The sequence below is a fragment of the Chiloscyllium plagiosum genome, unplaced genomic scaffold (genome assembly GCF_037043375.1).
Source record: "Chiloscyllium plagiosum isolate Xiang-an unplaced genomic scaffold, Cpla_swu_hap1 HiC_scaffold_8, whole genome shotgun sequence".
NCBI lineage: Eukaryota > Metazoa > Chordata > Chondrichthyes > Orectolobiformes > Hemiscylliidae > Chiloscyllium > Chiloscyllium plagiosum.
Genome location: NW_028270146.1, coordinates 35044048 through 35188226, shown reverse-complemented (window position 1 = coordinate 35188226; position 144179 = coordinate 35044048). Strand labels below are relative to the sequence as shown.

General features: G+C 40.1%; 1 protein-coding gene, 1 long non-coding RNA gene and 2 pseudogenes across 2 annotated transcripts; 2 read left to right on the top strand and 2 right to left on the bottom strand.

Annotated features, from left to right (window-relative positions):
* The first annotated feature begins 32210 nt into the window (after positions 1-32210).
* Positions 32211-32279, top strand: LOC122554045 (U6 spliceosomal RNA; annotated as a pseudogene).
* Positions 32280-32702: 423 nt separating this feature from the next.
* On the top strand, positions 32703-32771 carry LOC148149376 (U6 spliceosomal RNA; annotated as a pseudogene).
* A 12762-nt stretch (positions 32772-45533) lies between these two features.
* ppp2r5eb (protein phosphatase 2, regulatory subunit B', epsilon isoform b) lies at positions 45534-136064 on the bottom strand. The gene is made up of 13 exons (XM_043697219.2): positions 135552-136064; positions 91322-91518; positions 86374-86475; positions 78689-78781; positions 77353-77483; positions 71674-71733; positions 63785-63893; positions 60266-60319; positions 60123-60173; positions 55137-55256; positions 52198-52325; positions 49348-49449; positions 45534-48560 (listed from the first exon to the last, which is right to left on the bottom strand). The coding sequence occupies exons 1-13, from the start codon at positions 135703-135705 to the stop codon at positions 48467-48469; spliced, it is 1395 nt and encodes a 464-aa protein (XP_043553154.1). The 5' UTR covers positions 135706-136064; the 3' UTR covers positions 45534-48466.
* A 1792-nt stretch (positions 136065-137856) lies between these two features.
* Positions 137857-142885, bottom strand: LOC148149375 (uncharacterized). Its single transcript, XR_015757853.1, has 3 exons — positions 142732-142885; positions 141899-142012; positions 137857-139043 (listed from the first exon to the last, which is right to left on the bottom strand). It is a non-coding gene; the product is annotated as an uncharacterized LOC148149375 (long non-coding RNA).
* Between the last annotated feature and the right edge of the window lie 1294 nt (positions 142886-144179).

The following is a 144179-nucleotide window of genomic DNA, read 5'->3' as shown; positions in this document are numbered from 1 at the left end:
TTTCTTCCGGGTGCTCCGGTTTCCTCCCACAGTCCAAAGATGTGCAGGTAAGGTGAATTGGCCATGCTAAATTGCCCGTAGTGTTAGGTGAGGGGTAAATGTAGGGGTATGAGTGGGTTGCGCTTCGTCGGGGCGGTGTGGACTTGTTGGGCCAAAGGGCCTGTTTCCACACTGTAATGTAATCTAATCTAAAAAAAATGTAATCTAATCTAAAAAAATATAAAGATGGGGAAGTTTTGTTAAAACTATGCAAGGTACAAACCAAAACACAGCTGGATTACTGTGTGCAGTTTTGAGTCCCTTATCTAAAGATTTACTGGCAATGGAGACAGCCCAGAGAAGTTTCACCTGGGTGATCCCAGGTGTGAAGGGACTGTCTTATGCAAGTACATTGGGCCTGTGCTCATTGGAGCTGAGAGGAATAAGGCACAACTGTTATGAAGTTGTAGAGGTGTACTGTACCTTTAAGAGAGTTGAAGGACTTAGCAAGTGCACAGAGTGCTGAAGAATTTACAATGTGACATCTGGTCCAGCAGCTAGTAGTACCTGGGTTTCTATGAGACAAAAACAAATTCAAATTCGGCCAATCAGTTTAAATAATGCCCAAAATACTCAACTGCAATCAAGTTTGAATTTGATATTTTGACAATGTCAAAACCAATGATACAATCCGATGCTTTAGGGTATGAGACTGGGAAAAATTGAACAGTTAGAGGAGAACTGCCAAGCCACCAACACATACAGACTGCCCGGAGCTTAGCTCTCTTAAAGGTACCTTTATCTATCAATGACCTGTGAAACAGAAATCCCAAAGAAGAAGGAAAGAAGACAGAGGAAGATACAAAGAGAAGATTCAACAGCTGGCTGAGTTTGAAATTTAAATTTTTTGGTAAATCTTAATTGGGGGTTTTATCAGACCAGTATTATAGAAGGGAAAGTAAAAGATAGGTTAGAGAACGGAGTTGTAAATCTTTGTTAGTTAATTATTCTCTGTTAGACTTTAAAAAATAAAGTTGTTAATTTTTACTTTACATGTGACTTTTGGGAAAGTTCTTGGCCTCTTGAATTTTCACAGATTACCGCACAGGGTAAATCTTTTCTGTGTTGCTGGTTTAAATTTGCTGCAGGGTGGGGGGGGGAGTGATGGGAGTTACCCCGTTCATTACACAACCTAAAGAAACATGCATGATTCTAGGAAACTTGATGGAGTAAATGCAGAAAGATTGGTTCCAACGACTGGGGCATAATATCAGAGTAAGGGTCCACCCATTTAAGACAGAGAGGAGAAAGAATTTCTTCTCTCTCAGAGTAGTGAATCTAGGGTATCTTCACTGCACAGGGCTATTGATTAGGTAAATTCAAGGTTGAGACAGACAGATTTTTAATTAGTAAAGGAAGCAAGGGTTATGGCAAAAAGGCAGGAAAATGGAGTTGAGGATCATGAGATCAACCATGATCGGCTCATTGAATGGTGTGGCAAACTTGATCAACTAAATGACTTGCAACATCTTATGGTCTTAAAGGAGAAACATGGGATGCTTTCAAATAATGACATGTGATCATGGGAATGATAGGGCAGAAGAAGGCATGTATTTGGAAAGGCAAGGACTGATTAGGGATAGTCAACATGGTTTTATGCATGGGACATCATGTCTCACAAACTTGATTGAGTTTTTTGAAGAAGTAACAAAGAGTATTGATAAGGCCAGAGTGGTAGACGTGATCTATATGGACTTCAGTAAGGCATTCGACAAGGTTCCCCATGAGAGACTGGTGAGCAAGGTTACATCTCATGGAATATAGGGAGAACACACCATTTGGATATAGAACTGGCCCAAAGGTAGAAGACAGGGTGGTGGTGGAGGGTTGTTTTTCATACTGGAGGCCTGTGAGCAGTGGAGTGCCACAAGGATTGGTGCTAGATCCACTACTTTTTGTCATTTACATAAATAATTTGGATGTAAGCATAAGAGGTACAGTTAGTAAGTTTGCTGATGACACCAACATTGGAGGTGTAGTGGACAGTAAAGAAGGTTACCTCAGATTACTACTGGATCTTGATCAGATGGGCCAATGGATTGAGAAGTGGCAGGTGGGGTTTAATTTAAATAAATGTGAGGTGCTGCATTTGGGAAAGCAAATTTTAGCAGGACTTAATGCTAAGGTCCTAGGGAGTGTTGCTGAACAAAGAAACCTTTGAGTGCAGGTTCATAGCTCCTTGAAAGTGGAGTCACAGGTAGATAGGATAGTGAAGAAACCGTTTGTTATGCTTTCCATTATTGGTCAGAGTACTGAGTACAGGAATTGGGAGGTCATGTTGCAGCTGTACAGGACATTGGTTAGGCCACTTTTGGAATATTGCATGCAATTCTGGTCTCCTTCCTATCAGAAAGATGTTGTGAAACTTGAAAGGGTTCAGAAAAGATTTACAAGGATGTTGCCAGGTTTGGAGAATTTGAGCTATAAGGAGAGGTGGAATAGGTTGGGGCTGTTTTCCCTGGAGTGTCGGAGGCTGAGAGGTGACCTTATAGAGGTTTATAAAATCATGAGGGGCATGGATAGGATAAATAAACAACATCTTTTCCCTGGGGTGGGGGAGTCCCGAACTAGAGGTCATAGGTTTAGGGTGAGAGGGGAAAGACATAAAAGAGACCTAAGGGGCAACTTTTTCACTCAGAGGGTGGTACATGTATGGAATGAGCTGCCAGAGGAAGTGGTGGAGGCTGGTACAATCGCAACATTTAAGAGGCAACTGGATGGGTATATGAATAGGAATAAGAAAGGTTTGGAGGGATATGGGCCGGGTGCCGGCAGGTAGGACTAGATTGGGTTGGGATATCTGGTCGGCATGGATGAGTTGGACCGAAGGATCTGTTTCCATGCTGTATATCTCTGTGACTCTATGACTTGAAGGAAGGTAAGTAGAGATAAAATTACTTAAGGAAATAGCCCAAAATAAAGTTGATGGAACTTAAAGTGTAAAAGATGCCAATTCCTAATTCCACCATTGAATAATCTTTGTTGGTATGGAAGAAGAATGAGGATGACATAATTAACACTTCTTATCAAGAGAGAGAAAAAAGGCAACATAATAGGAAACTGCAGATTTATCTACCCAATGTGGATAATGAGTACAATTTGTAATAATGTGAATCTGCCCCCAGCTACCTCATCCATAGCACCTCATCTTAACAATGTCAATCAATCCATATGTTGGGAGCCTCCTGTCCTAAGGGCAGACACCGATAATGAAATTTAAGATGGCCTCCAATGTGCCATCACCGTCATTGACCATCCGAGGAAGAGAGTGTTTGAGGACCAAGCCCTCAAAGCTGATACCAAGCTCATGGTCGACAGGATAACAGTGTTCCCCACCATTTATGTGTACTGGAGACAATGTATAGCAGTCTCCTCAAACCCATTGAGAAAAATTGCCATATCACCAGCAATTCCCCTGTAAAATCTAATAAATCTCTTTCTAGGATAGCCTTCCAATATCAGTCAGTATGTATTTGCAAATGGCAGATTGTGTCTGCCAAATTTGATGGAATTGCTTAAGAAAGCAGTGAAATTCTGTGAATGTTGTGTTAACAGTTTTCAAAATGTTGAGATATGTTGTGGTATAGAATGTTAGTTGATAAAATGAGGCTAGTTGATAAAATGGAGGTGTTAAAGAATATGTGGGAGTGTGGCTAAAACAGTAGTTAAAAGATAGAGAGTAGATGATGACTTTCTTTAGAACAGGAGGGATTTAAACAGTGTTGATCCCTTCAAGTCAGTATAAGGATTATTATTCTTTGTGATATATCATTTATATGGGCTTGGATGTAGGAGACAGAGAAAGAAAACAAGGACAAATTAATATCTCTTTCAAGGGCCAGGATGGGTTGGATGGCCTCTATCTGTGCTGTACAATCCTGAACAATACCATGCAAGTAATTTGGGAGAGTCGTGCCTTTAATCCAAAAAAGATGATTCCATCCTAAAAGATCTTTCTTTGGGAAATGACTCATGCTATGGATTAGGACATATGAAGAGTCTAGATTACTCACATTTAGACATAATGCCATTAATTTTGCAATGGTTGTATGTTAAATACTTTAGCTCCCACTCTAATCCCTTCATGAAACAGGCCGAAGTCCTTGATGTTCGTAAGTGCAATTAACACTTTTTGTCAGTTTTCATGTATAGTTGCAGATAACCATTTAATTCCCAAATGCAAGGCCAGGTTTACTAGAACATGCTTTACATTGCTTCAAGTCATTGTATAATTCTGAGTTTGAATCCTGCATATTAGGGATGAGTTTCAGATGATGCATGCTTTGAGATCATAACATACCAATTTACATCAACTTTTCTCCCTCTACTTTTGCTGTGGTTTTCTTTGTAGCCTATCAATTTTAAGTGAAAGTGAAGATTATGGTGGATATGACCAGACGGAATACTTCCTCTTTGTAATCGATTCCTGCGAGGTAAGCCTTGCTGGCCAGGCCTGTCTTTGTTGCCCTTCCCTGATTATTCTCGGAAAGGGAGCTGTGAGTCATGCTCCTGAACTTCTGCACACTATCCAAAGTAAGTACATAGACAGTACTGCTCCGGATGTCTATAATTTTGACTCCAAGACATTGAAAGAACAGCAATGTAATCCCAAATCAGGATAGTGTGTGGTTTAAGATGAAGCTTGAAGGTGCCATTGTCCTCTACATGTAAGAGGTCACGGGTTTGGAAGATGCTATTTCTGGAGGCTTAGCAAGTTGCTGCAGTACATTTGTAGATGGTCCAGATTGGTAGCAAAAATGATTAACTTACAATAACCACAACCAACTTACTTGCGATAGGTCGAACTCAAACCATCGAAGAGATTTCCTTCAGTTCTAATTCTCTTCAATTTTGTTTACTGCCACACTCAATCAAATGCTGCTTTGATTTCAAGCCCAATTACTTTCACCTCTCATCTTCAATTTGTCCATATTTGGACCAAGTCTTAATGAGTTCTAGAGCTGTGTGGCCCAGCCAGAACCCAAATTAAGCATCAGAGAGCAAATTATTGTTGGACAATTGCTGTGTCATAACATTGGAAATTACATTTTCTAATACTTTGCTGATGATTGAGAATAGACTTTGGAAGCAGTTGGCTAAATTGTATTTGTCCTGCTTTTTTTTTCTGAACAGGATATAGCTGAACAATTTTCCACTGTGTTAGGTCAATATCAGTGTTTGTAGCTGTACAAGAACAGCTTCATTAAGGAATTTGACCTTAAGTTACAAAATCCAAATAGAGAGTTATTGAGCCAGAGTTTTTGAAGCAATTAAATTGTCATTTTACATCTTTTTCAATATCTTCAAGTCAGTCTGTGTTGCTAACCATCACATGGACCTTTCTTATTATAAGCATGTGAGCTGAGTCAGTTTTTTTTTGACATAACAAAATATATAGATTAGATTCCCTACAGTGTGGAAACAGGCCCTTCAGCCCAACTAGTCCACACCGAACCTTCAAAGACCCATTCCCCCTAACTAATGCACCTAATTCCATGGGCAATTTAGCATGACCAACTTACCTAAGATGCATATCTTTGGACTGTGGGAGGAAACCGGAGCACCCGAAGGAAACCCACGCAGACACAGGGAGAATGTGCAAACTCCACACATTCTGTTGCCTGAGGCTGGAATTGAACCCGCATCCCTGGCGCTGTAAGGCAGCAGTGCTAACCACTGAGCCACCATGCTGCTGTCAAAACTGGGTGATGCTTTCCTTGTGATTTTGCTGATTATAAGAAACCATTGAAATTTTGTGTGTGATTTGTGGTTCAATGTGGCTCACTGAGAGCAATAGATATAGCATGGAATTATTTGATTTTAATATGAAAATGGATCTCATGTAGTGAAGACAACATTTTTATGTTTTAAGGGACCAAAAAATTTGAAAATGGCGGCCTGTTTTTACAGATGATCAAAAGGAAAACTATTATTAGGCCACAGATTCTCCAGCTCGATGTCACAAGACTATCTACAGGTTTATAAAGTCTGTGTCTTTTCCACTAAATTTTTATTTTGTTTCTTTCTTGACTGACTGGAATCATTGCCTTCAGTAGATAAATAAAAATCATTTCTGCAGCAAAAACATATTCCTTTAGATGGAGGTCATTACCTTTCGAAAATTTGAATGGCTTGTGTTTTGCTGGGATAGGATGGTCTCATAGACTCATACATGGGTTAAAGCACAGGAGACCATTTGGCCCATCACATCCATATCAGTCAATTTACTCATTGCATTTTTCAGTTTTTAGTCCATAGTCCCAGATGCTATGGCAATGCAAGTGGATATTTAAATACATTGCACGAGTTTCTGACTCAACCATCCTTTCAGGTAGTGAATTCTAGACTCCCACCAACTTGAGTGAAAATATTTCTCTTCAATCCACTTTGGCCCAACAAGTCCACAGCAACCCACCAAAGAGTTACCCACGTAGACCCATTCCCCTACCCTATTATCCTATATTTACTTCTGACTAATGCACCTAACCTGCATATCCCTGAACACTATGGGCAATTTAGCATGGACAATTCACCTAACCTGCACATCTTTGGATTGTGGGAGGAAACCGGAACACCCGGAGGAAACGCACGCAGACACGGGGAGAACGTGCAAATTCCACGCAGACAGTCGCCCGCGGCTGGAATTGAACCTGGGTCTCTGGTGCTGTAAGGCAGCAATGCTTCTTAATCTTCTACCTCTTACCTTAAATCTATGGCCGCAGGTTATTGGGTATCTGTGAATTTTTCAGAGTATCACCCATGCAGTGCAATTTGAGAATCACAACGACAGACAAACATTCAAACTAAAAGTATAAACTACAAGAAAATACAGTTTTTGAATGTAATTATTTTGCAATGAGTTGAAATATGTGGAACTGTTGATTTGTGCCTCACTACAGCAGTCAGAAAAATGTATTTTAATTTATCAACAGTAAATATTCACATTGATCTTGGTAAGCATAAAGTTGTATTGCTCAAAAGTTAATCGTGCCTTGTAATATTTCAATTTTTACTTGGACTTCGCTTAGACGATTGGACGTGTTTTACTTGCATTAGGTGGATTCCTTTTACCAGTTTGGATTAAGTGATATATCAGATCTGCTTTTACTGCTGTTGGGGATGTATGTAACTCAAGTGATGCAAGGGTTAATTAGTAAATTACTTTCTTGCTGGTAATACAGCTAAATGGAAAACTCCCTTTTAAAGCCATGTTGTTACCTGTATCTATTAAATCATTTTAATGTCAGAGGTATTTTTCCATTAAACTAGCAATCTTTCTTGATATCAAAGGAGTTCACATTTGTTTGTTCCATTGTCTGTAGATAGGGAATTTGAAAATGGTTGTTAAGGACTGAACATGTAAGTCTTGCAGAGTGAAAGGAAAGAATACTTGCAGAGTATTTTGAATTTATTGTAATTTTATTTTTTAAAATCAGATTTAGCTCAGATTCCGTGTTGGGTATCAAACAGCCTCTGTTATTAGTTAGCCTTGATCTTACTTATTTAGTTTTCTTTTAAATGATTCTGCTTGATGTTACTGTCCCATCACTATCAGTCAATGCCATTTGCTCCAACCATTAATTCCATATATCAATGTAGTGTTACGAGTGATCCCAACAACCAAGCAGAGCAAGACAACAGCAGTTGCCACTGAAAAGTTCAAGTCAAGGGGCAAGCTGCCAAAAGCTTTTGTTTGCCACTGTTAGGAATCCATTTTGTTGCTCCTGCATTAGTTGATTGGTAAGAATAACAGCATGATATAAGTTTCCACATTGTTCAGTGAGAATGAATGAATGGTCATTTGATGCTGTTCCAAATATCTGTGAACACAAACCAGTATGAAGGTGGTCCAGTAGGTCATTAGTGTTAATATGACTCAGTTGGTGGTATTCTTACCTCTGAGTTGGAATGTTATCGATTCATAGTCAAGTCCAACTTGAGCACAAAAAGTATAGGCTCACACTCTAGTGCAGTACTGAGCATGAATGCTGCTGACAGGGGAGATTTCATTCAGATGACACATTAAAATGACTCAACTACTTTCTCAAATGAATGTAAAATTTCTTATTGCACTATATTGAAAAAGTAAAGAGGTGATGTACCTCATAATGTAGCCTGTGCATTTCTCCAAATTAATAAAACATAAATGGATGGCCCCAGTCATAATCATATTGCTGTTTATAAGAGCTTATTGTGTGTACAGATTAACTGCTGCCTTTCCTACATCATAAACGTGGTGACATTTGAAAAGTATTTCATTGATTGCAAAGTGCATTGGGTCATCTTGTAGTTGGAAAAGGGTTTATATAAATGCAAGTTTATTTTTCTTAGCTTTAGCCAGAAGGACTTAGCTGCTGGCAAATGGATTTCTTAAGGATATGCAGAGCAAAATCAAACAAAAAACGTAAAAGAAAGCTTCAAAAAAACATTCTGAATACATTTACAAAATACAAAAACGTACTGCTGACTTAGCTTATAGTTGTGAGAGGGCCAGAAGATATTTATATTCGTTTTGAGTTGGATTTTTCCAATTCATTCATTTGTCCATTCAACTGTTATATATGAATATCATTTGGTGAATGAAATCTAAGAAAGGTATTAATTTTGGTTTTATTTGAACTACAAAATTTATTCCTGATGAAGGGCTTGAAACATCAACTCTCCTGATTCTCTGTCTGATCGGCTTTGCTTTTCCAGCACCACACTTTTTGACACTGCAAAATATATGTCCATTGTTGTCTCCCTTGGCTTCGACATTTGGGGTACACAAATTGATGAAATTAAATTAAAATCTCCTTATCTTCGTTCTAAAAGGTCTTCCCTTTATTCTAAGGCTGTGCCCTTGGGTCCTAGTGTCTCCTACCAATGAAAACATTGGTGGGTGGCACGGTGGCACAGTGGTTAGCACTGCTGCTTCACAGCGCCTGAGACCCGGGTTCAATTCCCGCCTCAGGCGACTAACTGTGTGGAGTTTGCACATTCTCCCCGTGTCTGCGTGGGTTTCCTCCGGGTGCTCCGGTTTCCTCCCACAATCCAAAGATGTGCAGGTCAGGTGAATTGACCATGTTAAATTGCCCGTAGTGCTAGGTAAGGGGTAAATATAGGGGTATGGGTGGGTTGCGCTTCGGCGGGTCGGTGTGGACTTGTTGGCCCGAAGGGCCTGTTTCCACACTGTAATGTAATCTAATCTAATCTAAAAAAAACATCTTCCCAACATCCACTAGGTTAGGGAGATGTTTTCATTGGTAGGAGACACTAGGACCCAAGGGCCATTCAGTATTCTGTATGTTTCAATTAGATCCCCATTATCCTTCTAAATTCCTTTGAGTATAAACCCAAGATTCTCAAACTTTCCTCATATGTTAAGGTTTTCATTCCTGGGACCATTTTCGTGAACCTCCTCTGAAAAATTTCCAGGGCCAGTACATCCTTCCTGAAATATGGGGCTCAAAACTGTGCACAATACTCCAAATGTAGTCCGACCAGAACCTTACAGAACCTCAGAAATGCATATCTGCTTTTATATTCATGTCCTCTCAAAATAAATGCCTTCCTAAATAATGACTCAATCTGCAGGTTTATCTTGATAGAATCCTGGGCGAGATTTCCCAAGTCTCTCTGCACTTTAGACTTCTCAATTTTCTCCCCATTTAGAAAATAGTCCATACCTTCATTCTTCTTACCAAAGTGCATGACCTCACACTTTCCCACAATATACTCCATCTGCCATTTCTTTGTCCACTCTCCTAACCTGTCCAAATCTTTCTGCAGCTTCCCAATGCTCCCCTCAATGCTACCTGTCCCTCTACTTATCTTTGTATCATTTGCAAACCAAGCCAGAATGCTCTCAAGTCCTTCATCTAGATTATTAATGGATAAAGTGAAAAGTTGTGGTCTCAACACTGAGCCTTGCAGAACATCACTTGCCACCAACTATCATCCTGAGAAGGACCCTTTTATCCCCACTCTCTGCTTTCTGCCAGACAGCCAAGCTTCTATCCATGCTAGCACCTTACCTCTGACACCATAAGCCCTTATGTTACTCAGTAGCCTCCCGTGTGGCACCTTGTCAAAGGCCTTCTTGAAGTCCAGATAGATAACATCCATTGGCTCACCTTGATCTATCCTGCTCATTACTTCCTCAAAGATTTCTAGCAGATTTTTCAGGCATGACCTCCCCTTGATGAAACCATGCTGACTTTGACCTATTTTACCAAGTATTCAGAAATCTCATCCTTCACAATGGACTCCAGGATCTTACCCATAGTAGAGGTTAGGCTAATCAGTCAGCAATTTTCTATCTTTCGCCTTACTCCCTTTTTGAACAGGGGGTGTCACATTAATGATTTTCTAGTTTTCTGGAACCCTCTCTGAGTCTAGCAATTCCTGAAAGATCACCACTAACACTGTCACTATCTCTTCAGTTCTCTCCCTTAGAACTCTGGGGTGTAGTCCATCTGGTCCAGGTCATTCATCCACCTTCAAGCCATTCAGTTTTTCTAGCACCTTCTCATTGGTGATAGCCACCCATTATACTCAGCTCTGCTCCCTCACTCTCTTAATTTTTGGGATTTTCCTCATGTCTTCCACCGTGAAGACTAATGCAAAGTAATTATTCAGTTCCTCAGCCATTTCCTTGTTCTCCACTACTATCTCTCCAGCGTCATTTTCCAGCAGCCCTATGTCCACTTTTGCCCTTTTTATATATCTAAAGAAACTCCTACATTCTTCCTCTTTATTACTGGCTAGCTTACCCTCCTTGTTTTTTTTGTTGCCCTCTGTTGGTCTTTGTAAGATTTCCAATCCTTTGGTTTCCCACTGTCCTTTGCCACATTATATGCTCTTTCTTTTGTTTTTAAGCTATCCCTGACTTCCCTACTCACCCATTGTTGCCCCAACCCGGTGGAGGTGGGGGTTGGGGGGGTGACTTGATTGAAGATTGTACTTGAATTAACATGATGGATATAGAAAGGTTGTTTTCTCTTGGGGGTCAGTCCAGAACCCCTTCAGGAGGGAATTCAAGCATTCTGATCACCAGCAATGAAGGAACTGCAATATAATTCCAACTCAGGATGGTGAGTGGCTTCAAGGGGAACTTACAGGTGATGGTGGTGTTCCCATGCATTTGCTGCCTTTGGCCTTCTAGATGGAAGTGATCTTGGGTTTGGAAGGTGCTGTTTCAGGATCTTTGGTAAATTTCTGCAGTGCATTGTGTATATATTATGCGATTCTACAACTGAGAATCAGTGATGGAGAGAATGGATGCTTGTGGATATAGTGCCAATCAAGTAGGCTGTTTTGTCCTGAATGATGTCTACATTCGTGAATTTATTTGGAGCTGCACCCACCCAGGCAAGTCAGAAAATTTCATCACATTTCATGACTTGGGTCTTATAGATGGTGGAAAAGCTCTGGGGAGTAAAGAGGTGAATTACTTACTGCAGTAGTCCTAGCCTCCGAACTGCTCTTGTAGTCACAGTATTTGTATGGCTAGTACAGTTCAATTTCTGGCTAAGGTGACCTGTAGGATGTTGGTCGTGAGAGATGATAATGCCATTGCATGTCAAGAGGCAGTGGTTAGATTGTCTCTTACTGGAGATCAGTAATTCAGAATGGAGGCAGGGATGGGGTTGATGATGACGGTGGGTAGGTGTGTGTGTTTGGTGGAATTAGAGATTAAATAAATTGGTTTGCTTTTGATATGGAACACAAACTTAGTGTATATAATATTGCAAAATATTTTGCAAAGTAACAATTTCTCAAATCAACACTTTGAATTTTACAATTTTACATTGTACATTGTCTGGCATTTGTGTGGCATGAATGCTACTTGCCATATTTTATAGATCTTCCATTTGTGTTCTAGTTACTTAATTGGTACAACTTGTCAATATAGCTAAATAGTTGTTTGCAGGAGTAATTATACCCAGGTAGAAAAAAAAGAGCTATGAAGGAAGGAAAAGATGTTGTACGTATGATTGAAGATGTAAAAGAGTAGAATTGTTTTGGGGAAAGTTTCAAATATTAGGATTAAATAACTAAAGGATCAGTGCAAACCATTTCTAGTTTCCCACCCACATACTGATAGCATCTGAGTTAAATGGTAATGGCACTTAGATCAGAATTCCAGCCAAATTACATATCACTTAAAGTGATCCTTCCGTAAAATAGGAAAGCAGTTTTCTTTCAAACTTATTTAAACAAGTACTCGGGGATAATCTGTAAGAAGCAAAATTAAGAGTCACTTGAAATGTTCCATTTCTACAAAGATGAACAATGGCTTTGAGAAACTAAGTACAATTTGTCTTAGAGGTAAAGTGTTTGTCAACTGCTTATCGTGGTTCCTTATATTGTTACTTAATGTTTCAGTTTAACTGCATACAATTATTTTGTATTCAAGATGTATACATCCCCTGTGTTATTCTGCAGGAACCAATACAATAATTGAAGTAGCATATGTGAACTGAACAGATGGAATAACATAATTTAGTATGAAGTCATACACTGTATTGGTTGACAAGGGATTGGTTAACTGCTTAAAGGGAAAAACCATAGATTAGGTCCTCAATGGAAGGTTCCTCACCACAGTATACCCCCAGGTAGTCATTTGCCATTTGATCATACCTTCAAAATATTAAATAAAATGAGTCATATTCTTGAAGAAACCTAACACTTTTTTTTGCTTTTATAAGTCTGGATGGGAACAATGCACAAACAGGTCTAGTTATTAACTATCTCTTCAGCGGACCCTCCATTATATCAGAGCATCCATAATTCAAATATTAATAAAAAAAACAATTTGGAATCCCTTAAAATGAGGCATTGTCAATGGTACAACTGAATATTTCATATGTGTCTTTGAATAGGTTCAGAATCACGGTCATATATGTTAAGTGTCAGCACAGTGTATTCCTCTGAAAAAGTCCTTACAAATTATTACATTTCACTAAAAACACAACACTAAAAGACTGAAATACAATAATAACACACATAAACCTAATGGATACAGAACCAATATCAAGAATCAATTAATAGTATTTAGAGTCTATTCAGCCCTTACTCATGTTAATTGCACAGTTGATACAATGTCTCCTGGGATAAAAATCAATATGTTATTTGGCAAGCAGTCATGCATTTTCATTTTACCCAATTTTCTATCCCCTCAGTTTTTGTAAATTGCTGTACAAAAGAGACACGATATTTTCACATTGCTCTTAAGCCCCCTAAAAAAAAACAAGTGATGAAAAGGATGGTTTTGTTTTTGTCTCTCCCTGGAGACATATGGCTACTGATGTGGGAAGAGTGTGTACGTGTGTGAATGTGCACATATAAACCATAAATACGAATGAAGATGCAAATGTTAATAATACGTTGGATCGGGAAAGTTTTGACATTTGGACATTTGGATTTCAACTGTGTTTAGATAAACTAGAGCCTGGTGACCCACAAGTAAAGGATTTCATTGGGTGGATTTTCCAAAGGCAGACATTTTGGAAACCTAAGTTGCACAGAGATTTTCCATTTTGGAGTTAAAATATGGTAATGAGAGTCTTAGATACTATCACATTACATCAGTTATCTCAAGTGATTACAGCTCTTCACTCCTCTCTTCCTTCGTACTGGAGATATTGAGTGAGTAACTTGATGGATCACCTGAGTTGATAAATTCTTGATGTCACAAGGAATTAAGGGCTACGGGGAGAATGCGGGTAAGTGGAGTTGAAATGCCCATCAGCCATGATTGAATGGCGGAGTGGACTCGATGGGCCGAATGGCCTTACTTCCGCTCCTATGTCTTATGGTCTTATGGTCTTATGGTCTTATGAAGTGAGTGAACTGGAAGTGCTCACCTCAGAAAGGACTTTCTGAGGGCATACTTTCTAGCCAGCTATTTAAAGGCCAGTCAAACACTACAGCAAGCCAGGAGTTTCTACTCAGCTGTGATGGCTGACCCTAATGCTGTGGAACATGCCACTCGAAAAGCAAAAGCTCACCCTACATTTTAGAGAGGCATTATTTCACATATTTCTGGCTGGAATTAGGAACAGAGGGAGGTCTTCTTCATGGGTGATGGCACCCAGCAGGCCATCCCATTAAACCCATCTAGCCTGGACTGAGATGGTAACATGGTCAGTGTCGATGTCCCTCACAAACTCACCAGGCACCAGGAATGGAGAAACAAAAAAATTATCACAGCAAGGGTAAGTGGTAACATCTTCACTCTGCTAGCTCATACTAATTCTGAGTTATCCCTCAGAATAACTCTGCCCCTGCACTGGCATCTCACAAACAATCACAGTCTGCAATTCTCAACACCTCATAATGGAATCAAAGAATCATAGAATTTTACAGTGCAGACAGAGGCCATTTGACCCATCCTGTCAATACCAGCTCCCAAAACAGCTTGCTCCACTCTCCAGCCCTATGTCTGTAGCTGTAGGTCTTCACCACATCCATATATATATATATATATATACAAACGTCCTGTAGAATCCGCCTTCACCATTCTCCCAGGCAGCGCATTCCAAATCCTAATAACTTTCTGAGTAAAGATGCTTCTCCTCATCTCACTCCAAGGTCTCTTGCTGACGATCTTGAAATTGTGACCCCCAAGCTACCGACATAAGAAGAATCATGTGCACTCAGGGACTCGCATCCACCTCATGCTTTCAAATACAAACCCTTCCCAGGCACTGCACTCGCTGCTCATTTACTGGGAATAGCTCACCACCTCGTATGGTTGTGCGTACTCAAAAAGCGCCATCACATTCAATCCTTCCCTTTTTCTCAACACAAGAAAAGTTGGACCAGGACAGAAAGGAGAGGACCAACACTGGCGGAGAGGTGCTGAATATAAATATCCTCAACTCCCTTTGAGGAGACGCCTATACAACAGACTGAGGAATTGTTCCTATGATGATGGAATCATAGAATCATAGAATTTTACAGTGCAGGAGGAGGCCATTGGACCCATTATGTCAGTACCAGCTCCCAAAACAGTTACCCACCTTGCCCTACTCTCCAGCCCTATGTCTGTAGCTGTCAGACTTCACCACTTCCAGGAATGGCCCAGGGACCCAATCAGCAACATTGAGCTCAGCTCTTCACAAACCAATTCTGGATTGTCACCAATTTGCTCTTTCTATTCTCTTATACAGGCACTAAAAGTCTGCCTGGCGAACGTGGCCATACCCTGAGCCCCTTTGTGCCAGCACCTTGAGGGGAAAACCTGTGAACCATCAGAGCTGGCACTTGCACACTCCAGTAGCACACAACCGTTCACCTCAGTGGGTACTCTAGCTGAATTCAACCCGGGGATATGAGAACATCATTGACATGTGTCTGCAGTCACTGGAGGAAGAAATTCCAGACATCTAGAGTCAGTCCATGTTCTGACCATCATGGTGCCTATGGTATACAAATGCTGGGCACACTCCCTGGAGATCCAGGCCCAACAGAAGCATTCAGGGGCTACCGGACGTGCTTGAACCTGCTCTCTGGCTATCGGTGCTTAGCATCAACAGCAAGGTGAGGGCGGAAACAAGGCAGATCACCCTCACTCTCACGGTCCCATTTTTCCCAGGAGAAAGAGATAGAGCCAGCATACACACGTAGGGAGGAACGCCTTGTCAGGACACCCCAGAAGTGCCTTACCTCACCACCTTTTCTCTACTAGTGTCCAGCAACTGAGGCCGGGGATTGTACTCCTTCACTCGCCGCAGACCAGACCTCTCTTTTTCCAGGGGCCCCAGAGGACACCAGCCAAGTCATCAAAGTGACCAGGGGCATATCAGTCAGAAGGGACCCTCAACCCCAGCTGTGGATGTTAGACATAGTGGAAGGGGAGAAGAACAAAATCCTTCGAAGCACACATCAGAGACACAGGAATTCAATCCATGTACAGGAAATCTCCAGGCATTCAATAATTGTACAGGCACTCTCTAGATTGCAAAGTCCTGAGTCCATTCACAAGTTTATTTCTAGACAAGTTAGCCACAATGCAGGATAGCATAAAGCAACTGGATAAGTGCAGGGAATGTCAGTACATCAGGTCTTTAAACTTATACCCTTGTATGGGATCATGTTCATAAGTACCTAGGTTGGCTGCTCATAAAGGTAAAAACAATGACTGCAGATGCTGGAAACCAGATTCTGAATTAGTGGTGCTGGAAGAGCACAGCAGTTCAGGCAGCATCCGAGGAGCAGGAAAATCGACGTTTTGGGCAAAAGCAGAAAAGCAGAGAGCCTGAAGGGTGGAGAGATAAGTGAGAGGAGGGTGGGGGTGGGGAGAAAGTAGCATAGAGTACAATAGATGAGTGGGGGAGGGGATGAAGGTGATAGGTCGGGGGGGAGGGTGGAGTGAATAGGTGGAAAAGAAGATAGGCAGGTAGGACAACTCATGGGGACAGTGCTGAGCTGGAAGGTTGGAACTGGGGTGAGGTGGGGGAAGGGGAAATGAGGAAACTGTTGAAGTCCACATTGATGCCCTGGGGTTGAAGTGTTCCGAGGCGGAAGATGAGGCATTCTTCCTCCAGGCGTCTGGTGGTGAGGGAGCGGCGGTGTAGGAGGCCCAGGACCTCCATGTCCTCGGCAGATTGGGAGGCGGAGTTGAAATGTTGGGCCACAGGGCGGTGCGGTTGATTAGTGTGGGTGTCCCGGAGGTGTTCCCTAAAGTGTTCATAAATCCTGTAACAGATCTGTATTTTGTCAATAAACATCCACTTCCACACTTCAAACTAGTCTTGTTGAAGCAATAGATGGAAGGTGATGTTCAGAAGTGAAAATTGTGGAGCATCTCCCACCATTGAAAGAATGTGCTTTATTTCAATTACCACACCCTGCTAACTTCCCAATAATCAGCAAAGAGAGGTGACCAGAGATCACCTCATTTATCAGGAGGTTGCACACCTATTAGCAGTCAAGATGCTCGAGATTAATCTCAGGAACAAGAAAGATAATGATAAGTTTAGGAGATGAACCAGCGCCTACCATTTCCAAGTAGTAGACCCTGCACCTTACAGGAGTGCAGGCAGATTCTGTCATGTACCTACAGGGTTCTGCAGGGATTGGGAAGGGGAAAAGGGAAATATTTATCCCATGCTGAGGGTTTTCAAAGCCTTGCTAAAAAAATTTGCAAGGATTTGAGGTGGCCAATAGTTAAATTGCATATCCACTTATTGTAATTATTGAGTCAAACAGAAGGAATAGATCAAAACTTCATAGCCCGAAACTAATGGAAGTTTGTCAGTGAAGATGGTCAGGCATTCCAAGGGTATACGGAAAACACATTGCATTCTACACCACTGTAAGGATAGTGAGGGTGTAAGATGCATAAGGAGCAGCATGAGGATGTCAGACAACTCGATCATATTCACTGGAGAGTGGACTTTCAAATTTAATATATTTTTGATACCAGAATCACATTAGAGCAAACAGAGGAGTACAAGGTCACGGAAGAGCTCATTATTATCCATTATTAAGGATGCTGCAAACTGCAAGAGAAGGTTGATGGACAACTGTGTAAATGAAAACATCACATGGACAGTAAGTTTCTCTGGGAGCTTAGTCATCATGGCAGCTAGTGACGATAACCACAGTCTCGGGCCTCTCTGGCTGTTTGGATCATTTCTTGGTCTTTGTTCTTTGATAATTATCCTGAACCATCTCAGGATCCTCATCTTCTTCCTTGAAGGTCATGATTTGGAGATGCCGGTGTTGGACTGGGCTGTACAAAGTAAAAAGTCATACAACACCGGGTTTATTTGGAAGCACTAGCTTTTGGAGTGCTGCTCCTTCATCAGGTGGTTGTCAGTGAAGGTGGTCAGGCATTGCAAAGGCATACAGAAGACACACTGCATTCTACACCACTGTAAGGATAGTGAGGGTATCAGATACATAAGGAGCAACATGAGGATGTCAGACAACTCGATCATATTCACCTGATGAAGGAGCAGCGCTCTGAAAGCTAGTGCTTCCAAATACACCAGTTGGACTATAATTTGGTGTTGTGTGATTTTTTAACCTTCTTCCTTGAAGGTTTCCTGTCTATCCTCAGCCAACACTTCCCCTCCCTTTGCTGGTTGAGATTGTGAAGGGTGCAGTAGACCACTCTGATGCTGGCCAATCTGTATGGAGTGGTATCAGATAGTGCTGACCAGACCAGACATCAGAACCTCATGAGCTGGGGGCTTTTGTAAGAGACTGATACTTGTGTTGGGTCCAGGATATGGCATTTAAAGCAGCTCCCTGGATAAGGAGTGCACCTTTATTATCAGAACTGCTATGGTCATAAATGACATGGACCTGAAGGAATCCATTTCTGTCGATTAAGACTGCTATGACAGGGCACTCTGATCTGTGTTCAATCACTTACTCCCTGAACCTGAAGGAAACCAGCTGGAGCAGCACTGAAATGCTAGGCTGATCTATGCTATGGTCTACTAGCTTTCTAGCGATCTATAATAACAAGTAGTGAAAGCACACTGGTCTGTTAAAGGGATGCTTTCCCATTGACTTCAATTGTAATTTCTGAATAGGTTTCAGATCCTTCATACAGTAATATATTCAGCCAAACAGTTAACAGATTGAATTAACTAGAAGAAAAGTCCTAAGGATGAATGGAAACACAGCAACATGGAAGAGCTCCAAAAAAGGAATATTAAAGATGTACAAGGAAAGTTAAAGATGTAAATTTATGAATAAAAAGAAATGTGAAAATATCTCGCAAAGAATATCAAAGCAAAACATCAAAGGTTTTGATAAATATAGTAAGAGACACATGTAAAAGGGGGAACATGAACTCTTTAAAGTGACAGATATAATCCAAGCTGCAATGGATTAATAGGAAAATAGCAGACTTGTTAAATAACTACATTTATATTTATTTTCAGAGTGGAATGACAGAATGAAGTGCACCGCGGTTATAATTTTTTCCAAACTCTTTTGTCGGGCAGAAGATAGAGTCACAGAGCTGTACAGCATGGAAACAGACCCTTCAGTCCTGCACATCCATGCCAACCAGATATCCTAAATAATTCTAGTCCCATTTGCCACCATTTGGCCCATATCCCTCTAAACCCTTCCTATTCATATACCCATCCAGATGCCTTCTAAACATTGTAATTGTGCCAGCTTCTCCCACTTCCTTTGGCAGTTCATTCCATACATACACTACCCTCAGCATGAAAAACCTACCTCTTATGTCCCTTTTATATCTTTCCCCTCACACATAAAACCTCTGCCCTCTAGTTCTGGACTCCCCTACCACAGGGAAAAGACTTTGCCTATTTATCCTATCCATGCTCCTCATGGTTTTATAAGCCTTTTTAAAGTCACTGTACACCCTGCGGTGCTCAGGGAAAACAGTCCCAGCCAATTCAGCCTCTCTCTAAAGCTCAAATTGCCCAACCTTGGCAATATCCTTGCAAATCTTTTCTGAATCCTTTCAAGCTCCACAATATCCTTCCTATAGCAGGGAGACCAAAATTGTATGCAGTATTCCAAAAGTGGCCTAACCAATGTCCTGTACAGCTGCAACATGACCTCCCAACTCCTATACTCAATGCTCTGACCAATAAAGGAAAGCATATCAAATGCCTTCTTCACTATCCTATCTACCTGCGACTCTACTTTCAAGGAACTATGAACCTGCACTCCAAGGTCTGTTTGTTCAGCAACACTCCCCAGGACCTTACCATTAAGTATATAAATTCTGCTCTAATTTGCTTTTCCAAAATGCAGCACCTCACATTTATCTAAATTAAACTCCATCTGCCACTTCTCAGCCCATTGCCCCATTTGATCAAGATCCCATTGTACTCTGAGGTAACCTTCATCACTGTACACTACACCTCCAATTTTGGTGTCATCTGCAAACTTACTAACCATACCTCCTATGTTCACATCTAAATCATTTATATAAATAACTAAAAGTAGTGGACCCAGCATCGATCCTTGTGGCACTCTGCTGGTCACAGGCCTCCAGTCTGAAAAACAACCGTCCACCATCACCCTTCTACCTTTGAGCCAGTTCTGTATCCAAATGGCAAGTTCTCCCTGTGTTCCATGAGATCTAACCTTGTTAACCAGTCTTCTATCGGGAACTTTGTTGAACTCCTTACTGAAGCTCATATAGATGTCAGACTGGGTTTTCCTTACCACCTTTCTTAAACAGTGGCACCACGTTAGCCAACCTCCAGTCTTCTGGCATCTCACCTGTGACTATCAATAATACAAATATCTCAGCAAAGGGCACAGCAATCACTTCCCTAGCTTTCCACAGAGTTCTAGGGTACACCTGATAAGCGTCGAGAGTATGGTGCTGCAAAAGCACAGCAAATCAGGGAACATCCGAGGAGCTGGAGAATTGACGTTTCGGGCATAAGCCCTTCATCAGGAATGAATGGCTTATGCCCAAAACGTCAATTCATCTGCTCTTCGGATGTTGCCTGACCTGCTGTGCTTTTTCAGCACCACACCTTTTGCCTCTGATCTCCTGCATCTGCAATGCTCACTTTCTCCTATGCCTGATCAGGTCTTGGGGATTTGTCTACTTTTATGTGCCCCTCCTCTTCTTTAATATGGACATTTTTCAAGATGTCACCATCTATTTCCTCACATTCTACATCTTCCATATCCTTCTCCACAGTAAACACTGATGCAAAATACTCATTTAGTATCTCCCCTATCTCCTGCAGTTCCACACAAAGGCTGCCTTGCTGATCTTTGAGGGGCCCTATTCTCTCCCTAGATACCCTTTTGTCTTTAATGTTATTGTAAAAACCTTGTGGATTCTCCTTAACTCTATTTGCCAAAGCTTTCTCATCTCCCCTTTTTGCCCTCCTGATTTCACTCTTAAGTATACTCCTACTGCCTTTATACTCTTCTAAGTATTTACTCGATCTATCCTGTCTATACCCAACATATGCTTCCTTCTTTTTCTTAGCCAAAACCTCAATTTCTTTAGTCATCCAGCATTCCCTATAGCTACTAGCCTTTCCTTTCATCCGAACAGGAATATACTGTCTCTGCACTCTCATTATCTCATTTCTGAAGGCTTCCTATTTTCCAGCCGTCCCTTTACCTGTGAACATCTGCCCCCAATCAGCTTTTGAAAGTTCTTGTCTAATACCATCAAAAATAGCCTTCCTCCAATTTTGAACTTCAGCTTTTAGATCTGGTATATCCTTTTCCATCACTATTTCAAATCTAATAGAATCATGGTTGCTGGCCCCAGTGCTCCCCCACTGACACCTCAGTCACCTGCCCTGCCTTATTTCCCAAAAGTCAGGTTTTGCACCTTCTCTAGTAGATACATCCATATACTGAATCAGAAAATTTTCTTGTACACTCTTAACAAATTCCTCTCCATCTAAACCCTTGACACTATGACAATGCCAGTCTTTGTTTGGAAAGTTAAAATCCCCTACCATAACCACCCAATTATTCTTACAGATAACTGAAATCTCCTTACAAATTTGTTTTTCAATTTCCTGCTGACTATTAGGGGGTTTATAATACAATCCCAATAAGGTGATCATCCCATTCTTATTTCTCTTTTGCATGTTTTAAAAGCACCAAAAACTAGAATACAGGTGCAAAAAATAATGAAGAGAGTAATGGAATGTTGGTAGTGGGTAATAAGCTGCTGTCTGTCTGCATCTCTGAGCCAGGTCCTTCCAGAGGTGGGTATTAACATGTTTGAACAGGTTTATTAGAAAATATCTGAATGTTGGTCCTTAATTTAAGGGAGGTTGGCATTCATTTTTTAAGAAAGTGATGCTTCAGCTATATACAGTCTGGTCACATTTAAATTCCAAACTTGGAGTGGGCTCATTCATTATAAAATTACCCAGGCTTAAATTGTAAGGATAGTTTGCCTAACGTAGGTCACAGCTTGAAGTTAGGCAATTGAGAGATGATCGTTTGGAGATGCATAAAAAAATAAAGAGAATAACTAAGGAAGATAGAGAGAAATACTTTCCTCTTGCAAGGGAATCTATAAGAAGGAGACACAATCTTAAAATTAGAGCAAGCTATCTTTGTGGGGGAGGTTGAGTGGAGGTGGGGATGTGGGGGAACATGGTTGAGAACAGAAAGGAGTTAGAAGGTACTTTTTCACAAAAAGTAATGGAAATCTGAAACTTTCCAAAAAGAATATGGATGCTGGGTCAATTGAATGGTTTAAGGCAGAGATTGATAGAATTTTGTTGAATAGATATGTCAAGGGATGTACAGCAAAGACAGATAAATAGATCCCATATATAGATTTGTTGTGACCTAACTGAAAGTTCAAACTATCTTGAGGAACCAAGTGGTCTCTACCTGTGCCTAAAATTTCTATTGTTCCAGCAGATATAATGAATTTTGGCTGCATTGTTTATCTAATTGGAAACTTATGGAAAAAGAATCAGAACATCACTACCTTTAACAAATTGTTAAAGCAAGGTCACTCAACTTGACGTGGAAAATCCCATGAAATTATTGGATAAGAGCAGAGGAGTACTGGAGTCCCAGTTGTTATCTATCCTATAAGACCAACCTAAAACTGGTTTTCCAATTATTTATCTGGTTGTGGAATACTGTTGTGTGCAAGTTATTGTTAATTTGAAGAATAAGATGCTTCTTTAGCTTTAATTCCTGAAATTATGAAAAATGTAATAAATGCAAGTTCATATTTTCCTTGCAAATCTTTTGAATTCTTTTCCATACTACTCACTGGCTCTTTCACTATTTAAAGTGAAAATATAACAACTGCTGCTAGAAATGCCAAACATTTCTTTAATTAAAGGAAACTGTAATATTATTTTGATTTGATTTCATCAATTTGTGTACCCCAAATGTCGAAACATGCCCCAGGTACTACATGTCACGACTGGATTTTTGGAGGTTATAAGTTAATCCTAGTACTTTAAACTTTTCTGCGGCTTCATTTATACCTGAAAGCTGTTGTAACTAGTTGGGTGACAAGATAATGACATAATCCATTAATCATTAATAACATAATCCATTAATCACATGGTTCAAGTGTCTTTGAAACATTTCCATTAGTCCTTCAAAGGTCACCAAGACAAATTTTAATTACCCAGAAGGAACCACTTTAATTTATATTTGGCCCCTTCAGTTTCTCTCATAATCTGTTGAAAACTGGTATTGAAATTATTCCTATGAAGATTAGCCAGCTAGCCTCTAATGTCACAAAAGCAAAATGCTGCAGTTGATGGGAATCTCAAATGAAGCTAGAAAACTTTGGAAGTACTCTGCAAGTTGGATTGCGTCTGTGGAGAGTGAAACAGAGCTGACATTTCAGGTCAATGACCTCTCATCAGAATTGGAAAAGTTAAGACATTCAATGGATATTAAACAAACGTAGAGTCAAGGAAAGTTTGAGACACTTTGCTTGGCAGGTGGATGACAGGAAAAGTGAAGTCAGGAAAAATTAAACAACAGAACGGATGGTATTGCAAAATGAAATAGAAACAGGTAAAGAAATAAAAGATGGGTTTAGAAGCCATTTAAATAAGAATCACACAAACATTTGCTACTGTCTGAAATATTGAAGGCTGTGATTATGATCTAAAGTTGTCAAATTCATTGTTGAATTCAAAGGGCTATAAGCTGCCAAGTTGAAATAGGTGGTGTTTAGTTTTATTAGCACAAGATAGGAGTGTAAGGATGGAGTAGTCAGACCGGCAGAGGGAAGGCAAATCAAAATGGCAGGTGGCCAAAATCTCAAGGTCATGCTTGCGAACAGATGTGTTATTATTTATTATTGTCACACATTCCTAGGTACAGTGAAAAGTTTTGTTTTGCGTGCAGTACAGGCAGATCATAACATGCAAAGTGCATTAAGGTAATAGGACAGAGCGAGGAATACAAGGTTTCAGCTGTTGGTCTCCCTGCTATAGGAAGGATGTTGTGAAATTTGAAAGGGTTCAGAAAAGATTTACAAGGATGTTGCCAAGGATGGAGGATTCAAGCTACAGGGAAAGCTGAATAGGCTGGAGCTATTTTCCTCAGAGCATTAAAGGCTGAGGGTAACCTTATTGAGGTTTATAAAATCATGAGGGATTTGGATAGGGTGAATAGACAGGGTCTTTTCCTGGGGGTGGGGAAAGTCCAAAACTCGAAGGGATCAGTTTAAAGTGAATGAGCTGCCTGAGGTAGCAGTTGAGGCTGTTACAATTGCAGCATTTAAAAGGCTCTGCATGGGTATATGAATAGGAAAGATTTAGAGGGAATTGGGCCAAATGCTGGCAAATGGGACTAGATTTATTTAGAATATCTGGTCTGCATGCTGTCCATCTCTGTGACTGTATGCAGAGAAGGTGCACAAAGAATGAGATCAATATTAAATTTAAAATTTGTGCTGTCCATTCAGAAGTCTAATAACAGCATGGAAGAAGCTTTTCATGAAACTGTGGTGCGTATGTTTAAGCTTTTGTATCTTCTGCCCAATGGAAGAGGTTGGAAGAGGTTATAACTGGGATGGGAGAGGTCTTTGATTACATTGGCTGCCTTCCTGAGGCATGCAGACGTACAGATGGAATCAACTGTTGGAAGATTGTTATATGTGATGGATTGCACTGTATTTACAACTCTCTTTAGTTTCTTGCAGTCCTGAGGAGCACGGTTGCCATACCAAGCCATGATGCATCTGGATAGATGCTGTAAGGAATGAACAAAGATCATCCTCAAAGCAGTCATTAAATCTTTCTTTAATCTACCCAGTTATAGGCTGCATCATGAGAGTGAATCTTCAGTTTAATGAGGTAGAAGTAAATTGCTTTTTCACTTGAAAGGTCTATTTAGTGTTTTAGATGGTAGAAAGGGAATATCTAAAGTGGCATCTCCTGCCCATATGTGGAAAAAGAAAGTTTTGAGAAGATTTGTAGCTCAGGTTGAGGTTCTGGATGTAGGTTTGCTTGCTGAGCTGGAAGGTTAATTTCCAGATGTTTCGTCGCCCTACTAGGTAACATCTTCAAGTGAAGCACTGCTGATAATTCCTGCTTTCTATTTATATGTTTGGGTTTCTTTGGTTTGGTGATGTCATTTCCTGTGGTGAAGTCATTTCCTGTTCTTTTTCTCAGGGATGGTAAATGGGATCTAATTCAATGTGTTTGTTGATGGAGTTCCCGTTGGAATGCCATGCTTCTAGGAATTCTCGTGCATGTCTTTGTTTGGCTTGTCCTAGAATGGATGTATTGGCCCAGTCGAAATGGTATCCTTCCTCATCTGTATGTAAGGATACTAGTGAGAGGGGGTCATGTCTTTTTGTGGCTAGATGGTGTTCATGTATCCTGGTGGCTAGTTTTCTGCCTGTTTGTCCAATGTAGTGTTTGTTACTACATGGAAATAGAAAGGAGTGTTGAGGAATGGAGAAAGACATTGTGGAAGAAATGTCATTTTCAGACTATTGAAATAGGAGGAAAGGGTAAGATGTGTTTAGTGGTGACATCATTATGGAGGTGGCTGAAATGACGGAGGATAATCCATCGAACTCGCAGGATGAAGGGTTAAATGAAAAGACAAGGGAAAACCTGTTGTGTATCTGGGAGGAAGAGGAAGGGATGAGATTAGAAGTGTAGGAAAGGGGAAGGAGACAGTTAAAGATCCTGCCCTACATGAAGAAAAATCCTCATTTGTATTCAAAGGCAGTAGGCCACACAAAACATTCAGTACTGTTAACTTTCTTTTGACAATTTCAATTAATGATTGTAAATACTGTACTGCTCTCTTCAACTTAAAGAGGCTGGTGTCAAGGTCTAATTAAAAAGCAGCCCAAGCAGGCAGGTAAAATAAACATTGTGACAGCAAAGGTAAAAAAACATTTCATTGGTACCCAAATGGCAAAATATGCCCCAGGTAGTTCAATTCCACAAGTCACCACAAGTTAATCCCAGTACTTCATTCATTTATATATTTCATTCATATACCATCTGCTTTCCAATATGAAATCTGTATGGGCCCAATTTACTGACTACAAGTACTTCTTGTTTTATTATTGAATATCAATGAGGACTTTATATTATTTTAACAGAAGTTGCTCAATCCAAGGTCTGTCTTTCACCTCAACCCTTCTGTTATACACCAGAGTTTTCAATGAGAGTCCGAGTTCGGTGGTAGCTTCAAGCAACCTTTATTGTGGTACAACCTCATTATGGCTTCAGGTCATCATAGCAAAAAGGCATGCAAAACATTTCTAAGTAGCTTATCTTATACAGCTCAAACTCATAGCGCACACACATCCTCCTTGTATACAATACAGTCATAGAGTCATAAAGGTGTACAGCATGGAAACAGACCCTTCAGTCCAACTCGTCCATGCTAACCAAATATCCCAACCCAATCTAGTCCCACCTGCCAGCACCGGGCCCATATCCCTCCAAACCCTTCCTATTCATATACCCATCCAAATGCAATTGTACCAGCCTCCACCACTTCCTCTGACACGTACACGTACCACCCTCTGCATGAAAAAGTTGCGCCTGAGGTCTCTTTTATATCTTTCCCCTCTCACCCGAAACCTATGCCCTCATGTTCTGGACTCCACTACCCCAGGGAAAAGACTTTGCCTATTTATCCTATCCATGCCCCTCATAATTTTGTAAACCTCTATAAGGTCACCCCTCAGCCTCCGACGCTCCAGGGAAAACAGCCCCAGCCTGTTCAGCCTCTCTCTAGAGCTCAAATCCTCCAACCCTTCAACATCCTTGTAAATCTTTTCTGAACCCTTTCAAGTTTCACAACATCTTTCCAATAGGAAGGAGACCAGAATTGCACGCAATATTTCAACAGTGGCCTAATCAATATCCTGTACAGCCGCAACATGACCTCCCAACTCCTGTGCTCAATACTCTGACCAATAAAGGAAAGCATACCAAACGCCTTCTTCACTACTTGCGACTCCACTTTCAAGGGGCTATGAATCTGCATTCCAAGGTCTCTTTGTTCAGTAACACTCCCTAGGACCTTACCATTAAGTGTCTAAGTCCTGTTAAGATTTGCTTTCCCAAAATGCAGCACCTCGCTTTTATCTGAATTAAACTCCATCTGCCACTTCTCAGCCCATTGGCCCATCTGATCAAGATCCCATTGTAATCTGAGGTAACCTTCTTAGCTGTCCACTGCATCTCCAATTTTGGTGTCATCTGCAAACTTACTACACTTCTTATGTTCACATCCAAATCATTTATATAAATGACAAAACGTAGTGGACCCAGCACCAATCTTTGTGGCACTCCTTTGGTCACAGGCTCCAGTCTGAAAAACAACCCTCCACCACCACCCTCTGTCTTCTACCTTTGAGCCAGCTCTATATCCAAATGGCTAGTTCTCCCTGTATTCCATGAAATCTAACCTTGCTAATCAGTCTCTCATGGGGAACCTTGTCGAACGCCTTATTGAAATTCATATAGATCACATCTACTGCCCTACCCTCATCAATCTTCTTTGTTACCTCATCAAAAAACTCAATCAAGTTTGTGAGACATGATTTCCCACGCACAAAGCCATGTTGACTATGCCTAATCAGTCCTTGCCTTTCCAAATACATGTACATCCTGTCCCTCAGGATTCCCTCCAACAACTTGCCCACCACCGATGTCAGGCTCACTGGTCTATAGTTGCCTGGCTTGTCTCTACCGCCATTCTTAAACAGTGGCACCACGTTTACCAACCTCCAGTCTTCTGGCACCTCACCTGTGACTATCGATGATACAAATATCTCAGCAAGAAGCCCAGCAATCACTTCGCTGGCTTCCCTCAGAGTTCTCGGGTATACCTGATCAGGTCCTGGGGATTTATCCACCTTTATGCGTTTCAAGACATCCAGCACTTCCTCCTCTGTAATCTAGACATTTTGCAAGATGTCACCATTTATTTCCCTACAGTCTATATCTTCCATATCCTTTTCCACAGTAAATACTCATGCAAAATATTCATTTAGTATCTCCCCATTTTCTGTGGCTCCACACAAAGGCCACCTTGCTGATCTTTGAGGGGCCCTATTCTCTCCCTAGTTACCCTTTTTTCCTTAATATATTTGTAAAAACCCTTCGGATTCTCCTTGATTCTATTTGCCAAACAATCTCATGTCCCCTTTTTGCCATCCTGATTTCCCTCTTAAGTATACTCCTACTTCCTCTATACTCTCCTAAGGATTCATTCGATCTATCCTGTCTATACCTGAAATGTGCTTCCTTCTTTTTCGTAACCAAACCCTCAATTTCTTTAGTCATCCAGCATTCTCTATACCTACCAGCCGTCCCTTTCACCCTGACAGGAATATACTTTCTCTGGATTCTAGTATCTCATTTCTGAAGGCTTCCCATTTTCCAGCCGTCCTTTTACCTGCGAACATCTGCCCCCAATCAGCTTTTGAAAGCTCTTGCCTATATTGGTCAGTAGAGCTGAGTTATCCAGCTGTGATCAGCTAATCAATTGGATACTTGCAAATCAGATAAGGACCTTTTAAATTCCTTATTAACCTCATTACAGGAAATGCAAAAGAATAATTGATTCTTACTAATTTGTTTTAATATCTGTTCCAACAAAGTTGTGTGAGAAACAAAAACAGAAGTTGCTGAAAAAACTCAGCTGGCAGCATCTATGAAGAGAAATCAGAGTTAACGTTTTGAGTCCAGTGACCCTTCCTCAGAATCGGTCATCGGACCTGAAATGTTAATTCTGATTTCTCTTCACAGATGTTGCCAGACCTACTGAGCTTTCCCAACCACTTCTGTTTCTGATTTATAGTTCTTTTGCTTTTTTTCTAAAATTTGTGAGAATTCTTTAGCTAACAATTTATGAGCAGTTTCTTTCTTACCATATTTACTAGATACCCCTGTCTTGATCCTTGGGTATCTTAGAATGTGTTCATTCATGCCACATTCCAATGTCTGCTAGTTTCTGTACCTATGATTCATTTACCTCTGTAATGATGTATGGCTGTTTTTAACCATCTGAGACTGATTTGCTCTCATAATTTTATTTGAATCTTTTCCTCTAATGCTTTTAGTGATCTTTTTTGTATATAGGTGGATCTATAACTACTTTGGAATTTATATCTATGATTATTTGAAGGACCTCAACTACAACCTACTATTAGTATTGTGACAGATTGGTTAAATAATTGAAGAAAGATTCACTAATTAAATTTAATGTGAAATGTTCTTATCTATGTCTTATGCGTAAGCAACTGCAGCTGTATATTCTATCTCAGTTCTGTTTCCTTAAGTCTACAGAGATACTATTGTTCTACTTGTGAAGACTACATTTAGCAAAATATTTTCCCAAGCTCTCTAACTACTGTCAGCCATGTTTTGCCGCAATAACCATGGGCAGCCATTGGCCATTTTGTGCTGCTCAGTCATTGGCCGTCCTAACATCTCTCTTCTGATTGTTGTTTAGTTCAAGACATGGGCATCTTGTACTGAATTTCAGAAATTCACAGGAATTCTGTATAGATTTACCACTAGTTGGGTGAAAGTGCAGCAGGGAACACAGGAACTGACTAGAACTCAAAACAAAATAATTTCTGATATCTATCAGACAGAACCTCCATCCATCACACCTGTCGTGATTATATTAGAGGAGAGAGCTGGTGCCCAAACTGGGGCAGAAGGGGAATTGGGAATGGGGAGAGTCCTCAGCATTTGGTTGAGCCTGATACACTAGACATAAATGAAAGTCCAAATTTTGGTTGTAGTGTGGGCCCTGAAAGTATTGCAGCCAAAAGTGCAGTTAGCAAAAAGGCTCAGAGGAGTTTGATAGAGACATACAAGATGATCAGAGGATTAGGTTGGGTAGACAGTGAAAGCCTTTTTCTTAGAATGATGACATCAGCTTATACGAGAGGGCATAACTACAAATTGAGGAGTGATAGATTTAAGACAGATGTCAGAGGCAGGCTCTTTACTCAGCGAGGGGTAAGTGCGTGGAATGCCCTGTCTGCCAATGTAGTTAACTCAGCCACATTAGGGAGATTTAACCAATCTTTGGATAATCACATGGATGATGATGGGATAGTGTAGGGGGATGGGCTTAGATTAGTTCACAGGTCAGCGCAACATCGAGGGCCGAAGGGCCTATTCTGTGCTGTATTGTTCTATGTTCTGTGTTCTATGTTACTTATATTCTTCCATAAGACATGGTGTCACTGGAAAGGCCAACATTTATTACCTATTCCTAATTGCTTGAGCAGATTCTCTTTGGATAATTTTTAAGAATGCCATTAGAGTTTGAGCAGCCTTTTCCCTGACTCCCTCAACCCACAAATCACGGATACCCAAAGGTAAAGTATTTTGCGACTCATAACCATGCGAGGCAGTGCAGGATTTAAAAAAAAGTCAGTCAGGGCATGTGGGAATTTATCGCCCATCCCTAGTTGCCCTTCAGGTGGTGATGGTGAGCTGTCTCTTAAACTGCTGACATCCTTTTTGTTTAAGTTAACACATAATGCTGTTGGGATGGGGGGGAGATCCAGGATTTTGACCCAGTAATGTTGAAGGAATGGTGACATATTTGTAACCAGAATGGTGATTGGAAGGGAGTTTCCATGTAACTGCTGTCCTTGAATTTCTAGACGACAGAGATTAGAAGTTTAGAAGGTGCTGTCCAGAGAGTCTTGGTTACATCGACGATTAAGGGAGGATACTTTCTCTAGACCCTGATGCATCATGGCATTGCAGTGATTGAAATGAGGCCAGCTGCGAGGATCTCATAGAATTTGAGTACCTTGATTGGGGCTGTTAATCCAGTCCAGTCATGGAGTCCTAGCTGACAGATGAGTGTCTGGGATTTGGGGTTTGTCCTCATTTCCCTGTAAACTGGTTGTATGGTAGGGTTTGGGTCCTGGTCTTGCTGCTCCTTCCCTTGTAAAATTGCTGTTTCTTTGTATGCAGTTGTTAATGTTAACTGTTTTTTGTAAATTGTTTCGTAACTGTTTAATAAAATAAAAAAAAGGACCATCATTGCCCTTTGATGTGAAGGGCACTGCTTGTCACTGGCCACTTGGGTGTTTCTTTTCTTCCTGGTGGTGGGAAAAAAAAGGAAAGAATAAATAAATAAATAAACATGAGTGTCAGATGTCAAAGAGTGTGGTGCTGGAAAAGCACAACCAGGCAGCAGCATCCAAGGAGCAGGAGAATTGATGTTAGAGTGTCTGATATCCTATTCACTGAGAGTTAACTCTGTGTTGGTTATAGATAACAGACCATCGTTTACCAGCATTTACCAGAATTTGAGTATTTCCTCAAGTTGAATGGTATGCATCATACAAGGACAGTTCCATACTATGCATCGTCCAATGGTCTGACAGACAGAGCAGTCCAAACTTTGGAGGCAGGCTTACAGAAACAGCCTTCAGCTTCACTAGATAGAAAACGGTCTTGGTTCCTATATGATTATAGGACCACTCCTCAAGCAACTTCAGAGATAGCTCCAGCAGAGTTGCTAATGGGGAGAAGACTCCACACCAGGTTAAATCTGATCTTCTTGCATTGGGTCTGTGGGGTTGGGAGGGTGAAATGGTATCAGGAACGCCAATGCTGTACACAACACTCCGCAAATTGAGACAATTTACTTTAGGAGGCGAAGTGTGGCACAGGACCCATGGGAATGGCCCTACACAGATAAGAGGTATGGTCAATGCCAGTGATGTATAAAGTTCGGGTAGGTGAAATGGTCATGAGCAAGCATATGGACCACATGAAAGCTGCAAATTCACAAACAATGTGGGGGTAAAACATGCGCACCTCCTCAACTGCCCTTCTGACTGTTCCAGAACCCATGGGTTCTCCCTCTCCATCAAGTCTTCAAGATATCTCAGGATCTGAAAAGAATACAGGGGACGTTGCCATCTCGATCGCTTTGCTGTCTGAAGAGGTGAATGGATTTCTTCTGAGACGTTCTAGGCATAAGAGGCGAGCTACTGTGTGCTACACACCACCCAAATTAAAGGCAGTGTTGGAGGACTCTGACCTGGTGCTAAAACACCTCAGGAGAAGCTACAAAAAAAGAGAACTGACCTATATCTTCAGACTCAGGTGGGAACGGATGTAGTAATTGTAATGAGGTGAGCCTGGTGGACCTCAGAATATAAATTCCCTGATTGGCTGAGATTAACAGCTCCAATCAGGGAACCCTGCCTGACAGAGATAAACAGGAGTTTTGTGCTGGCTTCGGCGGCACATATACTAAAATTGGAACGATACAGAGAAGATTAGCATGGCTCCTGCGTATTTTGATTTAGTCCCTACCCTCCTCTTCACTGTTTTGATCACACAGCACTGCCCTTTGATGTGAAGGGCAGTGTTTGTCACTGGCCACCCGGGTGTTTTCCTATCTTCCTGGTGGTGGAAATTGAATAAAGATTGGTGCACTTTGAGTCTTCCACTGTGTCTCACACCTGCACACACACACCATGGGTTCTGGGGATAAAATAAGCACTACTGCACTTAGGTGGTAGTGTGGGGGTTAAAATTAAAAAATAAAAAAGAAAAAAGAAGAGAAAAAAAAAATAAATAAAAATTTAAAAAAGGGAAGTGTCACTGCCCTCTGATGTGAAGGGCAGTGCTTGTCACTGGCCACCCGGGTGTTTTCCTATCTTCCTGGTGGTGGAAATTGAATAAAGAAAAAGAAAAAAAAAAATAAACAGGAGTTTTGTGCTCGCTTCGGCGGCACATATACTAAAATTGGAACGATACAGAGAAGATTAGCATGGCCCCTGCGTATTTTGATTTAGTCCCTACCCTCCCCTTCACTGTTTTGATCACACAGCACTGCCCTTTGATGTGAAGGGCAGTGTTTGTCACTGGCCACTCGGGTGTTTTCCTATCTTCTTGGTGGTGGAAATTGAATAAAGATTCGTGCACTTTGAGTCTTTCACTGTGTCTCACACCTGTGCGCACACACACCATGGGTGCTGGGGACAAAAATATATAATAAGCACTACCGCACTTAGGTGGTAGTGTGGGGGTTAAAAAGGAAAAAAAAAGAAAAGGAGTTTAAAAAAAATAAACAGGAGTTTTTCTCCCTCCAACTCTATTTTGATTTAGTCCCTACCCTCCCCTTCACTGTTTTGATCACACAGCACTGCCCTCTGATGTGAAGGGCAGTGTTTGTCACTGGCCACCCTGGTGTTTAGAGGAAAAAAAATAAAATAAACAGGAGTTTTTCTCCCTCCAACTCCATTTTGATTTAGTCCCTACCCTCCCCTTCACTGTTTTTGATCACACAGCACTGCCCTTTGATGTGAAGGGCAGCGTTTGTCACTGGCCACCTGGGTGTTTTCCTATCTTCATGGAAATTGAATAAACAATTCGTGCACTTTGTGTCTTTCACTGTGTTTCACCTGTATACACACACACCATGGGTGCTGGGGATAAAATAAGCACTACCGCACTTAGGTGGTAGTGTGGGGGTTAAATTAAAAAAAAGAAAAAAAAGGAAAGAAATAAACAGGAGTTTTTCTCCCTCCAACTCTATTTTGATTTAGTCCCTACCCTCCTCCTCACTGTTTTGATCACACAGCACTGCCCTTTGATGTGAAGGGCAGTGTTTGTCACTGGCCACCCGGGTGTTTTCCTATCTTCTTGGTGGTGGAATTTGAATAAAGATTTGTGCACTTTGTGTCTTTCACTGTGTCTCACACCTGCACACACAAAAGTAAAAAGGTGGCAAGCACTGCCCTTTGATGTGAAGGGCACTGCTTGTCACTGGCCACTCGGGTGTTTTCCTATAAGAAAAAAAATTAAACAGGAGTTTTTTACCCCTCTTCCGCGATTACGTTAGGGCCCGGGTGTCCTTGGAGAAGGAGCACGCGGCTTCCACCAACACTCTGGAGTTGTTCAGGGAGAGGTGGGCGCCGCAGGGAGTGGAGTGCATTATTTCTCCCTCCAACTCCATTTTGATTTAGTCCCTACCCTCCCCTTCATTGTTTTTGATCACACAGCACTGCCCTTTAATGTGAAGGGCAGTGTTTGTCACTGGCCACCCGGGTGTTTTCCTATCTTCCTGGTGGTGGAATTTGAATAAAGATTCGCGCACTTTGTGTCTTTCACTGTGTCTCACACCTGTGCGCACACACACCATGGGTGCTGAGGGGAAAAAAATATATAAATAGGGAATTAAAAAAATAAGCACTAAAAGAAAAATAAACAGGAGTTTCAGAGACTCTGCTCATCCTGAGAGTGGCCTCTGAGGGAGTAGCATCAATGCTGAAGGACTTACCATTTGTGTTAGGGAGGGGACTAAATCTGTGCTGGGCCTCAGCCAGTGTATACTGTTAACCTGGAACAATTGGGAAAGCCCTGGCTGGCTTATATAAGCAGGAGATTTAGAATCTCCTCAGTTTAGGGACTAATTCTGCTGGCTACTGCTAAAATCAGTGATTCCAGTTTTTATTGGGAAACCTGATTCCTGAACTGGCTGAACTATATAACCAGCTTGTTAACTGGTATTCCTTTTAAGGACTGACTTTTAAAACTGCCTGATCCATGCAGTCAATGTTAAAGGTGCCATTCAGTTCTCATTAAGGGATTGTTGTTTCACTGGCTAGTTACAGCTTGTTATTCTTTTCTCCTCCTTTGAGAAAAGAACATTTTTTCTTTTTAGTGGCAGGTCTTAGCCTTTGGACTGTAGTTTTCCTTTTTGTATGTTTTCACTTTTTTTGGTGTTTGGACTGAGCCCTTGTGAGAAAATACAGCTTACCAGATGAGCTGTTCCTGAGGGACTGGGTCTCTGTAAAGTCTGTGCTGGGAGGTGAGCACTTGCTGTATCCTGGAGTTTGGGAGATGACCCTGCTTTTGGGTGTGGACCAAACACCTGTGAGTTAACAGTGTCTTTACAATGTACTGTGTTGCTGAGAGTGGGCCTGGTTCTCCAAGGATGGCCCAGGACTTTATGGAGACTGAACACCTGTGCTGTGGGGTGTGCACTTCCTGCATTCAGGAGTGGACTCTGGTCTTGGTTGTGAACTGTTTTTGGCAATGGACTGTGCAGTTTGGACTGGACTTCATTTCTGACAAGGCACTCTGTATACTGGAGTGGACTCTGATCCTGGGAATGGACTCTACATGTTGAAGAGAACTGTGTGGCAATGGACTCTACCAGAAAGGACTGTTTTTGTTGATTGATTGACTGACTGACTGACCGACTGTCTTGTTTAGGTATATCACCTGCACTCATGTCCCTGGGTCTGGCAGGCCTCACTGAGCTGGGAGACTCATAGGTCATCCTGAAAGCTGTCATCGAGAGCCAGCGGGTAGCTAGGCCATCCTGTGAACCTGAAGGTTGGTAGGCTGTCCCTGATACTCGTCTCCCTGAGCAGGAAGGTAGGTAGACCATTCTGAGTGCTTTCTTCCTGAGAAGGGGTGATCAGGACAGGCCCTTCTAGAAGTGGTCCGGTGTCAGTGCAGCTGAGCACCAAAAGGTGTGTAGGGTCCAGCTGAGATTTAGAAGGCTTGTGGGCTGTTTGAGGTTGTCGGAAGGTATCAGGTCAGTCCACAGGCTGGGTGGCTCAACTGGGTAGGTGTGAGCCTGATGGTATGTAAGGGCAGATCCTACCAGAAGGCTGGTAGGCTGTCCTCAGTGCTGTCACCCTGGACAAGTACCAGGGCAAACTCACCTAGGTGTCTGAAAGGTGCAAAGGGTGGCTAGGGGAGCTGGAAGGTGGGTAGGATGCCCTGACTGCTGTCATCCTGGGGAGGTTGGAAGCAGTATAGGCTGTCCTAGAAGTGGTTAGAAGGGGCATGGGATGGATTGAGAACCAGAAGGGGTGTGGGGGATGGGTGGGTTGCTGGAGGTCTATATTGTATGTGCTTTTGTGTAATTGGACTGTCTTGTATGTACAAATGTTACTATTTTGTAATGCTTGAAACTGGAGTTTGAGATTTGTCCTCATTTCCCTGAAAACTGGTTGAATGGTAGGTTTGGGGCTAGACTTTGCCATTCCTCTCCCTTGTAAAATTGCTGTTTCTGTATAGTTAATGTGCAGTTTTTTGCAAACTATTCCTTAAAAAAATAAGGAGTTTCAGAGGCTCTGTTCACACAGCTGTCTTTGACGGAGTAGCTTCAATGGTGAAGGACTTTCCATTTGTTAGGGAGGGGACTAAATCTGTGCTGGGCCTCAATTAATATACTGTTAATCTAGGACAATCAGGAAAGCAATGGCTGGCTGATCGAACCAGGATTAGGATCTCTTCCGTTTCGGGACTGACTCTGGTGGCTGGGCCACAGTCAGTGTTCCAGCTTTTTTGTAGGAAACCGGATTTCTGAACTGGCTAATTGTATAGTCTCCTTGTTAACTCCTTCCTTATTAAGGACTTTTTTTAACTGCCTGATCACCAGAGTCACAGGTGTAATTCAGTTCTCATTAGGGAATTGTTTCACTGGCTGGTTACAGCCAGTGTTATTGTTTTCTGTCCTTAAAATATGATTTTTGTGGTAGGGCTTATACTTGCACTGTAGTTTTGTTTCTTACATGTTTCACTTTTTTAGTGTTTGGACTGAGCCCTTGTGAGAATACATCTTCCCAGATGAACTGTTCCTGTGGGTAGGCCTGACCCTCTGTCAGTAGACTAAGTCTCTGTAAAGACTGAACATGTGTGCTGGGAGGTGAGCAATTGCTGTATCCTGGAGTTTGGGAGTGGACCCTGCCTTCAGGAGTAGACATCCTTGAGTTAACTGTACTTGTGCAATGTACTGTTCCTGTGAGTGGGCCTAGTTATCTCAGGAGACTGAACACCTGTGAGTGCTGTGTGGTAGGTGCATTTGCTACCTTCAGGAGTGGACTGTTTTGGCACTGGACTCTATTTCTTGCAATGCACTTCGTATACTGAAGTGGACTGTTCTTGGGAATGGACTCTACATTTTAAAAAACTCATGATGGTCTCTGTACTAGAAGGGACTGTATTGTTGCTTATTGGACTTATCACCTGCACTCTTTTTTTCCCTGGGTGTAGTCGGCCTCTGAGCTGGGAAGCACAGGTTATCCTGAAAGCTGTCCACCCAAAAGCAGGAGGGTGAGTAGGTGTTCCTATGAACCTGAATAGGATAGGCTGCCCTGAAAGCCAGAAGGTGCTTAGGCCACCCTGCTACCAGCCTCCCTGAGGTAGTGGGTGGGTTGACTGTCCTATCCACCTGAAGGTGGGCCGGCCACTCCTGAGCCAGAAAGTGGTTTTGGTGGTTGAGTGCTGTTGTCTGGAAGGTGTCAGGGCAGACAGAAGGGGCATATGGCTGGAAGGGATGGTGGTTCTCTTGTGGGGGTGAGAGAGGGTGTCTGTATTCTATGCACTTATCTAATTGAACTGTCTTAGGGATTTGTTACATCTACTTTTGTGATAAAGTGGGATTTGAGGTTTGTGCTCATTCAACCTGAAAATTGGTTGAACAGTGGGGTTTGGCTTTGCTGCTCTCAGCTGTAAATTGCTGTATACAGTTAATGTTAGTTGTGTACTCATTAATAAAATAAAATGTCAGGTTTTGTTCTGACAGCTGGCTGAATCCATGTTAATGACTCTCCCTTTATCTGAGAGGGGGACTGATTCTGAGCTGGCTGCCCACATCCAGTGTACTGATGCTGGTTTGTGTTTCTAGGAAACCTGATTCATTAAACTGGCATTCCTTTGAGGACTAACTTCTAAAAACTGGCTGATTTTAAACAATGTTACAGGTATAATTCAGTTCATGTTAGGGGATTGTTTCACTGGCTGGTTACAACCTATTACCCTTAAAAGTAGAAGTAAAATGTTGGTTTTTGTGGCAGGCTTAGCCCTTGCATTCTGGTTTTGTGTTTTCACTTTTGGACTGAGCCTGTGAGAAAATACATCTTTCCAGATGGCCCTTTGTGGGTGACTAGGCCTCTGTAAAAACTGGACATGTGCTGGGAGGTGAGCAATTGCTGCACTCAAGTGGATTTTGTTTTGTAATTGAGTGTAGGCCAGAGTGGGATAGTTAGTACATATGGTAGCTGGGAGCAGATGGACCAATGACCAGACTGGAGACGAGGCAGCTGAAAGATTGCCCCTCCCCTGACCAGCTTTCCTACAGCCAGCCATACACAAGCTGGCTGGGGGTGAGGGTCTATGATCAGCCTGGAAGAAAGTGAGTAGGGGCCAGGCAACTGACTGGCCTGCCTGTGAGGATGCTGTCAGTATGCAGGGAGACTGAGCCAGAAGACGAACTGATAGCCAGTCCATAAGAACACTGGTCAGGGAAAGGATGTCATATACTGGGAGGCTGGGTGCTGGCTGGCCAACAGCCAGGCTCTAGGCAAGCAGGTTGGAAATGGCTTGGTTAGTACATGGGGTGACTAGGAGCTGACAACTATGCTGGAGAAAAACTGGCCAGGGAGGGTCAGTCAGTACACAGGGCAGCTGGAGACCAGAAGGTTGATGACTGACTGTCCTACAGCAAGGCAAGCCAGGGTCCGATCAGTATGTGGTGTGAGCTGGTGTCTTACACAATACAGACCCAATATAGTTTGTTACTGTTACCTTTGACTGAAAGTGGAACTTGAAGTTTGTCCTCTCCCTGAAAAATGGTTCAAAGGGCTTTGTTGCCCTTTCCCCTGAGTTTTCTTAAATACAAAATTAAAAAAAGCAGTTAAGTGAGGTTCTGTTCTCCTGAACTTACTGAATCAGTGTCAGTAAGTAAAGGATTACTCAGGACACTGGCCTATGTAGTTATTTGTTTCAGTATTCAATATTTACTAAACATTTATCAAGACATCTTTTGTACATCTCAACTTTGCATTCAGTATGTAGTATGGTGGCCCTGCATGAAAGTATGTACATTCTTTCCACACCAGAAATGCAAGGTTATGATTTGAAACTGCATTAAGCAAATGTCATTATCTTAGCACATATTTAAGGCATTTATTTAAAACTCAGCTGTAAATTGATACTGTCCATTCAATATGCATTGATCAATTTTTTTTTGGAAAGTAGCAAGCAACCCAAGTTTCCATTTGGTCAGGCTCCATCAAACCATTAAGTTTCTACACTTGTTTCTATTGACTGCACTAATGGCAAGTATTCCTCCCAGCTCAACATTAGGAATGTATACCCTAAATCAAGAATGCACCTTTGTTCCAATTCTAGGATTTGGGGATTTTAATCATACAACATTTGACACATGCTGCTTGCTTCCAAGTACAAAAGATTAAAGTTATTTGTGAAATCCTTAGCAATCAAATCTAAACAGTGTCATTAAGTGTACTAAAACAGCAATTGCTCCAATAAAGCCACTTGTTGCTTGCTCAATTAAATATCTACACAATTACACCTAGACCCCTGCGTTTTCAAAGCTGTGCTTCTGTCCTGTGATAAGTATACTATATTGAGCACCCTTCTCCTGCTCGACTTTTTGCGATGCAATTGAATACCTTCGAGCTCTGGGTTCAGCCACAAGACGTTTGTCCCAGTTCAAGATAAAACAATCAGGGAAAACTTTAAATATAAGTTTGATACATAACAGTTCTGGCCAACCACCTGAGATTTCCCATTTAAGCTGGCTCACTTTGAAGCTATAGATATACCAGAATTCAGTATTTTATTTCACCATGCTCCTTAAGTTTCTTTTAAATGAAAAGTTGCTTTTTTAGCTCTTAATGAATTAGCTGCAAGGCTCAGGTATATTTTTCAATTAGAAGTTCAGCTTGGCAGATTCTTAAGTTGCTCAAAAATTAAGTATGATTCTCAGACTAATGGAGCAAAACTAACATCAAAATAATCAAAGATTTATTTCAAGTATCCCACACTTGATAATTCTATTACAAAATCAGCTGATGCTATGCCATGTAAAGGTTTTTGAAGATCTCTACTGCCCTCACGTGGTTTCAAAGTGTAGGCCTTCAAGACATTCACATCAATGTAAACAAAATACTATTGGTTTAATTTGTCTTTTAGTAAATTGTGAATCTTAACTGTTCAAGGTCTTCTACCCTTCCTTTCTTCTCTTCCCCCCCCCCCCCCATTTAAAAAAAAAGCAATAGACAATATCTCATTCAATCCAGAGCTGCATGTTAAACCATTTGGTGAGGAATAACATTGCAAAAGCAAGTGATAGGTAGAGGAACAAAAACCTGTATTAGCATAGATCTTTGAAGATAGAAAAGGTGATTAAACAGGCATGTAGGCTTTCATCTGAGTTTAAGAGCAGGCATATATTCAAACTGTACAAAACATCCTTAAGGCTCCTGCTACAATATTGCATGCAATTCTGGCCATTGTATTAAAGGAAGGATGTGATCAAAGTAGGAGAAAGGAGATTTAGAAGGATGCCACTTGGGTAATATTGACTAATAGGGATTGACTTGTTTGCATAGGAACAGAAACTGAATTTAGTGCAAAAGTTTTGAGGGGACTGCATCGAGTGGATAGGAAAACTTCTGTTAGTAGGTCTTCCACGTGAAGATTCATTGTGTTTGTAAGGAGTACCCCAGCTCAACTATACAAACAAAAGCCTCCACCTTCAAATTAAAAATCATATAGGTCCTTCATCACAGCCACTTGATGAAGGAGCAGCACTGCAAAAGCTTGCTTCTAATTAAACCTGACTGACTACAACTTGTGTTGACTTTTAACTTTGTCCACCCCAGATTACTGGTGCTGGAAAAGCACAGCAGGTCAGGCAGTATCCAAGGAGCAGGAAGATTGATATTTTGGGCAAAAGCCCTTCATCAGGCTTCCAGCATCTGCAGTCTTCCCTTTTGCCTACTTTGTCCACAGTGGTCCAACACTGGCATCTCTATCATTATGTACTTCTAAATGCTCTGCTATTACATCCTTTAGAATAAACTAACATTTTCTCTAACTCTTTTTGTCACCTTTTTCTGTTTGAACAAAAAAACTTACATTTGCAAACTTTCCAATCATCTGGGATTTTTCCAGAGTCTAAGGATTTCTGGAAAATTACTCCTAGCACATTCATTATTTCTGCAGCTATGTCTTTTGATATCTTAACATGCATCCCATCAGGTCTAAGGGATTCAAACTTTAGCCCCATTATGATATTATAGGTTCTGGGGAGCTGAAGAACAAGAGTAGGCTGTTCAGCCCTTTAAGCCTTTTGTGCCATTCATCAGCCACAATGCTATGGACTTTCCTCACATCCACTTTCTTGTGCTTTCTCCATAACCTTTGATTCCCTTACTAATCAACAATCTATCGCAGCCTTAAACATGTACAAAGACTCTGTCTCCACAGATTTGTGGCAAGAAATTCCTCCTAATGTCTTAAATTGAAACCCCATTATGCCTTCTAAACTCTCCCATAAGGGGAAACATTTTCATCTATCAAACTCCTTACGAATCCTATCAAATTCAGATCACCTCTCATGCTTCTAAACTCCAGTGAGCAGAGTCCCAACCAGTTTAATCGTTGTTCAAATGACAATGCCTCTATACTCGGTATCATCCTTGTGAGCCTTCTCTGAACTGCCTCCAATAAAATACCTTTCCTTAAGGGGACCAAAACTGCTCAGTACTCAAGATGTAGTCCTGACTAGTCATTATCCTCTCATGACAGTTATTGTACTTTTCTCTCATTTGCCCCTTATAGCATTTAAAACTACTGTCTTCTAATGTGTACACTAATGGAAAATAATTATTCAAATCCCTATTATTTACTCAGTCTCATTCTCTAAGACTCCTATGGTCAATTTTGGTCTCTCCCTCATTTACTTGAAACAGCTCTTGCTGTCTATTGAGAGTAAACTTGTAAGTAATATCAAAAATCTTTGCTCACTTTTTCTACTTTAAAGATACTCCTGAGATACAAATTACTAGCAAGTCAGTGATGGGAATACCAAACTGTCCTGCCTTCTATTCCAATTGTCTTGTCTGCTCACAAAGTCAAACTTCTGTACCTGAAATGGAAATAATTTAAAACAATGATTTTAACATGCAATTACATCCTAATTCAGTGAATAGACATCAATTTACAGCACAATCCACTAATAAGGTTTTGATTTTATATTAAAACTTTAACATTCTTGAATAAAGCTGTCCACCACAAATGTAAATGCTTGGATTAATTCATTCAATTGGTGTTCCAAAATGTATTGGTTTCAATGGTAAGTTGGTGACATAGATGTTGGACCTTTGGTTTTATTTTATCCTTCTTGACAAGCTCTAATCTTTATTTTGGGTGGAGGGGAGGAATTCGGGAGCCTATATACACCATCCATTTTGCTAGCTCAACCAATCCTCTATTTTAAAACCTGTTTACAATTTGATCCAGGTCAAGGAACAGTCACTTAACATGCATGAAGAAAACAAGATGACTTGAAGACTGAGTTTGAAATACAGACTGTCCTTTCTCTTCAGTGAGAGTGCTGCAACCATTTTGGAGTTTGCTTCTCAGAACTTGAATTACCAGTGAATAGGCCTTGCATTGAAAAATACCGTAGATATTGTACTTTACTGCATGAAATATAAAGCCATTTGATCACTGTACCTATGACAAAATGTTACAAATCATGAATCAAAAGCCATGAAGTGATTTGTATTCTTCCCCCCCCCCCCCCCTCCCCCCACAGGAAACTCAATCTATCTAATCTCTAGGTTAAAAGCATATCAAAATGGGTCTTGAATGCTTTTAGACTTTCAATATTTACTTAAAACAGATACCTGAGAACTAATATTATCTTTAGATTATTCCTGGTATACAAATTTGTCAAAAGTTCATACTGGAATATCAAAATTTCACAAATATTCTCATGCAAGATCTACTTACCACTGATACATAGATTGCATCTACCAGTTTAAATTCACTGCACATTACATGGCATGTGTCAAACCCTTCCTCCTCCAAAAGCACCAACTCTTATAGAATTCTACCACTCTCAAGCCATTCCTATCCCACTTACCTTCACTGGTTTCACTTGATCAATATAAGGTTTCAAAGCCTCGGCTAGTTTGGCAGTTGACCTCCATTTTAAAAAGTGGAGGAAAAGGGATTCAGTTCTGCTTACAATTGTCAAACTGCATTTACCTCCAGAGAAGTGGCAGCAGATATACTTCATAAAACAACTAATACCTACACAGTATGCAATATATATTGGGAAAGGAAAGTCAGTGACTCATAATTCAAAACCTGACATTCCTCAAGTCAACTTCAAATCATCAATAATAAATGGGTAAAACACTGCATTTTTAGAGTGTGGATTAGCAAAATTAAGCTGAGCTCAGAAAATTTCACAACTGCATTCTTGTTTGTCTGGAGAACTGGATCATTTCATAACTGATTTCTGACCAATGAGCTGAATGTCCTCCTCCTGTGTCATAATGGCTATGCTACTACATAAGCTAGTGCTTCCCACTGAAGGTACCAGTAACCGTTTGCATGGGAAGTTTGGCTTGAACTGTGAAACCTCTGCCTAATTTATAGTTTCAGGCAGGTCATATCATCACAATCTCAGCATTTTTTTCCATCTCTCAAAAACCTCATATGGAACACGCAAGTTCTATCATGCGAACATCAAAAACCTCTGGATGCCTTTTACTTTGAAGTTGATAAATCCTTTTCTGTATTATTGAGGAAAAGGTGCTCTAGTTTCCTTTATAAAAAGGAACCTTGAGCCTTTATAGATCAGTATGGAGTAGCAGCTGTTTGCAGGTTAAACTCAAAGAAAGATTAATCATTCAAGCACGCCACCTTAGCCAATACAATGCAACACAGTGGCCTGAAAAAAAAACCAAACATATTTTGATGAAACATTTGAATTTCCAGAAGCAAAATACTGGAAGATGGAAATAAACATGAAATGCGTGAATACTCAAGTACGTTTGGTAGTATTTGTGGGATGAAGAATAGTTAATGCTTCAGGTCTGTTGGAAGGAGACAGATGCTACCTAAGCAGCCACGTACTTCTACAATTTCTTGTTTCTAAATGCTATATTTGGCTGGGGCTCTAATTAGCAGATTTATAAAAAGAGAAACTTGACCCTCCTAAATATGCACTTTTAATACAACTGATTTCCTTACAAATCAGAAAATTAGTAATAAATTACTTAGATACTTTTGAGGGAGGGGGTTAAAACTATACAGATCAGATTGAATCCTTCAAAGTTATGAATGCCTTCAAATCTTGACTGAATAAGAACAGTTTCAAGGAAGGCCAGCATAAAGTCCTCTGTCACAAACCAATATTAAAGAAGATTCCATGTATGCTTTAAACAGGAAGTTAACTGCTTTGATGGAGCAATAATTAAAGATTTCAGAGCATACAGGAAAGTGAGTTTAAGTATTCAGAACACAGACCACCACCATAGATTTGTTCAGTTAAACAGAGAACTGCTACTGTGCAGTCAGGGTTAATTCAAATGAAGTTTTGTATCTACTGAAATTTGCATTACTGCCATTAGATTTTGGTCCAAGATTAATGGAATTCTTTTGGATATGTGAACTTGTATAAAAATCTTTACTTTATCATGAGATCATTTTGCAGTATGAAATCTGACCTTTTTAAAACCGATTAAGAGATTACATTATTTAACAGGAATGATTAACAGTTGATTGCTGTACAGAGGGTCCCTATTTAAAATTGCCTAACAGCATTTCTCTTTACATTGTGGATATAATGAGACCAGTATGCACAGTGTTAGGACTTAATTTTAATGTTGTTTCAAGCCAGGTCAATAGACAATAGGTGCAGGAGTAGGCCATTCTGCCCTTCAAGCCAGCACCACCATTCATTATGATCATGGCTATCATCCTCAGCTTCATCGTCCAATGAAGCATGCATGATCCAATTGGTGCCATTTCAGAGAAACCTTTCCTGATCCCCAAAATGCACACTGTCTCTGCTTCCCTATCTGACAATTGGAAGTTTTCCAGTCATCCATTCACTTGTTCTTTCTTACTGCCCCTTTCCTGAGCACTCCCTTGCAGCAAGGATTTCAGAGGGAGTCAGGAAATAGAAAGGGCACAGTATAAAGAATTAGCATAATTCTCTTATAAAACTATTTTAGAAGTTATTTACAAATCACACTAATAGTTTATAAATGTTAAGTAACACAATGTTAGAATATATAAAAAAAGTTTGTTCTTTTCCATAAAGGTCCCCAAAACATCATTACTGCATTTACATTAATTGTAATGGGAAAATCTGCTTGAAGTTGTACTTTCCTGGAACAGAACTACAACTTTATTGTATTAGAGAAATTTAATTAAAATTAATTTTATTTTTAAAAACATTATAAATGATAAATTAGCATTTATAGCTTAAAAGTACCATTACAAGTGTTTTCCCAATATGGCTATGCTGTTACACATTAAAACACTGAACTTAATACCATACCTCAATATGAACAAGTTTATAGAATACCCACACATTTCCCCACCCCACAAAAATTGCCATAATAGCCTCTACCACAACCTGTTGGATCATATTTAATAGTAATTTAAAGGTAGTATTTTTCAAAAATTACTTTTTAAACAATGTGTTCCTCAGAAATATTAATGGAAGAAAGACTGCTTTAGAACTATACCCATTTTGATGACAAATTTAAGTTTTAATAGCAAACATCTGTCTCAAGCTCAATACTCACTTTCCAGTGAACCTACTGTTCTTTCAAAAGTACAAAATTAGATTCAAGTAATATTAAGCGCAATTGCAAAACATTTTGCAGTCAAGAACAAAGTTGACCTATTTAGAAAATGTCATTAAAAAGGAAAAACTGCCACATAGAATTTTATCCATAAGTTGGGTAAAATACTACCAGCTGAGAGATCACCATACATTCCTGAACATTCCTTATTCCATGACATTTAGGTTCTTATACGCTTAAGTCATCAACTATTTAGCATTTATATCAAAGAGTAAAGTTGCAACCAACCACACTTTGTTCAGTTATCTGAATATATAAATATTTCTTGTGCACGAAGCAATTCATTGTTAACTGATCCTTCATGCAGAAAAAGGAATGTTGGTACATAATACATGGAAGTAATTGCAACAATTATACAAAAAAAACACTAATACTTGATTTTAAAAAGACAAGTCTGTGATTGATTTGAGTGACACCCTGAAATAAAATCTAGTACCTGTGTAGATTGTCTTTGAGGTAATCTTGGATGAGAACAGCAGTTTAACAAACTGATACAAAATGCTAATATTTTAATACAATACCACTTCGTTAAAAATATTTTTTGAATCAATGGTTTTGACAAAGTAATCAGAGTTTTAAGAACATAATTTACAGAATGTATTTGATTCATTGCTGTACAATTATGCAATACACATAACTTACAGTCAGCATTTTAGTAATACTGCTGACAGATAAAAAGACATGAAAAATTTCAAGTGCACTTTCCATACAAAGAATACTAAATAGCATTGTCTTTCCATGCATGATAAAGAAGGTAACACAAGAAATCCATTATTTATTTAAGATTTATATTTTAAAACTTCTCAGTCAATACATGAGCTTCTGATTACAACCTATTTACAGTGTGGTCAAAAATGAACTAAATGTGTTCACAGTAATCTGTCATGAAACACAGCACTGCTTTGCATTGGTATAAAACCCATCATTTACACTACCAATGTGGTCAGTCAGCAACACTTTGGTTGATTAAGCAAAGGAGGTTCCTGACTAGAATGCATCACTCAGGTCACCACTTAGTATTTCTGAAAACTAAAGTGAAGTCTTTAAGACAGCTCTTAACTTGTTTTACTTATGAACTTTTATAAAAGTTGTAATACATTTCTTTCAAGCTCTGCTCATATCTGAAATATCTTTCTTCAATTTATCACCTCCCAAAAAAAAAATCAATATTGCCATGGAGAATACACACATCTATTTTTGAGTTATTTAACACCTTCAATGATGCAGGTGTGACATACAGCAAGCATTGTCTAGTAACCAATTCCAATCAAGTGCAAATATTTTGTATCTGAACTTGAACCAATAAATTATTTTCAACATTACATTTCTTGATGTGGCAGTATCTTGTTTGGCCCACGTAGCCCTTTCCCTAGACTGAAAGAAATCAAATTATTTTATGCTTGCTATCTGATTTAAAAGGAACGGCATTTGAAATCCCAACACTTTGCAGCAATGAACAAAATCATCAAGGACAACCTGTAAAACTTAATGATCATTTAATAGTTATGAGAAGTCTGACAGTTTTCTTTAAAAATGGTTGAGAACAGTGCAGAATGGTGAGCATGTCTGAGCGGCAGTAAAATTAAAAACTACAAAAAAGTATTTTTGAAAAGTTTTATACCATACATCCTCCCACACCTGGTGGGATGAAAACTGTTTTATCAACAGAGTGGTGTAACACATGGGGCAATATAACACTGATCGTGAACAATCCAATTGGATCAATACAGTGCATACTACGCCATAAGGTATTATGGCTTATTTCCCTACCTGTTCAAATAGAATGCTGACGTGCGGATGGTGTGGATGACCCCACATATTAAAATTAGTCTCACACAGATTCCTAATAATGTTAGCCTTGTTAACCAACTTTCTGTATTGTATACACCAACTTTATGCTCACAACGTCTGATGCACTTAACTATGTTCTGTCCATGGAGTTAAGAAGGGTGTTCATTTCTCTCTAGGAACCTTTAAGTTTTCTGTATGAATTATTTGCATGGTGTAAATGTGAAAACAGTAAAAGGTTATGTAGCTTATACTGCAAACAAGTAACATTGTACAACCAACTTACACTTAGTTAGTTATTGGATATTTCCTGCTTTTGCAGGTTTGTATCCCATTGAAAGAATTGTGTATCCTTGAATAGATACTTTCTCTAATATACAGTACTGTTAGTGCATATGCCAGGCATGCACTTTAATACAGTTCTACCAGTACAAAAGGTATGGATTGCATCGTGATGCACATGGACACTAACCTTTACACAACCAGTGTGCTGTGTATAAGAGGTATTATAACACCACAATAGGTTTAAAATCAAAGTAAAAACAGAACTTCCACAACTTGTAAGAAATAATTTCACCTTAAGTATAAATTAAAATGCAGCAAAGTCTCAGGGTCAAGCTGGAGCACAGTTTTCAGTCTAAAATATATTTGCTCGTAATCTGCCACCAATATGTATGGAACGCTCGATTCAGGTATCCTGATATAGCAATCTTCTTTGAAGTTTCTGTACCACCCATGTGGATGCTAGAATTTTTTTCTTTTTTTGAAGTTAGAACAATGACTACATTTCCAGAAGAGCTCGCAAACATCCATCTACTGTACATATTTCATGCTGACGCCCTTCTTTTTGACATATCATTTCAACATGAAGAGAAAAGTTATATACAATACTGTTACAGAACTTTCGTTGATAATGAAACAGATGCAAAATCTACTGTAAAGTAAGTAGCACAATACAGAAAACCGTTGCTCCACCTCTTACTACATAAATGTATATCATGGGAATACGAGCACCATTTTTCTTCATTAAGGTGACATCCCTGTTATCGCACCCTTCTTTATTTCAAGGGCCCTCAACTTTTTCCAAAGTTCTTCTCGCTCTTTTTCCTTTTTCTTTTCTCTGAAAAATATGTTTAAGGAAGTTGGACCATGTTATGAATCAAAGTCTCCTTCTGTAAGTTGTTACTTAATTTCATAATGGACTGAAGCAACTATTAGGAAAACAAACCATTATTGGAGCTTTTACCTCATTGAACAGTACCACGTTAACCCTAATGAAATGAGGCTGTCAGCATGGGTGAAAATTGAGAATTTTGATTTGTACAACAGAGTGACACCACTGCCATCCAGGGAGATGCAAGCAACAGAATGCCTCAGCCCTTTAAACTGTGACGGCATTGTGATATCAGCAGCCAAAATTCACGAACAAAGAAATTAAAGGGTATCACATTTTCTCACCAATTTTTACAGTTCATGAGGTGGGTAGGGAGATTATTGAAGAATATAAATGACTTTTTTCCTCCAAGTTATATAAATTTGCATTTCAATTTTTAGTTTCATTATTTTATTCGCTGAAGCAAGTGGTCAATCATAAAAGAGAATATATTACAAAACCTATTTTATGCCTGTGCTTGTGTTAATAGGAAATAGTTTAAGTGTCCAAACCAGGCATTTTAGCTTTGTCCTGCTGCAGTGTTTTTGTAGTCTTGAAATACTTGCCATAATCTTCCTTTCAGATTTGTTACCAATATTTTTGAGTAAGTTATTATTAGTGTCTCTCAAGGTAAACATTAAAGCCCAAAATATAGGGACAGGCTTTTGTATGATAAAATTAAGATGATTGTTGTAAGGAAAGTCCTATATTATTAATTGATCAATGCCATATTAAAAGACAGTTAAGATCTTACTTTTGGCGATCCGACTTGTATGTTGCTGTGAGCTCATCAAATAATGGGCTGTTCATTTCCATAAAAGCCTTCAGTACATTGTAGACTAAAGCGACAATTGCCCTGCAAAAACAGACCAATGCTTAGAGAACGTTTTGACCAAGTTGCCATGAACCACAACATGCTGCAACAAAAAAAGAAAAAAATTGGCTACTTCAGTATTGAAAATATGCTGATAAACTGAAGTGATTACCAGAAATTAATATAAACTAGCATTGAATCACAGATTCCCTAAAGTGTGGAAACAGACTATTCAGCCCATCAAGTCCATACCGACCCTCCAAAGAGTATCCCACTTCTCTACCTTATCCTTTTAACCCTGTATTTCTTATGGCTAATCCATCGAGCCTGCACATCTTTGGACTGTAGGAGGAAATCCACACAGATGGACACAGAGAATGTCTGTGTGGAGTTTACACAGTCACCAGAGGCTGAAATCAAACCCGGATGCCTCGCGCAACAGTAGTTATCAGATTCCCTCTAGTATGGTTAGATCTGCTACATACAAAACTGAAAAATAGAACATTAGGGGACAAATGTCAGTACATTTAAACAAATGTATTTACAGAGATTGTTTATAACCAATTTATTTATTACGAGAAAAAATGCTTGAAATTAAGGCAGGGAGGAAAATTCAGTAAAATAATATCTTAAATTACACATGTCTACACATTGTTCAAATCAAAAGAGACTTGAACACAGAAGGTTTAAAGTAAATAGCATAATTTTTCAAATTGGAACAGATGATAAGTCAAGCATAATGTTCTGAATATTCCCAAATGTTGGCTGTCAATTTCTGAGTGTTTCATGGAAGGCTTCTCTCCATGAACTCTAGAGTATTTTCTCATGTAAATGTTATACTGCTCACCTAATTAATCATGCACCATGTCCCCACTGCACTGCTCTTGCTTTACACTGCATTCAGCAGGAGCCAAAGTACTCACCATTGTTGGGACTTAAGGGTTTCTTGTTACTGGTGTCAAAATTAAGGCCATAAGATATAGGAGCAGAATTAGACCATTAGCTCCTTGAGTCTGCTCTGCCATTCAATCATGGCTGATAAGTTTCTCAACTCCATTCTCGTGCCTTCTCCCCAAACATCTTGAATCCCTTACAATTTCTGTCTTAAATACTCTGGTCAAAGGAATTCCTCTTTATCTCAGTTCTAAAGGATTGTCCCTGGACTGAGGCTGTGCCCTCAGGTCCTGGTCTCTCTCACTAATGGAAACATCTTCTCCACGTCTATTCTATTCAGGCCCCTCAGTCTTTTTTAAGTTTCAATGAGATCCCCCCTCATCTTCCTAAATTCCATTGAATATTAGACCCATTCTCCTGCTCCTTGGATGCTGTGTTTTTCCAGCACCACACTCTCAATTCTGATCTCCAGCATTTGCAGTCCTCACTTTCACCAAAGTCTTCAATCACTTCTCACATGACAAGCTCTTCATCCCCAGGATCATTCTTGTAAAACTCCTCTGGACCCTCTCCTCCTTTAGATTTGGGGCCTAAATTCCAGCTTTGCACCAGTTCAAATACTGCAAGCCAGGAATAGCCCTTCATAATTATAGTACACCCTGATTTGCTGACGAAGACCCAGAGGTTCTTGTGGACAAGGCTGTGGACTGGAGAGGCAACACCTTTTCTCAGGACTACCAGCAAAGACCATGGCACCAGACCTTGCAAGCATGTACAAAGTTGCTACTCGGTCAGCGCTTGCCAGGAGGGCAAGACAGATTAATAGCCTCCCGCCCTTCACAAAGGTCACCATCCGCTTTCTGCTACGCTCTCACTAATGCTGCTCCTGCACACATCTCTGCTAAGACTGATGGTTTATGACTTTCACCATCGCACGGAACATCTTTCAAGAGCTCTCATCCACCCCATTCCGTCAGGCTACTAACTCCTCCTGTCCTCTGCACTTTTGACTCGTCTGGACAGCTTTCATCCATCCATACCAATAGTTAACAGCTGTGTCAGCTATTTTCGTTTTACTTAATCTCTCCCGTTGACTCATTCCAAGAGAAAACAACCCATCATAGGGCTGAAAGCCAAGATAGGTAATGGGATGTCCATTATTCATTGCCTCACTCCACAGGAGAGGATCCTTGAGCTTGTAAGAGGGGATAGAAACTGCTCATGTGCCAGCAACCATGCAAGATTCAGTATCAACAGCAGGGGTGCTCTTTACCGACATGGTCATGTTTGCTGAATACACCAGCATACTCATGCCATCTGCATGCAGTAATAGCACCTGCATGGTCTGGACCCAGAGGATAGCGGACCCACTCCAGCCAACACAATCACTTCCAATTCTGAGGAAGAAGTCACAAATCTCTCAGAGGAATCACCAGCCTCCTTCACCATCCAACTCAATACTGACACTTCAGTGGGTACTCTGCCTCAATTTAGAGTCGAAGGCACATTCTATTGAGCACATCACAGGCACGCCCTAGCCAAGGAAGAAACAATGTGGTTTGCTTAATCTCGTAGAACTGGAGACCTGCTAGCTGTTCAGCCTCAAGGACACCATGGCGTCAGCCATTAATAACTTTGACAAAATTCATAAGCTAACAGGAGCAGCAGGCAGGTTTGTCAGAGACATGTGGGAAGCTAAATTAAAAGCTGGATGAGTTCACCAATGAAATCTGTAGAAGCTTGAGCATTACTTGTAGAAGTGAGCAATTCGAAAGTTAAATGTAGTTAGACAGGAATAATCTCAGCAGAGTCATTGCTGAATTACAGAAAGTACACAGAAAAAATAAAATTCTCCAAGGTAACAAATATTTCCATTCCAAATGAAAAAATACATACGGATTCCAATGTTCTTTAGAGATTCTATACAGGCTGGGAAACATGATGGGCAGGATGACAGCAGAGTTCTCTTCTATGAGACTCATAATGTATTCATTGTTCCAGTAATAAAGTGCCCTTTCAGCCACCTTTAGGGAAGAAAAACAATTAGATTTACAGCAATATTTAAAATTTTTGTAGTGCTCTGAACTAACACAAGCACTAGGATGACAAATATTTCAATGCGGAGAGATGCAACCATTTGATGCCAAGCATGATGTGCTGCATGTTATCAGCTCAACTAACATACCACAAAGAGTCAGGGTCCTAATTAGGCAGATACTTGGAAATTTAACAATGAACTTGCACACTAGTATGATAATTTAGGTTTGCATTTACACTCTGGGTTACGTGCCAACTTAGATTACTATTACATTATATTATATACACTGTGAACTTCCTTACTGTTTGGTAACAGACCAACCAGCAACTGACAATTTAGAGACCAAAATGGAGACTTCTTATTCGAAAGTCATGTGTGGTGTCAGCCAGCTGACTTAAAGCTATAATGCCTTTCTGAGATCTGCGCAATAATACAGAGCACACTCTACAGACAGACAGTCAGTATTTGTTCTCATTACTAGGTGATCTCCTATGCTTCAATCAGGAACTAAAACAACTTTCAAAAGTAGAACTTGCCCACAGTTTTGTTTTTTTTTAAATTGTGAGATCAGACTGTTGACATTCATCAGCACACACTGCCTACAATGGCCTCGTCAAGTTGACATAGGGTAGTTTTTGGCTTAATGTAATCTCATGGGCATAGACACGGGGAAGTAGCAATTGCAGATCAGCCTTTCAAGCATGAGAGATTCATTAGTGTTAACACTTGAGAAGTATGTTCCCAATACAGAATTTCTATTTACAAGTATCTAATAAAGCCAGTAGTTAAAGCAAATGCTGAAAATTGTTGGGGAAATCAAACCTAATTGAAACACAAAAAAAGCTTTAGTCAAACTAATGTTATTCAATTTTGTTGATATGGTGCATGCCATAGACTAGAAATAATGGAATGTAAATATGCCATGCCCATACCACTGTTGGATTTTTTTTTTAAATAAGATGATGAATGAAACTTTACAGTCATTTTGGCATATCTGGGTATTGGTACTGGGTGACATTACAGAAGTTCATCTCTTTCAGTGTGAATCACTTCTCACGAATGCCAACATCCTAATGGTATTGGAAAATCAGTTCAACTTTACCACACCAGAAGCATCATTAACCATCCACGTTTGGATTTCATCTATTCAACAGACAGTCTATCCAATGTTGTTAATCTGATATACTTAGGGAGTTTAATCCTAATTCCACTCAGTCTTGCATAATTTCATAAATTAAACTATAAATTAAGTGGTGCATGACTGAATTCATTGAAACTATTGAATTAATGTCACAACCTCATACTCATTATTAAAAACCTCAATTGTTCATTTTAAAATAGGTAACACACCAAGCTATTCAGTTTTGTATACCCTTGAAATATAAAATGATAATTGTAGCTAATTAATAGTAGTTAGCTTATAATTTATGGGCTGACTTCTGGAATGATTTGACAAAAACTTTTCTTCATTCACTCAACAATTCATAAGTAACCTAATGGAGAATTGCTATACTCAAGTTCAACTTCAACCTGGGCTAGGAATGTTAAACAGTTCGGCAAGTCAATTCAATTTGATTGATATCCAGATCTAAATTTCTGATCATAAAATGCTAATTATCTCCTTGGGGAAGTGTTGAGATGCAGGGTTTAAGGATTTATTTCATCCCATGTCAAGGTGCTAAACTCAATGTTCTTGCACCAGGAAAGAGACCTAAGTTCAGACAAAAGCAAATATCTGCATTATGCAAAATCAAGATTACTTTGCAGTGTGAAAGTAGGAATGTGATGCTGCAATTAATGTATATACCATTTCTTATTAAACTTTATGTTTGAAAAAAATGAATTCTATACATATTTAACCGGTGCTTCTTCAGCTTCCTGTAGACCATGTGCTACAAAATAGTTGAAATAATGATTGGTACACAATTCAGGCTGTGGAGCCAAGCAGGTATATTGTGATATAAAGAATATTTTAATTGAAATGGAGAGAATGCTAATCTTAATTTAATCTGCTGTTAATGGGTTTTCAAATGTATGTATGCAACAAATTGAAATAGAAACCATTCATAGAAGGAGTACCTTGTCCGCTATTCAGTATGATCATCCAACTCAGCACCCATGCTCCCAATGAACAAACATAGAATACAGTTAAATAATCATGTGTTGGTATTAAAGAACCTAGCAAACAGGACTTCCAAGATTATTGCAGGCACTTCAAGAAAACTTACCAAAAACTCCAGAGACTAATTAATTTCAAAACTTTTTTTTTTAAGTATTGGGACTTCTCGGTAGTGATCAGAAATTTAGTGGCATAGTATTGCTGTTCTTTTTCTTAATTATGATTTTTATTTAAAATGTTATTTTAAAAAATGTTCCAAATGTATGCATTTTTAATAAAAATGTCGACAGTAAGTAGGAAAGCAGGTCAAGGTATAGGCTACAATTTTTGTAAACAAATTAAACTGGAGGGCAGCAAAAATAACAAACATTACAATACTACAATCGTCAAGAGACAAATACTAGCTGAAAAGATGAAGTAGCAGGTTTAACCTGATTCTCAAATTTTCTTCCTGGACCTTTAAGAATTTTTAAATATCTAATATATGAAATAAAGAAAAAAAATATTTATTGTCATTTATTTCCAAACACCCCTAACTCAATAAATTAATTTATTACACTAGCAGATTGAACATACTTCTGTTGTATGGAGAAAAAATAATTCATGTCAAAATCCCAAAACTGTGGCGTGCTAATGGCAATATTGTTTCCACCGATAGCACAAGAAGCAACTTCTAACCTGAAAATGAGGGCTGGAAACACATCTGGAAATTTGTTTGAAGAGTGGGTCCTGAATTTTTACAAATTGTACAGGTTCAATAACATCCAAGATTTCCTCCAACTCCCCAAGGAACATGACCTAGTATGAAATAAAGCAATAATTTTCACAAAATATTTTAACATTTATGATGTTCTCAACATAAGTCACTTAACCTTGTGGACCTGTAATTTAGCATATCAATGCTTCTGCAAATTCTGTATATTTGAATCCATTTCTTAATCTGGTTTCCTAATCACATCTCCTGAAAGTATTCACTAATCAAAAGGTAACATTCGATAAATCTCAGTAACACTCTGCTCAACTTCATGACAATTTGTTTCATTATGTGGAGCCTAAACATCTCCTTGTCCAACATTCACTTCTCACACTAATAGTGGTTGCTATTTCCCCAGTCGAGCCCAGAAACTAAGAGGTGAAGTACCATGATACCCTTACTACTATTGACCATCACCAGCTACCTCAGCACAGGCCAGAAATGTAAATCATGATTTGATCTGAACAATTCCATTCCATGCTTGTAATAGCAGAGATGTTGGGGACTCCAGAATATCATAGCTTTCATCTTATTTAGCATTTGAATTATTCCAAAGTATCATTTTATTCCTTTAATATATCAATAGCTTAAACTTATGTTGACATTCAGTGTGTATAATTTCAGGAATAACATCCTATTAGACTAATAAAATATTGTTTTTTGTTTGCTAATTCATAATCATAAGACATTTTACAAGTAAAATTCATGACATGCTAATAAAGCATCTCTTTAGTCAATCTTCATTTTGTCACATTGGCAAATTTATTTTAATCTCAAGTTTTATTGATCTAAGAGCTAGGTATTAACAAAAATATGTACAAAATAAAAAAATCATCTATGTTTATTGCCCATTTAAAGAATCTTCTTTCAATGAAATCCAAAGTTTTTTTTAAAAAAGAAAATCATACTAATCTAACAATTTCATTTCATTCTATAGTGGAAGCACTTAAGAGCATTATTTCTGTATCATTGAGTTCTCTAACATGACGTCTTAAAATATAACACTTTGAAATTATTGCATTATTGTGAAACCTGTAACAAAAGAAGTGTAACTCATTAGAAAACTTCAACAATTAAGGACATAATACCCCATGATCCATCTTTGCATACCAGATCTCTAAATATTGCTTCTACTAAATTTGAAATGAAACCTAAAGTACTTTTCAAAATGAATGGAATTTTCAACTGTGACAGAAGCAGGAAATGGGTAGGAGTGAATTAGCCACTCAACCCTGAGAGACAATTGCACAGGATCATCGCAGGTGGTCAAATCTATATTACCCATTTTGACATTGCTGGAGTTGAAAGTTCCAAAATAAATCTTCATTAATCATTGCCAATTATAAATTGGGTCTTAAATAGTAATAGTAAAAGCTGAGTATATGCATTTTACCTTGCTTTCACACAATAGTTTATCAACAGACCAAGAATTTAAATAGAATCGCTCAAAAACACATGTTCTACAGCACAAATCTGGACAAGCACATTACAGATTTGATAGTTTTACAGATGATTTATTCAAATGTCCTACATGGTTAATTTAGAAAATTCTACTGCTCATGATGCAGAAAAGAAAAGTAATAAGCAGTCTTACTACTTCACCAGGATCATTATTTTGTCAAAGTCTTGGGGTGCTGCTGTGACCCGAATAAGCAGGAATGCCTGTCCCCATATTCTGACTTGGAAACCTGGAATATGATTGGTTCAGTGTCAGAGATGACTGGCTGTCAATCATACCTGACACACAGAACATAGATGATCTCACCATGCAATGGGGAAGTCGGAACAGATGGAAGTTGTGACACCAGGACATGTTTTTATTTTAGAAAAACAATTTTAAGGCACAAACCTATGAAATGAAATGAAGTTTGAAAAAAAAAGTGCAAGTTTCTATGAAGCAAAGCTTATAGGTTCACTCAAAATGAAACCAAATGCCTCAAAACTTTAAAATTATAAATTTGGAAACAAAAATGAATATTTATACATTAAACATGAAAATTGGTCATAGCATACCAGAATCTGTCATCAGCATTAGGTTTTCATTAGAAAATGAGACTGCACATTTAAATTAATAGATTTATGTCAGAATTTCTCTGCTAGCTATTCTCCACTTCAAGCTTTAATTTCATATTATATCAGTTCACATCCAAGCTAATATCAAAAAGCCAAACTAATGTGGTCAATGCTCATTTATCTGTATGAACCAATCATGTACTGCAGTCTGCCCCAAGACATGCATTTCAATTAAATCAATCAGGTTACTTTACAAATAATGGAAATTATAGCCACATTATTGGCAGTTCTAATCGGTTAAACTATTCTGAAATTACTTCCATAATATTGGCTGCTATGGATATACAGAATTGTGAAAAACTGTCAAGAGAAAAGAACAGAAGTCAGAGTTACAAACTCCAGCGATCATATTAGGAAGTTGGAAAGGGTATTACTGATGGGGTAATATTTAACTACAAGAGGACTATGTGAACAATTGTAAAATGTTGTGCAGATAGTATTAGATGGACTGTTTGTACTTAAAGTTGATAAGGCACCGGGTTCAGATTAAATGCATCCAGGGACATTGCTGTAAGAGAGTGGAAAGAGAGGTACTGGCCATAATTTTCCACTACTCTTCAGAGTGAAGCACGGTGTGAGAAGACTGGAGAATTTCAACGTGTGCCATATTTACATAAGGGTGTAAAGATGAATCCAGCATCTACAGTTTGGTCAGTTTAACCTCAGAGCTGGTTAAAATTTTGGAAATTATAATCTGGGACAAAGTTAACAGTTACTTGGTTAAATGCTGATTACGGAAAGCTGGCACAGATTTGTTACTGGAAAATAGCAAGACTAAATTGCTTGATTTTTTTTAACCAAATGCATTGATGAATGTGTTACAGGTGATATGCATAGGAGTTCCAAACAGCATTTGATAATTTGCCATATAACTACTTGTGAGCAAAGTTTGAGCCCATGAAATAAAAAGGACAGTAGCAATATAGAAATTGACTGAGAAACAGGAAACAAAGTAGCGGTTAACAGTTGTTTTACAACTGGAGGAGAATGCATACTGGAGCACCCTAAGAGCTAGTTATCAGTACTCTGCTCTTCCAAATGAAGATGCGCACATATAAATCTAAAATGATCTAAATGTCAAATACATGAAAATTTGCAGATAATATTAAACTTGGAAGCACTGTAGATCGACAGGATAGTGTAGAACCTAAAAACGCCAAAGGGTGGTGAAATGTATGTGCACATGGCAAAGATACTTAACTTTGAGAAGTATCAAGTAATCTGTTGTGGAGGAATGCCATTGAGAAACATAATAAAAGCAAGGTTACATTTCAAAAGGGGATGCAGGAACAGAGGGACATGGATGTTTATATGCAGATTTCACCAAAAATGGCAGAACAGGTTGAGAGAACAGTTAATAAAGCACATAATATTCCAGGTTTATAAATAGTGGCCGAATATAAAAACAAAGAAGTTGTTTTATATAGGTGTAATACACTAGTTTGGTATTGTTACAAGGCTGTTCATTCTGGTTATGTCATCCTTGATTTTGTTCAGAGAGGTTGTAAATGGCCCAGACTCTGAAAAGTCAGAGTCAGGATAGATTTTAGGGCCATTTGTTTACAAATAACAGATACTGTCTCAGGCAGTACGCTTTCAAGTTTAATAAAAGACTTGTATAATTAAAAGGGGAGTGGCCAGATCAGCAGCTCTGGCAGTTTAGCAGCAGTAGGTGTGTGTGAAGCAGCTGCCACTCTTTCTTCTAACTCCAAACCTGTGAGCCTTTGTTTCATTTTTACCTGCTGTGCAAAGGAGTGTTTATTGGGATTGTTGCAAGTATTTTCAAACAGCATCATTACGTCAGGATAACCTGTCGTGTTCGGATAGGATAAGTTATTTTGGTATTATATTTTCTGTGCTGTGTATTTCATTCAGTAATCTTGTAAATAAATTCTGTTTTGTTTAAAACTAAATAGTCTGACCAGCTGATTCTCTCCTGGAATATCCACTGTACACTTGCTTAAATCAAGTAATGGTTAGGGTCTGGGCTACATTCTAGAAATGTTGAGAGGGGTCTGGCCTGGTCCATAATATAATATTCTAGTTGATACTATTAATTTCTGGATACCACACTTTATGAAGGATGCAGAGGTATTACAGCCATTATGAAAATCAGTTTAATCAAGAGATTAGGAAGTGAATGGAATTAATTGAAAAAAAAAAGGTAAGGTTTGTGGGGGGGTAGGAAAGATGGGAGGAGAGAACCTGATACTTCATGAATTGTTCCTTCAGATTGCCAATGCAGACAATGGGCTAAATGGGTTGCTGCGCTGCAACCATTCAAAGATTCCTTGCTTCTAACGGATTCTTCCATTCTTACAGAAGGAAGCTAGTTAAATATTTTCACAATTTTAAAACAGACATTCAAACATCAGTATTATGTGAAACAGCAGCAATCTATTTAGAAAACCCACATCTTAGCATTCTCACAACAGATTTTCCACAAAAGATTCAAGAAAATAATTTGTTTCATGGCATTTTAGACCTTTAATTCTCTTTTGTAATTATGAGATTGTAAGTACTTCGTTGTGACATCCTAATAAATATTTAGGAGTGTTTGTTATTAGATCCTTTCTTCTATATGATCAACAAAAACAAAAAAGATGTTTTTAAGAACTTCTTGAATGTAGTAACTTCAGCAGCAAACAGAATTTTTAATAGAAACAATTCTGAAGATAATCAGTGCAGTCAAGCACTTGAGTGCTAAGGAAGAAGCTGAATGATAACAGTGAACAGTTTTTAAGTTTTGTAATTAGCATTTTTCACCATTTATCGTTGCAGCCTACACTTTCCTTTAGACATATTTAAAAAGGTGTAGGTTCAAATTGTATACTTACCTCTTTTTGACTGCAGGTTTTTGGCCAAAACTTCAGTAAACCCCTGACGACCTGAAGCATACAGGACAAATATTTTAAGATCAACCCAATTTAGCATTCTTTGTGAAAAAGAGTATTCATTGGGAATTATTTGTGAAACCTACCGGTTCCGTTAACGTTGGATCTTTTTCTAGAAACTGTACTACACAATATGCCAGCTGTTGATAAAAGTAAATTGACTGTTAGAGTAAAAAGAACACTTTCTTTTAAAAAAAATACCAATTGTACCATACCCAAACCAAAAGTCTTTGTACAATATGCATACAGAAATCAAATCAAGACAGCAGAAATTGGTCATGTATTACAATCAAGCTTTGCCTGAAATACTATCCACCTTTGAGATTACAAAGATGCAAGATTGTATATCAGAAAGAAAAATTAAACAGAATTGTGATGGTTTTTCTGTAAGTTATTGTCCTTGAGTAGTACAGTATTGTTTCTTACGACCTTGTTACAGTTCTACCACCTATAGCTGGTATAATGACAACAATGCAATTTTCCCATTACAGAACAACCACAATTATCCGAGCAGGACGGGTAGGGAGTATTTTGTTTGGGCAAGAGGTTATTGTACAACAAATTTAATACTATGAACAAACTCTTCAAATTCTTCAACTTCTTCAATTTCCTTCCATCTAGTCTTCCCCAACTGTGAGAATCTAAATTTATAACTGTGCTTGTAAATTGCAATACTGTAGCAGCAAAGTGCCAATATTTGCATAATTTTCCTGAAATTTAATTATCAAGCGAAGCAAAAAATGCAAAACGAAAATACATAAAACAGATCATTACTACTTTCTTTGCAACATACACATCTGAAATATACTGGAGCACAAACTTTGAAAACTGTTCTCTAAAATAGCTGGTATGCTTAATGTGATTTCAGTAATGCTTTTGTCACCAACTGCTCATACCACATAAAAACTTAGTTTAATGAAACTGAGTTACTGACAAGTTTCAGTACACAGCTAAATAAAAACAAATTGTATATCCGTAATTCCTTATGATTAGCTAACAAAATTACTAATGAAATTATACCACAGTGGAGATCTTTATGAACGCAATTGTTGGCATAACACATACTGAGAAAAAGTCTCCAGCCACATTGGATGGAGTCCTTCAACCCACACAACAGCCAGTCATGGACTCTTCATATCATTTCTAAATGTCCCTAGGAGAATGCTATAACAATATAAAGCATGGAAGAATTGTTTCACAGCCAGCTTTCATAACTATGAACTCCTTCTCTATTTCTAAAAAAACATTCATAGTAATATGGACAAAGGCCACCAATTACTGCTTATCTCCAAACACACTCAAAAATGGAGGAGTGTATCACCTCAGCCATTGGTGGTCTGCAATTTCAGCACACAATGAAGAGTTAACCTTACAGTTGTGGTTTATGAGTTACAAAGGCCAATAGGTTTTCTTTCCTCAAGGACAGGAGCTAAACAAATGGATTATGATATATCCCAAATTGCCTGAATTTAACTTCCCAAGCTGCTTTTTAAAAAAACTTTTTGGAATCTGACCTCAAGATCATTAGCCATCGAATTACCGCTAGCCATTGAATTCCTCATTCAGTAAAATAATCACGACAGTAGTTTCCTTCCCTCACCAAAGAATTGAATGTGTTGTTAATTTCAAAATCTTTCTGAAACCCATCTTTCTGAAAATTCACGTTTGAATCCAAACAATGAGGTTTTTGTTCTTAACATTGCACTGAGACAGCTCTCATTGAAGTCACAAATAAACCCAGAGATTACCACGGTGACTGTCGATCATTCCTCAGTTTTCTGTACGTGTTACTACCTTTCACAACCATTAAATGAAAAACGGTCACAACACTCTTGAATCCTACTCTTTAAGCTTTTAAACTAATCTGTTTTGAAGCCATTAAATCCAAAAAACAGACTGAGGTACAGTCAGAACACCTGACTTGTTCTTCCCCATCTTGTTTGTTCACCAAATACTGGAAACATTAATTATCATAATTTGACAATGTTACTAGTGTGCATTCGTAGGTATTAAATAATGTACAAGCATAATTACACAGAATTTGCCTATAAAGTGGTTTCTTTAGTTACAAATTAACTCAGATCTCTAATCATTTTTCCCCTGCATCCCCATTGCAATACCCAAACCAAAATTAGGAATACATAATTTTGAATATTAATACAGTAATATACCAAAAATATTAGAAAGTGTCTCAACTTGATTTCTACTTCATTACAAAAACAGATCACCTTTATCAACTGCCGTCTGAGAGAGCTTGCTGTGCATAAATTGTCTGCTGTGTTTCCTAGATCAAATCAAAGTTTACTCTTCAACAGCATTAATTATTCATAGCAGTATCTCAGAAATAATCCCATATCTCTCAAACTTCATCAGAAAATTGCTAATTTGAAAACTGGGTAAAGCATACTTGAATACACTTGCCATATGCAAAACTGAAATTTTCAAGGTAGTTCTACGGTGCAACTTTTTGACATAGGAGAAAGTGAGGTCTGCAGATGCTGGAGATCAGAGCTGAAAATGTGTTGCTGGAAAAGCGCAGCAGGTCAGGCAGCATCCAGGGAACAGGAGACGCCCTCCTGAAGAAGGGCTTATGCCCGAAACGTCGATTCTCCTGTTCCCTGGATGCTGCCTGACCTGCTGCGCTTTTCCAGCAACACATTTTCAACTTTTTGACATAACCTACATTTGGTTGGTGGCACTAAGTTCATTACGGGAATATCCTCAACCAACATCCAGAGTTGCCTTTATAAGATACAGGCAGGACACAATGGGAAGATTGATCAGTCTTAATCTCAGTTTACATTCATGAGATGATTCAGTACATCAAATAAATTTAAACACAGTATTGGTGAAAAACAACAAATAACATGAGTGCTGGCCAGAACCATAAAAGGACCAGTTTAAGCATTCCAAATTTGCAACAAGGGATTCAGCTTTGCCATTAAATGAAAAGATTGTTTGGAACTCAAGAATCATGGCACCACTTCCCATCTCAGCATCTATTCTGTATTGATCCTGTGAATTTTCTCTATGGCATTTTGTTTATTTTCTAAAAAAAAAATCCTGTTTGATTTCACAAATTATTTTTCCAAATAAATTCCAGGTCACATACTTTAAAAAGTCATTTGACCATGGAACACAAAGATAAATGCTGCACATGTTTATGACTGGAAAAATTCATAATAGACCCTGTTCTCGTTGCAAATGACCTGAGGATAAGTTGCAGCCAAATAGGATTGAATGAATTCAAAGGACAGATTATGCTTTGCTGTCAAAGAACATTAACAAACTATTCAAACAGTTAGAAAATCTGTTGACAATCAAAAGACTGCTAAAGATTGTCAAAACAAAATATAAATAGCAGTAACTCATGCTCTCCTCTACTTGGGAGGAGGTTAGACTTATAGCCTTTGAAAGGAGAAAATAATGTAAACTGTTTTGCAAAATGGAGACTTATAAGTGAAATGGGAATGATCATGTCTGCCGTTTATGGCAGAATTTCACACATGAATGGTATCAATGGTCACTTACACCTCTGGACATGAGCAATCTCAATCTGAATAATCTAGCACTAGAAAAATAAGTAAATCAAGTAACATTCCTACCTGTGCATGGAAAAGTGATAAACTCCTCACAGTATGCAAAGGGAGCAGAACCTTAATCAGAAATTGTTTGTGTTCAGCCTTCAGGGGCAATGCAAACCCATTTATTATACTGTCAACAAAAACAAAAGGAATGGTTATCCACCACAGCCTTAAACGTATACAATACTCTACAATTTTTCCGAGAACTTTATTAAAAAAGTGTTGATATCAAATAAAAAGAAACAGTTCCAATTAAAAGAGTCATCATCTTCTACATGTAGCTCAATGCTCACATTTTTAAACATTTCAGGCATTTTTTCACCAAACTGCAGATGCTTATGTTGGCCTTGTTTGACAAAAATCAAAAAGACGACCTCCCTTTTCACATCTACATTATAGCTAACTTATTATAGCTAGGCGTTGTAGTACATACAACTGTGCCAAGTAAGGCCAGCAGAATGAGAGCACTGGATTAGAAAACCACAATGATATAAATTCATCAACATTTCAAGGCCACTTCTGTAAGCACGTGTGACAAATGTGTAAAATAAGTCAGCTTAACTATCAATTGTTTTAGAACATAAAGTCTTAGAAAGACAACCACAGAATCGCAATGATATATTGCGGACAACTCTCCAGTCCACACAGCTCATTTACTTCCCCCGCTTCCATTTCCTTCCCAGCCCCACCCTCCAAAATTTCAGAGCAAAGAGAAAAGAAACTGAATCAATGCACTGTAAGAGACATGTTATACAAGTAATTTATTAAATAATGCAATGCCTATTCCTGTAATACTTGGAGTACAGTAATGTGTTTAGCTCTGAAGGTGCATCTATGTTTAACATCGCCTGACCCCTTCAGGCCACTGCAAAGAAGTGTTCTAAAAAGCCAGTTACAGCCGTTTATAAATTCTTGAACCTATTTAAAGCATGTAAATATCTGGCTGCAGTTGAGAACTCAGAACTGAACTGTTTACAATCAGTCTCTTTTATTTTACATCAGTAATAAGGTCGAACATCAGAAATGAAGGATATATTGGGCATAACTCCATGTGCAAATCTTGGATAAAGAATTTCCTGTATAGTTGGGCAGAGGGTAAAACGCAGTAGCCTACTTTTGAGGCAGTTTCATTTAAATGTAGGTGATGGTCATTTAGCTCTTTGAGTCTGCTCTGCCATTTAGTATGATTGTGCTGATTATCCAACTCAGTAACCTGTCACTTCCTTCTCCCCATATGATTTGATCTCTATAGCCCCAAGAATTAACTTAACTCCTCTTTGAAAATATTAAACATTTCTTTGTCAATTGTTTTCTCTGGTAGAACTTCACAGACTCACTACTCTCTAGGTGAAGAAATTTCTTCTCATCCCAGTCCTGCTGAATAACTGATTCAGTGTCCTTAGATTGTGATCCCTGGTTCTGGACTTCATGGTCATTGGAAACATCCTGCCTGCATTTAACCCATTTAAATTCAGTTAGGAAGTAGGTTACCAAAGGATGTTGACAGTGAGGAATTTAGTGATGGTGACACCACTGAATGTCATGGGGAAGTGTTTAGATTGTCTCTTGTGAAGATGGTCATTGCCTAATATTTGTGTGATGTGAATGCCGCTAGCCTTTTTTCAGTCTAAATTGGTCGAGGTAGTGTTGTATTTGGACATGGACTGCCTTAATATCTGAGTCGTCACGTATGGTGCTGAACATTGCACAATCAGGGAACGTCCCCACTTCTGATCCTGTGACTGAAGGAAGGTCATTGATGAAGCAGCTGAAGATGGTTGGGCCTAGGAAACTACCTTAAACTACTGTAGAGATGTCCTGGAGCTGAGATGACTGACCGCCAACTGGCTTTGTATGTCCCAGGTATTACCCCAACCAGCAGAGAGTTTCTCCCCACCCTCGATTCCAGATTCCCATTGACTCCAGTTGTGCAAGGGCTCTTTGCTGTCAGATTCAGTTAGAGTCTCATCTGGGCGGCACGGTGGCTTGGCGGTCAGCACTGCGGCTTGGCGGTCAGCACTGCTGCCTCACAGAGCCAAGGACCCGGAAACAATTCCAGCCTCAGGCGACTGGCTGTGTGGAATTTGCACATTCTCCCCGTGTGTGCATGGGTTTCCTCAAAGTGCTCCGGTTTCCTCCCACAATCCAAAGATGTGCAGGTTAGGTGAATTGGCCATAGCGTTCAGGGATATGTAGGTTAGGTGCATTAGTCAGGGATAAATGTCGAGTAATAGGGTAGGGAAATAGGTTGGGGTGGGATACTCTGCAGAGGGTCAGTGTGGACTTGTTGGGCCAAAGGGCCTGTTTCCATGATTCTCTGATTCTAAAGAGTTCTACAGCACGGAGACAGGCCCAAACTAGCCGATATGACTAAAATGTTCATCAACGCTAACCCCATTCCGCTGTACCCTTCTAAGTTGTTCTTATCCACGTTTGTCTAAATGCCTTTTAAAATGTTGTTAAAGTACCCACCTCAACCACTTCCACTGGCAGCTCATTCCATATGCATTCCAACCCCTCTGTGTAAAAAGGTTGCCTCCCAGGTTCCCTTTTATTCTTTCCCCTCTAATCTTAAACTGATGCCCTCTAGCCCTTGATTCCCCAACCCTGAGAAAAAAAAAAGAGAATGCATTCACCCTGTCCATGATCTTATACACTGCTATAATATCACCCCTCAGTTTCCTACACTCTAAAGAAAAAAAGAGTCATACACATGTCCAACCTCTATAACTCAGTCCCTTGAATCCAGGCAACACCCTTATAAATTTCTTCTGCACTCTTTCCAGTTTAATAACATCCTTCCTACAGCATGGTGACCAAAACTGAACACAATTCACCAAGTGTGGCCTTACCAATGTCCTGTACAACTGCAACATAACTCCCCAACTTCTCAATGCCCTGACTGATGAAGGCCAGTGTGCCAAAAGCCTTCTTCACTGTCCTGTCTACCTGTGACTCCACGGTCAGAGAACTGTGGACCTCAACTTCAAGACCCTTATATTCCACTATACTCCCGAAGGCCTGAACATTCTCTCCTATCTTGAATTGATTTTCCAAAACGCAAAATCTCTCACTTATCTATATTAAAGTTCTTTGAGGAGGTGTCAAGACAGGTCGACAACGACAGAGCAGTGGATGTGGTGTATATGGATTTCAGCAAGGCATTTGATAGGGTTCCCCATGGTAGGCTCATTCATAAAGTCAGGAAGTATGGGATACAGGGAGATTTGGCTATCTGGATTTAGAATTGGTTGGCTGACAGAAGGCAGAGAGAGTGGTTGTAGATAGAAAATATTCTTCCTGGAGGAGAGTATCGAGGGGAGTCCCGCAGGGCTCTGTTCTTGGGCCTCTGCCCTTTGTAGTTTTTATAAATGACTTTGATGAGGAGGTCGAGGGGTGGGTTGGTAAATTTGCAGATGACAAAGGTTGGAAGTGTTGTCGATTGTGTAGAGGGCTACTGCAGACTGCAGCGCGACATAGACAGGATGCAGAGCTGGGCTGAGAAATGGCAGATGGAGTTCAACCTGGATAAATGCGAAGTGGTGCATTTTGGAAGGTCGAATTCGAATGCTGATATCAGATTAAAGACAGAATTCTTGGCAGAATGGAGGAACAGAGGGATCTGGGTGTGCAAGTACATTGATCCCTCAAAGTTGCCACCTAAGTGGATAGGGCTGTTAAGAAAGCATATGGTGTTTTGGCTTTTTTTTTTTACAAGAGTTTAAGAGCCGTGAGGTTTTGCTGCAGCTCTACAAGTCCCTGGTGAGACCACATTTGGAATATTGTGTCCAGTTCTGGTCGCCCTACTATAGGGCAGATAGACGCTTTGGAGAGGGTGCAAAGAAGGTTTACCAGGATGCTGCCTCGGCTGGAGGGCTTGCCTTATGAAGAGAGATTGAATAAGCTCAGACGTCTCTCTGGAGAGAAGGAAGAGAGGAGACCTAATTGAGGTGTGCAAAATAATGAGAGGCATAGATAGAGTCAATAGCCAGAGACTTTTCCTCAGGGCAGGATTGATTGGTACGAGAAGTCATGGTTTGAAGATATTAGGAGCAAGGTATAAAAGGAGGTTCTTTACGCAGAGAGCTGTGAATGCATGGAATGCATTGCCAGTTGAGGTGGTGGAAGCGAAGTAAATGGGGTCATTTAAATGACTGCTGGACATGAACATGGACAGCAGTGAGTTGAAGTGTGCGTAGGTTAAGTTACTATATTTTATATTAGGATTAAGTCTCAGCACAACTTCGTGGGCCTAAGGGCCTGTTGTGTGCTGTACTTTTCTATGTTCTAAACACCATTTTCCATTTCTCGGCTCACTTCCCCATCTGATCAAGGTCCAGCTGCAGTTTCTGATGACCTTCCTCACTGTCCACGATGCCTCCTATTTTAGTGAAACTGATGGAGTGAGAACAGCAATCACTCCATCCCTGGGTGGTCTCAAACCACCAACTTTCAATTAACAGCTAAATGCACTGACCAAATATGGTCTTGATGTCAAGGGCTATCACACTCACCTGGAATTCAGCTCTTTTATCCATGCTTGAACCAAGGCTGTAATAAGGTTAGGAGCTGAGCAGGCCTAGTGGAATCCAAACTCTGCATTACTAAGCAGGTTATTGCTGAGCAGGCGCTGCTTGATAGCACTGTTGATGACACCTTCCATCTGTTTACTGCTGATTGAGAGTAGACTGATGGGGCAGTAACTGGCCAGGTTGGATGCGTCCTTTTTGTGTGCAGGACATACCTGGGCAATTTTCCAAACAGTTGGATATCGTTGCAGTACTGAAACATGTGGGTTAGGGGTATAGCAAGTCCAGGAGCACAAGTCTTCAGTATCATTGCAAGAATGTATTTGGGGCAGTATTCAATGCCTCCAACCATTTCTTGCTACCATGTAGAGTGAATTGAATTGGCTAAAGACTGGCATTTGAGATGCTGAGAGCCTCTAAAGGAAGAGAAAGTGAGGACTGTAGATGCTGGAGATCAGAGCTGAAAATGTGTTGCTGGAACAGCGCAGCAGATCAGGCAGCATCCAAGGAACAGGAGAATTGACGTTTCGGGCATAAGCCCTTCTTCAGGAATGAGGAAAGTGTGTCCAGCAGGCTAAGATAAAAGGTAGGAAGGAGGGGCGTTGGAAATGCGATAGGTGGAAGGAGGTCAAGGTGAGGGTGATAGGCCAGAGTGGGGTGGGGGCGGAGAGGTCAGGAAGAAGATTGCAGGTTAGGAAGGCGGTGCTGAGTTCGAGGGATTTGACTGAGACAAGGTGGTGGGAGGGGAAATGAGGAAACTGGAGAAATCAGAGTTCATCCCTTGTGGTTGGAGAGTTCCTAGGCGGAAGATGAGGCGCTCTTCCTCCAACCGTCGTGTTGCTATAGTCTGGTGATGGAGGAGTCCAAGAACCTGCATGTCCTTGGTGGAGTGGGAGGAGGAGTTGGAGTGTTGAGCCACGGGGTGGTTGGGTTGGTTCGTCTGGGTGTCCCAGAGGTGTTCTCTGAAACGTTCCGCAAGTAGGCAGCCTGTCTCCCAGATATAGAGGAGGCCACATCGGGTGCAGTGGATGCAGTAAATGATGTGTGTGGAGGTGCAGGTGAATTTGTGGCGGATATGGAAGTGTCCCTTGGGGCCTTGGAGAAATGACGGCGGACAATACGCTGTACATGGAGGTTGGTGGGGTGGTAGGTGAGGACCAGTCCTGGTGGCGGTTGGAGGGGCGGGGCTCAAGGGCAGAGGAGCGGGAAGTGGAGGAGATGTGGTGGAGGGCATCGTCGACCACGTCTGGGGGGAAATTGCGGTCTTTGAAGAAAGATCCCTCGAACCTCGAAAGATTCTTCGAATCCCTCAAACACCTCCAAACGGACCCCACCACCAGGGATATATTTCCCTCCCCTCCCCTATCAGCATTCCGAAAAGACCACTCCCTCCGTGACTCCCTCGTCAGGTCCACACCCCCCACCAACCCAACCTCCACTCCCGGCACCTTCCCCTGCAACCGCAAAAAATGCAAAACTTGCGCCCACACCTCCCCCCTTACTTCCCTCCAAGGCCCCAAGGGACACTTCCATATCCGCCACAAATTCACCTGCGCCTCCACACACATCATCTATTGCATCTGCTGCACCCGATGTGGCCTCCTCTATATCGGGGAGAGAGGCCGCCTACTTGCGGAACATTTCAGAGAACACCTCTGGGACACCCAAACCAACCCAACCACCCCGTGGCTGAACACACCAACTCCCCCTCCCACTCCACCAAGGACATGCAGGTCCTTGGACTCCTCCATCGCCAGACCATAGCAACACGACGGTTGGAGGAAGAGCGCCTCATCTTCCGCCTAGGAACCCTCCAACCACAAGGGATGAACTCATTTCGCCAGTTTCCTCATTTCCCCTCCCCCCACCTTGTCTCAGTCAAATCCCTCGAACTCAGCACCGCCTTTTTAACCTGCAATCTTCTTCCTGACCTCTCTGCCCCCACCCCACTCTGGCCTATCACCCTCACCTTGACCTCCTTCCATCTATTGCATTTCCAATGCCCCTCCCAAGTCCCTCCTCCCTACCTTTTATCTTAGCCTGCTGGACACACTTTCCTCATTCCTGAAGGGCTTATGCCCGAAACGTCAATTCTCCTGTTCCTTGGATGCTGCCTGACCTGCTGCGCTTTTCCAGCAACACATTTTCAACCTCTAAAGGAGGCCAAGATGGATCATCCACACAGCACTGAGAGAAGATTGTTGCCAATGCATCAGCCTTTTGAACTGATGTGCAGGGCTCCCACAGTATTGAAAATGGGGATACTTGTGCAACATAGTCTTCCAGCAAGTTGTTTAATTGTCCACAACCATTCACAACTGAGCTTAGATCTGATCTGCTGGTTGCCAGATTGCTTAGCTCAATCCATCACTGGCTCTTTGTGCTGTTTAGCACATTAGTCCTATTTTGTAGCTTCTCACTTGACTGCTCATTTTTAGATTAGTCTAGTGAAGCTCCTGGCATGCCCTTCTGCACTCTTGACTGAACTACTATTTATTAACTGCCCATTTTTACTCTAGAGGAACACAATATACTTTCACATTTCCTTTTTAAATATTCTTACTATCCATTTTCTAGCTCACTTCCTCCTGAGTAACCTTGTTGCTATTCTGATATTCTTAATATTCTGATCAATTATCCAACTGGTCACTCACCTTTGTGCAATTCTATGCTTTCCTGAATATGTTTAGTTGGCCACAGATGCTGGCTCTTTCCTGGAGAAGTCTTTCTTTATCGTAGGAATATACTTAAGAGTATTCGAAAATAACCCTTTTAATGCCATCTTTATACATACATCCAATAGTCTGGTGTACCGGATCAATTCAGCTAGCTGAGTTTCATGTTCATACAGCTGTCAGTAATTGTAAAATATCACTCTTAGACCCAATCATCACCCTTTCAAACAATGTAAAATTGAGTAATATTTTGGTCACTGCTCCCAAGGTAGTCTATTATGGGGGCGGCACCGTGGCACAGTGGTTAGCACTGCTGCCTCACAGCGCCAGAGACCCGGGTTCAATTCCCGCCTCAGGCGACTGACTGTGTGGGTTTGCGTGTCTGCGTGGGTTTCCTCCGGGTGCTCCGGTTTCCTCCCACCATCCAAAGATGTGCAGGGTCAGGTGAATTGGCCATACTAAATTGCCTGTAGGTGTTGGATAAGGGGATTACATGTAGTGTTGGTACATGTAGGGGTATGGGTGGGTTTCGCTTCGGCGGGTCGGTGTGGACTTGTTGGGCCGAAGGGCCTGTTTCCACACTGTAATGTAATCTAATGTAATGTAATCTAAATTTTGATGTTACGAATTAATAAAAGAATCAGAAAAGAATCAGAATTCTATGAATTTGTAACTAAGCTTAATAATTAGGTGTGAGGTTGCTTACCTTCCTAATATTTCCAGAAGCTCTGCTACACCATTAAAACGTTCTGTTTCATAAACAAATCTGTAAAGAAAACTGAAGTGTAAAAGTGTGTGCTTAAACAGCAAGCGACACTTGCATTTTTACGGAAAGAAAAAAAGAAACACCAAACTTGTCGTATCAATGCCCAAATATTTTCAAAACATTTAAAAACTTTAAAACTATTGTTTTAATATTCTGAATTAGAGAGAGTTCAAACCTGAAACTACAGGCAGGGTGTTAATTTAGAAAGTGTACTGCTAGCTAGCCAAGAAATGCTACAGATGTAATTTTTAACATTGGTGACCAACATACTACATTTTATTACTGACTTCACTTGCATTTTAGAAAATGATGAAAGATCTCCTTATCTCTTACTTATTTAGAACTGGATGGCCTGCACCCAAGTTTTGGGGGAGGGTGAGCAGCCAGAAATCGTGATACATACTGGCACCAATGACGTAGCCAGGAAAGGGACTGAGGATCTGAATAGTGACTTCAGAGAGCTAGGATGGGAATCAGAAGAGCAGGACAAGTAGTGTAGTGTTCTCAGATTTGCTACCAGTGCCACAGGACAGTGAGATGAGGAACAGTCAGTAAGTACAGCTTAACACGTGGCTGCACGGCTGGTGCAGGAGGGAGGACTTCACGTACTTAGACCATTGGGGTGCCTTCTGGGGAAGGTGGGACCTGTATATGAAGGACAGATTGTACCTAAACTGGAGGTGCAAAAAGTCCTGGCTGGGAGAATGGCTTGAGTGGTTTAGGAAGGTTTAAAACTGGTTTAGCAGGGGGGGTGGGAACCAGATCTACACATCTGAGGGGGGTGGGAAGGTGGGTCTAGTTGTCAACGAGGCAGTGACATGAAGTAGTGAATCTATCGGGAAGGTTTTTCATGTGATGGAACAAAAGGATCGGTTAAAGTGTGTCTGCTTTAATGCAAGGAGTGTCAGAAATAAGAGTGACGAACTTCTAGCGTGGATTAGTACTTGGCACTATGATGTTATACCCATTAACAGAGACGTGGGTTTCATAAGGGCACTTGTGGTTGCTAAAGAATGGTGGGGAGGAGCAGGTAGCATTGCTAATCAGAGTGCATCACCGCTACAGAAATGAAGGTCGTCAAGGAAGGTTTGTCTACTGAGTCAATCAGTATGGGTGGAAGTTAGAAACAGCAAGGGAGCAGTCTGTCTGACAGGAGGCAGAGAGTTGGGATAAAAGGTTCTTTTTCGGAATGGCAGCCGGTGACAAGCGGTGTCCCGCAGGGTTCAGTGTTGGGGCTGCAGCTGTTCACATTATATATTAATGATCTGGATGAAGGGACTGGGGACATTCTAGCGAAGTTTGCCGACGATACAAAGTTAGGTGGACAGGCAGGTAGTACTGAGGAAGTGGGGAGGCTGCAGAAGGATCTAGACAGTTTGGAGGAGTGGTCCAGGAAATGGTTGATGGAATTCAATGTGAGCAAATGCGAGGTTTTGCACTTTGGGAAAAAGAATAGAAGCATGGATTACTTTCTAAACGGTGAGAAAATTCGTAAAGCCAAAGTACAGAGGGATCTGGGAGTGCTAGTCGAGGATTCTCTAAAGATAAACATGCAGGTTGAGTCCGTGATTAAGAAAGCGAATGCAATATTGTCAATTATCTCAAGGGGGTTGGAATATAAAAGCAGTGTCGTGCTACTGAGACTTTATAAAGCACTGGTTAGGCCCCATTTGGAGTACTGTGTCCAGTTTTGGTCCCCACACCTCAGGAAGGACATACTGGCACTGGACCGTGTCCAGCGGAGATTCACACGGATGATCCCTGGAATGGTAGGTCTAACATACGAGGAACGGCTGAGGATCCTGGGATTGTATTCATTGGAGTTTAGAAGATTAAGGGGAGATCTAATAGAAACTTACAAGATAATGCATGGCTTGGAAAGGATGGATGCTAGGAAATTGTTTCCGTTAGGCGAGGAGACTAGGACCCGTGGACACAGCCTTAGAATTAGAGGGGGTAAATTCAGAACAGAAATGCGGAGACATTTCTTCAGCCAGAGAGTGGTGGGCCTGTGGAATTCATTGTGGGCCCGAAACGTCGATTCTCCTGTTCCCTGGATGCTGCCTGACCTGCTGCGCTTTTCCAGCAACACATTTTCAGCTCTGATCTCCAGCATCTGCAGACCTCACTTTCCCCTGTGGAATTCATTGCCACAGAGTGCAGTGGAGGCTGGGACACTAAATGTCTTCAAGGCTGAAATTGATAAATTCTTGATGTCACAAGGAATTAAGGGCTACAGGGAGAATGCGGGTAAGTGGAGTTGAAATGCCCATCAGCCATGATTGAATGGCGGAGTGGACTCGATGGGCCGAATGGCCTTACTTCCGCTCCTATGTCTTATGGTCTTATAGTCACCTCATCGGGGGTCTTCTACAGACCAGAAGAAGGGCTTATGCCTGAAACGTTGATTCTCCTGTTCCTTGGATGCTGCCTGACCTGCTGCGCTTTTCCAGCAACACATTTTCAGGTCTTCTACAGACCCCCCTAATAGCTCTAGGGAGATCAAAGAACTCATAGGCCAGCAGATTTTGGAAAAGTGCAGACGTAGCAGGGTTGTTCTTAAGGGTGACTTCAACTTTCCCAATATCAACTGGAATCTCCTTAGTACAGATGGTTTGGATGGAGCAGTTTTTGTCAGGTGCGTTCAGGAAGGTTTCCTTACTCAGTATTTAGACAGGCTGACAAAAGGAGAGGCCATTTTGGATTTGGTGCTTGGCAATGAGCCAGGACAGCTGTCAGATCTCACAGTGGGAGAACACTTTGGTGACCGTGACCACAACTGCCTCACATTTACCATAGCCATGGAGATGGAAAGGAGCAGTTACCAAGGGAAAATATTTAACTGGGGCAAAGGAAACTATGACGCTATCAGACTGAAGTTGGGAAGTACAGATTGGGAGCAATTGTTCCACAGAAAGGGCACAGACATGTGGAGACTCTTTAAGGAGCAGTTGCTGCAAGTGATGCACAAATTTGTTCCTCTAGACAGGTCAGAAGGGGTAAGATTAAGGAGCCTTGGATGATGAGAACAGAGGAGTCAAAAGGTACAAGGCAGCTTACGTAAGGTGGAGGGAGAAAGCACAGATTTAGACGATTACAGGCTTACAATAAAGGTGCTCAGAAATGGACTGAGGAGAGCCAGGAGGGGGCATGAAAAAGGCTTGGCAGGAAGGATTAGGGAGAACTCAAAAGCGTTGTATGCATACGTGAGAAATAAGAGAATGATCAGGGAGTAGGTCGGTCCGATCAGGGATATTGTAGGGAAGTTGTGCACGGAATCTGAGCAGATAGGGGAAGCCCTAAATGAGCTTTTTGCTTTGGTTTTCACTAAAGAAAGGAACCTTGTTGTGAATGAGAACTTTGAGGAGCAGGGAAACAGGCTTGAACAGATAGAGATTGAGGAAGTTGAGGTGCAGGAAATTTTGGCAAACATTAAGATTGATAAGGCCCCAGGGCCAGACCAGATTTATCCTAGGTTTCTCCAGGAAGCGAGAAAGGAGGTTGCTAAGCCGCTGGCGAAGATCTTTGCTTCCTCACTCTCCACGAGAGTCGTCCTGGAGGATTGGAGGGAGGTAAACGTTGTTCCTCTTTTCAAGAAGGGGAAATGGGAAAATCCCTGGCAATTACAGACCAGTGAGTCTTATGTCTGTGGTCAGCAAGGTTTTGGAAAGAATTCTGAGGGATAGGATTTATTACAATTTGGAAAAGCATAGTGTGATTAAAGGCAGTCAGCATGGCTTTGAGGGGCAGGTCTTGCCTCATAAATCTTATGAAGTTCTTTGAGGTGGTGAGGAGACAGGTTGACGAAGCTCAAGCAGTGGATGTGGTGTACATTGACTTCAGCGAGGCATTTGATAAGGTTCCCCATAGTAGGCTCATTCATAAAGTCAGAAGGTATGGGTTACAGGGAGATTTGGCTGTCTGGATTCAGAATTGGTTGGCTGACAGAAGACAGAGAGAGTGGTTTTAGTAGATGGAAAGTATTCTGCCTGGAGGTCAGTGGTGAATAGTGTCCTGCAGAGCTCTGTTCTTGGGCCTCTGCTCTTTACAGTTCTTATAAATGACTTGGATGAGGAGGTTGAGGGTTGGGTTAGTAAATTTGCCAGTGACACAAAGATTGGAGGTGCCATCGATAGTGTTGAGGGCTATTGCAGGCTGCAGCACGACAGACAGGATGCAGAGATGGGCTGAGAAATGGCAGATGGAGTTCAACCTGGATAAATGTGGAGTGATGCATTTTGGAAGGTTGAACTTGAATGCTGAATATAGGATTAGAGACAGGATTCCTGGCAGTGTGGAGGAACAGAGGGACCTTGGTGTTCAAGTATATAGATCCCTCAAAGTTGCCACTCAAATGGATAGCGTTTTTAAGAAAGCATATGGTGTTTTGGCTTTCATTAACAGGAGGATCAAGTTTAAGAGCCACGAGGTTTTGCTGCAGCTCTACAAGACCCTGGTGAGACTCCACTTGGAATATTGTGTCCAGTTCTGGTCGCCCTACTATAGGAAAGATGTGGAGGCTTTGGAGAGGGTACATTGGAGATTTACCAGGATGCTGTCTGGACTGGAAGGCTTGTCTTGAGGAGATGTTGACTAAGCTCAGATTTCTCTCTCTGAAGAGGAGGAGGAAGAGAGGTGACCTGATCGAGATGTACAAGGTAATGAGAAGCATGAATACAGTCGATAGTCAGAGAATTTTCCCAGGGCAGGATTGACTGCCATGAGAGATCAGTTTTAAGGTGTTGGGAGGAAGGTATAGAGGAGACATCAGAGGTAGGTTCTTTACGCAGAGTGTTGTAAGCGCATGGAATGCATTACCAGCGGTGGTGGTGGAAGCAGCAGAGTCATGAGGGACATTTAAGTGATTGCTGGACATGCACAGCAGTGAATTGGGAAGTGCGGAGGTTAGGTTATTTTATTTTATTTTAGATTAGGATTAATCCTCAGCACAACATCGTGGGCCATAGAAACGTACAGCACCGTACAGGCTCTATGTTTGAAGAAGAGCCAAGTGTGGAAATAATGGATACACTGGTAATGATTTGTCAAAAGGTCACCAGATTCAAAATTAGGAAATGTAACTTGACTATTCAAGAAAGGTGGGAGACAACATAAGGAAAAGGACCAGGAACAGGGCATTCAGCTATGAGCCTGCTCTGCCATTGCGGAGTATGGTACCTGTTCCAAATATGGCCTTAACCACTTTTAGAATTCAAGTTGACTAAATTTTAGCCCCAGATTGGAAAGAGCTTTGATGCAAACCCAGGAAGATGCCAGTTCCTTGTCCAATTAACCTTCATGAGAGCGGTGAGTCAGTTAAAACAAGGAATGATGCTAATCAGTCCCCATTTTCAGTGTTAATAGGCTGATAGGTTATTGGAAGCTTCAGTAAGCATATTGCAATTCCATTATGGCAAGCACATGGAGTGCATTCGCTACCCTATCCACTATGAGCAATGCACAAGGCAGACAACTTTGTTGAGGTAAAAGATTGACATAGATCTTAAAATTAGTGGAGTATTACTTGGCATCCTCATATTCACTTAACTTCTTTTCATCTACCCCCAACAAAATAACAGTTGAACATACCGCTTCAACTTTTAACACAATAACACTTACTGTAGAAAAATATTGTTAATTTGCTTCCGGATAAATGCTCTAAGTCCAAGAAACTTTCCATAAATTCTGTGTAAAACAGTCTTCAGGTAGTCTCGTTCTCGGGGGTCTTCACTGTTGAACAATTCCAAAAGCTGAAAATGACCAAAAATATAACTTCACCTTTCCCGTAAACCACTTGCCCAGTTTACAAGTTTTACTTAGTTTATTTGTAGTCACCAAACCTTCATTTCAACATTAGTTCAACTGTAATATAATGCAATCTTGCTTAGCTCCCAAGAAATGAGATTTCTGAGCAAGAGTAGAATTCTAACAATTTTGACCTAATCAAACATACAGGTCACAATAGGAACTAATCCCAATACATTACTAATAGAATATTGCAGTGACTGAAAGATCACAATATTCTAGTTAATTTTCAATTCAGTAGTCATCTCTTTAACACCTTTTACACACACACAAATGGCATTCTCTATAATCAAACACCGCTGTTCAAATATTTCATAACTTTTACATTAATTACTTAGTTCAATATAATGAGATTCTGGGCAGTGGGTTGACACAACTGGAGTGATCAGTAACAGCAGGAAATCTCGAAACCCAAAACGTGGCAGCATTTAAAGGCATGGAAATCTATTTTTGATGGAATAATCCACTTGACACCTGCCCCTAGAATGTGGGATTAAAGCAAAACATATAAAAAAGGGACAAAGTAAAGAATAAAACTTATTCCATAGTCAGTATAGCTGCATAAATGTCCTCACTTAGAAATTAAGGCCTGCATAAATTGTCTAGTGAATCTTCTACACTGAACAGTTTTCATATGCAATGGCACATAAGTCAATGAACATTAGTCTCCGCTACACAATTACTCTATCATCAGTAAATTTGTAACTAATCTTATTCACCCCATTACAAATTAAAAGATCCACACAAATCCGAAGTTTCTTCTGGGATTTCTCTGCAAATTTATCAAATGACAATTAGATGGAAATGTAAACACAAGACTTTTTGTGGGGACATGCAAGTTGCAATAAATTTTGAATCCAAAATATCAAATTGGAACAGATTAGATACATTTAGTGCAAAACCAATGAACTACAATTTCACAAAGCTTTAAAAGGGATATTAATAGCAAACCATTGGATATTGTTTGACGGAAGAGTGTTGCAAAAGGATATTCAAAATATCATTTCTACTCAAACTTAAATATATACACATTGCCAAAACAAACCGCTACTGTTCTATTGTTCCATACCTTAACTTTATGAATGATTGATTGCTAGAAAGTACAGGTAATATACAATTACTTATCTAATCAAAAAAAGTTCACACGCACCTGCAATACAAATTTCTGATCGACATATTTTTTGGCAATACTGGGTTGGAATTCTTGACTCTCCAAAAACCGAATGAAGAACTCATATACAAGCTGAAATAGATAAGTTAAATTACAAAAGGGTAAAAAAAAACATTCACTTCTAAATGCAAAAATACCAGAAAAAAAAAATCAATTTTGAAAGGGTCTGTTTTCAGCCATCATTTCTTGTTGATTTCACAAATTTCTCCCCACTCGCTAAAAGAATAAATGTTGGGTAAATTAAGTAGTGAAGGCATACACAAAAGAAAAGCTCAGTGGTTTAGCAAAAAAATGCAGCACATTGAGAAAGTGGAATTAATAGTTATGATTCAAAGTTAGTAATCTGTACATAAGAGCTAAAAAAAATTCAGTTCTGATGCCTTATGAGTAATGGAGAGGAGGGGAAACAGGAACTGAAACAGACTGTTGCTACAGCTTGGATTAATGTGGAATCAACCAGGTAAGCCTTCTGTGTGTGTGTGTGACCAACTTCCTGCACCATTACACTTCATCACAAATGTGTGAGTACTTAGATGACTTAAAATCACTTTGTGCCATTCCTTCTAAAATAAAAATCTCACTGCTTCAAATAGCAACAATCTCTTGCACACTAAAATGATTTCTATTTGACTTTTTCCAAGCTACAAAACTCTCCATCTATCTCAGCTATATATGCTAATCCAACTTCCTGTTTAGTTTACAGTCCAAAAAGGAAACTATATGGTTCCTTAAACATCACCACCCTTAAGGCAGACTACACACTGTTTTAAATGTATCACTTGTAAACATAACACACAATACAAAATAAAATCGCCCTCATACATTCCATTATGCAGAATTTCATCAATTTGTCATTTTCCTCTCAAACCCTTAACTATTTCAATTGATCATTTTGAGCATGCCTACTTTTACATCAACTTTTTCAGCAAAATGAACAATTTTTACTGTGAATCGTTGAATCAATAGAGGTTCACCAGAACAATTTTGCAGAGTCTTAAATTTCTCCATAAAGCTGGTGGATTACAGTCAGTATACATTAATGTTGTTCAGCAACTAGGTCAGGCACAGACTTGAAAATGCTTTGGAGCCAATAACTAACAAACATCTCCATTTCCACTATACAGTAGTACTTCCAATTTTGGTTAAATTTCTTAAAAATGTCTCTTTTGTTGATTCATTACCTGCAATAAGTCTGAATCTATCCCCAGTACACCAACATTAACTACTATTTTATTAATTCATTCTTGGCAAGAGTCATTATTAAACCAGCCAATTGTAATTCCCTAAACAGATCTTTTAATTGCTTTCGAAGTGTTACTTTATACTAATGACATCATTTTACAAAATTAAGCACTTTAGCTACAACTTGATTCACAAGTCTTCGGAACGCATTTTTAAACTGGAATAGCATGATCTTGACGTCGAATAATCATTTCGGTGTAACAAACACTAATATTTCTTTAGCTCTTGGTGTTAATGTTATTTACCAGTTCACCTTCAACAGATCGATCTTAGAAAGGAATGAAACACTGCCAAATCTAATTGAGAAATATAGTATGAATGCTTTTTTGTGACTGGCTAGGTTCAATCAGTTGATATTCAAAAATGTATTTAATCTTCTTTCCCACCAAAGCTTTACCAATAAGAATGTCATTTTATTGGTATTGATTCTGATAAACGTATATCATGCCTCACTTACATTGTACATCTTGGTGTACCTGTACAGATTACCTTGAATTTCCTCAGTAATCTTACTAGGTCTAAGTACAAAAATACTAATGTATAACTGCCCAATATTTCACTATTGTTAATCAGATTATGGGAGATTTACTTTGTGAACTATCTGCCTCTCCTATTTCACTCACTGACTTTGTCAACCTTCACTACTCTTACCACTTTACACACTTGTTTTGTCTCATCTTCCTCTCCAGCATGTTTAACATGTTTATGTGACAGATTCTTCTTTCTACAATCCAGAGCACCTACGAGATAAGTCACTTTGTAAATCTGCCTAACTATTTCACAAATAGGTTTCACAAGGTTCATCTTGCAATAGTAATTGCACTAATACTTGGTTTCCTTTTTACAGTGTTCCAGTTGCAGCATGTTTGTCCATTTTTTTCATTTTTGCCTGTGAACTTAAACCTTGGAGATAGTGAGAACTGGAGATGCTGATGAGTCAAAGCTGATAAAGAATGGAACTGGTAAAAGCACAGCAGGTCAGGCAGCATCAGAGGAGGAGAGTTGATTAGCAAGATTTGTAGCTCAGGTTGAGGTTTTGGATTTAGGTTTGCTCGCTGAGCTGATAGGTTGATTTCCAGACGTTTCATTATCTTACTAGGTAACATCTTCAGTGGACTTTCAAAGCAATGCTGAAACTTCCTGCTTTCTATTAATATGTTTGGGTTTCTTTGGGTTGGTGATGTCATTTCCTTTGATGTTCTTTCCTGTGGTGAAGTCACTTCCTGTTCCTTTTCTTAGGGGGTGGTAGATAGGGTCTAACTCTTTGTTGATAGAGTTCTGGTTGGAATGCCATGCTTCTAGGAATTCTTGTGCACGACTTTATTTGGCTTGTCCTAGGATGGATGTATTGTCCCAGTCGAAGTGGTGTCCTTCCTCATCCGTATGTGAGGATACTAGTGAGAGAGGGTCATTGGCTAGTTGGTGTTCATGTATCCTGGTGGCTAGTTTTCTGCCTGTTTGTCCAATGTATTGTTTGTTACAGTCCTTGCACATTATTTTGTAAATGATGTTAGTTTTGCTCATTGTCTGTATAGGGTCTTTCAAGTTCATTAGCTGACTACTCAGGTAGCTAGACTACTCAGACCCCTTGGCATCATGGTAGCCCACAAACCCACCAACACACTAAAACAGCAGCTAATGAACTTGAAAGACCCTATACAGGCAATGAGCAAAACTAACGTCATTTACAAAATACTGTAAGGACTGTAAAAAAAATACATTGGACAAACAGGCAGAAAACTAGCCACCAGGATACATGAACACCAACTAGCCACAAAAGACATGACCCCCTCTCACTAGTATCCTCACATACGGATGAGGAAGTACACCACTTCGACTGGGACAATACATCCATCCTAGGACAAGCCAAACAAAGACATGCACGAGAATTCCTAGAAACATGGCATTCCAACCAGAACTCTATCAACAAACAGAGTTAGACCCCATCTACCACCCCCGAAGAAAAGGCACAGGAAATGACTTCACCACAGGAAATAACATCACCAAAGGAAATGACATCACTAACCCAAAGAAACCCAAACATGTAAATAGAAAGCAGGAAGTTTCAGCATTGCTTTGCATAAAGTCCACTGAAGATGTTACCTAGTAAGATAATGAAACATCTGGAAATCAACCTATCAGCTCAGCAAGCAAACCTACATCCAAAAGGGGAGTTGATGTTTCAGGTCAGAACCTTTCACCAGTCCTCAAATGTTGATTCCCCTTCTCCTCTGATGCTGACTGACCTGCTGTGTTTTTTTCAGCTCCACAACTTCTTAAACACTCCCATGCTACTTTACACACTCCTGTCTCTCTGAAAACATGGGACATGTAATTCTCAATGTTTTGAGGATTTGTCTTTTTGCCTTATAAACAACGTTAAATTTTTTGCCATCTCTCATGATCACTTTGAACTATGTTCTCATGATCAGTTTTAATGGACCTCTTACTTCAGGACTATACATCAATTTAAATGAACTAAACCCAGTAGATTTAACTGGGGAGTCTTTTACAGCAAATTAAGAAATCTAACCCTTTTTTCAACCCTGTAAGTATGCAAAACAATTACCCTTCATGATCGTTGAGAGTCTGAAGATTTCTCTGAAGCCACCATGTTCATGAATGCACTTCAACTGTTTTATAGCCAACTTGCAAATTAAGTTTGTTTCCCAACTGTCTGATATATTGTGTGTTTTATAGAATTACATTACACCCAAATGGAGGCCTGACCTGGTAAAATTTCTGCTTACTGATGCATAGCTTTTTCAAATTCACATCTTGCCATAAAAACCTATTAACGCTACTCAATATCACATTATTAAATTTTACAGTACCACTATCAGGTGAACTGTCCATTGCTTATCTGGAAGAATATAAAAATGTTCCCACTCTTTCATCAGATCTCCATTTCTAATACAATACCACTCGATCTTAGTCCGCCTCTGCTTCAGTGTGAGCTGACTGAGTCAATTTATCTCTGAATCAGCTATTTTAACATCTTTTTGTGGTAATGCTTTGATGCCTGGTAATGAAATTTACTCAGTCGCTGTTGTGTATGATAATGAGAACAACAAATTCCTGAACAGAGTCAATACACTGCAGATGTTGGAGGTCTGAAACCAACAGTGCGAGAAACTCAGCAGGTTTGTCAGCATCTGCAGAGAGAATCAGGGTTAAACAGAGTTTAGTTCTGAAAAGTCAAACTTGAAACATTAATGCTGCTTCTCTCTACACAGATGCTGCTTGACCAGAAAAATACCAGAAACTGGTTGCAGTAAAACTGCTGTATCTTTAACCTCACTTGGATTTTGAGATTATGGGCAAAGCTATAAACTTCACTTCAGCCAGTCAATTTTGTCCACAGGGAATTTTTTTTTAAGCAACCCCTCCTTCCATTGTTCTGGAGAACAAGTCTCACTAATTGCATTTTGGGCAAGAGAACCAGGATATAACTTATCCTTTTTGCTTTCTTTGAATTCTCCAAAAGGAGAAATATGTCCTCTCCAGCAAAAACATCTTTAGCTCGTGCTCCTTAATAAAGCTACAGTTTAGTGGAATAATTTCAATGCAGAGAAGAAGAAACCTTTATCTCTAATTTTAGTCACCCCTGCTGCAATCACAGCAGTGTTGCTTCATCACTGTAGTTAAGCTACAATTTTATCTCTGGTATTTTCCATGCGAGTTTCTGATCAACCTCACTCCTATGAATCCCAAAAGGTCCTGTGGGCTTTCCATGCTACTTCCAGAATTCTGAATAAAGGCATCCTATTTTCTTACAGTGGAGGTTTGATTTAAACCTTTGATATTTACCATCAAAAATTAATCGGAGAACTTCATACTTGATATTTACTCCTAATACCCATAACCCACCTGTCAAAAATACTTTGCTTTAAACCTTTCAAATTTAATCTAGGTTGCCTAGACTACTCCCTCAAATTTCTAATGTTCTTTCTGCATGGTTCAGGAACTAGCACACACCCAGAAGTTAAAAATTACACACCACCAGGTTATCATCCAACAGGTTTAATTGGAAGCACACTAGCTTTCGGAGCGCCACTCCATCACCTGATGAAGGAGCGCGCTCCGAAAACTTGTGTGTTTCCAATTAAACCTGTTGGACAATAACCTGGTGTTGTGTGATTTTTAACTTTGTACACCCCAGTCCAACACCGGCATCTCCAAATGACACACCCAGAATACCTCTTTTTAAAAATATGTTGCATAACCCTTAAAAAATCTCCTTCAACGGCGATGCATACTTTTTATATGCTTGATCAGTCAACTTGCTTGGCATGGGTAATGTCCTGTTTTCCTCTGGCCACTTCAATTGTTCCACTATTTCCTCAAATGAAAAAGAATGCCTCCATGTTTTTAACCCCCTCATTGTCGGTCTGAAACAAATTTAAACAATCTTTACTCAACTCTGAATTGTGACTAGGCTTTGTCAGCATATAAAATCTTTTCTTTCAATTGTTTTTTGTATCGTGATTCATTATCTATTTTCCTTTTCTCTCTCCGGAATCTCTAGTTTGAGCCTCTTAAATTTTTTTTTGCACCTTTTCCTTTCTTTGAATTGCTCACTTTTATTCTCCTCTTTCTGAAGATCTTCAAGTTTATTCATTTCCAGCTCTTGCTCTTTCATTTCAATGTTCCTTCTCCTTGAGCTTATGCTGTTTCAATTCTCTTTGCAAGCTGCTCTAACTATAATTGAATCTTTGTTAACTCAAGTGACTGACTATATACATCCTCCTTCCTGTATTTCCACCAGTCTAGATCATTTGCCAACATTTCACTCACTGTTGCCTTCTTGGCACTGGAAGGCAATTCTATTTCTGTTGTGGTTCTGTTCGCCGAGCTGGAAGTTTTTGTTGCAAACGTTTCGTCCCCTGGCTAGGCGACATCATCAGTGCTTGGGAGCCTCCTGCGAAGCGCTTCTTTGATGTTTCCTCCGGTGTTTATAGTGGTCTGTCCCTGCCGCTTCCAGTTGTCAGTTTCAGCTGTCCGCTGTAGTGGTTGGTATATCCACAAACTCCATCAACAAACACATCGACCTGGACCCAATATACCAACCACTACAGCGGACAGCTGAAACTGACAACCGGAAGCGGCAGGGACAGACCACTATAAACACCGGAGGAAACATCAAAGAAGCGCTTCGCAGGAGGCTCCCAAGCACCGATGATGTCGCCTAGCCAGGGGACGAAACGTTTGCAACAAAAACTTCCAGCTCGGCGAACAGAACCACAACAACGAGCACCAGAGCTACAAATCTTCGCACAAACTTTGAATTCTATTTCTGATTTATATGTTCATTACATCTGTCTGGCTTTTGTTACTTCCTTTATATTTATCACTGATACCTCTTCCAGCAGGACGGTTTAAGCTATCTTCAATGCCATCTTGAGTATAAGAAACCTGGCATCTGTCCTTTTATCCATTACCAATTACCTTTACTCAAAATCCAATCTGCACTCATTCAAATACCCAGCAGCAAGACTCCCAAACTATTTTTACAACTGAGCTGGGAACAGTTTACTGATAGACATGCCCCACGGTTTGACAAACCATGGACAAACATACAAAACAAAATCTCAATTCGACCACTAAGATGATAATTTTGCTGGTCTGACTGCTATGCAGGACAAAGGAAATTTATACCAGGTTATATCATTGACAGAATATATTGGAACACATTTAACAGTGGCAGAGAAAAGCAAGGATTTCTAATCTAATACTTTTTAAAAATTTAAACCATACTCCTCCAAAAGACCCAAATACACACAGTCATGATTAAGACAGATAGTTTAATACACATTACAGATGAACAGAGAATATAGACAGGGTAAGGCAAAATACAAAGTCTAGTTTTCATGGGCAAATTAAAATCTTTTACACAGCTATTTGCGGCACTGATAACACAATGCTACCAGTAAGGCAATGGTCATTCTTCACTGATTGCTGATCTGCCAAACAGAGGTCTTTTGTTAGATTAAAACAAAGACTTCTTTCTTGGGTTTTTGGTCAATTCCCTCACACTGGGAAAAGAGGAGAGATGCTTTCAGTTCATCGCCTCTGGTGGACTTCAGCTGCTCAACAGGACAGCTTCGCAGCAAAACTGCAGCTCGACCAATCTGACGGCCGTTGTTAGGCCATTGGTTCTTTCACATAAACCCCTGTGCCACACTGTCTCAAAGAAACAACCTCACTGCTTCAAAAAATTATGTCTGCCATAGCTAAAAATGTGCACCGCTTGATTTTTCCAAGTTGCAAAACTCTCCTGCTTTCTCAGGTATGCACAAGGCCAACTTCCATTTCAGGTTACTGTCCAAATGTGATCTATTATAATATTACAGATTACCAAAATGCTTTAATAAGTAAAGCATATTAACCAGCTATTTTACTTCTGAGCATGCAATGTTCACCTGTAAATGAGGCCAGGCTGCTTCAAGCACTGGTTCATCTTCTTCTGGATCAAACTCTGAAGATTCTGAAGGTGGAAGGGTCCTAAATATATTGAAAGAAACCTATAACAAGATAGAGTACAAAATTAAATGCTGAATTGTCTCCTTCCAAACCCATCCAATGCACTCGGATTAAGAGTTATGTATTGACAACATGCTGTGCAACTATTTCAATAAGTTCCTCAAAATTCCATGTAATACAGGGAAAATGAATGGTGCATTGAAAATCACAGCCAACAGAAAATCATGGAAAGAATTCATGAGACAGTTCAACTGTTGAGAATAAAGTACTTGTGGGAAACTCAGCGAATACCAAGTATAAACCCATATTTAGATATTCATTGTTTTTCTGACAGTTTTATGTCAGGTTTTTCTGATCAAATATATCTGATTTACTCATAGCGCTTGGATTGAAGTGCCTAGGTAGACTGCAACCAGGTAGATGTATTAATGCATAAAATGGGTGTACCATTACATAGTGCATTGCCATCCTTCACCCTCAACAACAAGCAATTTTCATGCTAAACAGTACATGTCTCTCAAGAAAGAGAAAATATAAAAAGAAAACAAAGAAATGTAGATTGTCTAAAGAAAATTTTGGATGAAAGTAAAAAATGAACTAGAGATGCCGAGATGAAGACAAGATCAGTTTGGATGCTATCAACTGGATGCACTATATCAATCTTCCCAGGATTCTTTGGGAGTGTCTTTCAAACCCATGGCTTCTATCACCCAGAAAAACAGGTCAGCTGGTGCATAGATACAGCATCACTTTTAAGTGACACAATTCCCCATCCTGGACATTTATTATAAGCCTTCACAAGCACAAAGTCAAAATTCTTCAACCCAATCCGACACCTTTGTGAAAGCACCCTCACTACGTGAACTGCAATGGTTCAACAAAGGGTTTTACCATCATCTTCTCAAATGCAGTTAGGAATGGCTTTTAAGTGTTGGTCTTGCTGGTGATGCGAAAATTAAGTATAAGTAATTTTCAAATATTGTAATCATCCAACAACATTCACCGCTGCATGTGGAAATAATACTCAAGTGAAATAGTGCAGCTCACTTGATCATGGGATACAAATAGTGAAAAACTAGTATAACAGGATTGGAAATGCACAATGGTGTTGATCAAAATATGTGACACAGAAGACAACTTTTAGACTGCTTATTTAAGTCAAAGCTACATTAACACTAAAGGAATACTGTTAAATGGGACTAGATTAATTTAGGATCTCTGGGTGACATTGTCAAGTTGGACCAAGGGTCTGTTTCGGTGCTCTATAACCATGACTGAGTTCACTACTTCACTTCTAATGCATGCCAGAGGTAATCTCCTTAGCTTTGTACACACCAGCATTATACACCAGAATTTTGAAGACAATCGAACAGTTTCATACAAAATAAAAAATTAACTTTTAGAACACTGTTAAAGATCCACTCCAAAAGACTTCAATCTATTACTGCAAATTTAAAATTACCTTCTCCAGAAATGTGTGTTGAGCAATTTAAAAAACACAATGTGTTCACTACAATTTGAATTAACATATAAAGCAATAGCAGCAAACATTTGTCATTTGATTTGTTTTCTCACTGTGTAGATCAAACCATGTAAATATTTAGCCAGATAGGTAGTGGGTGGGCTGCGACTCCTAATGTAAATAAACAAAGCAAATGTATCAATGCTCTAGAATTCTGTACCTGAGGTTTTTGATCTTTAAAGGTATACATGTACTTCAAATAGTTACAATCTTCTAGTTCACTGCTACTTTTTATTTACTATCAAGTAAATTTATGCAGCTTAAGTAGTAACAAAAATAAACTCATGCTCAGACTGACAACTCAAAAAAGAACTTTGCATTTCTAAACCAGAGAATGACTTCAACCAGGAATTAAAAAGCATTCCAAAAAAAAACTTTCAAAAAAGTCATTTTATAAACTTAACCACTTTGTCTACGTAAAAGCACCACGAGTGTGGTACCAACATAAATGGACCATGACCAAATTGGTTCAAATCCCTATCTACATTCAATTAACTAATTTGGTTCAAATGCCTGGATTAGACAGAGTAAAGAGTAATCAAAATTCTTATTCCTATTGATATTCAATTGACTCCATTGAAAATGTATATATGAAGACCAGGAGATCAACTGAAATGCCCGCCATGGAAATCGATTCCCAACAGTTACTGTTTGGGAGTATTCCCGGAGAACCACGGCTTAGGACAGGTTACGGGAGAGCTGCAGGCATTCGTGCAGTCATGTCAAAGCACTTTCAGGATAAGTTTAAAAAAAATTAAGCAACGCTATCCCCTCAGCAACATATTATACAATAGAGCAAAGTGGCAATTGACTAAAAACTTAAACTTATTTGTTCTTTCAACGTTGGAAAACATATGAAAGTATTTTACAGGGAGTTAAACCTGTCAAAATTTGTCACTGAGCCAAAGGAAACATTGGGGCAAGATACTAAAAGCTTAACCAAAAGGTGGTCTTACAAGAGGGGGAAAAAGGTGAATGCCAAGAGAAGAGTTATCCAGTGACAACGGCCTATATGATTGCAGGTATGGGCATCAGTGGTGTGACAAAATCCTTGAGTTGGAGTTGGTAATAAAGAACAACAGGAAGAGTTTCAATTTCATGGAAAATTGGCAGTATCGAGGTAGAAAAGAAGGGGGATTTTGAACAAGAGAATTATAGCTAAAATTGAGACATTTATGTATGTCAGTTTATGCCAGAGTGATAAACCAGGAAACTCAGTCCATTTCAGGATAATGAGCGCAGAGTAATGAGTCCATTTATAAAAGGCAATCGCATGAGTCACACCTAAAAGAGCAATTAAATAACTGAGTCTGTATGTAACAAAAGCATAGTTTAGAGTTCCAGGAGCAGGTATGTTGAGCTGGAATGGAGATAAGTGAGCTTATGGAGATGAAGTCTTTGCAGTGGAACAAGAGCTTTTGACAGAAGATGTAGCTCAAGATCAGTTCCTGCCAAAGTTTAGTTGTAGAAAATTGCAACTCATACAGGACTATCAGATAAGAAAGCTGACAACACTAAGAAGTGGAGTCAAGAATACAGTTGCAAGGTAGAGTTGGGTGCCATTGCACCAGTGGAACTGGGCATCAATTTTACTGTCACCCACAAACTTAAGGATGAAAAATGAAGGACCAATGATAGGGTACTGAAAATCTATCAGTCAATGGTCACTTACTTTCCCCAATCTACTTTAACAATCAATCCATCCATATTCCCTATGAGGTGCATGACGAAAGCTGTCTAATGCATTATTACTTTTAGAAGGTTACTTCTGATAAAGTTTAATTAAATAAATTTGGAGATGTGACCTAAATACATCAGTTCCAAGAAAGCATGTGACAGTAGTGTCATACCTGAGAGAACACTTGCAGCATTAAATGGATAAAATATTGTTGGGGCGACAAATGGTGGAGTATTAAACACATTAGTTTAAGGCAATTAATTTAGTTTCAACTTTAGAACAGAAGGTTCAAAGTTTTAATTCAGAATAACCTAGAGTTGAATTCAGAATTTAGGGGTGAAATCAAATCAGCTTAAGGGCACCATTCACCTCAGCAGAAATGGTTTATAATCTGCAGAGCTATGAGAATTTGGACAGAACTCTTCAAATTGCTGCAACAGAAAGGTTTTGGACATCAGAGCTTAGAAGGGTTCATGGCAACAGACTCAAAGAAATACAGTCAAATATAGAAAGAAATCCATGCCCCCCCCCCCCCCCCCCCCCTCCCGCGAACCCTTATGAATGATGAAACTCGCAAGTACAAAGTTCATTAAAGATAGGATGAAATGGTTAAAAATATCGCAGATGTGATTTTTTTTCCACAGGTATTGATTTTTGTTATTAACTTATTGGCATGGATAGGCTAATTCATGATTTCACTGATACTGAGGATTTACTGTAGTAAGAAAATGGTCTTAACAGTTCAAGGGAAAGAAACTGGTAAGTGTCAATTAACCAATGATTTAAAAAAGCTGAGAAAGGAGAGTTATTTCTCTGGAACTCAGTGAAAAACAGTGCAATGGGGAACAAGTTGAAATTTTTGATTTGATGTTTTGCCAAGATTTTTGTAAATAACTGATATAATTATACATCAGAAAGAATGAAAAAAGTTTATTTACAAAAATAAAGTTATGTTCTGATATTTAAGTAAATTACTTTATAAATCCTTGATAGAGAAATCAAGTTGCAAGATTTTTTTTTGGGGGGGGGGGGGGGGGGGGCAGTGAGAGGTGGCCAGAGGGATTAACTAGATTTCTTCAAAAAGCAGTGCAGACTCAGCAGGCTGAATGGCTTCTTCAGTGCTCCATTACTCTGAGAAGATGCTGGAGGTGGGAATGTCATCTCGTTAAGGTAGCAAATTAGTAAACCTCTTGTACACCACATACATTCAAGTTTGTGCTCCTTAGATTTAAGGGAGCCAAAACAGTGGGTAGAAGATGAATTTAAGGGTTTTACTGGAGTTGAAGGTATCAAACACGGAAGTAATGGAGAAATTGAATTGATTTGACAGTTGTAGATGTATTGTAGCAAATGGAGAGCCAAAAACGAGTTAGACAATTTAAAACTCCCAACTTTAAGAAACTATGTAGAAAAACATCCCATTGCACATCCCAGGTAAAGGTAAAGATCGTACCAAGGTAAAAGGTAAGATCTGGAGGGCTAACCAAAAACTTGGTTAAAGAAATCTTGTAAGGATACCGCCAAGGAAGGAGAAGCATCAGACAGATCAGGAAGGGTATTTCAGAGTAGGTCCTTTATGGCGGGTGTCATGCCAACAATGGTAAGGAAAAGAGAGGACAAGATGCAGGAGAGGTTAAACTCAAAAGAAAACAGATAGGTCATGACGGTTTGTAGGGCAAGCATTTACCATTTTAACTACTTCAGGGTATGTCTGTTCTGTCAAGATTCCTCGACCTACTGCAACATAGTCCACCAGTTCACTAAGGGTAGAGCGCTTGTACTCCTTCATTTTAAGATCTGATAATGAATCCATGAAGTCAAATACAACGCAGCACTGATGCAATTTCTTCTGGAAGAGCAGTGCCTTTTCAGTCGTGGAAACGTCTGGAAGAGGGGTGAGAAACAAACTAAATTTAGAATGAGTGGTTATTAGCAATTTGCCCAGTTGAGCGCACTAATATTTTCATTTTTGAACAGCTTGAATTTCAAAACAATTTTTATTAGTGCAAGCATGTTAGCATCCTAATCAAACAAATCAGAAAAGAAATTCAGTAAGATAATTCTAGGGTGGTATACCAGTTAGCTCAGTCAAATACTGAGTGTATCTGAACCTTGTACCTACAGAGCAAAAAAATAAGTCTATGAACATCCAGCTTACTTCCACTGTTCAAAATTAACATGCTCTCTTCAGTCTCCCTTCCCCACCAAAAGGTGGGCTTAAATTCTATGTTAAAATTCACAAGCTTTACTCAAAACATTTAATAGTGGGACTACAAGTAACATTCTAAAGTAATGTTTCCCAAAAACCAGTTCCCTGTGATATTCTATTAACTGCTTTATCCTCTGCCATACAATAGGTAAAGTCTTTTCCCTGGGGTGACGGAATCCAGAACTAGATGGGGATAGGTTTAGGGTGAGAGGGGAAAGATATAAAGGAGACCTAGGGGGCAACTTTTTCCACAGAGGGTGGTGTGGGTATGGAGTGGGCTGCCAGAGGAAGTGGTGGAGGCTGGTACAATTGCAACATTTAAGAGGCATTTGGATGGGTATATGAATAGGGTTTGGAGGGATATGGGCCAGGTGGGACTAGATTGGGTTGGGATATCTGGTCGGCATGGATGGCTTGGACCGAAGAGTCAGTTTCCATGCTGTACATCTCTATGACTCTGACTCTGACTCTGTATGGAACTCAAACAAAATGTATACAGATGTTATTTCAACATTCAGTCATAAGAGGGCAGACATGACAACATAAAATGATGATTAGCAATGCCTTTCAAGTTAGGTGTTGTCAAATCCAAGTTGTTTTGAATCTAAAAGAAAATGACAAGCAACCCAATATGGCCTCTGCCACTGACCGGAACAATTCTTGTATTTTGATTTCTTTACCTTCTATATTATTTCATTCAGCTTCAATACTTTGATTTCAATGAAACACCATAGTACACAAGTTTTTTTTTAATTCACTACACAACTGGAACTGGAGAAAATTCCCCACTAATCAACTTAAAATTTTCTCTCTCCAAATCATATTAGCATCTGTGAATCATACATTTACCAATGTCTAGAGCTAAACATACTTACTTTTGATTTCCCAGGGTAGACAGCACCCAGGCTACTACCTGCTCATGTTCTCTGTTGATAGTATTGAAGAATTCCACCTGGGCCACAATGTAGCAGCTCTCTGGGCTGCTACCCCAGTGAATTGAGAAGTGAACAAGGAGTGACAAGTGGGCTTATTTCACAACTGTAATGCTCAAACATTGTAGTACCTTATGCTACACTTGGTTTTAAATAGTAAGCCTTACAAGGCATTTTGTCATAAGCTTAACAATAGTTATGAAATACTAATATATTAGTTAAAATTATTTGTTGACCCTTCCAATTATTTTAAAACCAAATTCAGCCTGGATGTAACAAGTCCTAGTGGTTTTGACATAAGGTCAGGAGTACTCTTGCTCCTGCCAGCTCTGTATACAAAATTGAAGTTGTTGATTGCAGCCTTCAATAGCTTCTCGAAAGTCACATGCAGGTTTTTCAGTACTGGCGTATTTCACAGCAACCCAATATTGTGGAGGGCTTCAAATAGATGTTAACTTAGCATATTGCAATAAATCTAGTAAGACTTATTACCCATTTTATGCACTGATCTTGGATGCCTACATTAATATGATGGGTGTTGTAATGAAATTTCTTGCCATGTAGCACCATTCCAGTCAAAGCTCTAAGCCATAAATGCAGACATTTTGAAAGTGAGATTATCACCGCTAAACAAGAGGATTTGGGTAGCAGAGCCCAAATTTACTATATCTGTGAATTATTTAAACATTGATACTCATTATTCCAAACATATAGCAAAACAGACAAGCAGTGAAATTCTACACAAATTGCACTGCTATCTAATGTAAGTCTCCACAATTACCTGCTGCTTGAAAGATTACCCCACTGTGCACTTGACCAACAAACAATGAGATCCATTTCCCCGCCATCATCTTTTTAAACTCTGAGTACAGACCCAGATTCTTCAACTGCTCATCATATAAGCCCTTCATCCCAGGATTATTCTTGGAAACTTCCTGTGCGCTGCCTCAGAGTCTAGAACATCCTCCCTTAGTCTGGGTACATTATCAATATTGCAAACCATTCTTTTCACCATACATCCTATAAGATGCAACCAATAGCAACAAATGTTTACAATTAAATGATATGTATTGTACACAAGCTTCAGTAACATTTCTGAACCTTTAATTACATGCAATGAAACTACAACTTAATCCCATGTTGTTCTAAAATCAGTGAGTGCCTGTTGTTATCATACAAAGAACTCTATAAAAGCTTTTTTAAACAGCTGAGGTAAAACACCCAACCTTCCCTTGTTAGTCAAAGTTAATAACTAGGTGCTTAATCTGTGAGCATTAATGAGGATTATATATGGTTTTACGTTCATTATATAAAAGAGGGGGCTGGAATAAAGATGGCTAAGCTACAGTATTAAACAGAATATTCACAATGTAATCACTGATCTTGACAGAGTTCATGGATTTCAGCCAAAACATTGGCAAAACATCAATCAGCACTTTTACACTTCCCTGCTATCGTTGAAGAAATATCATTTGATAAGACAAATAGCAAGCTGAAAAAATTACAGCAGACAGAATTTATCATGAGAGGGAATTTGAACTCAAGAAATACAATTTGGCATATTAATAAAAGCAATCAGATGTTGTGGGAGAGCAATGGGATTTAAAAACAAAAATCAAATTGCTGGAAAAACTCAGATTTGGCAGCATTTATGGAGAGAAAACAGTTTATATTTCAGGTCCAGTGACCCTCCTTCAGAACGGTTCTGAAAGTGCATAATAAAATATGGCAGAGTCAGCTCAGCTCTGTCAAGAGGAAGTCATGCCTGACAAATCTGTTTGAATTTTGAGAGGTAATGAGCAAGTTAGACAAAGGACAGCTATTGGACATGATCTATTTGGATTCACAGAAGGTCTTTGACAAGATGCTGCATGAGAGGCTTCTAAAATAAGAGCTCACAGCATTAGGGGCAAGGAACTGGAATGGATAGAGGACTGGGCTTCTTGCAGACAGCCAGAAATAAAAGGGATCTTTTTTCAGGATTGCACCTAATGACCAGTGGAGTTCCACAGGGATCAGTGTTGAGACCACAGCTATTTACGTTACACATTAATGATCTGGATGAAGGAACTGAGGGCATTGTTGCTAAGTTCGTAGGAGACACTAAGATAGGAGGAAGAGGAGAGGCTGCAGAAGGCCTCAGGCATGCTGGATGAGTGGGCAAAGAACTGGCAGATGACATACAAGTGTGGCAAAGTAAGAGGTTATACATTTTGGTAAGATGATGTGTAGACTATTTTCTAAATGGGGAAAGATTTCATAAATCTCAAGTGCAAAGGGACTTGGGAGTCCTAGTTCAGAACTTTCTTACAGTTAACATGCAGGTTCAGTTGGTGCTGAGGAAGGCAAAGGCAATGTGCATGCATTTCAAGACAGCTAGAAAATAAGAGCAGAGATGTACGGCTGAGGCTGCAGATGGTTTGGGTCAGACTGTATTTGGAATATTGTGAGCAGTATTGGGCCCCAGTCGAAGGGAGGATGTTCTAGACTCGGAGGCAGCTCACAGGAAGTTTCCAAGAATAATCCTGGGATGAAGGGCTTATATGATGAGCGGTTGAAGAATCTGGGTCTGTACTCAGTTCAAAAAGATGATGGGGGGAAATGGATCTCATTGAAGGTGAGAATACGGAGAGATCTGGATGGAGTGGACAGGGAGAAAATATACTTTTACTAGAAGAAGATATTAGGACCCAGGGTGAAGGGATGACCCTTTAGAACTGCAATGAGGAGGAATTTCTTCAGCCAGACAATGGAACTCATTGCCACAGAGGACACTGGAGGCCAAATTGTTGAGCGTATTTAAAACAGAGATAAATCGATTCTTGCTTAGTAAGGGTTACAGGGAGAAGGCAGAAGAATGGTGTTGAGAAACATATCAGCTATGATTGAATGGCAGACCAACCTGATGGGCTGAATGGCCTATTTCTGCTACTCTACCTTATGGTATTGAGAGATACTGATTTGTCTACTTTTCCTACACATCAGTGCTGGAGAGTTGGTGGCCAAGAATGCTAGAGGACAAAAAAAAGAGAGAAAATTCCTCAAATAAAAACATTGCTCCATAAAGAAACAAACTGCTCAGTGATCATTAAATTTCTGCATCACCTTAACAACCCAAGTTTGATCTAGGTTCTATATTGCGAATTAACTCCAGCCTTGCATGTGAATATGGAAGAACTCATTCAGCCCCTCAAACCTTCTGTCATTTAATTTGACAGTAGTACTCTGCTAAGTAGCCACTGAATTCCTAAAATAGAGAGTGAAGAGAAAAGCTGGTTCACTTCTATTGAAATGCAAATGTATAAATGGTAGGTAACAACTGAAAAAAGCTAGACTCTAATCAAATGGCCTGCCATAACAAAACAGTCAAGAATCATAGTTGAAGGTACTGTATCGTAAACAGATGTGGATTGCAGAGGAAGAAAACAAACTGGGAAGGAAATTGAAGCAAGGTTAAAATTTCTTCAGAAATATGAGTGTAACTCAATTTCTATATTCAACTGTGCCATTGACATTCAAATTATGCATAGTTACCCAAAAATTCTAATATGTAATTTGAACATTAAATCATAATTTGTTCTGCTCTGAATGGAAGATAAAAATTAAACATTGAGTTTATCAATAAACTCAGTTTTACTGATTTCAATGCATAAAAAAGTTGAAGAAACAGCTGCCAAACAAGTAATTACTGAGCACAGTACAACCATACTTCATTGCATATGACGACTCATTCACAGCTTATAACTGCAGCTGCTTAGTTTATCTACAAGAGACTTTTCTCAGAGATAATTATGTCCAGTTAACATGTCTTTCTACTCTATAGATTGGATGGAGGCTAACCAAACAAGTGATTTAACTGAAAGAAACCCAAAATTTTATCAGAAATCAAATCCACTTCAAATGTTTTATTTCAGGCTGTAGAATCAGAAACATGTTTAAAGCTGCATATGTTTGAAATGGTTTATGTATTTAAATTCTCAAATTTACATACGAATACGCATTGAGACCTACCAAATTAATATAGTAGAGCCAACAAACACATCCTGACAAACTCCAATGAATCTGCCCATGACTATTACACTGTACTACTGTACTTCTCACAACTTAGAGAAATCAATGCATTTTGACATTTTCCATACTTAAAATCATATCCTCTTCAAAATAAAAGTAACTTGCCAACAAAAGGAGAAGGTCAAAAAATTAAGCACTTCTAAAAGTGATTATACAATGGATTTTTTCTGCACAGTGAAAGTGCAAGTGATTGATGTACCAGCACAGGAATGTACTCGAATATCGCTAACTGTGGACTTGCCTGATCACAACCTGTCATTACCACAGTAGGTTACCATTAGCCACTTAAGGGACTCATTTTATAATTGAATGGTTTACTCCGGAACAGCAGCTGGTAGGAAGAAAATGTTTGAAGATTAATTGTGCAAGCTTCCATCTTGTTTGTTTGGTTAATGGATTTGAAAAAAATAGGTTATTTAAACTTATAGGAAGATGAAATGAAAAGTCATAATCAAATAGTGATTAAAATAGGATAAGCATTTCTTTATTCACTTACTCAAAAACTAAAGAACTTGTTCTGTAATAAGCAGAATCAAGCCACGTAATTTTACACTCATTGTGGACAGTCATCATCATCCCATTCAGTTTCACTCAAATTTGATTCAGGGTTTTATAAAATAGCAAATGGAAAGTGCCAACCCAAACTACCCATGTGATTTCTTCTGCGTTTTTATTGTTCTCTGCTCCAATCTCAGACTCCACACCAGCACCAAGTAGAATGAGGCAATGTTGCAATTACTCAAAACAAACAGGATATCAAACCAGAAAACAAAAGTACAAATTCCTGCAACGATGAAAACTAAAACACAAAAATACTGCAAATGTGCAGCATTTCATTCAATATCTGTATTGCTAACCTATGACAATCTAACCGTCTAGCTGAACTTTTCACTTTTGTTGTAATCCTACTTAGTACTAGATGAAAATGGCAATGGGTTAACTAATTCCATTTTTAGGCAAAAGTGAGGACTGCAGATGTTGGAGATCAGAGCGGTGCTGGAAAAGCACAGCAGGTCAGGCAGCATCCAAGGAGCAGGAAAATCAACGTTTTGGGCAAAAGCCCTTCATCAGGAATGAAGGAGTGGTGCTTTTCCAGCACCACTCTAATCTAGATTCTGATTACATTTTTACTTTAGTACATACTAGCAGTGCAAGTATAATTTGGCTTAACTTCTGCACTGACCATCACCCCTATCCAATATGGCCTATAAGTGACTCCAACTCTAGATAATGTGGATGACTAAGGTGTTCTCAGGACAACATGAGACAGACAAGTAGCATTGATTTTAGATAGATCACCTACATCAAAACAAATTAAGAAAAGAATTGCAATGTACTTCCAGATAGGAGAGTGGAAGCATAAACTGTCATAGTTTGTGAAAGGGTGGATGCTGTAGTTGGAACAGATTCTTAACAGATTGTCTTCTAGAAGGCAAACAGCCTTCCATCAGGTACATAGCATCTCATCAAGTGAAGCATATTCAATAGCACCAAAAATTGCTAAATTACAAGAACTCAAAATAGAGCTGTACATTGCTGCATCAAACTTGGAAATATATAAGCCTTGACTTGGGAAAAAAAAAATTAAAAATAAATCGATTGATATAAAATTCTACTTCACATGGTTCTCACCAGTCAAGCAAATCTTTCCAGGATAGTTCTGGTCAGAGTGAACACCACACAAGCCATTTGTGGAAACAAAATCCCTCCTTCATATTTAGAACTGACTCAATTATAAAACCACAAGACATAGGAGGAAAAAAATTAGTCCACTTGGCCCATCGAGTCCTCTCCACATACAATCATGACTGACAATTATGTTCTGAAGAGTCACCGGACTCAAAACATTAACTCTGCTTTCTTTGCACAGATGCTGCCAGACTTGCCGGGATTTTCCAACGATTTGTTTTTGTTTCAGATTTCCACCATCTGCAGTTCTTAGCTTTATTATACTCCATTATGCAATGTGGTAGTACTATTATTGGCAATGGAATAGCTTGTATAAACTGGGCATTAATGAGAAGCTGAGAGCAGCAATAGAATCCATAACGTCATGGTCTGATATATCCCTCACTCTACCATTACTATCTAGCCAGGTGATCAACACAGGTTCATTGAATGGTATAGCAGAGTATGCTATGTGAATATCTCAGTGAGATGCCAACCTGGTGAATTTGCAACACAGAACCATATGCTGAACAGTAAAAGGGCTTGTTGTGGACAGACCAGCAAGGCCATTAAGCCCCTTGAAACTGCTCCATTCTATATCATGGCTCATCTTATTGTAATATCTAATCCATATTCCCAAGTTACCCCTTGCTCAATAAGAATCACTCGCTACCTTAAAAATATTCATAGGCTGCGGTGCCACCACTTTTTCGGGAAGAGTTCCGAAGTTTCACGAGTGTCAGGGATGAATAAAAAAGTTGGCCAATCTGTTTTAAATGGGAGAGCCCTGACTTTTAAACAGCAATCCCGAGCTCTAGATTCTCCAGTAACAGGAAACATCCCTTCTGCATTTACCTTGTCATAGCCTGTAGGTTTAAACTGAGTTGCTTCTTGCTCTTCTAAAATCCAGTGGATCTAAGCCTAGCTTGTCAAATCTTCCCTCACAAGATGCCCTCCTCAACCTTTTGTTTGGTCATTCAGACGAATTGCAAGTATAGAGATTGAACACTTCCATATATCTTTAATGCTTTAATAGACTAAAGACACAAGGCCAACACAGAGGTATTACATAATGATACTGAATGCTTGCAACAAGCTTGTAATGTTTAAATTGACTAAAGCACATCTGATAATTCAAAGTCTGCCTCAAGTTTTTTTTTTAAATTCTTGTATTACTGAACCAGCATTAGTTTCTGTATACTAAAAAAAAACTTTACAGCGGTTATGTTTTACACGACGTTCACATGATTTTATATAATGAATAAAAATAAAAATGAAAATGATAGAAATAGCTTGAATTTTCCAACGACAAATCCACCCATAAGACCAAGACTAATTTCCAGTACTTCTGAGCGTTTTTTTCATGATCACATGAATATTTTGGTTGCTTAATGTTAAGGAACAAACACATCAGGGTAAAAATGACCCCAAGCTTCCAGCAGTTTGCCATTTCAATGCAGCACCCTATTTTCCAGCCAATATTTCTGCCTCGGGTCTGTTGCAGTGCGTGAGGCTCAGGACAAACTAGAAAAAAACAACAAAACAAAATAAAACAAAAAACATCTGTGGAGGAGAAAAAGCAAATTTAATATTTTGAGTCCAATGACCATTCTTCAGAAGAGATTTTAGAAAGGAAAATGTTGGTACATCAGTTCTGGAGGAGGGTCACCGGACCTGAAACGTTAATTCTGCTTTCTCTCCACAGATTTGCCAGACCTACTGAGTTTTTTCAGCAATTTCTGAAATTGTTTCTTAAAGAATTTTCCACATGGCCTTTAGGATTTTATATCCAGTTCAACAATTTTAGAGCCTGAACATCTTCTTCAACATACTTTACTCACCCTACACCCTGTCATGATAAGTGCTGCTTTCAGTACAGCTAACCTATTTTCATCTACTTATGATCCCTATTATCAGCTTTTCCTTCTCCCTGGAAAATGGAGCAGCACGGTGGCTCACTGGTTAGCACTGCTGCCTCACAGCATCAGAGACCCGGGTTCAATTCCCACCTCAGGCAACTGTCTGTGTGGAGTTTGCACATTCTCCCAGTGTCTGTGGGTTCCTCCGGGTGCTCCAGTTTCCTCCCACAGTCCAAAGATGTGCAGGTCAGGTGAATTGGCCATGCTAAATTGCCTGTAGTGTTAGGTGCATTAGTCAGGGGTAAATATAAGGTAGGGGAATGGGTCTGGGTGGGTTATTCTTCGGAGGGTTGGTGTGAAATTGTTGGGCCGAAGGGCCTGTTTCCACACTGTAGGGAATCTAACCTAAAAATTATCCATCACTGTCTCCCTAACCAGTGTTCTTGTTCTCTCTGGGCTCCATCTCCATCACTCCTTTCCTCATGACCAATGCCTCAAGCATAACTTTCCTAGCTGCTATCAGTTCTGAAGAAGAATCACTGGACTCAAAACATTAAATCCTGGTTTACAGTTGAGAGATTAACTACACAGAATGGGACAAATTAATCCTTTCTTCCACGTGATAAAAATCTCGATTCTTGACAAGTTACATATCTATGCAGTACAGCATTCTTCTGAAGTTTCTAATTTTAGTTCTAATTTTCTATACTTGATAATTGATCATCAGACAACAAAAAGCTTAGTGTTCACTTGGTTACCACTTAGTGCATAAGCTTTAGCCTAAACATTCAAGCCCTCTACTGCTATGGTTGCAGGGAGTGCTAGGAGGGAGTAGGCTACAGCAAGGGTATCGCAGTATAGCTGTCACTGGATCAACAAGCTAGAGAATACATATTCATATACCCCTAAGCCAGTTGGTAAAATGGCAATAGACTGCTATCAGGTCAAACAAAGTCAATTCACCAGAAATGTCATACTTGACTGTCTTTTTATTCTCATTAGACCTGCACAACTGATGATGATCACTGTCAGAGACCATTACACATCCTGAGAATGCATCAACTGACCAGAAGCTGCTTCAGCAGCAAATCCAGTATCTGCAACTTGTGCCTTTGAGAAAGGCAAAGTCAGATGCACAGGAACAGTAACTCGCATTCCATCTTGACATACATCACAATAAAAGCTAAACATTACCTATTTATATTTCAGATCTAAAACATCTGTAACATTAGAGAAAGTCAACAGGCCTGGAAGTGTCTGCGGTGAGAAACAGTTATGTTTGAGTCTTATTTGGCTCTTCTTGGGAACTGAAGAGAGATGAAAATGCAACAGGTTTAATCCTCTTGGAATAGGGAATGTGCCAGTAGAACAAATAGGAAAGTCATGAAAATGTTCAAGAGATTAGAGATCAAAGGGATCACAGAACAAAAAGGCAAAGCAAGTGGTAAGGCTTGTCGAGAAGAGAAAATATTGGCCCAAAATAGTTGTAAATAAGAGAATAAAAGGTCAGCCCTGACAGAAAGCAAGAACAGGAAAGCAAGGTAGACACTTTGAGAGGGGAAACACATAACCCAAAATGAAGGTAAAGTCTCAAGTTGTTGAACTCAATGTTGTTGACATGCACATATTTGACATACATTATCATCCCTTTATCATAAAGGAGTCAAATTCCTGAAACAGTACTGAAAGTAAATTCACCACACAAACTGCAGTGATTCAAGGAGGCTGCCCACCATTTTTTTTCAGGGAAACCAAGGATAAGGAATAAATAATAGCTTTACCAAAGATGCCAAATCTAGAGAATAAATAACAAATTTTAAATATTACATGCCTTTTGTCATGTATCAATAATGTAAGGGCTATACTGCAAATGCTAAATATGGTTTAATAAAGTATATTAACAATGCAGGTTTTGGTTCAAGCAACTTCACAGGTTGTCAGACATATTTTCAAATATGCATGGTAATTGGAAGATGTGATTACAATATTCCAGAATTCAGCAATTATGCTAATTGGTAACCCAAATATATCTTGTTCATTGGGATTTAACAGGTGTTCAGTTAGGGTGTTACCTAATCAATGTGAGGAAAATGCAAACCACTAAAGTCATAGTCGAAGATGTTTGATACTGTATATTCACGTGTTTATTCGGAAACTGCTGGTGAGAATGTAGTAGTACTATGATAGCATCCCTACTGTTGGGCTAATAGTCCCCTGGTTCAAGTCCTACTTGGTCCAGAGGTTTGTACCAAAGTTACTAATTAGCCTGTCCAGAGAGAATCTAGGAAATTGTTGATAAACCTGGCATGCTTTAAGTAACCGAGTAGAAATCAAAGACTGGAAAAGCAGGGCTATAGAGAGGACCTTAAAAGACGATTTAAAAAAAAAGGAACAGGAGAAGGTCGTTCAGTCCCCTTTGCCTGCCCAGCCATTCAACAGGAGCATGAATGATCTGACATTCCTCACATCAATTTTCCTGGCCTTTCCCTTTCACCCCCTGGTATCTAAGAAACACTCTCAGCCTTAAATATACATAAGGACTCGAACTCCTTGCCACAGAGAGCTGTGGAGGAATAGGCTCAACCCTCAGCCAAGAAATTCCTCATTTCAATCTTAAAGTGACACCCCTTTATTCTGAGACAATGTGCTCTGGTCCTAAATTCTCCCATGAGGGGAAGCTGCCTCTTAACATTTTCCCTATCAAACCTCTTAAGAATCCTATGTTTCAACAAGATTACATCTTATTCTGCTAAACTCCAGTGAATAGAGTCCCAACCTGTTTAACTTTTGTTCATAAGACAATCATTCCATACCAGGGATCATCCTACAGAATCTTCTCTGAACCGTCACCAATGAATTAATACCTTTCCTTAAATAAGGAGACAAACTGCTCAAATACTCCAGATGTAGTCTCACCAACAACACCTTTAGCTCCGTGAGAATTCCCTATTCTTCTACTCCAACCCTCATGAAATAAAGCACCAGCATTCCATTAGTCTTCCTAATTTCTTGCTTCACAATCTATGCAAGCTTTCTATATTTTATGCACAAGTACTCCCAAGCATCTTTATGTTGCAGCTTTGAGATTTTTCTCCATTTAAATAATACTGTTCTCCCTTCCAAAATGACCAACTCCACATTTTGGAGAAAGTGAGGACTGCAGATCAGAGCTGAAAAGTGTGTTGCTGGAAAAGCGCAGCAGGTCAGGCAGCATCCAAGGAGCAGGAGAATCAACGTTTCAGGCATAAGCCTGAAGAAGGGCTTATGCCCGAAACGTCGATTCTCCTGCTCCTTGGATGCTGCCTGACCTGCTGCGCTTTTCCAGCAACACACTTTTCAACTTCACATTTTCCCATATTACACTATTTGCCAAATTTTTGCCACTTACTTAACCTATCAATTGCTCTCTGGAAACTATTTGTATTCCTCTCATAGCGTGCCCTTCCAACAAATTTTGTGTCATCTGCAAATTTGGCTACAGTATATTCATTTTCTTTCAAGTCATGAATATATACTGTAAATGGCTACAGTCCCTGCACCGATGGAACGCCACTGATTACAGGTCACCAACCTGAAAAAGAACCCCTTAATCCCCATTTGTTGATTCCTACCAATTAATCAATTCTCTATGCATTCCTATATATTACCTCCAACATAGTTAGTTCTTATGACTTAAGCTTTCATAAGGTACCTTGTCGAATACCTTCTGGAAGTCCAATTACAACACATCTACTGGTTCCCTATTATCCACTCTGGTTGAGACTCGCAAAACTAAAAATTAGTCAGACATGATTTCCCTTTTATTAATCCATACTGATTCTGCTTGATTACATTATATGTTCTGCTATTACTTCCTTAATAACTGAATCCAATTTTTTCAAATAATATAAGTTAGGCTAATCAGCCTATAGTTACCCACATTCTGCCTTTTTCCCTTTTTGAGTACACAATTTTATATCAGGAAACAATATACACAAAATAAAATTAACAACAGGATGTTTAGATACGACAAAACCCTAGAACAGGCACAAACTAATACTGGTGAAACAATGATGCATGGGAAAATCAGGAGAAATTACTTCATGCAGTTTTGAGGTATTTTCAGTGTTAGAGTTGATTTCCTCAAACATTAGGAGCAATAATTGCTGTTTTATAAGCTGTTGCATTGCTTTTTCACAAGTTCCAAAACAGGGAACAAAACAACAGTGCCTTAAAAAAGGAGAGGAAAACACAGCAGTGACCACACAGGAAGTGAAACATGCACAGCTGTCTGACCCAGCAGTGAGCCTGCACAGCTGACTTCCTCTGCTGTTTGATTTTAAGTATCTCTGGACGTGGGAGATAGTTTCCGAAAAATAAACAGTGAAATTCAGAGCTGACCTTGGGGAAACCTGTGGAGAGCATAGCGAGAGAGCAGCTAAGTAGCTAGTTTTAAACTGTAGCCTTACTGTATTTTTTGTAAACCCACAATAGAAAGTAGGGTGATTATATATGGTTTTATTGAGATCTGTCTCTTGATTAAATTTGAAAAATATAAAAGTAGTTACTAAGTTAGCCTGAAGCATTATTTTCAGAGCAGTAAGACTGGGTTATTTTCTGAGTCTACAGTTTGTTCAGATGCAAAGATGACCTACAGTAGAGTAATGTGTTCTTCCTGTCAGATGTGAAAGATTAGGAAGAGCTTCCATGTTACTGATATTGTCTGCAGGAACTGTGTTTAGTTGTGAATTCTGATCGCATGGATCGGTTGGAGCAGCAGTTAGAGGCAATGAGAAATTTACAGGAGTTGGGGATTTGATGGAAGGCAGTTGCAGGAAGGAAGAAAAACCACAGATACAGTCTTCGATTAGATTTAAAATAGTGATGGAAAAGGATAGACCAGATCTAAAAGTTGAAGTTCTAAATTGGAGAAAGGCCAATTTTGACAGTATTTGGCAAGAGCTTTCGAAAGTTGATTGGGGACAGATGTTCGCAGGTAAAGGGACGGCTGGAAAATGGGATGCCTTCAGAAATGAGATAACGAGATCCCAGAGAAAGTATATTCCTGTTAGGGTGAAAGGAAAGGCTGGTAGGTATAGGGAATGCTGAATGACTAAAGAACTTGAGGGCTTGGTTAAGAAAAAGAAGGAAGTATATGTCAGGTATAGACAGAATAGATAAAGTGAATCCTTAGAAGAGTATTAAGGAAATAGGAGTATACATAAGAGGGAAATCAGGAAGGCAAAAAGGGGACATGAGATAGCTTTGGCAGATAGAGGTAAGGAGAATCCAAAGGGTTTTTACAAATATATTAAGGACAAAAGGGTAACCAGGGAGAGAATAGGGCCCCTCAAAGATCAGCAAGGTGGCCTTTGTGTGGAGCCACAGAAAATGGGGGAGATACTAAAAGAGTATTTTGCATCAGTATTTACTGTGGAAAAAGATATGGAAGATATAGAATGTAGGGAAATAGATGGTGACACCTTTCAAAATGTCCAAATTGCTGGATGTCTTGAAACACATGAAAGTGGATAAATCCCCAGGACCTGTTCAGGTGTACCCTAGAACTCTGTGGGAAGTTAGAGAAGTGATTGCTGGGCCTCTTGCTGAGATATTTGTATCATCGATAGTCACAGGTGAGGTGCCGGAAGACTGGAGGTTGGCAAACGTGGTGCCACTGTTTAAGAAGGGTGGTAAGGACAAGCCAGGGAACTATAGACCAGTGAGCCTGACGTCAGCGGTGGGCAGGTTGTTGGGAGGGAATCCTGAGGGACAGGATGTACATGTATTTGGAAAGGCAAGGACTGATTAGGGATAGTCAACATGGCTTTGTGCGTGGGAAATTGAGTTTTTTGAGGAAGTAGTAAAGAGGATTGATCAGGGCAGAGCCATAGATGTGATCTATGTGGACTTCAGGAAGGCATTCAACAAGGTTCCCCATGGGAGACTGGTTAACAAGGTTAGATCTCACAGAATACAGGAAGAACTAGCCAGTTGGATACAGAACGGACTCAAAAGTAGAACACTAGGGTGGTGGTGGAAGGTTGTTTTTCAGACTGGAGGCCTGTGACCAGTGGAGTGCCACAAGGATTGGTGCTGGGTGCATTTTGTCATTTACATAAATGATTTGGATGCGAGCATAAGAGGTACAGTTAGTAAGTTTGCAGATGACACCAAAATTGGAGGTGTAGTGGACAGCGAAGAGGATTACATCAGATTACAACAAGATCTTGACCAGATGGGCTAATGGGCTGAGAAGTGGAAGATGGAGTTTAATTCAGATAAATGCAAGGTGCTGCATTTTGGGAAAGCAAATCTTAGCAGGACGTATACACTTAATGGTAAGGTCCTAGGGAGTGTTGCTGAACAAAGAGACCTTGGAGTGCAGATTCATAGCTCCTTGAAAGTAGGGTCACAGGTAGATAGGATAGTGAAGGCGACATTTGGTATGCTTTCCTTTATTGGTCAGAGTAATGAGTACAGGAGTTGGGAGGTCATGTTGCGGCTGTACAGGACATTAGTTAGGCCACTGTTGGAATATTGCGTGCAATTCTCGTCTTCTTCCTCTCGGAAGGATGTTGTGAAACTTGAAAGGGTTCAGAAAAGATTTAAAAGGATTTGCCAGGGTTGGAGGATTTGAGCTAATAGGGAGAAGCTCAACAGGGTGGGGCTGTTTTCTCTGGAGCATCAGAGGCTGAGGGATGACCTTATAGAAGTTTACAAAATCATGAGGGGCATGGATAGAGTAAATAGACAAAGTCTTTTCCCTGGGGCCAGGGAGTCCAGAACTAGAGGGCATAGGTTTAAGGTGAGAGGGGAAAGATATAAAAGAGACCTAAGGGGCAACTGTTTCCGCACATAGGGTAGTGCGTGTGTGGAATAGGCTGCCAGAGGAAGTGTTGGAGGTTGGTACAATTGCAACGTTTAAGAGGCATTTGGATGGGTATATGAATAGGAAGGGTTTGGCAGGATATAGGCCGGGTGCTGGCAGGTGGGACTAGATTGGGTTGGGATATCTGGTCGGCATGGACGGGTTGGACCGAAGGGTCTGTTTCCATGCTGTACATCTCTATGACTCTATGGTAGATGGGTTACCTGCAAGAAAAATGGAAGAGGTAGGTAGTGCAGGAGTCCCCTATGGCTATCCCCATCTCAAACAAATATGCTGCCTTGGAAAATAGGGGGGGGGGGGGGGATGCAATCTCAGGGAAATATAGCACTGACAGCCAGGTTTCTATTATGATGACGGTTACGTCTGGTTCCAAGCAATCGATTGTGATAAGAGACTCTAGTTAGAGACAGGCAGACAGACAGATGTTTCTATGGCTGACAGCAAGTCATCAAAATCATGTGTTTCCTCCCTGGTGCCAGGATCAAAGTCTTCTTGGAGAGGGCACAGAATATCCTCAAAAAGGGGAGTGGGACCAGCAGGAGGTCACTGTAGACATCGGAACTAATGACATAGCAAGAGAAAAGGACAAGATTCTGAGGAGAGAATATAGGATGTTAGGCAGGTATTTAAAAATTAGGTCCTCAAGGGTAGTAATACCTGGATTACTCCCGGTGCCACGAACTAGTGATGGTAAGAATGGGACGATAGAGCAGATAAATGTGTGGCTGAGGAGCTGGTGCAAGGGAGAGGAATTCATACTTTTTGATCATTGGCATTTCTTCTCGGGCAGAACTGACCCATATGAGGAGGACAGATTGCACCGGAATTGGCAGGAGAGGATTTAAACTAGTGGGGGTGAGGGATGGGGATGACACCACCACTAAGGGAGATTGTGAATAAAGAGATCAGTCTGAGACTGGTGCAGCTGGGAAAAGGAGCAAGTCAAATAAATACAGTCAGGAACAAAGCACAAATAAATTAAACTGCATTTATTTCAGTGCAAGATGCCTAACAAGACAGATGAACCCAGGGCATGGTGGAGAACATGGGACTGTGATAGATGCTAGAGGAAGAATAGAAAGCGAGGCAAGACATGAGCGGGAGTGGCATTTTTGGTGAGGGATAACATTACGGCTCTACTTAGGGAGGATATTCCTGGGAATACATCCAGGGTGGTAGCGGTGGGTTGCTTTTCAGACTGGAGGCCTGTGACCACTGGAGTGTTGGGTCCACTGCTTTTCATCATTTATATAAATGATTTGGATGTGAACATAAGAGCTATAATTAGTAAGTGCAGATTACACCAAAATTGGAGGTGTAGTGGACAATGAAGGTTGCCTCAGAGTACACAGGATCTGGATTAGATGGTCCAATGAGCTGAGAAGTGGCAGATGGAGTTTAATGTAGATCAATATGTGGTGCTGCATTTTGGAAAGGCAAATCAGGACAGGAATTAATGGTAAGGTCCTAAAGAGTGTTGCTGATCAAAGAGATCTTGGAGAGCAGGTTCATAGGTCCTTGAAAGTGGAGACCCAGATACACAAGATAGTGAAGGCAGCATTTGGTATGCTTGCCTTTATCAGTCAGTGAAGGGTTGGTGCTACAGGGAAAGGCTGAATAGGCTGAGGCTGTTTTCCCAGGAACATCAGAGGCTAAGGGGTGACCTTATAGAGTGGTTTACAAACTCATGAGGTACATGAATAGGGTGAAGAGACAAGGTCTCTGTGGGAGTGTCCAAAACTCAGGGGCATTGGTGAGGGGTGAAAGATTCAGAAGAAATCTGAGGGGCAACCTTTTACTGCAGAGGGTGGTATATATATGCAATGAGCTGTCAGAGGCAGTGGTGAGAGCCTGGTACAATTGCAACATTTTAAAGCATCTGGATGAATATATGAATAAGAAGGGTTTAGAGCAATAAGTGTCAAATGCTGGCAAACGAGACTAGATTAATTTAGGATATATGGTCGCATGAACACATTGGACTGAAGAGTCTGTTCCCATGCTGTACAGCTCTATGATTCTATAACACGATATAACACCAAGACCTAAAGTTATGTTTTGATCAGGATATTTTTGGGAGCCAATTTTAATTCAATGTAAAAATGAAATGGAATATAGTCAGATGACAAAATGAGAAATGCAACTTATTCTCAAAGGATGAGCTAAAATTGGCAAAGCAACATTCTTTGCCATAGGTACAATATCACAAGATAAATATCAACACCCTGGAGTTACAATGTAATACAACCGTCAACAATTCAGCAATGTTGTGTCAGCAGAGTGGCTAAAAAAAAAAAAATCACAAACAATAACCCCTTTCTCATCTCAGATCAGGCAGTCTTCAACATCTTGCCAATTTCTTCACAACATGGTAGCGTCAGATGGAGTATTTAATTTGCTCCAGTACTCAAATGACAGTTACTGTTCGGTAGTCAGTAACTAACAATCTATGCAAGAAAACATTGTCTGCCTGCACATTTCAACAATATCACACATAATATCTTATTCATCTCCTGAGCCTGGCTCAGCAACTTTTGCCATTTGGTTTTGTTCACAACAAACACTATTCTCTTTAAATAGTAGTTCAAGTTCATCCACAAATATTTCCTAACCAAATCATGCAACATAAAGGTGCCCTTTTGCAAATTAAAGTGCATTCGGTTTCTAGCACATTCTCTTCAATGTGTGAAAACCCTAATTTTGATTTAAAACTGAACTTTAATGAACTAAGGAAAGCTGGAAATATTTCTATTCTACATTCATATATGAACACATTAGGAGTCTAATGTTAGTAATTCTTATTCATAAAACACACAAAAATGAATAGGTAAAAAATTAATTGAACCTGCCTTGAATTCACATGAAATTCTGTACATTGTCACCCATATGCTGCTTGCGACACACAAAGCTACTATAAAAAGGTAGAGTTTCACCTGCAAAAACATCAATTCAAAAAATTCTGACTGTTAGTGAACCAATCAATATTCTGTGGCATGATTCACAAAGATCAGAAGGATATGGCAAAAATTTATAGAAGTTATAGTGAAGCACGGAGACAGTGGCAAGTGGTTAACTAGCTAAGATTTTCCAATAACTAATCAAAAATCAATTTGTTTGGCCGCTACAGAAGGGTTTACAATATGACTTATGACATGGAATATAGATGTTGTTTAACAGATTATCCTTGCAGGAAATTAAATAAAAATCAAAGCAGTCAAGAATCTGCATGAAATCAGTCTGCAGCCAGAATACTAAACCACCCCAAGCAGGGGTCAGAGGTATCCCTAAATATTGTAAATCACATACAATGAATTGGTCAACATTACTTTGCATCTTCTATTGTGGAATTTCAGCAATAGTACAGTGTCAACGTCCACTTTCAAATCAACTCAGGACCCTGTCCTGTTGCAGCATAAATTGTTGTTCCCTTCGAGATGTGGTATTCTTAGTTACAATTAATAAAAGGGAACAGAATGGCTTTCAGGAATAGAAGTTGAAACAGTCTTGAAAATATTTGGAAGTTGGTTGGACTGCCCGAAAGCACTTGCTTTATTATAAAAGCTTTTCTTTCACAGCAGCCTTTGCCCAGAAATAGGACACACAATCTAGGAGTCTGATGATCAGAATGTTCAGCAGAAATAAAAATAACCTTCATGTCACTTGTGGTATACAAAGAAAAAACTGCATTTTTGCATGCATGATGGTGAAACATAGAAAACAGGAAGAGTAGGCCGTTCAGCTATTTGAGCCGACTCTGCCGCTCAATATGATCAATATATCTCATTCCCACTTTCCCCAAAGCACCACTGTTCAAGTTGGAGGTAGAAAAACGCACATTAAAAAAAAAAGGGATAGCACACCTTTTTTTAAACATTTATTCATGGGACACAGCAGGGGAAATTGACACTGTTTACTGTAGGAAAGTGTGTCTCAAAGGCTGCGTAACCTACCCAGTGCCAAGGGTCAGGACATCTCTTCTGGGTCAGGAATCGGAGGATGATGATAAGGAACTAGTTATCAGAGGTACCAATGACACAGATAGGAAAAAGGGATGAGCAGCCTGGAGCCAAAGTCAAAAGCAGACCACGAAAGGTAATCTCCAGATCACTACCCAAACCAGATGCAAATGGGCATACGTAACAAGATTAGAGGTAAATGCTTGGCTCAAAGACTGGTGTGGAAGAAATGGGTCAGATTCATGGGGCACTCGCACCAAGACGGAGGAAAATTGAGCTGTTCCATTGCAATGGGCTTCATTTGCACCATCCTGGGATCAGTGCCTTGGTGAATCGTATAACAGAAGTTTAGGCTATGATTTTATACTAATTAGTTTAGGGAGGGAGTAATTGAAGGAAAGTTTAACAAAGCAAAAACAAGAAGACAGAAGTACAGGGTAGTGAATAGGCAAAGGTAACCAAAATGTAACAAGGGCAGAAAATATAAGCAGAAGACAAGAGAAATTAGAACCAGAATAAGTAATAATGGCAAAAAGTCAAAATAATGCTGTTTATCTGAGTGTATACAATATTTATAGAGAAGATAGATGTTGGCACAAAGAAATGAATGAATATGACCTGATAACTATTACAGATACATGTTTACAAGATGGCCAGGATCTCAAACTTGAATATTTAAGGGTATCCAATGTTCTGGAACAATAAGCAAAAATAAAAAAACGAGGTGGCATAGATTGTTAATAAAGGACAGCATTAATGTGATGAAGAACTGTGATATAGGTGCAATAAATTATGATGTGGAAATAAGTAGCAGCAAGGGAAATAGATTTCTTAGATTAGATTACTTACAGTGGAAACAGGCCCTTCAGCCCAACAAGTCCACACCGCCCCGCCGAAGCGCAACCCACCCATACTCCTACATTTACCCCTTACCTAACTATGGGCAATTTAGCATGGCCAATTCACCTGACCTGCACATCTTTGGACTGTGGGAGGAAACCGGAGCACCCTGAGGAAACCCACGCAGACACGGGGAGAACGTGCAAAATCCACACACACAGTCAGTCACCGTACAGAGTCAACATAGTATTGTAAAAGGATATTCATGTTTGATAACTTTGCTTAGAGGCATGCTGGACTAATTGCTGTATTATGTATTAGCATGGATGGAGAATTTGTCTTCTCGGTGTTAACATACTCAAGATCATAATCAAGTTTTTTGAAGGTGGAAGGAAAGTAATGAGTAGAATGTCACAGGGATCAGGTTAGGGCTCAATTTCTTACTATCTGTATTAGTTAATTGAAGGTGGGTGCACTTTTCAGAGGATACAATATGGGTGGGCTGTGAGCCAAGGAGTGAGCTAGGACAGTTGCTTCCAGAGATAAAGGTCATGGATGAGCATGTCAGCAGAGGAGTGAGCTTGCGGGATGCTGAGGGAAATGGGGGTGAGAGGAAGTGATCTTATGGATGTTGAAATTGAAAATGTTCATGATTTTACTGGTACATGTTAGAAACTCATCTCTGGGTCAAATATAATGTTGGGGTTGCATTCAATTTGATACAACTTCAGACAGCTGCCAAGGACAGGAATGGAGTCAAAGGTGAGGTCAGAATTGAAGTCAACAGTTTCAGTCGTCGCAATAATTAATTAGAAATTTTGCAACAGTGAAAAATCAGAGCAAAGCAGCTTGCGTGGTGCAGTCATACAATGCTGGGGCAGAAAGTTCAGAGAAATCAAACTGTTTAAAAAAAAACTTACATTTGCATCAATACCTTTAGCTTTTGCAGGTAGCAGTAAAAAATATGCTAGGATGCAGCATACTCCTGAATGATTGTGAAAGCTGTCAATAAAATTATCAGGACAATGAAATTTTAATTTTTAAAAATTAGCTACATAAACACACTTTCACTTCACAATAAATGCAAGAACTTTCAAAATGAGTCAGGAAATAGAAAATGAAATTTTTTGTTTAAAATGACGGACATTATGTTTGATTGTTAAGTGGGAAATATTAATTTACCAGGTATTTGCATAAAGTCAGGTAACTGTCAGGGCTGCACGGTGACTCAGTGGTTAGCACTGCTGCCTCACAGCGCCAGGGACTCGGGTTCAATTCCCGCCCCAGGCAACTGTGTGTGGAGTTTGCACATTCTCCCCACATCTGCGTGGGTTTCCTCCCACAGGCCAAAGATGTGCAGGTTAGGTGAAGTGGCCATGCTAAATTGCCCATAGTGTTAGGTGCATTAGTCAGGGATGAATGTAGGGGAATAGGTTTGGGTGGGTTGCTCTTCTGAGGGTCGGTGTGGACTTGTTAGGCCGAAGGGCCTGTTTCCATACTGTAGGGAATCTAATCTAATCTAAACTGAAAATATGCAACTTTTATGCATAGTACTTCAAAACTAAGCTGCACCAATGAACTGTCTGGATAATAATTTATTGATTTAAATCAACAAATAATCCATTCAAAAGGGAAAAAAACCAACATAACATGCATCTATACTAGTTTAGTTTTAGCATTCCAGCTACACCTAGAAAAATGAAACTCAACAGATGCAGTAATGTTCCATTACAGGAAAACATCCATCTAATTGATCTGTTTAGGTGTGCCATGACAGAGGTCTGGAATGGGTGGAACTTAAATGCAAGCCTTCCAGTTCAAAGGCAGGGAAACTACCATTGTCACAAAAACCCTTACTGTAGGATGACCTTGTAAGACAATTAAATCACTCTGCTCAAAACTGACTTGGTCTCCGCTTGACACTTCACTACCTCCAATGCTTCAGCAGCCGGTTGCAATTTGTCTTCCAAGTAGCTGTAATATGACAAATTCGATCTCAAAATCTTTATGGAGGAAAGAAAAGTTTTCAATGTTTTGACTTTCTTTGTTATTATTCAGCTGTAGAAACTGGCCTGAATGACTTTAGATTAGATTAGATTCCCCACAGTGTGGAAACAGGCCTTTTGGCCCAACAAATCCACACCGACCCTCCGAAGAGCAACCTCCCCAGACCTATTTCCCTCTGACTAACGCACCTAACACTATGGGCAATTTAGCACAGCCAATTCACCTAGCCTGTACATCTTTGGACTGTGGGAGGAAACCGGAACACCCGGAGGAAACCCACGCAGACACGGGGGGAATGTGCAAACTCCACACAGACAGACAGTCGCCTGAGGCTGGAATCGAACCCAGGTCCCTGGTGTTGTGAGGCTGCAGTGCGAACCACTGAGCCGTCCTCTTACAATAACAGTTGCCAAGCTTTTAGTTCCTTAGTCTAAGGTAACAGCCATATCACTAGATTATTTTCATCATAACACTTTTTCAAAGTCAAAAGAGAAGTGTGGATTTGAAATGCAACTAAAGTAATAATCTTTCTTTTAATCTCCATGCCAAATTAATAATGTGTACTTTTAAGCAAATTAAAATTGTTCTACTGCAATTTAGATACAAAAAATGAAAAATGAACACTTCAGATTCAAACTTGAGGCTATTCAAAACTTGGTTGTCAAATGCCATTTGGCCAGTCATGCCATCCATTACATCAGGCAAATCAGCTAAGTAGGAATCAGTAAACATCTAATTAACAGAATTGGTCCTCAGGCTCATTTTGAATTCCATTCCAAATCACTTTAAAGGTTGCTTTAAAGCTTTGATAAGCTCTTCAAACGCAAACTGCTGCAACACTTAATGCCTCTTATTCCAAATCTGTGACTAGTTTGTTTTTAACATTTCCTGGAGTATTGGTTATAAATACCAATAGCTAATTCAAAATATCATTCATGATGTATCAATTTTCTAAGATCTATCTGAGAACTTTAACAAAAACCATCTTACATAATCAATGTTAAGGAAAATAAACTATATTTGTCCCTACTTAAGATGAGAGAAGTAGGCATTGTTCAGTAATCTGCATCTATGAGCAAAAAATGACCTTCGGGCAAAACTTTATTCCTGTCAAATGACCAATATAAGGTATGATAATTTTTGGCATTTTCTTATCCTGTCCAATCAGAAGTAAATGCTACAAAGTGAGACATACTTTCATAATGGACGATTGTGGGTGGAATGAAAGCTCAGGTTTAGGAACCCCAATGCATAATTGCTTTAATTCTAACTTATCACGTATCACATTTTCTTTCAAGAAAAACGAAGTTGATTTTGTTTTTGAACCAATTTCTGAGATTTATAAAAAGAATGCTTTTGAAGGTCGTCCTTACACAAATTCCACACTTCTGTTAGCTTTTGCAAATATAATTCTATACGAAGCTCCTATTTATTCCACATCTGTGCAGCCCTTTGAGACTCCCTTCGTAAGTGATTAGTGCCATTACCAAATCTCTGTTTGAAAATTTCAGTGACTCGCAGACTTCTTTTGCACAATAGAATTTTAGCTTTTTTTTAAAAAAAACTAGATTCTGGAGATAAATGCCACCCCACACTTCCTCAACTTTGAATTTTTTTTCTTATATACTTTTCAATGTATGAAAAGACTTGAAAGCCTTCTGAAGAAATCATATTGGACTCAAAACATGAACTTTTTTTTCTCTCCACCACAGATTCTGCTATTCATGCTGGGTTTGTTCTTATTTCAGATTTCCAGAATCTGTGGTATTGTGCTTTTATTAGAAGTATTTTTGAAACATAGTTGTAATCTATGAAAATTCAATAATCCAAATTGCACACAAAGGTCTGAAAAAAAAAAGTTGTCACAAGACCATTGATGGACTTCAGTAAGGCATTCGACAAGGTTCCCCATGGGAGACTGGTTAACATGGTTAGATCTCACGGAATACAGAGAACACTAGCCACTTGGATACAGAACTGGCTCAAAGGGCAAAGACAGCGGGTGGTGGTGGAGGGTTGTTTTTCAGACTGGACGCTTATGACCAGTGGAGTTCCACAAGAATCGGTGCTGGGTCCACGACTATTCGTCATTTATATAAATGATTTGGATGTAAGCATAAAAGAGGTATAGTTAGTAAGTTTGCAGATGACACCAAATTTGGAGGTGTAGTGGACAGCAAAGGTGGTTACCTCGGATTACAATGGGATTTGATCAAATGGGCCAATGGTCTGAGAAGTGACAGATGTAGTTTAGATAAATGTCAGGTGCTGCATCTTGGGAAAGCACACCTTCACAGGATTTATACACTTAATGGTAAGGTCCTAAAGAGTGTTGCTGAACAAAGACCTTGGAGTGCAGGTTCATAGCTCCTTGAAAGTAGAGTCGCAGGTAGATAGGATAGCAAAGGCGGTGTGTGGTATGCTTTCTTTTATTGGTCAGAGTGTCGTCCCATTTCCCCCTCAGTCAAAGCAAAATGCTCAGAGACAATATAGTTTTACCTCCTTCACCTTTATTCTGGGCTCTGGAGGGAGACAGAACAATCGCCTGTGCACAAAGGCACAAGTTCTCAGTCTTCTCTGGAAGAGCAATTTCTTAATTAATTATATAGTCATTTTACAGGGAGGAGCATCCAGATAAGGCGACATACGTATTGAATGGGTGACTGTTACAATCAGAGAGCATCAACAGTAAAGATTAAGCCAGCTACTCTTAAGCAATGAATGTTCATAACCTTAACTGGCTTCACAAAATGAATACTTTTCACCTTGTTAAACTGACCTTACATACTGAATGCTTCCAATATTGATAAATGGCTCTACATAATGAATGCTTTTCCACCTTATTAACCCATTACCCTTGCCTCCAGCACCCTATTGTTAACTTCAAGTTCTTATCTGATCTGAGTTATGCTCAGCTGAACCTCCTGTTTGACAAAACTCAAAAAACTTAACTCTTTCCCTACCTGCTTATACCCTACATACATTCTCAAGAGTATTGACTACAGGAATTAGGAGGTCATGTTGCAGCTGTACAGGACATTGGTTAGGCCACTGTTGGAATATTTCATGCAATTCTGGTCTCCTTCCTATTGGAAAGATGTTGTGAAACTTGAAAGGGTTCAGAAAAGATTTACAAGGATGTTGCCAGGTTTGGAGGATTTGAGCTATAGGGAGAGGTTGAATAGGCTGGGGTCTGTTTTGCCTGGAGTGTCAGAAGCTGAGTGGTGACCTTGTTTACAAAATTAGGATAGAGTAAATAGACAAGATGTTTTCCGGGAGGGGGGTCCAGGAAAAGAGGGTATAGGTTTCGGGTGAGAGGGGAAAGATATAAAAGAAACCTAAGGGGCAACATTTTCACACACAGAGGGTGGTGGGTATGTGGGAATGAACTGCCAGAGGAAGTGGTGGAGGTTAGTACAATTGCATCATTTAAAAAGCATCCAGATGAGTATATGAATAGGAAGGGTTTGGAGGGATATGGGCCGGGTACTGGCAGATGGGATTAGATTGGGTTGGGATATCTGGTTGGTATGGACGAGTTGGACCGAAGGGTCTGATTCCATGCTGTATATCTCTGACTCTATGACCATCAGTTTCAAAAGGATAATTGATAACAGTGATAAGTGGTATAGAATATACAACTCCTTGCTTTACTTGGATTAGGACCACTGGAGTCCAATGTCCAGAGGGGACTGGAAAGACAGTAGCTTCATCAGTACAGTACTCCTTCCCTCAAATGTCAGTCTCAACTATGCACTTAAAACTTTTGATGGGTTGCTGACAGAGATGATTGTGCTACTTTTGAACTACAATGATATCTAAAATCCCTTATAATTTGTTGTACACATCACCCCAATAAGCATCAAATCAGTAGCTTAAATAATATTTTTTCTTTTGATTTACTTTTTAAGTGTCTACTCAGAGAACTTATGAACTGTCATATTATCCTGTGCTGTAATTTGTCACGACAACAAATCTTCTTCCCATGCTTCACTTGGCAAAACACCTTGATTTAGTTTCTCACTCAAATCTAATAAAAAAAAGTCAATGTATGGAAATTAATTTATTTTAGTCCCACTTCCTTAAAAAGGGCCAGATGCTCATGTATCAAGATATATTATTTCTTAATGTTACTGTCTGGCTAAGCCCATTGACAAACTTAATGTCTTTTTCAGAGTGAGAAACTGGCGGTAACTATTACTCGCCCGAGCATTGAAATAAGGTGAATGTGTGACACTGTGGGATATGGAGGGAATTGATGGGACCTTCTTGTGGCAGAGGGGTTACATTCATCCCCAAGGACCAGATGGCCTGGGTTCAAGTGCCATCGGCTCCAGAGGTGTGCAACAATATCTCTGAACAGATCGGGTCAGAGTCATAGAGATGTACAGCACAGAAACAGACCCTTCAATCCAACTCATCCATGCCGACCAGATATCCCAACCCAATCAAGTCCCACCTGCCAGCACCCGGCCCATATCCCGCCAAACCCTTCCTATTCATATACCCATCCAAATGCCTCTTAAATGTTGCAATTGTACCAGCCTCCACCACATCCTCAGGCAGCTCATTCCATACACGTACCACCCCCTGCGTGTAAACGTTGCCCTTTAGGTCTCTTTTATATCTTTCCCCTCTCACCCTAAACCTATGCCCTCTAGTCCTGGACTCGCCGACCCCAGGGAAAAGACTTTGTCTATTTATCCCATTCATGCCCCTCATGATTTAGTAAACTTCTATAACGGTCACCCCTCAGCCTCTGACGCTCCAGGGAAAACAGCTCCAGCCTGTTCAGCTTCTCCCTATAGCTCAAATCCTCCAATCCTGGCAACATCCTTGTAAATCTTTTCTGAACCCTTTCAAGTTTCACAACGTCTTGCCGATAGGAAGGAGACCAGATATTCTCCATTCAACAGTGACCTAACCAATGTCCTGCACAGCCGCAACATGACCTCCCAAATCCTGTACTCAATACTCTGACTAATAAACGAAAACATACCAAACGCCATCTTCACTATTCTAGCTACTTGCGGCTCCACTTTCAAGTAGGTATGAACCTGCATTTCAACATTATTCAGCAACACTCCCGAGAACCTTACCATTAAGTGTATGTCCTGCTAAGATTTGCTTTCCCAAATTGCAGCACCTCACATTTATCTGGAATTAAATTCCATCTGCCACGCCTCAGCCCATTGGCCCATCTGATCAAGATCTCGTAATCGGAGGTAACCCTTTTCGCTGTCCACTTTACCTCCAATTTTGATGTCATTGCAAACTTACTAACTGTACCTCTTATGCTCACATGCAAATCATTTTGTACAAATGATGAAAAGAAGTGGACCCAACACCGATCCTTGTGGCACTCCACTGGTCACAAGTCTCCAATCTGAAAAACAACCTTCCACCACCACCCTAGTCTTCTACCTTTGAGCCAGTTCTGTATACAAATGGCTAGTTCTCCCTGTACTCTGTGAGATCTAATCTTGTTAACCAGTCTCCCATGGGGAACCTTGTCGAACGCCTTACTGAAGTCCATATAGATCATGTCCACTGCTCTGCCCGCATCAATCCTCTATATTACTTCCTCATAAAAGCTCAATCAGGTTTGTGAGACATGATTTCCCATGCACAAAGCCATGTTGACTATCCCTAATCAGCCCATGCCTTTCCAAATACATGTACATCCTGTCCCTCAGGATTCCCTCCAACAACTTGTCTACCACCGACATCAGGCTCACCAGTCTATAGTTCCCTGGCTTGTCCTTACCACCTTTCTTAAAGGGTGGCACCACGTTAGCCAACCTCGTCTTCCGGCACCTCACCTGTGACTATCGATGATACAAATATCTCAGTAAGAGGCCCAGCAATCACTTCCCTTGCCTCCCACAGAGTTCTAGGGAGCACCTGATCAGTTCCTGAGGATTTATCCACCTTTATGAGTTTAAAGACATCCAGCACTTCCTCCTCCGTAATATGGACAGTTTTTCAAGATGCCACCATCCATTTCCCTACATTCTATATCTTGCATGTCCTTTTTCACAGTAAACACCGATGCAAAATACTCATTTAGTATCTGCCCCATCTCCTGCGGCTCCACACAAAAGGTAGCCTTACTGATCTTTGAGGGACCCTATTCTCTGCCTAGATACCCTTTTGTCCTTAATATATTTGTAAAAACGCTTTGGATTCTCCTTACCTCTATTTGCGAAAGCTATCTCATGTTCCCTTTTTGCCCTCCTGATTTCCCTCTTAAATATACTACTGCCTTTATACTCTAAGAATTCACTTGATTTATCCTATCTATACCTGACATATGCTTCCTTCTTTTGCTTAATCAAAACCTCAATTTCTTTCGTCATCCAGCATTCTCTATACCTACCAGTCTTTGCTTTCACCCTAACAGGAATATAATTTCTCTGGATTCCCGTTATCTCATTTCTGAAGGCTTCACATTTTCTAGCCATCCCTTCACCTGCGAACATCTGCCCCCAAGCAGCTTTCGAAAGTTCCTGCCGAATACTGTGAAAATTGGCCTTTCTCCAATTTAGAACTTCAACTTTTAGATCTGGTCTACTCTTCTCCATCACTATTTTAAAGCTAATAGAATTATGGTCGCTAGCCCCAAAGTGTTCCTGCCCTGCCTTATTTCCCAAGAGTAGGTCAAGCTTTGCACCTTCTCTAGTAGATGCATCCACATACTGAATCAGAAAATTTTCTTGTACACACTAACTGACTAATTGGACACATTAACCTATTTTTCTAATTAAATCTGTAAAGATATTGAGGGAACTGTGGTGGTCAATAAACACTCCCCTTAAGCAAAAGATCTACACCTTGATTACAATGTTGCTAACTGCCTTGGAATCTATTAATAATCAATATTTGCTCTCTACTTTTAATATTCTACTTTTAATTCTTCTTTGTAAGTAAAGTCGCCATAGTCCAAACAGACCAAATGACTAGTCTCTCAGAGGATAAGTGGTGGTGAGTTTAACCTGAGCATCACCACTCAGGTTAAGGCGAAGCAAGATTGAGAAGGCAGGATAGTCATGGTAACCTTAGTTAGTGTGGGAATTGACTGTGCTGTTGGCATGTCTGCATTGCAAACATCTAGTCAACTGATCTAACTGACTATCCCTAACAAAAGGAAGGTTATAAATCAACCAGTTTATGTAACTTATGAAAAACCAGCTCTGAGAAAACAAAAGCTCATCTTATACTAAAGTAGCAATAAAAGATACAAATCATCCAGTGTCAAAATATGAATTGCAAAACTCAACTGATTAAAATATTTATTGTTAATTAAAATGGGTTTGGAAGATGTTCAACACTAATATCTACACAAATTAGATGTTGTTCATATTCCATATTAAGCCTAGGTGTTTTTCTCCAAAACGAGAGGGCATAGGATTAAGGCGAGAGGGGAAGATTTGAAGTGGACCTCAGGGGTAACATTTTCACGTAGAGAGTGGTGCATGCATGGAACAAGCCAGAGGAACTGGTCAAGACGGGTACAATTACAACATTTAAAAGGCATCTGGATGAGTATTTGAATAGGAAGGGTTTGGAGAAATATGGACCAAATGCTGGCAAATGGAGATGAGGTCAGATTGGGATGCCTGGTCAGCACTGACACATTGGACCGAACAGTCTGTTTCCGTGCTGTCTGACCATGACTCTAATTGCTTTTTCTCATAGACAGCGAGATCATTTGCATTTAAGTAATATTATTACAAATGGTCATCTGGGGGTACAAAATAGTGTTGCTAAAAAAAAGATGTTTTATCAAAGCTTTACAAGTTGCACTCAGAATATTTCACAAGAATACAAATCCAAAGGGTAAATCACACTTATACTGCATAAAAAGAGGGTGCTGACTGGTTGGCAATTGGACTCTGATTGGCAGAGTTCAGTGTTCCCTCTAATTTTCTTATTGGCTGCACGGTGCAGGGCAGCAACATCGAAAACTGCAAGTCAGTACTGCCATCAGCATGCCAACACCAACATCAGAGCGGCTGTGCGTGCACACCACTTAAGAGGGAAGGTTGATAGAGGCACTGACAAAGAATGCACCCATTAATGCTGATTGACAGTTAACAACCAGGCCGTGTTTAATTTTAAAACGTAGTTAGATTCTGAACCAGTTATGTATTTTAATAAGTTGAAATTCAACATAAAGTGGATTATAACCATTCACTGGTCAGAGCATTGATTCGGAAATTGTTCAGTTCTCAAGGCAATCTGGTTTAACATTTAACAAAGCTTGGGTGTTAACTGTCATCATTAATCATCTTCTGTTATTTTTATAAGAAATTCAATTCTGAGAACATTTTTGACAGATTTGTTTGCATATCAAATGTAGACAATTGACTCCAGAATGGATTTGAAGAAAAACTGTTCTAATTAAGATTCGGAGATGCCGGTGTGTTTTAAAAAATTCTCAAGGTCAGGTTCGTAGGAGAGTAGTCTGACACAGAACAAACAGCCAAGAGGCGAGTCTGCTAGAATATAAGTGTTTTATTCCCCGCAGCGTCGCCACAACCAGGTCTCATCCTTACAACGGGTCTGGCTTATACTCACTCTACATGTTACCGGAACTGGGAGCCGTCAGTTCTCGTAGAGCGGTTGCCAACAACCCACGCTCGGCGGTTAAACGTAACCCCGGAGCAGACTCCCGGGTCTGGCTTATACTCACTCTACATGTTACCGGAACTGGGAGCAGTCAGTTCTCGTAGAGCGGTTGCCAACAACCCACGCTCGGCGGTTAAACGTAACCCCGGAGCAGACTCTCCGAACTGGAGACTTTTCCAGCTGATATACTCTTTTCCAGATATAAACATTCATGTGAACAGCAGAGCAAGGCTAAAAAACACATTCCATTCTGGTTACATACAGATAAGAAGATTCACACGGGGAGGTGTGTAATAAGATTCACACGGGACTAAGCAACACCTCCATTCCGGTTAGATTCACACATGTATTGGGACATAATTTTTTAACCGTTTCACCACATTCCACTGCTTGGCCCAATACATGTGTTACATTATGATTCACACATGTATTGGGACATAATTTTACACCACACGGTGTTGGACTGGGGTGTACAAAGTTAAAAATCACAAAACACCAGGTTATAGTCCAACAGGTTTAATTGGAAGCAGACTAGCTTTCGGAGGTGTTGTGTGATTTTTAACTTTGTTCTAATTAATATTACCAGAGTTTGGAAGTACGTTTGCTGTGTGAGCCTGGAAGGTTCACTTCCAGATGTTTCATCACCCTACTAAGTAACATCTTCAGTGGGCCTCCGGGCGAAGCACTGCTGATGATTCCTGCTTTCTATTTATATGTTTGGGTTTCGTTGGGTTGGTAATGTCATTTCCTGTTTTTTCTCGGGGGTGGTAAATGGAGTCTAACTCAAATGTTTGTTGAGTGCGTTCCGGTTGGAATGCCACGCTTCTGGAAATTCTCGTGCATGTCTTGGTTTGGCTTGTCCTAGGATGGATGTGTTGTCCCAGTCGAAGTGGCGTCCTTCCTTATCTGTATGTAAGGATACTACTGAGAGGGTCTTGTTGTTTTGTGGCTAGTTGATGTTCATGTATCCTCGTGGCTAGTTTTCTGCCTGTTTATCCAATGTAGTACTTGTCACTTACAAAATACCGTGCAAGAACTGTAACATTAGCTTTGCTTGTTGTCTGTACCCTGGCAGGGCTGTTCGTTCGAGTCTCTGCATTACTGCTTTTGCTAAGAACCCTGATATTGGAGATCCCATGGGTGTTCCAATGGTTTGTCTATAGGTAGAAGGTGAAGTGTGAGGTAAGGCATAGGTCCACTAGCTTGACAATACTGTCCTTGCTGATGAAGTTAAAGGTGTTTCGTGTACGTGTCTTTGGGTCTTCTAATAGTGTAGTCAGTGTTTCCATGGCTAGGTTAATGTTGATTGATGTAAACAGGGCTGTTTCAAAGGAGAACATTATTTCATCCTGTTCTGTTCTACCTTAGTGTCTTTGATGGTCTTCAGGAATTCTTGGGTGGAGTGGTGTGAGTCTTCTACTAAGTGTTTTAGTCTTTGATGAAACTCCTTGGCCAACTTGTAAGTTGGTGTTCCATGGGTCTGCAGGAAACTAAAGAACCAAATAACAGCCCTCCACAAAAAACTTCAGAAATCTGGAGACATAAATAAGACCGACTTCCATAAAATGAAACCAGATGGATCCAACACACTACACTTCTATGGATTACCCAAAATTCACAAACCAGGAGCCCTCCTCAGACCCATAGGCTTGCTACCTGGAACACCAACTTACAGATTGGGCAAGGAGCTACACCAAAGACTAAAACACTTTAGAAGACTCACGCCACTCCATCCATTCCACCCAAGAATTCCTGAAGACCAAAGACACCAAGTTTGAAGAGGATGAAATAATGGTCTCCTTTGATGTAACAGCCCTGTTTACATCAATCGACATCAACCTGGCCAAGGAAACACTGACTTCATTATTAGAAGAACCAAAGACACATACACCAAACACCAACTTCATCAACAAGGACAGTATCGTCAAGCTAGTGGACCTATGTATACCACACACTTCACCTTCAACAACAAAACCTACAGACAAACCAAAAGAACACACATGGGATCTCCGATATCAGGGTTCTTAGAGGCAGTAATGCAAGACTAGAAAAAACAGCTCTACCAACCATCCAACCCAAATTTTGGGTCCGCTACATGGATGACACCTTTGTCATCACGAAACGAAACAAAGAGGAAACCTTCAAGACTATCAGTAATACCTTTACTGGCATAAAATTCATTAAAGAGGAGGAAAAACAACAACAAACTGCCATTCCTAGATGTCTCAGTAGTGCAAACAGCCAATGGGGAACTTCAAACCAGCATCTACAGGAAAACACCACATACGGACCAAATATTGAACTACACAGAATCATCCCAACGTCCACAAACAAAGCTGCACCAGAACATTATTTCAATGAGCCAACACACACTGCAGCACAGAGGAACTAAGCAAAGGAAAATCACCTTGATTGTGTATCCAAAAAGAATGGATATCCAGTGAACACAGTCCGTTGATTTCTCAGCGGCAAACCCAAACAAGCAGACAAAACACGTCCAGAAACCCTAGCCACTCTCCCCTATATTAAAGGCATCTCGGAAATGACTGCCAGACTACTCAGACCCCTTGGCATCATGGTAACCCACAAACCCACCAACGCACTAAAACAGCATCTAATAAACTTGAAAGATCCTACACAGACAACAAGCAAAACTAATGTCATTTACAAAATACCATGCAAGAACTGTAACAAACACTACACTGGACAAACATGACCCTCTCTCACTAGTATCCTTATATACAGATAAGGAAGGACACCACTTTGACTGGGATAACACATCCATCCTAGGCTAGGACAAGCCAAACAGAGACATGCACGAGAATTCCTCGAAGCGTGGCATTCCAACCAGAACTATCAACAAACACATCGAGTTGGCCCATTCTACCACCCCTGAGAAAAAGAACAGGAATGACATCACCACCCCAAAGAAACCCAAACATAAATAGAAAGCAGGAATTATCAGTAGTGCTTCACCCAGAGGCCCACTGAAGATGTTACCTAGTGTGGTGACAAAATGTCTGGAAATGAATCTTCCAGCTCAGCGAGCAAACCTACATCATAAACCTCAACCTGAGCTACAAATAGTCTCAAAACTGGCTATTACCAGAGTCAGAATCATAAAGGTATGCAGCATGGAAATAGGCCCTTCAGCCCAACTTGTCCTTACTGGCCAGTTTTCACAATTAATCTAGTCCCATTTACCTGTGCTTGGTCCACATCCCTCCATATCGGTCCCATCCATTTACCTGACCAAATGTTTCTTAAATGACAAAATTGCATTCTCCTCCACCACTACCTGTGGCAACCTGCTCCAGAGACATCATCCTGTGTGGAAAGTATTGCCCTTTCAGATGCGTTGTCCCAGTCGAAATGGTGGGGTTTTTTTCCTCGACTGGGACAACACATCTATCCTGGGACAGGCTAAGCAAAGACATGCCAGAGAATTCCTAGAGGCCTGGCACTCCAACCACAATGCCATAAACAAACACACAGATCAAGATGCCATCTATCAACCCCTAAAAAAACGAACAGGAAATGACATCACCACAAACCCCAGGAACCCCATCCAGGAGAAAGATATAAATAGAAAGCAGGAGACAGCAGCTTCGCTTCACTTGGAGGTCGCCACTGATGATGTTACCTAGCCAGTTAATGAAACGTCTGGATATCAAACCTACAGCTCAGCGAGCAAACCTACACCCTAAGCCTCAACCTGAGCTACAAACCTTCACAAACCTTGCAAAAAAGGTCTTTATATATCAATTAATTAAACACATCTTCACATTCCCCAGATAAAAGGTACAAACTTACGTGGCAGCAAGCTGTACAAACCAGAAGCAGGTGTTAAATTAGTTACATCCCAGCTGGAGTCCCAAGACTTTGCCAGTCTTACATTCCTGATTAATATCTAATAAAATGAATAGAAAATGTGCATGTGGGCAATAGGCGAGGAGGAGATTTGGCTCATTGTTGTACCCAAAAGTCGAATACCGTGAAATCACAAAGAATGCTCACTTGGTATTGGAACATGTCACCTTACCACAGACAAACTTTGACTATCAAGCAGCAAATAAGTGAACGCAAGGAGTTATACATACACAGATTCATTGTAAAACATCAATGTAGTAGAGGGCCCAATTTTTGTGCTCAGAGGATTTGTATAATAATTTATCTAAGGCTGCAATGACTAGGTAAATTTCTTTTAATTTGTAATCTGTACCCTGGTTCAAATCAAGGTCTAAATACATTAGATACAAACACCACAAAATCAATCTTTAAAATTGTCCAAATACTTTAAAACAGAACACAACTTCAAATGTTCATTTTAAACAATTATTAATAATCACATTAATAGTCTTAATTACAGATGTAATATATGAAGTACATGTAATAGAGAATGCCATACTTAAAATCATTAACTCTAATAGTGAACAATACAAAATCAACCAGACTACAAACAGAAAATATAACCTTACAATTTTCTGTGACAGAAATGTTTTCTCAAGTGTATTTCTGCTGTTTGCACTGTTTCATTCAACCATAATCCTACTGAATGGCAGAACAGGCCTGATGGGCAAACAGCCTAATCCTGCGCCCACTTCATGTTCGTGAGATGGGCTTTTGCATTTATGATCTATCATTCAGTTCAAATGCAAATATCCATATTCCTCAGCACACATTAAAATACATTTTATTGGATTTCTGGGTAAGGTATTTAATTTACAAGAGAAAGCCAAAAGTTCACTGCACTCTCAATTAGGAAATATCTGACTCACAAGCCAATCCTCTCATGGGTTAGTTGTAATAATTTCTCCACTGAAATTTCTACACAAAGTTCTTTTAAATTGCATAATACTACACCAACCCAGAACGCAATGTGGTGTAAGGAAGTTCATTCTCTGATCCCACCCAGGTTATCAGAAGAGAACACAAGCACAAATCTCAACCGTCAGCAGCACTACACAACTACTGACCAGCTTAAAAACTGCAGGAGAGAGCAGGGCCAGTTGAAAATCAAAAGACAAAATAATTTTTAAAATATGCTTTCAAACGAACAGTATCATAATAGCAAAGGAAACTTATTAGACCTATTAAATGGACACATCAGCAACATTGCAAACAGTTAAATTTATTTTCCAGCATAATAATAGATGTAAAATGTCCCCACTACCGATCATTGCTCTAAATTGTAGGTTCTTATCAATGAATAAATCTAATAAAACTTAAAATAAATTCAAATTCAACACCTGCATTGACAGGATTTCAACCAATGTCCATATTTAATCTGGGCCTCTGGATTTCTAGGCCAGTGATAGAAATTCTATGCCACTGTCTTCCCATAGTCCTCTACATCTTCAGTCAAGTGCCCATTCCTCTTCTAATCCCACTGCATTTAAGTTTCTTGCTAACAGCTCTTTCTATTTGATTTTAAGCCTTCCACTTGTTACTCCCAGCTGCCCCACTTCCAATACTAACCTCATCACATTTCCTCTCTTCACACTTGCCTCAGCATCGACACCTTAGTGCCTAGTTATTGTTCCCTTCAATGTTATCCATATTACTGTATGAACTGAAGAGGCTGGTCTCTCCAATGTCTAAAAGATTCCTCCTTTTTGTTTCAGCAATACATTTTAAATTGCAAAACAATATTGCACTACTTCAAATGACTAACTAGAGCTAATCCACTGCTTTGTTTCTATTTTCATCATTATTCATCTGCCACAGATCCCACACACTGGACCTGCTCATTTTCCCCTTTTTTATTTAAAGTTTTTTTTGTAAAAAAAACACTCTCTCTCATCTCTTGCCTAGACTCAAACTGTTGTCTGTAAATCAGGTTTTGATCGACTTATCTTCATATCCTATTTTCCAATACTTTTTTTCCAGGTCTCCAGTTATGTTCTCGTCATTTCCACCAGTAGATTAATTTCACCTGCTAATATAATTGACAACAGCATTTTCTATCTCACTTGTTCAATTAGAACACCCATGACAATCAGGTAGCGGAAAAGGCTCAGTGCCAATCTTGGTGCATTCCAACTTCACATTCCTCCCATCCGTCCTAGCAGCTACAGTATTTTTGGAGTGAACAATCTAGATTTTTACTAGCTTTAAAGAACTTTTAGGAGGCTGTAACTAATGAGGTAAAAGGGAATTGATATGGGATACTTGAATTTCCACAGGACTAAGGTGTAGATAAAAAGATTCATACATACAGGTGGCAATATTAAAATAGCACAGAGAATTGGGTCACAAACAGGATGGGAGCTAACGTATTAGCACAGAGAGAATTCGATAATGGACAGAAAGAGAAGAATAAAAATAAATGAGTGTTTTCAAGTTGGCAAGCTGTAGCTAGTGGGAGTACTGCAAGGATCAGTGCTAAAACGTCAGTCATTTACAATCTACCATATATACACTTGTACAAATATTGAACTTTTTAGACTAAGGTTATATTTACAGGGTTGACTATTACATAGATACTACTTTTGAGGGGCTGAATTTCATGCCACAGTCTAGATTAGATTAGATTAGATTACTTACAGTGTGGAAACAGGCCCTTCGGCCCAACAAGTCCACACCGCCCCGCCAAAGGGCAACCCACCCATACCCCTACATTTACCCCTTACCTAACACTACGGGCAATTTAGCATGGCCAATTCACCTGACCTGCACATCTTTGGACTGTGGGAGGAAACCGGAACACCCGAAGGAAACCCACGCAGACACAGGGAGAACGTGCAAACTCCACACAGTCAATTCTGAGGCGGGAATTGAACCCAGGTCTCTGGCGCTGTGAGGCAGCAGTGCTAACCACTGTGCCACCCACACGTCTAAAATACCATATCATTAGCAGAAGCCCAATTGATCTCTAAATGAATAAAAAAATAACCAATTACAGTAAGTTGAGTGGAACACAGATTGTCACCTGATTCTGGCCTGATGCATCTTAAACTTTCATGCCAAATTGGTGTGAATTGCACAGCAAAACATACGATAGCACAAAAAAATTCATTTCCTCATTGTAACATTTGATTGTCAAGGTATTATCCTGTACATAAGTGTTGATTATCTACAAAAAAAACTAGCGTTGACTTTTACATGAGATAAGGAAAATTCCAGAGTTTTTGGTCAAAAATAAGGGAGCGACTTTTACTTGAGTATATATGGTATATTAGTGATTTAGACAAAGACTGAGTAAAGTATCTAAGTTGACTGACCAACGGTAGGTGCAAGTGTAAACTGTGAGGTGGGCAAAAGGCTGGAAACAGTGCAGTTAATTGACTGGGCAACAAGGTTGTAGATAGAGTATGATGTAGGGAAGCATGAGGTTTTTCAGTTTGATAATTAGAAAAGCTGAATATTAAAAAGGCATGACACTTATTAAATGGTGATGTGCAGAGAAATTTAGGTGTATCAAACAAGTAAAGTTAGCATTCAACTACAGCAAGCAATTAGAAAGGTAAATAGCTTATTACTCTTTATTACAAGGTAGAAGTAGTAGAAGAACAAGGCAGTCTTACTGCAACTCAATAGCACTTTGATAAGATCACACCTAGAATGAAGGACAGAGTTTAGGTCTTTTTCTCCATGGAAAAATATGGATGGATATACATGCATGGAAAGTAGTACGCGCTCCTTGAGTGACAGGTTGAGTAAGTTGGGCCTAAACACGGTCTATAAAAGAAAAGAGGTAATCTCATTGAAACATATTGAAAAGTTGCTTCCCTGATTGGAGAAATCTAGAACATGCAACTCAGTCTCAGGATTATGGGACAATCATTTTATTCAAAGAGGAGGAGGAGAAGGATTTTTTTTTCAGATGAATCTCTGGAATTGCCTACCTCAAGATTGCGATGCCCCATTTTGTTGAGCAAAATTAAAGTTGAAATGCAGATAGAGGTATATTTAGACAGGTTGTCTCTCTCAAGGGATATGGGAAGCAGACATGAAAGGGATCTAAGGTTAGTGATCAGTCACGATTACATTTAATGGAGTAGTCTTGAGGGCTACATGACATGACTAAAGTGGCAGCTTGGACCCCAAGTAGGATAGGAATTGAAACTTTGGGGTCACAAGCTTAAGGCAGCAATGGCCAACCTTTGCCCTCTTCCCCTCATTCTAAGGCAGGCTCTCTTCCTAGACAGAACACAACAGTTTAAGACTCAAAACTGGGGTCACAGTGGGGAAAAGTTTGGAAAGCACTGCTATATGGTTTACTTGTGCTCCTATTCTTATGTTGCAAATTAGAAAAAATGAGTACAATACACTCCTAAATTACCTGGGTCTAATTTTTAGTTTGTATCTGCTTGATCTTAGTTACCCCATCAAATAAAATACTTTTGTTGCATCTACCTCAAACAATTTTAGTATGTTAAACAACTAGATCAGATTTTGAAACCATCTTATATAAAGGCAAAACAAACCAAAGTTATGCAACTCTTCCTCAATTTAACACTCAAAACATTATTCTGATGAATCTGCATTGCACCTCAGCCATTATACCTTTCCTGAGGCATGCTGAAGTCAAGATATGACCAAGTTAATTGGGGACTCCCATTTTAACCACATATAAATACAACTGGTGACAACAGACTCATATCATAATCTACTGAATGGCAAAAGAGACAACTACAGTATTAGGATTGAAATTATTTCATGTAAATTCTAAAAAAAAAATCAAAGATTCAGAAAAGTAATCCTTCTATAATTAATCAATGTCCCAGCTTACTACCATTTTAATTAAGGCAAACTGATTATCAAGCATTTCACAGAACAGAGACATTACAGTGCATTAAAATAGTTTGACTCTGCCAAGATGACAGTACCTGTACTAAAAAGCGAATCCTTCTTGAAGAAAAAGGTATAATGTTTTAATACTGGTTCTCCTGTCTCCTTTAGCCTGGGGTTATCCATTGAGAGCCTCAGGTGTGTAAATCAAAGTTCTGGTTTATCTGGAGTAACTAATATCACCTGGTGCATAGTACAGGCAATCCATCAGTGCCACTATATCACCCTCCCATTACTTGCCCTCCTCTAACTTTCTAACCCAAAAGGTTATAAAAGGTTGTATTATAATCACTAATTCTTGAAGTACTTCATTAGATGCCATTATTTGTGATTTTCAATCATGGTATTGATCTGTACTGCAGCCCTTTATCGAGCATTTCCCAGCAATAAGAACACTCTTTGCCAAGAAAGCTTATGGCTAGAGATAAAAACAACAGAGGACACAGGAAAACAAAACAATCATTTGAAAAACTGAAGACAGCAATGATGTACAAGTGAAATTTACTTCATGTTTGAAAACTCAAATCTAGCAGCATCTGTGAAGCCAAAGCAGAGCCAGTGATTTCCTTTTTAGACTCCGACGGTTACTGCACTCAATGTTAATTCTTGCTTTCTCTGCACAGATGCTGTCAGACCTGCTGAGCTTCTCCAGTATTTTCTGTTGTTTGCTTCCCATCTTAAGCATCCATAGTTCTTTGTTTTATTTACATTTACTTTATCACTTTGGTAAAACTTTAAAAAACAATTTACTGTAAAGTATACACTATAATTGTACTTATAATGAAGGATGGATCATACCACCATGCCATCTCCATGAGGAACAACACTTAAATGGACTTTTTAATTAGCATCTAAATGATTAAGAAACGCAATGGTGCACTTGTTATAAATTCATCAAGATGATACTGAAAGTAGTAACAAAAATAAGGATTTAAATAGTACTCAAATTGCACTCATGACTGACAGTCAATTGATGCATTCAACTGAAATATGCCTTCAATGTTACCATCTTCTCAAACAAACAACTGATCAATACCTAAAATCAGAAATAGCACAAAGATGTTCTGCTTGTGGAAATGAGAAAACACCAATGTTTTCCATTTTAGTCAAATTTCCTAAGGATTGATTTCAAAAAGGTTTATTTAACAGTGGTTGTAAATTTTCAAACTTGGAGTATTGTACTGCTGCTTAAAAAGAGATATGCATGCTAGCAAGTGTGTTGCAAGAGAAAAAAATCCTATTTCAATGCAGGCATGTGCACGCTTCCTAGATTTATTTTTTTTGCTAAAATCTTTTTCCACTTTGAAGATCCACTTTGAGTTAGATGAACCAAGCTGTCCCAAATTCAGATGTCTGTCTGCACCTAGATAGGTGAACTTGAAGATGGTAGAAATCAGGCTTAAGATGTTGGGCTCAAAGAAAGTATAAAGCAACAAAAACTTGGTCCAATTTGATCATTACCCAGTGGCAGTTAGCAGAAAGAGTGCACATAGACAGCATTTGACTTAGTCGTCACAATACTTCTTCCTTTGCTCCACCTCCTACCAATAAAATAGGTTGTTAGCGAACTCAGTTAGGTTGTGAAGAATTGCATATGAAATAAAAAGCTGAAGTAGGGCCAGCATCCAAAAAATAATGCTAGTACAGCCTTTGGCAAAAATGGGAGCAAATTCTGGGGGAAAGGGAAGGGAAAAATGTTTCTTTGAAATACCCTTTACACACCAGATCTGGACCTAATTCAAGAATATATTCTAGTCATAGAGTCATGCAGCACAGAAACAGACCCTTCGGTCCAACCAGTCCATGCCAACCACAATGCCAAATAAAACTAGTCCCACCTGCCTGTGCTTGGCCCTCGTTCCAGTGAATATCTCTTATTCACGAACTTATCCAACTGTCTTTCAAACTGTACCCGCATCCACCACTTCCTTTGGAAGTTCATTCCACACAGGAACCACTCTGTGCGAAAACGTTAGCCCTCATGTCTTTTAAAATCTTTCTCCTGTCAACTTCAAAATATGCTGCCTGGTCTTGAAATTCCAACCCCCTAGGGAATAGACACCTGCCATTCACACCAAGATTTTATAAACCTCTATAAGGTCACCCCTCAACCTCCTACACTCCAGTGAAAAAAGTCCGAGCTGATCCAGCCTCTCTTTATAACCCAAACCCTCCATTCCCGACAACATGCTGGTGAATCTCTTCTGAACCCTCTCCAGCTTGATAATATCCTCCCTATAACAGAGCGACCAGGACTACACACAGTAATCCAGGAGAGGCCTCGTCAACAGGTGAGACAAAGAGGAGCAGTGCATTTTGTGGATGGCAATCTCTCATATTCTACAATGAAAATATATAGTTTTCTTTTCAACCATAAAAAAAGACTAACTCCAATCAAAACTGTGACAGTCAAACTTATCTGTTTTATCACCAATTTCTAAGTGGTCTCCAAACTAAATGATTTAAAACTGCAAAATACCATAATGCTTAGTAACAATTTGAGAGAGACTATAATTGCAAACATCATTTCAATAATTAAGGAGAATAGAGCCAACTGTAGAATAGGACTTGCCCAATCATAAGTAATTTATTTTAATTAGCATATTTGCAAAAGATCTCACATTCTTGTTGCAATCTTGAAGTGTGCAGCATTCATTAGCTACTTTTTAAAAAAATCAATCATGGGATTTGGACATTGTTGGCTTGGTCAACTGTTATTGCCCATCTTTAATTACCCTTGGACTCAGTGGTTTGCCAGACCATTTCAGAGTGCAGGCAAGAGTCAGTCACAATCCTGTAAATCTGGAGTGACATATGGATTAGACCAGGTAGGGATGGCAAATTTCATTCTTAAAAGGATATTAATCAATCAGGTGTGTATTTACAAGAGTAAAACTAGTTACACAGTTATGATTAGACTAGCTTTTTAACTCCAGATTTTTATTGAATTCAAAATTTCACCATCTGCCATAATAGGATTCAATCCCATATTCTTATAACATTAATCTACAATTCTGGATTACCAGTCCAGTGGCATCTGCTGCACTACTGCATATAGAAGAACGCAATACTACTTTTGGTTTTATTTAATGCTCATTTGCTCCTCCCTTTAATAATTGGAAAGCACAATACTCCGATCTTGCTGTAGAACCACAGCTTCCATCAAGTTTGAAAGTTCTCTTGGATAAAGTATACCTAGCTGAAAATAAAGTTGGAAGGCTATTAGAATACCCATTGTTCACTCATGCATAGAATGTACTAATAACAGAGCAACTCACCTGATCAACTCAAGTTAATGTTACAGATTAACACAACTCACAAGTTATCAGCAAATGAAAACAATATCTAAAGCATGTATTTAAATCAGTACTCTTACAAGAAAACAGTTACAAAAGTCACCTCCTCTAGAGACCTTTGTTACTTCAGCAACAGGGAATGAACTGTGAAGTCATTGTCAGCTTGGCAACCGCAAAGGCTTTGGGTCAACAGGACAAGAGGGGAGTAACAATCATGTCCTTTACATTTGACCCAGCTTTAAATACTCAGCACAACAAGCTGCACAGAAAACTTGCAAACAACAATCGTGCAAATAATTATAGTATTTTAACCGTAAAACTATGGGTGGGAATGGAAAGAGAGTGGGGGGGAGGAACCCATGCAAATTCCTGATCGCCTTCAAACTGACACTCAAGTGCTCAGAAACAAAAACGGAAATTGCTGGAAAAACTCAGCAGGTCTGGCAGAATTTGTGGACCGGAGTCCAAGTGACCCTTCTTCAGAATATCAGAAGTGCCAGATGCTGCCAGACCTACTGAGTTTTCCCAGCAAGTGCTGTTTGATTTCCAACATCCGCAGTTCTTTGTTTTTTTTAATATAAGCCTGGTGGAACATTTTAAATCCAAATAAACTACACAACAGACATGCTCCTTCTATTACAGAAACCTATCTAGCAACTTTGTTATTTCACCGGTTCCATTCACTGCTTAAGAACGTATCGAGCTCAAAGTCAGGCACATTAATAATAAATATAAAAATCAAGAGGTAAAATACTGAAGTGAGGCAGGCCTGACCGTTCCTTACCCTTTAGCAGAGGCAGGGGTTTCAAGTCGACGGCTTTGCCTTGGATCTTGTACTGCAAGGAGCTGTGCGAGCGCTTCTGCTTGGACTTGCGGACGGACTTCCGAGAAAATCCGTCTACTTTCTCCACCGGCGAGGTGACGGTGGGCGAGGACATGTCCCCTCTCGACCGAGCCGAGTCACCAGCTCACCTCGGGAGGGGCAGGAGGGGAGAGGGACAGGGGGGGGGGGGGGGAGGATGTGTGTGGAATTGAGACAAGACAAACACAAGAGGCAGAAAGGGGCCTTCCCCGCCCCCTTCTCCCCACAAACACACACAAGACAGAGCCGGGGTAAACAAGGGCTGGTCTCCTCCCCGCCTCCTTAAACCCCCACCCACTTCCCCCCCCAAAGTGCCAGGCCCGGATCCCGGTGCCGAGAGAGCACCCTCCTAAGGGAGCACGGCCTTGTGTCCAGAGGGCCCGGGGAGGGGAAGGTGGGGTTGGGGGGCGGTGGGAGGTAACGGGGATGGGGGGGGGGGGCGGTGGGAGGTAACGGGGATGGGGGGGGGGGGCGGTGGGAGGTAACGGGGATGGGGGGGGGGCGGTGGGAGGTAACGGGGATGGGGGGGGGCGAGGGGGGGTTAGGAGGCCGCCTCTCTCCTGTCCTCGCGCCGCTCACTTCATTAAAACCGCGGCAGAGGCCGGGCCGGCGGCACCGTGTGCTCTATGAGGGTGGGATCCTTCCTTTTGAAGCAGATAATATGTGAATAAACGGTCACATTCCTCGACTACACCGGCTGCCTGGCCCTGGCTGTGTGTTGGTTTTGTGTCACACCCCCCTCCCCCCTCCTTCTCTCTCTCTCTCTCTATTGTGTTCCTCTTCCTTTTGTGTCAGAGCCGATGAGCCGCTGCGTCCATTGCCAATATGGGGTGACGACCAGCTCCGTGCGGCTGGTGGGGGAGGGGGAGGTGACGGAAAAGGGGGCGTGTCTCGCGGTTTGAGGGCGGGGGCACTACATCCCGCCCCCTCCGCGGATCCCCTCTCGTCCATTGGTTGGGGGGCACCCCTCTTCCCCCGGGTGGGGGGGTACTGCCAAAGGGTCTGTCGTCAATCTGAATGACGTCACAGGAACGCGCGATATTGACTGGCCAATGTCAACGTCAATCGAAGAATTGCGCAACGCGCGGCTTATTCCGCGGGGGGAGGAGAGTCATGAGAATCTCCCCACAGGCCATTCGGCCAATCCGGTGCACACGGGCCTCCGTAGTAAATTACATCCAGATCAACTCCATTCTCTGCATGTCTACTGGCTGACCCACCTAGTCTGCACATTCCTGGAAACTATAGGCAATTTAGTATGGCCAATGCACCTAACCTCCACTTCCTTGGACACTGGGAAATTTAGCATAGCCAATCCACCTAGCTTCCACTTCTTTGGAGGAAATCAGAGTACAGTACCCAGAGCAAACCTATGCAGATACGGGGAGAATGTGCAAACTCCAAACAGGCAGACGTCCCAAGGGTGGAAACGAACCCTGGTCCCTAGCATGTTGAGGCAGCAGTGTCATTGTGTGACCCCAAAAGGGAGGGAGGATTCCACTTCAGTTGAACAGCAATGATGTGCATTCACAGAAGATGTTCTCACAGGTCAGGTAGTCGGCATTTACCCTTATGAACCATTAGTTAAAACAATAGACAGGGTTCTTTTGGTAGAATGGCAGTGTCTCTACCTCCGAACCTGTAGGCCCAGGTTTAAGACTCAAGACGTGTGTAATAACAGTTCTGAACAGATTAATTAGAAATAGCTAAATACAATGGAAATTACACTTAATTCGGCCATTCCTCGTGGTTACTTCAGTGGCAGCTGAAGGCAAGGTGAGTATGAGCCTGGGATTCCAATATCCTGGATCTTAGACCATAAGACATAGGAGTGGAAGTAAGGCCATTCGGCCCATCGAGTCTTCCTTGAGGATTCTGTCGCATTTCTGTGGCAATATTGTTGGTGTGGTCTGCTGGGGGGATTCCTTTAGGAAGATTTGATGGCTGTTTTCATCCAAATGGCCTTTATGTATGTGAACTTTGTTAAGAAGCATTGATAGGAGTGGCCAGATGACCCATATTTCTGAATTTTTATTAAATTACATTTCCTATAAAGTTCTGACAGAACTAAACAGGATAAATGCAGGCAGGATTTTCCCAATGACTAGGGAGTCTAGTACCAGTGGCCTCTATTTAATAATATGGCATAGGCCATTTAAATCTGAGATGAGGAGAAATTTCTTTGCTTAAATCGTGGTACACCAGCGGAATTCTCTGTCATAGAATGAATTGAATTGAATTTATTGTCACGTGTACCAAAGCACAGTGAAAAGCTTTGTCTTGCAAGCAATATAGGCAGATGACAGAGTTAAATAGCATAGATAAGTAAATAATAGGTAAACAGTGGCAAAAACAAAAACACAGGTACAGGTACAGATGAATGTTAAGTGTTTGTGAGTCCATTCAGTATTCTAACAACAGTAGGGTAGGAACTGTTTCAAAACCAGCTGGTGCGTGTGTTCAGGCTTCTGTACCTTCTACTCGATGGTAGAGGTTGTAGAAAAACATTGTCAGGGTGGGATGGATCTTTAAGAATGCTGGCAGCCTTTCCTTGACAGCGGGCCTGGTAGATGGATTCTATAGATGGGAGTTTGGCCTTTGTGATTGTCCGCGCCGAGTTCACCACTCTCTGTAACCATCTCCCATCTTGAATGATACAGTTGCCATACCAGGTAGTGATACATCCAGACAGAATGCTCTCGATGGCACACCTACAAAAGTTGGCAAGGGTATTTGCCATCATGCCAAATTTCCTCAGCTGCCTGAGGAAGAAGAGACGTTGTTGGGTCTTTGTAACCAGTGCATCCACATGAAGAGTCCAAGAAAGAGTGGATGACCACTCCCAAGAGCTTCACACTCTGCACTCATTCCACCTCTGTGCTATTAATGTGTAGGGGGGCATGAGTAACATCCTGCCGAAAGTCAATAATGAGTTCCTTGGTTTTGCTGGCATTGAGAGCTAGGTTGTTCTCAGTGCACCATTTTTCCAGGTCTTCCACCTCCCATCTTTAGTCTGTTTCGTCGCCATCTGAGATTCGACTGACTATGGTGGTGCCATCAGTGAACTTGTCTGGTGTTTGGTGACACTATCATGGGTATACAGTACTTACAATAGGGGGCTGAGTACACACCCCTGGATGGCTCCAGTGTTGAGTGTTAGTGAGGATGAAATATTGTCGCCATTCTTCACATTGTGGCCTGTGGGTCAGAAACTGAGGATCCAGGTGCAGAGAGTGGGCTTAGACCAAGATCACTAAGTTTAGTAATCAGTCTCGAGGGGATAATAGTGTTGAAGGGTGAACTGTAGGCAATAAGTAGGATTCTTACGTAGCTGTTCTTGGTGTCAAGATGTTCTAGGGAGAGGTGAGGCCAAAATATTGATTGCTTTCAAGCAGTTAGACATGGTTCTTCGGACTAAAGGAATCAAAGGGTATAGAGATAAAATAGTATTGAGTTGGATGATCATCCATGATTATACTGAATGGTGGAGCAGGCTCAAAGGGCTGAATGACCTTCTAATCCTCCCATTTTCCATGTTTCTATGTTTAGGATGTGCAGCAGGTGGATATGAATAGTGACGGATATAGACCAAATTCTGGCAAATGGGATTAGGCCAGATTGGGATGTCTGGTCAGTGCAGATGAGTTAGACCAAGGGTCTGTTTCTGTGCTGTATGACTCTATGACTCTAAAAGGGCTTAAAGCGGGGTCTGGGAGAAATAACTAAGTAATAGACTAAGGGCACAATCTCTCATACGCCCTGGACATTGAACTGATAAATGTGTTCCAGCTTTACCTTTTGAAAATCTGTTAACCCTAATTACAGTGGATGGTGTGACTATATACAAATATCTTCTTATCCATTGCCTGTGCATTACAATAAATTGGTCCTATGGTACAGTGATCTGTAAGATCATCTAGCTAATTAGCTCCTTTCAAACCAGTGAGCTGCTGAGGCAATTGGCAGTCTTAGCTGAGATTACCAACTCAATAAAGTCTAGTTCTCTTATCTGGATAAACTCATTGAGTCATTGCTTGGGTGATTAAAGTAATGCAGGAATACCTGAACCATGCAAATGGTATGTTTCCTGTTTGTGAAATATAATATCATAGATTGTGCAATATAATATCAAAAAGTTACTCTCAATCTGAAGGTATATATTAGCTTTCCAGTAGACAATTTAGTCTTATTGTCTGTCTGTAACACTACTTGGCTAGTATTTCAGACTGTTACATTAGAAGGAAGATCTTTCTCTACAGAGGCACATGTATTGCCAGCAGGTTTGCCAAGTAGCAGTCTTTGATTGTTTGTCAAGTACTTTGTGACCTCACGGGGTGTAAGGTAACTGCAAGTTCTTTCTTGCCTTTAAAACCTTTATGTATTATCATAAATTTGTAGCTTGGTATGTGCATTGTGTTAAACAAAAATGGCAACATTTTCTTTCTCATCCTTTGTTGGTGGCAATAGAGGTACTAAAGTTGGACTAAAATCCTTAGTTGAGAAAGAAAAATATTGATTATTTGAGGATAGAGCTCCATTAGTAAAGAGTTGGGCAGAGAGGTTAGTTTGATTTTTTTTCTTGATGAAGCTGGTTTGAACACAATGAGCTGTCCAGGCTCCTTTATGTTTATATAGTTTCTGATCACTATCTGGAGAATCCTGCTGGAAATTTATGTAATCAGGTCAAAAAGACCCAGGCTTCCAGATGATTGGTTTGTCAATTAGTTTAACAATATTCACTGCATGGGCTTACACATAAAGAATAGCATTTCTCTAAGGCCAGTGGCACTCATGTAATTATAACTCTGGGTGAGTCATGACATTTTTGAGGGACATGTACATGTTAATCACTGGAAACCTCTTTCAGATAAATTTATTCAGCCTTACCTACCAGCATTAACTTTTACCATGATGTATGTTCAGCAGTTCTATCTTATTCCATCTCTCAATATGATTAAACCATTTTTAACAGAAATGTATTGCGGGCACAATTTCTAATGCATACCCAAGAAAATAACCAAAGTAACATGTTTTTACAGTGTAGCACCAACATTGCAGCCAAAAGAAAACAAAGGGACAAAGCAAGAAAAAAGAACCTTTGGTCATCATTTCCCACTGCTCCTCCATGCCCAGCACCAGTGCATTTGATGGGTAGATCTAAATTAGTGAGGCATCTTCCAGACCATCCTCTGTACCAGGCGATCATGTTTCATTGAGGAGCATTGAGAAAAGGCAAAGAAACAGTTTGGGAGCTTTCCTGCTCAGGAGTACTCACAGTCCGTCAGATGACACTGCTATTTTTGCCAAGGGGACTGCCAGCTTTTTTGAGCCCAGCATGCCCTTATGTAGAGGTGATCTGACCCAAAGGCCTCTGCTAACCTCAACACATCTCTAAGGAGAGGAGGAAGAGGTGCAGGGAAATCACTGATGCGCACACCATATCCGAGTTACACTTGATGCTGCCAAGCCCAAATAGACCACTCCACGCTTGAGTGATCAGTGTGCCAGTAGTTTGATCTTCTTATCAGCCCAGTACCTTCTTTCAAACCAGCACAATCTTGGAATCTTAATTGGAGCAATTCTGAATATTGTTTACTCCCAGAAACATAACAAATTTAGATGACCTTGCAAGAGGATTCGCAATAAGGTTAAAATCAACTAGGTGAAAGTGAGGCCTGGGGCTGCTGCTTGACCTGCTGTGCTTTTTCAGCACCACTCTAATCTAGACCCTAAAGTTAGGTGACAGTCATGTTTATTAATGCAGCAATAGGAATGACCTTCCAGATGCAAAGTGCCATCTTCCCTTTTAGATGGACAATCCCAAAGTGATATTTATAAAAAGGCTAATGGAAATTTCCTCAGTGTCCTGACCTAAATACCTGAAACATAGTTCATAGAATGTATGGTGTGTTGTGATAACCTTGTGTCATGAAAGGTGCTCCAGAATTATAAGCCTTTCTTTTATATTCCTTATTTGAAACAGACAAAACTCAGATAAGTAAGGAAAGATTAGTGTTAGCTAGTTCCCGTCTAACTGCCTAATGTGTTCCTGAAAAGCAGTGTGCTAAACAAAAACGCATGCAAATAATTATAAGGACACGTGTAACAAGAGTGGGTTAACATTCCTAACCTGGACAGCACCTTGCCCATTAGCTTTCATGGCTCTGCGATTCCCACCCCCAACCCAAAGTAAGGACTGAAGCTTGATATTAAGTGTTAAAAGGTTAAATGATGCCAAAATATGCCAGGCATTCAACACTGTTGCCCACCACAATGCAATATGTCTCCAGTCTCCCCCACAGCTCCCTTAGACGACAGGCTCACATTACTTGGCAGGGTCCTGAACTGCAGCTGCAGAATTCCAGAAACAATTCCAGCTTATACTGAAAGAAGAAGAAAACAAAATAGCAGCTTAATTTTCAGGGGGAGGCAGAAGATGTATGCACAACTGGACAATGATCCAAAAGACCATTCTAATCCCCTGGAGACATGTGTTTAAATACAACCATAGCGACTGATACAATTTCAGTTAATTAATTCTCTGAAATGTAAAGCTAGTAATGAAGCTATGAAACAACCATAGATTGTTGTAAAGATTAATCTAGTTTACTTGTGACCCTTAGGGAAAGAAATGTGAAGTCTTTGTATAACCTGGTCTACATGTGACCCCTGACCCATGATATTTTGGTTGAGGCTTCACAGTTTGAACAGCCACTTAGTTGAAGGAGGGATGAGCAACCAAAGCTTGCTTTCTCAGAGATGTCCACATTCCATGAAAGAATAAAGAAAAAAAGGTCTTTGATTGCAAGTTGGAAACTGCAAGATTTATTCAATAATCTCCAACTACGTTGGGTCAAAGTTTTACCAGAAATTGACTAAGTGTCAATTTTGAGGGGTTTCATGAAGGACTTCTCTCCATGGGCTCTTGCATATCCTTGCATGCTATTCTCCATTTCTCTGTAACCTGGATGCCTCTAAGTTTGTTTCACCCTATGATCTGTGTGTCCTGGCTTACTATGATCTGCCTGCACTTCTCATAAACAAAACATTTCACTGTACTTAGGCGCATGTGACAGTAAACAATTGAATCAAATCAGCTTACCTCATTTACTGTACACCAGGCCTCTATGTTGCCTCAGTCCTACTATCTTCACTCAGCAGTGATAGAAATATCATTACTGCCAGGACTCCTGGTCTCAGTGCTATTTTTAAAGCTCAGTCATGCCCAGATCAATTGCTGCCAGTCCTTCACAGTGCACATAGTGAGAGGGAAGCAGAGAAGAAATGCTTCTGAGAATACATAGGTGGGATAACTGACACCTTTTTACAAATACAAGTTCACATATATAACTGGACCACTACATAAGAACCAATGTTCACAGGTTACCTGTCCTTATCCTCATTCCATTCTCTGTAAGGATGTGCTACTGTTTCTCCAATGCCCAGTGTAGCTGTAACATCTTCTCATTCTTCAGTGTGGGACCGTCATATACTAAAAAGTCTTAATTCAGTTGAAAACATTCATTTCATTCAGCAACACAAAAACAAACAAATAAACAGACAGGGACTGCAACTAGTTCACATCTATTGGAAGTGTTTGTCAATTAAGTTCTGTCTGGCTTATTGTGCCCAATGCTGCAGCGCTTGATCATACTGAAGATGCTGTTTGTCCTATTCAGTGTCCTCACCTTCCTCCTTGGAAGACCACTGCCACTCTCCCAGCTCTTCAGTGCACATCACATTCCCTCTTTGCATTGTGCAGAGCATAGACATGCTCAAATTCATGCATCATGTTCGGTCTAGGATTAACCACAAGGATCTACCCCCCACTCCCACCCCCCATTCCTCACCACCACCACCCCCACCATGATTCATTCAAGCCTCAGAACCTAATCTTCAGCAGGTCTACTGTTTGCTCCACTATGGCCCTGGCTGAAGAATAGGCTGCATTATATTTATAAGGAAAGTGAGGATTGCGGATGCTGGAGATCAGAGTAGAGAGTGTGTTGCTGGAAAAACATGGCAGGTCAGGTAACATCCAAGGAGCAGGAGAATTGACGTTAATTCTCCTGCTCCTCGGATGCTGCCTGACCTGCTGTGCTTTTCCGGCAACACACTCTCGACACTGCATGATACTTAGACTCGATCTGAGTTGAGGGTTATATTTTGGAGTCATCAGCCATGGTTGCAGAGGGTAACCATTTTCTCCCAATAGCTATTCTAAGGTATCCAGCTGTTGAAATGAATCAGCAACATGGGAGTTCTCAAAGATATAGACATCACGGCAACTCCCAGGATATCTGATGCACACTTCTAATATGTAGTACCGATGATTACAGATCACTTGTACATTGATGAAATGGAATCTTTTTTTATTTCATGTTATGATATGGGGCTGTCAATTCCACATGTGCACTGTCTATTGTGCCCTGTACTTGGAAGAGGCCAACTATGTTGGCAAAACCTACTGCTCAAACGGCAGCATTGACCTTGTCATAGAGTCATAGAGATGTACAGCATGGAAACATACCCTTTGGTCCAACCCGTCCA

What these genes read in the sequence shown, in the direction of transcription:
- ppp2r5eb (XM_043697219.2), bottom strand. Translation starts at nt 135,705, where the DNA reads ATGTCCTCGCCCACCGTCACCTCGCCGGTGGAGAAAGTAGACGGATTT. An exon ending in CTTCTGGAAATATTAGGAAG is followed by an intron (nt 63,894 to 71,673) that starts GTAAGCAACCTC and finishes TTTTGTTGACAG; the next exon opens with TATAATAAATGGGTTTGCAT. An exon ending in AAACCTGCAGTCAAAAAGAG is followed by an intron (nt 55,257 to 60,122) that starts GTAAGTATACAA and finishes ATTTCATACTAG; the next exon opens with GTCATGTTCCTTGGGGAGTT.